Source organism: Gavia stellata, unplaced genomic scaffold (assembly GCF_030936135.1).
Source record: "Gavia stellata isolate bGavSte3 unplaced genomic scaffold, bGavSte3.hap2 HAP2_SCAFFOLD_42, whole genome shotgun sequence".
NCBI classification, from domain to species: domain Eukaryota; kingdom Metazoa; phylum Chordata; class Aves; order Gaviiformes; family Gaviidae; genus Gavia; species Gavia stellata.
In genome coordinates this window covers 1,279,896-1,420,716 of record NW_026776913.1, presented here as the reverse complement: position 1 = coordinate 1,420,716, position 140,821 = coordinate 1,279,896, and the positions used below count along the sequence as shown (strand labels likewise).

Sequence of the window (140,821 nt, the reverse complement as noted above, 5' to 3'; positions counted from 1 at the left end):
TGGAACACAATGAAGAGAAGAATGACGGCTTTATTTCTCTGCAAAGTGGCACTTACATATCACTTAACCTCCTGGTCAGAACAAAAGCATGCCTGAAATTCAGTCCAGTTGAACTGTTGAGAATGACCTCTCTTCTAATTTGGTCCACAATCTAGAACATTGGTCAGGAATGTAGGTTTGAATAACAGTGCACCTGTCTCCAGATCACTCATGTTTGGTGAAATAAATGTCCATTCCTTGACACAATGCTCCCAGAGCCAATACTTCAGCTAATCCAGCACATTCAGTGGAATTAGCTTGTTCAGACATAGACTTTTATAACTTTAATGTCTAAAAAGATGAGTTCATTCTCTGGCCTCCTTTGATAGCAGGGAAGGATCAGCACTCTAGAAGGTGATATCATCTCCTCCTACAGTGGTCTTCAGGAGAACTGTACTTAGCATAGACTTGGCAGCTTAGTTTTCCCATAGGTAATGCCAAGTGCCCTGAGCCACATACCGGGCAACGTGTGCTCATTTGCAGAAGGGAGGGACTCTTGCTCAGCGGGGCCATCCTTTGAAGACATGAGGGTTACAACTGTGCCTTAAAGTCTCTCCAAAATTAAAAGGAAACCTCTCCTCTTCTCTAATCCCTGTCACAGTGTTGCCATTTTGTGCCAGTGGCTCTTGGCACAGTGGCAGCTATGAAGGGAGACCACGTGTCTTGGTACAGTCCTGTCCTGCCTGTCTTCTCATTGCAGCTCCTCTTTCCTTAGATACCCTCTCTGTGTCCTTGACACTGCTGAACCCAGATACAGGCAGCGTGGTGGTCAGTGCAGTCAGAGCTGTGGGGCATAAGCTAATGGGCACTCACACACCTCAGTGGACAGGCAGAGGTTGGGGCAGAGTGTATGGGGCCAGGGTGCCAAGACATGTCCCTTATGTTCTCAACTCTCTTAATCTCTCGCTGTCTCTTTCTCCATCTTGCTCGTATCTTAGGGATCCATCTCAATCCCTCAGCTCTCTCACAGTTGTCTCTCAGCCATCTACATGGGATGTGATTTAGAGCGAGCAGGGAATCTGAGGCACCCTCCCCATGGAAGCACCTTCAGGAACAACGCACCCCAGTGTAGGTGGGGTGAATGACTGAGTAAAAGGGCTCCTCCATTCCAGGAGCTCTCTGGGCTGTCTAGGTGACTGCCTCGGCCATCTCCAAGTCACGATAAAGATATGAAGTTTGAGACAGGGAATCATCAGGGACTTGTGCCAAATTGGGGAGCCACCCACTGGGACACACCCATGTGTGTGGAGCCTTCCCATTTGGACTCACACTTGTATCCTACATCTGCATCAGAGCTGCAGTCCTGAGGATCCCAACCACCATGGGGAGGCAGAAGGCCTTCTCCACCCGCTCCTCTCACCTCATCGTGGTGACTGTTTTCTATGGCACCCTCGTCCTTGTCTACATGACACCAGGACAGCCTCCCTGAGGCAGCTCCATGAAGTCCTCTCCTTTTTCTACACCATCCTCACGCCCCTGGTCAATCCACTCCTCTACAGCCTGCGGAACAGGGAGGATGAGGGGGCTCTTGGAAATGCACTCAGAAAAACTGTGGCCTGCATTGAGAGCTCATACATGTTGTGATCCACCAGGAATAAACAGGTGGTGGATCTCTTTTGATCAGGTGGGGACCACTCGTAAGTGCCTCTTTTGTGTACCAGGTATATCTTTAGAAGTGCAGAATCTTGGGACTGGTTGTGGAATGAGAAGCGGGAGAAGGGAATTTGTGTCTTAAAGAAATATAGGTCTGGTCTTGAAGAGTGTAAAAAACTTGCCTGGCTTTCTTCCTTCTTTAAAGTAAAGCCAGTTGTGATCCTGCAAGTGGGAGCTGTTGAAATGCCACACCTGCCCAGGAGCGGGAGGAAACTGACTCTAAGCATGCTGTTTTCTCTTCTGTCACCCAGCCAGGCTGAGGCGTGGCATTCCTGCATGTCTGGGATTCCTCAGGGCATCTCCCTATTGGCAGGGCGAAGTGGGCAGCTGAATCAAGCCCTTCCACTGGACATGTCTAAATCCAAGCAGATGAATCCCATCCCTCTTGTTCTCTGGGCTTCCTAGCAGAGGACAACTGTGAAAGCTACTCTGATAGGGTCAGCGCCTCTGAAAAAAAAAGTAGATCCTTGCGCAGAGGAAAGATGCACAAGTTGGGTCTCAGTTTCCCCATTTTTTAACACAGAAATCATTACTTCCCCCTTCTTTCCTTCTCATATTCTGACTCCCCTCCAACAATGTAATTCCTTGGCGTCCAAACCACTACAATTCACACTGCCTCCATCTTCACTATGACACTGGGTGTTGTGTGACACAACTCTCCTGGATCTCCAGGCAGGACGGCAAAAGTCTGATAGCTGAACCACAACTTTTCCTCTTCCTGGAAATGTGAATGCCACAGGCTCGAGCCAAGAGGCCCAAGAAACAAAACTTCCCAGAGGGTCAGTTCATGAAAACGTCCCCCAGGCTGTGGGACTTGCTCTTGACTGACAGAGAATTTGAGTCTGGACAAATTTGTGAGTCTTCACCTATTTTTCCCTCTCTCTTTGCAACTTGGCTCTCAGCATTTCTGTATTGAATCTGCTTTGCCGCTTTGAACATGTGTCTTTGAGAAACTAGCTCAGGAGATTTTCATTATCTTTTTTTTAGCCCAAATGAATATGCAGCATTGAAGTGGGTTTCCATATATGGAGCAGTTTTGCACAATGTCTGCTGCAAGAGGAGAAATATCTCAGCCTGCAGTGGGTAAACAGTGAAGCTGTGGGCGGTAAATGTGCTGCTTCAGACAATATGTGGTATGCATGCAAGAGAAAATGTTGTGAAGGTGAATGGGCATGAAAGAAATGGAAAACTGCCCATCCAATGGAGCTCTGCAAGAGGAGGATGGAGCCGTACATAACATGGCATGATCCAAGTGGGATCAGCGTGGAGAGAAGACTTTTGTAGGGAATGGAGTTGCAATGGAGTACCTTGATGTCACCCAGCTGAAAAAGAGAGATTGGACAGTGTGCTGTAGTGATGGGCAGAAGTGTCCGGGGCTAAAAGACCTTTGCTAAGAGAAGGTTGGAGGGATTTGGGTTGCAGAGATTTGAGGTAGTCCTTTCAAGACCTAATCAGGCTCAGCTTTGGAGACAAGTGAAAATAAGGAAGCTCTCAAGGATGTTTTGGAATTCATTGTACTACCTTTGCTCTCCCCTATAATTTAAAGATTACAGTATTGTCCTTAAGTAATCCATGCTCCATATCTTTTTTCGCTGCTTTTTTGAGGAGGGGGAGGTGGACGAGAAGAATAGTTTCTTTTTTAATCATAGGCAGCCAACGGGCAGATCCCAGGTCAGTTAAAAGGTACAAAGGAAGGCAAAATTTTGATGTGGTGTACACTGGCACAAGAGGATTACCTGCATTTCCATTCTCTGAAGCCCTAACTGGGCGGCAGAGAGCCTGGAAGCTCAGAGTTCCCTTCATCTGCCCTGCATTTCAGCATGTAAAATTAAGCTAACCTAGTCATAAAGTTGGTTTTGATTCTCTTCACAGCCTAAAGCACAGCATGGGGCGGGAGACAGGCAGGACACCTAAAGAGGACTCACAGTCCTCTGCACAAAAGCTTAGGTGCTTGCGAGAACCTCAGGAGGCATGGCATACCGATTCCAGGGTTCAACAACCTGGTCAAATGCCTTGTCTCCTTCTCTGTAATGGTGGCATCAGTGCGTGGCATTCATGTGCAGACTCTGTACAAGGATCATAGAATCATCGATTCATAGAATGGTTTAGGTTGGAAAAGACCTTTAAGATCATCAAGTCCAACTGTAAACCTAACCCTGCTAAGTCCACCACTAAACCATGTCCCTCAGCGCCTCAACCACACTCTAAGAATCCCATGGCAGAACTTGTGGCTGTTTCCTCTTGTCCATTCCCTTGTCATTTGAGGAAAAGAGACCAGCACCCACCTCTCTACAGGGCGACAATCACTTCCCTAGTACTGCCGGCAACACTATTTCTGATACAAGCCGGGATGCTCTTGGCCATCAGAGCAATGCTGGCCAACATATGAATGTTTCCTTTCCATAGGTATTCAGAGAGAACCTTCTTGTGCTCGGGAGAGGCTGTCCTGCAAGGCCTATCACATTTCCTGAGCTCCTTCCCCCTTCAGAGCTTCTTCCCATGGCACCACCTGGATCAGTCCCCCCGTACATCAAAGTCTTCTCCTCTGGAGTCCACCAGCCTGTGCTCTGCTGCTGGCCTTCCTTTGACACCTGGGACCCCACTATTTCCTTGTTTACCAGTACCGGCTCCAGGTGAGCATCCCCCTTGTTGTCCCTACCTGGCAGCTCTGTTAGGAACTTGTCCCAGGAGCTTCCAGGCTGCCGGCATCCTGTCGCTTTGCCTGGCCAGGGAATGCCAGGGCGCTTACAGTCCCCCACAGGAACCTGCTGCTTAACCTGGAGACTTCCTCGGCTTGCTGAGAGAGGACTTTTGCTGTTTCCTCTCCCTGACAAAGTAGGCTATGAGTGCCGAGACCATGTCACCCTTACTGACTTCTCTTCTCATCCTCACTCACAGAAGCTGGCCCAACCTGTGGCCCATCTCATAGAGGAGCTCCATATATCCTAGCTCTTCCTTCACACAGGGTGCTTCCCCCCAATTCTTGTCCTCCCTGTCACCTTCTCCATCAGAGCCTGTATCCCTCCACTGCAGCACCCCAGCTCAGCAAGCTGTGCCACCACTTCTCATTTAATCCCAAACCATCACAGTAGAGTGACACGTCCTGGGGCTTCAGCTCCTCCTGCCTGTGCTCCAGCTCCTCCTGGCCATGCACCTTTGGGCTGCAGCACCTCAGCCGTGGCACCGGGGTGGAGCGCAGACTTCTCCCAGGGAAACCTGATCACTGGTCCTGACCAGAAGACCATCGTCCACCGAGCAATTAGTGCTATGCTGTGCTGCGTGTACAGCGTGGCCTCCACACCTGTACTGTGCTGCAGAGATCCCTTGGGCACAGGACAACCTCGGCAGCTCCTTGTCACAGTGCAGCCTGCGGGCAGCTCCCACTCGGTACCGGCCATCATGGCACCTGCATGGCCTTGTCTCTGTCTGACAATGCAGCAGGAAGGTCTCATGAGAACATCATTTCTGACTGACTGTGGAGAAGAGGAATAGAGTCGTTTCCACTTAAGGGAATACAGTAAGAGTTTGATTGACCAAAACAGGAGACTCTTTTCTCTGGATGGGGTCTGCATGGCGTGCTGCGCATGGCTGGGAGTCCCATCTGATGCTACACCACCTAGGCATCCCACCACCTAACTAGATAAAAGATTACCTATACTATTCTCTCTTTATAATCTTAGCCCTCACTGCATTTTAAATGATACCTCACAGAGTCTGAGTACCTTCCTTACTGGGATCATCATGGACCAGGATCTACTGGTGAAGAACTCTCCCAGCACACTTGGATGCAGCCCCTACGGTCCAATGGACTGGTAGGTGTGCGGTTTGCTCAGGTAACCCCTGGCTTCATCCCCATTCACAGCTGGTTGTTCTCCTCCAGAGCCCTGCCTCAAAGCACAAAGGCCTGGGAGACCTTGCTGGTGGAAACTGAGGCAAAGGGGACACAGAGCATCTCAGATCTGTCTACACCTACTCTTACTAAACTTAGAAGTGGTTCCACACTCTCTCAGTCTCTTCCTTAACTCTTCCTGAAACAGCAACAGCTCATCTTGGTGCCCTTGAATTCCCTGTTGAGTGTCAATTGAGTTTTGATATGGACCATTGCTGTGGTTGGAGGATGCTGTCTTTGAAGACAAGATGTGTGCAAGCACAGTGAGAAAAGGATTGTTCTGTTCCTGGACTGTATCATCAAGGGAGTCAGTACAGATCCCTGTGTGATGTGCTTTGTGTTCACGCAATGCCTGCAGCTGTTGGGCAGAGAAGGGGCAGACGTTGCCTCTCTGATAACATCTGATAACTGATGCCTCTGAGTGATGGCAACAGCAATGGCACACAGGCACTAAATCACATTCTCTGCAATGCCGCCAACTGGGGTGTCTTGTCACGCACCCACCCTGAATGGGAATTGCTTTCCTGGTGGTCCTGTGATTTTCTTGCCAGCCCTGGCATCTCATGTAGCTCTGTGTGCCTGGATTTGAACCTTACATTGAGCAGCTGCCTTGAATTCTGTACCACAATGTGGGGATGAACACGAAACAGCTGCCAATACACTCAGTGAAGGTCTAGTGAATCCAGCACCTGGAGGAGAGGAAGAAAGAGACTGAGCTCTCCCTATGGCATACGACTGCATTCCATCCTATGAATATCTCTATAGGCTGAGCTGAACATAACGAGTAGGGACAGGTTCAGTTGCCCTTAATTTGGGCAGCAGCTGTCCTTTCAGTTGGCCAAAGGAAATTCCCAAGAGCCTCCAAGAAGATGCCCCAGATGTTGGCCTGTCTCTACATCAGCCTGCACGTATCTTCAGTCTGTCTCTATTACCGGCACACATCTTTGACCACCTCTGGCACCTCAGATGTCACCAGACAACTGCATCTGAACAGCTCACTCCTGGCCTCCAGCTCCATTAATTACCATGGGAGCTGAGAGCAGGAGCTCACATGCAGGTGCCTATTGTGTGTCCACCTGAAGGGGGGCAGGAGGAATCCCACCTGCTGTGGGTCTGTGGTGTGCATGGGAGGGAGCTGAGTGCCCTTCCAGCCCCAGCACTCCAAACCCAGGATGAGATGCCTTGTCGGGCTCAGCTGCATCCCTTCCCTCAGCAGGGGTAAAGGAGATCCCTGCCTGTCCCTGTCTGGCTGTCCTGTCTAAAGATGGGCCAAGAAAAGGTGATATTTAGGCGTGACTCTGTCTCTCAGCAGGGAAATGTCAGTGCTGGGAAGAAGTGTCTCTCCCCAGCTGCGGGAGGGAACCTCAGTGATTGCTCCAGCCTGTTTCACAGCAGGTTCCCCTGGAGCCCCAGGGACCCCTGGGGGGAGCCCCGAGGGGCAGAGAAAGTGCCGCCTTGGGCTGCTCCTCTGCTGCTGAGCTGGGCCGGGCTCCTGGGATGGAGGGAGCTCATGGCAAGCGGGCAGCACTGAGGAGAGACAGCTCTGCCCAGGAGCAGCTCCTCTGCAAAGCGCAGCAGGGCTGAGGGCACTGCCTGCAGGCACCGAGGGGAGAGGAGTGAGGCAGAGAGAGGTTAAAGGCAGTCTGGGGTGGGAGGACAGAGGCGAGCTCACTGGAGGAGAAATCTTCACAGCCCTTGACACGGTAAGTCTCTGGCTAAAGAGCAATTTAGGTATAGTTCACGGACAGATCTCCTAATGATGGCACATCCCACAAACTCTGAGACCTTTTAGGAAGAACTGCCACAGGTTCTCCAGTGTAGAGGAGGAGGAGGTGCCCCAGAGCAGGGCTTCCCTGCTGCACCATCAGAGGGACAGGGCATGAGGGCTGCCTTCTGCCAGGGACGGCTGCAGGGTGTGAAGGTGGGTGTGCAGCCAGGGGTGCCCAGGGCTGTCCTTCCGAGCAGGGTCCCTGCACCCCCGGGGCTGGGTGCTGGGGCAGGGACTCTGCCGCCTGCCAGGGTCAGCACTCAGCCTGCCCGGGGAGCTCCCCACGGCGCTGTGGGGAGAAGCTGGGGGTGGAAGGAGAGACCAGTGCAATGGCAGGGTGCTTCTGCTGTTGAGAGGGTGCTGTGTGGGTCAGGGCTGCTCACAGCTCCACATCACTGCAGGATCTTCCCAGGAGACTTTTCAGGAAGCACAGCAAGGCAGGGGCTGCCTGAAAGGGAAGGATCCTGGTCTTTCACTCTTCTCCTCTGGGTTGTCTGGGTGGGCGATGCCACATAGAAATTAATCTCTCATTTCCGGAGGAGGCACTGAAATTCCAAGTCTGTTCCTCTGTTCCTGGTCACTTTTCCAGCCTCGCCAGGGTTGGTCTGATGTTCCCCTCAGAGCCTGCACACCCAGAGATGCCCCTGGGCAGTGTCCTGCTGCAGGGAGGGCTCTGCAGGGCAGAGCTGAGCAGGCAGCGGGTGGGATGGGCTCTGTGAGCACTGCCAGGGAGGAGACACAGGGGACAGAGAACCAGCTCCTGGCAGGGACAGCTGCAGGCAGCAGAGACAGGGACGGGGTTGGGAGGACACTGCAAAGGAGCACAGGGGGAGGGTGCGCTCAGGCAGCTCTCTTTCTGTGTTTCCCTGCAGATGTCTGCTGGGCACTGTCTGCGGGGCAATGAGCTGACTCTCTCTGTAGAACCTCCCATCGGAGGGACCCCCGAGTCTCTGCTTTGCCTGTCCTGCAGGGCTTGCAAGCTGCCCCCCAGAAAGGCACAGCTCTGCTGTGGGATCCTTGGGAGTGCGGAGCCTTTCCTTGGGGGTCGGCACTCTCCTCGCAGAGTCAGTTGCTTCTCTCTGGGAGGGGTCGTGTCCTGCCCTCTCCATCACACCTCCACCTCTGGGCTGGGCTGGAGAAGAGTTTTCAGAGCTGTCCTTTGAAACAGGATTCCTCTGGTCTCATCAGAGTCCAGGTTTGGGGTTTTTTTTAAAAGAGTAATTTGTGTGTGAAGGCATCTTCAAGGCAGCAAAATGAAAACACAGGGCAGATGGGAATGGGACTGATGGATACTGCAGCTCTGTGAGAAAACACAGGCAAAATTATTAAAAAGACATGCCAAGCCTCTCTGCCACAGCCCACGTTCCTCTGAGACATGAGTGCAGATATTGAATTTTTCCATGAAAGGTGGATTACATTTTACATCCCCTGTGAACATTGGAGCTGTCACAAGTCAGCTCCCATGTACCCACTGCAGCAGAGCAAAGCCGACTCCTCAGCAGCAGAAGGGCAGAGCTCCTGCTCCTCACAGCACACTCAGCCAGCACAAACGGGAGAAAGGAAATGCATTCCAACTGGGGGGGGGGGTGGTGGTGGTGGTGGTGTTTTTGTGAAAATTGGAGTGGCTTTTCTCAGAGAAATATGTCCTAATTCTTCCTGTCTTTTCCTTTTGTGCACAGAGCCCCATACTAAGAAATAGCCAATGTCCAACAGCAGCTCCATCACCCAGTTCCTCCTTCTGGCATTCGCAGACACGCGGGAGCTGCAGCTCTTGCACTTCTGCCTCTTCCTGGGCATCTACCTGGCTGCCCTCCTGGGCAATGGCCTCATCATCACCACCATAGTCTGCGACCACCACCTCCACAGCCCCATGTACTTCTTCCTCCTCAATCTCTCCCTCCTCGACCTGGGCTCCATCTCCACCACTGTCCCCAAAGCCATGGCCAATTCCCTCTGGGACACCAGGGCCATTTCCTATGCAGGATGTGCTGCTCAAGTATTTCTGTTTCTCTTTTTCACGTCAGCAGAGTTTTACCTTCTCACTTTCATGTCCTACGACCGCTACATTGCCATCTGCAAACCCCTGCACTACGGGACCCTCCTGGGCAGCAGAGCTTGTGTCCACATGGCAGCAGCTGCCTGGGGCAGTGGGTTGCTCACTTCTCTGCTGCATACGGCCAATACATTTTCACTACCACTCTGCCAAGGCAATGCTGTGGACCAGTTCTTCTGTGAAATCCCACAGATTGTAAATCTCTCCTGCTCAGATGCTTACCTCAGGGAAGTTGGGCTTCTTGTTTTTACTTTATTTTTTTCTTTTCTTTGTTTTCTTTTCATTGTGCTGTCCTACGTGGAGATCTTGAGGGCTGTGCTGAGGATCCCCTCTGAGCAGGGACCACATAAAGCCTTTTCCACGTGCCTCCCTCACCTGGCTGTGGTCTCCCTCTTAATTTGCACTGCCGTGTTTGCCTACCTGAAGCCCCCCTCCATCTCCTCCCCATCCCTGAACCTGCTGGTGTCGTTTCTGTACTCGGTGGTGCCTCCAGCAGTGAACCCCCTCATCTACAGCATGAGGAACCAGGAGCTCAAGGATGCAGTGTGGAAACTGATGACTGGATGATTTTCAAAAGCAATAAACTTATTATCATCTTCTGCAAATCACTCCTAATGTGACTCATTACAGGCCAAGCCCATCTTCTGTAGTTTTTCGTGGCTTTGGTTGTGGGTTTGGGGTTTATTTGCTTTGTCTTACTTTGCACAATGTTGTCCATAAAGAATTGTCATTATTTGTGCCATTTGTAATTATATGTCTATCCAACTTTTGTGTTACCCAGGGTCTGTGTAAATAAGGAGCCATGCTGTCTGTGTGTTTAAACAAAACTAAGAACCCCTCAGTGACTTCTTTGAGATCCTTCCTTTGAGGCATTCTCTGGAGCTACAGGGTGAGTACGGGTGTGCAGAGGCGGAGAGGAAAAGAATCCCAGCACGGCAGCACTGCCAGGGAGCACCAGTGCCTGGTGTCTCCAGACCTGCTCACTTCCCACTTCTACTCTCTTCTTCTCAGCCCTTGCATTGGTGTAAGGCCTGAGTGCTCTGGCAGCTTGGGCACAGTCCTGCCATGTGGTAGTCCTGTGAAAACAGGGAGGGACAGGGAACGGGCACTTCTGTGACAGAGCTGGCCTCCACAACAGCGTTTTCATAAAGAAAGGTGATCTTCTCAGGGCACAGCCTGAAGGCTTAGGACTTGTTCCAAGGCTGCTCTCAAGAACATGCCCAAGAAAGTGGCCCCACTGATGAAAACTCCAGTGAACAGCTCAAGTGTGTGAGTGGGCAGGGTGGGGGCACACAGCAGGGTCATCGCACAGCCGGGCTCCTGCGAGAGACATGAAGGACCAGCAGAGCAGGGTCTGGCCTGTGCCCGTGTTCACTGGACACCCCGGGCACCTGCCCCAGGGCAGTCGTCACACACCAGCCAATAACCACCACCTTTTCCAGCACTAGCCTCTCACCCCAGCTGTTTAATAACAGTTTAATAAGTGAAATGAGGCAAAATGAAATAATAATGATAATAATAATAAAAATTGTAATGAAAAGGAAAATAACAACAACAACAAACAAGAAAGGCAAGTGGTACAAATGAAAACAATTGCTCACCACCCTCTGACCAATGCCCAGCCCAAGCAGTGGTCCCCCAGCCAGCTTTTCCCCTAGTTTCTATACTGAGCATGACATCACATGGTATGGAAAATCCCTTTGGTCAGTTGGGGTCAGCTGTCCTAGATGTGTCCCCTCCCAACTTCTTGTGCATCCCCAGCCTACTCGCTGGCGGGGTGGGGTGAGAAGCAGAAAAGCCCCATACTAGCTACTATGAAGAAAATTAACTCTATCCCAGCCAAAACCAGCACATTCTTCACCCCTTATTCCATACCATTTATGTCATACTCAGGTAGCACACCATCCAATACATTCTCCTTACCTACCATCACCCTTCCCATCCTTTCCTATAGTACACAGATATCATTACCTTAGTCTATGGACCACCCCTGTGAAATGCCTGTAAAGTGCCCACAGATATCCACAAATGTCCATAAAATGTCCATTGAGTTCATTTAGTCCGTGACTTTGGGCTCCATCTGTTAATGGTGGTCACTCAGGAGAGAAGAGGTGTTGTATCGCGTGGAGTTATTGGGCACCACAGCCAGCTCAGGTCAGGTCACTGCTGCACTTGCACTGCTTCTTGTAAGGCTTGTCCTTCATTGGTTCAGGTGGTTCCTGCTATAGTAATTAATTCCTGTAACATGTAACTCAAATCATGGATCAGTTTCACCTAGAATTAAATCATCTTGAGGTACGCACTGGAGTCCACCATCCTTCTGCATTACCCACCAAGTGTACCCAGGTCCTTGAGCAAAAATAACCCGGCGAATAGGTTTACCTTTTCCTGAGGAAGGAATAACCCAGACTGCTTTTCCCAGCAAGTTCCTTGTATGTACTACGGGAATCTTATCTCCTTCCACAGTGCGCAGGGGTTTTGATTGGGCAGGGCCAGGTCGACTGGCAGAGCCTCTAGTGTTAACCAGCCAAGTGGCTTCTGCTGAATGTGTATCCCAATGCTTAAATGTCCCAGCACACATTGCTTTCAGTGTCGTTTTTAACAGTGCGTTGTATCGTTCCATTTTCCTGGAGGCTGGTGCATGGTAGGGGATGTGATACACCCAGTCAATGCCATGCTCCTTGGCCCAGGTGTTAATGAGGTTGTTTCGGAAATGAGTCCCGTTGTCTGATTCAATTCTTGCATCCCTTCCTAAATGTCCTGATGTGTCATGGGCCCATCGAGCTATAAATAGCTCACCCTTATGTTCCCAATCCAGATCCACCTGAGCCACTTCAATTCTAGCAGCTTGGTCCACCCGCTCATTGTTTCGATGTTCTTCAGTGGCACGACTCTTGGGTATGTGAGCATCTACATGACGTACTTTTACAACCAGGTTCTCTACCCGAGCAGCAATACCTTGCCATAATTCAGCAGCCCAGATGGGCTTACCTCTGCGCTGCCAGTTGCTCTGCTTCCATTGCTGTAGCCACCCCCACAGGGCATTTGCCACCATCCATGAGTCTGTATAGAGATAAAGTACTGGCCATTTCCCTCGTTCAGCAATATCTAAAGCCAGCTGAATGGCTTTCACCTCTGCAAACTGACTTGATTCACCTTGCCCTTCAGCAGTTTCTGCAACTTGTCGCGTAGGACTCCACACAGCAGCTTTCCACCTTCGATGTTTTCCCACAATACGACAGGATCCATCTGTAAACAGGGCATATTGCTTCTCAGTCTCTGATAATTCATTATACAGAGGGGCCTCTTCAGCACGAGTCACCTCCTCTGGTGACACTCCGAAGTTTCGGCCCTCTGGCCAGTCCATGATCACTTCCAGGATTCCCGGGCGGTCGGGGTTTCCCATCCGAGCTCGTTGCGTTATCAGTGCAACCCACTTACTCCATGTAGCATCAGTTGCGTGATGCGTAGAGGGGATCTTCCCTTTGAACATCCAGCCCAGCACAGGCAATCGAGGGGCCAAAAGGAGCTGTGTGCTTCAGTACCAACTACTTCCGAAGCAGCTCAAATTCCTTCATATGCTGCTAATATTTCTTTTTCAGTTGGAGTGTAACGGGCTTCAGATCCCCTATATCTCCGGCTCCAAAACCCTAGAGGTCGACCTCGAGTCTCCCCAGGTGCTTTCTGCCAGAGGCTCCAGGTGGGGCCGTTATTCCCAGCTGAGGTGTAAAGTACATTTTTCACATCTTGTCCTGTCCGGACTGGCCCAAGCTGCACGGACTATCTCCCATTTAATTTGTTCAAAGGCTTGCTGCTGTTCAGGGCCCCATTCAAAGTCATTCTTCTTCCGGGTCACTCGATAGAGAGGGCTTACGATCAGACTTTAACCTGGAATATGCATTCTCCAGAAACCCACAACACCTTAGAAAGCTTGTGTCTCCTTTTTGTTAGTTGGTGGAGACATGGCTGTTATTTTATTGATCACATCCATTGGGATATGACGACGCCCATCCTGCCATTTTATTCTTGAAAACTGAATTTCCTGTGCAGGCCCTTTGACCTTACTTTGTTTTATAGCAAAACCAGCTTTCAGGAGAATCTGGATTATTCTTCTCCCCTTCTCAAACGCTTCCTCCACTGTGTTGCCCCACACAATGATGTCATCAATATACTGCAGGTGTTCGGGAGCTTCGCCTTGTTCCAGTGCACTCTGTATCAACCCATGACAAATGGTAGGACTCTGTTTCCACCCCTGGGGCAGTCGATTCCAGGTGTACTGGATACCCCTCCATGTGAAAGCAAATTGTGGCCTGCACTCTGCTGCCAGAGGGATCGAGAAGAACGCATTGGCGATATCTATTGTTGCATACCATTTGGCAGCCTTTGACTCCAGTTCATATTGAAGCTCTAGCATGTCTGGTACGGCAGCACTCAGCGGCGGTGTGACTTCGTTCAGGCCTCGATAGTCCACTGTTAACCGCCACTCTCCGTTAGATTTTTGCACGGGCCATATGGGACTCTTAAAGGGTGAATGAGTCTTACTGATCACTCCCTGACTTTCCAGTTGACGGATCAACTTATGGATGGGAACCAGGGAGTCTCGATTGGTGTGATATTGTTGCCGGTGTACTGTCATGGTAGCAATTGGCACCTGCTGTTCTTTAACTTGCAGCAACCCCACCACAGAAGGATCCTCTGAGAGACCAGGCAAGCCAGATGGCTGTTTAATTTCCTCCGTACTCAAAGCAGCTATACCAAAAGCCCACCGGTACCCTTTTGGGTCTCTGAAGTACCCTCTCCTGAGATAGTCTATGCCAAGGATGCACGGAGCCTCTGGACCAGTCACAATAGGGTGCTTTTGCCACTCATTCCCGGTTAGGCTTACTTCAGCCTCCAACACAGACAGTTCGTGGGATCCCCCTGTCACTCCAGAAATACAGATGGATTCCGCCCCCTTGTAATCTGATGGAATTAAAGTACACTGGGCACCGGTGTCCACTAGAGCTTTATACTCCCGTGGGGCTGATGTGCCAGGCCATCGAATCCACACAGTCCAGTAAAGCCGATTGTCCCTTTCCTCCGCCTGGCCGAAAGCAGGGCCCCTCTACTCCTGGTCTGAGTCTTCATTACTTGGTTTCTGTAAGTGCATAACAGAGGTCCCTTCATCAGGATCAAAAGTACCGTCAGCCCTTCTACTCTGCCCAACAGACACTGGAGCAGTCATTTTCCTGGATGGATGCATTTTGGCTGTTGTTTTCCCTTGTAGTTCCTGCACCCGAGCTTCTAGTCTCCAGGTAGGTTGACCATCCCACTTCCTCATGTCCTCCCCCTGGTCACACAGGAAGAACCACAGGGTTGCACGTGGTGTGCGCCACCAGTACCCTTTCGCTTGAACAGGAAAAGGCTGACTCTGAATAGCTGAGGCTTTGGTTGGAGTGGATGAGGAAAACCTACCCTTCTCAGCTTGCTCGAACATGTTTTGAGTCAGTCTGTGTCTGTCCGCAGCCGAGACACAATCACACATGGAGGGAGCAAGGTTATCTTCGTATTCTCGGAGTTGCCTGGCCAGTTCATCTATAGTTGGTGCCTCAATGTCTGTCCAGTTCATTATCGCCAGGGTGTGGGTGTAAGATGTTGCTGCATTTCGTACAAACTTTTGCCACATGGACCGTTTGCATTGGATTTCATCCGGGTCTTTGCATGCCTGGTCATTATAGATCACCTCCAACACGGCTAATTCCCTCAGATACTGGATGCCCCCCTCAATGTTGGTCCATTTCCTTCGAGATTTTGCGAGTTCTTCCTTGAAGGGATACCTGTCCTTCACACTTGACAGGAGTCTCTGCCAAAGACTGAGGACTCTTGCCTTTTTTCCAATACCTTTGTCAATGGCCTTGTCCTTAGCAAGGGATCCCAGCTGCCGGGCTTCCTTACCCTCCAATTCCTGACTACTGGCCCCAATATCCCAGCATCGAAGCAACCAGATGAGAATTAGCTCACCTGGTTGACGGCTGAAATCTTTTTGCATATCTCGCAGCTCACTTAGGGATAGGGAGCGGGTGGTTTCTGTCTCATTGATTATCTCAGTCTCTTCCTCCTGTTCTTGTGGCTGCTCTGCTGCAGAACAGGCTGCCTCTTCTGATTCTTTTTCCCTCTTAGGAGAAGCTTCTTCATCCCTTACTAAACGAGCTGATTTCCGCTTCCACTGTTTCTTTTTAGTTATAGGGGCGACGAATACAGTGCCTGATCTCTTTCCCCTCTCTTCTCCCTGAGGGTGCTGCATAGTATCAAGCAGTGTTTGGTAGATGCTGGCGAGGGCCCAGCACAGCACGGTAAGTTGTGCCTCTCTGGAGTAGCTATGGCATTTTTTTTTCAAACATTCTACCACTTCATCAGGATCCTGTAGTTGTTCAGGGGTGAAAGTCCAGATCATTGGAGGTGAGAAGTTCTCTAGATACCTGCCCATATTTTCCCACATGCCGTGCCACCCATGACCATACTCTCGTGGAACCTGGGTCATATTCCTAAATTGCTTGTTGACCTTAGAGAAAACTGAAGCAATATGTCTAAGGAATATCAATAGAAGTATTTTAACTGCCCAAGGATGTTCAAGGTACTGAGAGGTCATTGTCATGAGGGAGACAACATCACAGAAGAAGGAAGCAAGGGTGCTGTTCTGTATTTCCTCCACAAAAACACTCTCAGAAGAAGGAGTATAATTATTAAGTATCTCCATGAGATGGTACCCAAAGTTCAGTAATGGCATCACCGCAGAGACCAAACACCAGATTACCCAGCTCAAGGTCAGTGTTTTAAAAACAAATCTTCCGGGCAAAATGTCACTAATTACTGCAGAGCACAGCATACTGAAAAAGTGCAGGCCAATCTTTAACAGATACAGCAAAAAGAAGATCATGGTGCAAATTAAACAGACTAATGTTGACCTATAACTTTTAACAGATAGAAGTTCTGTTGAATCTGTTATTATCTCAAACCCTTCGAGCCCCACGTTGGGCGCCAAAAAGGACTGTTGTGGTTTAAGCCCAGCTGGCAACTAAGCACCACACAGCCGCTCACTCACTCCCCCCAGGTGAGGTGGGGGAGAGAACCAGAAGAGTCAAAGTGAGAAAACTCGTGGGCTGAGATAAAGACAGTTTAATAGGTAGAGCAAAAAACACTGGGCGGAGAAGCAATGCAAAAGAAGGAATTCATTCACCACTTCCCGTCGGCAGGCATGTGTTCAGCTATCTGCAGGGAAGCAGGGCTCTATCACGCGTAGCGGTTGCTCGGGAAGACAAACGCCATTACTCCGAATGTCCCCACCTTCCTTCTTCCTCCCCCAGCTTTACATGCTGAGCATGATGTCATATGGTATGGAATATCCCTTTGGTCAGTTGGGGTCAGCTGTCCCAGCTGTGTTCCCTCCCAACTTCCCGTGCACCCCCAGCCCACTCACTGGTGGGGTGGGGTGAGGAGCAGAAAAGGCCTTGGTGCTGTGTGAGCCCTGCTCAGCAGTAACTAAACCATCCCTGCTTTATCAACACTGTTTCCAGCCCAAATCCAAAACACAGCCCCATACAATCCAAAACACAGCCCCATACTAGCTGCTATGAAGAAAGTTAACCCTATCCCAGCCAAAACCAGCACAATCCCCCAGGAGAACCAAAGCCTGTGATGGTGACATGACTCTCAGCTGTCTGTAGAAGGCCTCATCATTTTCCCCACCCTGATCAGGTTGCCTGTAATCAACACCCACAACAGCATCTCTCATGTCAGCCTGCCCCTTAATCCTTACCCACAAGCTCTCAACTCGCTCTTCATCCACCTCCAGGGAGAGCTCGATACATTCCAGTTGCTCTCTCACAATTAAGAGCAGCTCCACCACCTCCCCTTGCTGGCCTATCTTTCCTAAAAAGAACACAGCCATCCATGACAACATTCCAGTCATGTGAGCTATCCCACCATTTCTCAGTCATTGCAATGAGATCATGGCCCTGCGACCACACACAGATCTCCAATTCTTCCTGTTTATTCCCTGTGCTGCTCGTTCTGGGCATCATCTCAAAGCACATGGAGGAAAAGAAGGTTATCAGAGGTAGTCAACATGGACTCACCAAGCAAAGTCATGTCTGACCAATCTGATAGCCTTCTATGATGGCATGACTGCATGGATAGATGCGGGGAGGGCAGTGGATGTTGTCTGCCTTGGCTTCAGCAAGGCTTTCGACACCGTCTCCCACATCATCCTCAGAGGCAAGCTTAGGAAGTGTGGGTTAGATGAACGGACAGTGGGGTGGATTGGAAACTGGCTGAAAGACAGAGCTCTGAGGGTTGTGATTAGTGGCCCAGAGTCTAGTTGGAGGTCTGTAAGAAGTGGTGTTCCTCAGGGGTCAGGACTGGGTCCAGTCCTGTTCGATATATTCATCAATCACCTGGATGAAGGGATAGAGTGTGCCCTCAGCAAGTTTGCTGAAGGCACAAAACTGGGAGGAGTGGTGGATACAGCGGAAGGCTGCACTGCCATTCAGCGTGACGTGGACAGGCTGGAGAGTTGGGCAGAGAGGAACCTGATGAAATTCAGCAAAGGCAAGTGTAGGGCACTGCACCGGGGGCGGAATAACCCCCTGCATCAGCACAGGTTAGGGGCTGAGCTGCTGGAGAGCAGCTCTGTGGAAAGGGACCTGGGAGTCCTGGGGGACAACAGGATGACCACGAGCCACCAATGTGCCCTTGTAGCCAAGAAGGCCAATGGCATCCTGGGCTGCATCCAGAAGAGTGTGGCTAGCAGGGCGAGGGAGGTTATCCTCCCCCTCTACTCTGCCCTGGTGAGGCCGCATCTGGAGTGCTGTGTCCAGTTCTGGGCTCCCCGGTTCAAGAAGGACAGGGAGCTGCTGGAGAGGGTCCAGCAAAGGGCTACGAAGATGATTAGGGGAGTGGAACATCTTTCTTAGGAGGAAAGGCTGAGGGACTTGGGTCTTTCTAGTCTGGAGAAGAGAAGACTGAGGGGGGATCTTATCAATGCTTAGAAATAGTTAAGGGGTGGGTGCCAGGAGGATGGGGCCAGTCTTTTTTCAGTGGTGCCCACTGACAGGACAAGAGGTAGTGGGCACAGACATGGTCATAGGAAGTTCCGTCTACACATGAGGAGGAACTTCTTTCCTTTGAGGGTGTCAGAGCCCTGGAACAATCTGCCCAGAGAGGTTTTGGAGTCTCCTTCTCTGGAGATATTCAAAACTCGCCTGGAAGCATTCCTGTGCAACCCTCTCTAGGTGAACCTCCTTTGGTGAGGGGGTTGGACTAGACGAGTCCAGAGGTCCATTCCAACCCCTATCACACTGTGATTCTGTGATTCTCTCTGTAGCTCCTTATCCCCTTCTGCAAGAGGGTGGGGAAAACTCTAGTCAGGTTCATGTGGAAGGTGTTTCCATGTTGGAGGCAATGAATGGATTTCTTTTGTCCCTGTCAAACCAATGCAGTATTGGCTGTGAGTGAGGCTGTTGCAGTGGTCAGGAGGGTATTTTCTCCCTCACAGAGATGACAGTGCCTCCTTTCCATGCAGGACTCAACTTGCAAATCCCCAGCAGAAGGTTTCTTTAGCAGCGTTGTGCCCGCTTTCTCCAGCTCTGAGCTCCTTGGCCCCTTGGGGAGGCAGGAGGAGGTCAGGGCCTGTGGGAACCGGAGTCAGAGGCCAGTAGAGGACAGAGGCCAGCAAGAGGTCACTTCTTCCTGAGACCCCGTACGCAGCGCGGTGTTGTGTATATGTGTTCTGAGCGGTGCTGAGGAGGGGGGATAATGCCCGCTGTGCTGTGTGTGCATCTGTAATGGTGTTGGTATCTGCATGGGGGTGTGTGATGCTATGGATATCTGCAACGGGATCAGTATCTGCAATGGCTGCTCCATCTGCAGTGGGAAAGAATCTGCCAGGGCATCTGCAAAGGTATCTGCATCTGGAATGCTGGGTGTGCAACTGTCCTGTCAGCTACAGCTCTCCAATGCAGCCATCATTGTGGATGCAGATACCACTGTGGATAACATTGCCAATGCTGGTGCAGATGCCACTGGAGTTGGAAATACAGTTTCAGGTGCAATTGCTGATGGAGATGCCATTGAAGATGCTGATGCCATTGCAGTTACTACATGGCCAGAAATTAAGCGAACTTGTGCTTATGAGGCAAAGACACTTGCTAAAGTAGACACACATCTTGTTGACTCCACACAGCTAGAGAACATATCACAGTTCATGGTGTGCACGTACAGCCTACCCTCCCTGCTTCCTAGGAAAAACCCTTTGAGATCGACCCCTTGCTGAAGCCTCGACCATAGGCAGACACTCGGCTGTGCCTGGTAATCCCCTGCTGCTCCCCTGCAAGGTCCCGGGGCTTCCCCTTACTGGAGGGGTCATGAGTAGATTCAGCTACTGCAATTGAATGATCATGATTTTACTGATACTTTTTGTCTGTGTCTTCTTGAAAGTGGATCTGCAAACCCGGTTCCTATTTCACGTAATGAAGATTTCCGATGGGATTTCGAGGAAAGGACCGATGGCAGGGAAAGGCAGGACTTGAGGTTGTTTGGGGATGAAGTAGGGCTAAAAATAACCAGTCACGATGAAGGAGGTTGCTGGTAAGTACACTTGTCCTGCCATGCCCTGCAACTGATGGCCCCAGCCTGTCCTGCCTTCTTGTTAAACTCCATTTCACTACTTCCTGGGGTGAGGGGGATCTCTGCTCTTTGTGCGTGTGGAGGTGTGAGTGCCAGCCCCTGGAGGGGGGACCACAAGTCAGAGGGGCTCCACGTGCCCGGGGGGCAGCCACTGGAGAGACCCGAGTGCCTGCATATCATGTGGATGTGCGTGTCAGTGTGTGTAACTGCGAGCCAACATCAAGCTGGAGTAGCCAGTGAGTAGGATAAGGGGCCTGGGAGTCAGGTACCAGAGAGACGTTAAGTCTGGACCGCATGTCAGAGAGCGCCGGGGCTCTGGGAGTTGACTCGTGGAGGGAGCAGGTGGTCCAAAGAATCGCCTGGAGAAACTGTGGGGTCTTGGGGCTCTGGTACTGGTAAGGCCATAGGTCTGGACCAGGAGGGGAAGTGGTCCTTTACATGCCCCGGCAAGTACCTCAGATACAGCTCTCGAGGTGGCACTGGCTGCTTATGGTCAGACCCCGGAGCTCTGCCTGAAAACCTGGGAACTGCTCTCAATACTTTATAAAAAGAAAGAAAAAAACCCAGCACCTTTTTACCAGCTGCAATGTTTCAGTACTTTCAATAAAATGTCACTGTATTTTCTATCCTGCCAAAATGGGACTTTTGAGACTGTGTATTTATTGCGGGAGAAGAAATCCTGATCTTGCCCTGTGCTTGCATTGCCACTACTCTGTCTATCATGCTGCGTATTTAATCTCCCTAACCTTCCAGGTGTTTCTGCCTGTCCTGATCAAACACCCCATGTCTGAAGTCATCTCTTCAGAAAACGATCTGGACATACGCACTTTCCACTGTTCTCCAGGGTTTTCCTCCTCTTACTCTTTGATCGTTCAGATCCCTCTCACCTATCACCCATCTTTAAGCCCCAGGGAAGTAAAGCGTCATTGTCTTTCAGTACTCTCCCTCATACTTTCCATAGGCAACTCTTCAATTGGGGTGGTGAACCTCGTTGGAAGCTGCTAAAAGTAACCATACAGCTGAGAATTGTGTTTATTGTGGATTAAGTTCTCTTGTGTTTTACTTTTTCTTCTTTTTTCTTTCCCCCAATTAAAGAACCCTGTTTCCATGCAGTTCTCCACGGAGAGCAGGCAGGAATTGCTGCAAAGCAGCTGTAATATTCAGGTGCAGACTTTGGTGAAGAAGTCTGATGTAAAGAAAAGTGATGCAAGTCCCCGGTGGCCAACGAGAGCAATGGCAGGGTTGGAGAGGTGAGGAGCAAGGTTGTCCATACCATGTCTGGCCTCAAGGGACTGCTTTTCCTTCCTGTGCACACCTCTTTAGGGGACACTCTGCATCCATATCAACTGGAGAATTCTCCTATCACCTCTTCAAAGTGCTCATTGGAAACGTCCTCTTTACCTATGCTACTTCAGGGTAGGTGCCTACCTCTCTAATTGGCTATACAAATGTTGAAGACCTGAAGAAAACTATAGAAGAGGCATAGCTCGTTAGCGCTTTCTGCATTTTAATGAGCCCCATGGTGTATGTAGTGCTGAGTCCAGGAGCCTCAGGTACTGAGAAGAGACTGAACAATCCCCTCAAGGAGACAAAGGCAGAAGACAAACCTAAACTACTCTGAAGCATTACTGGGCCCCACTGAGGGCCATTACTGACAGAGCCTCCCCAGGGACCCGTTAGAGCCGATAACTGGAGGCTGTGATTGCAGGTAGGCAAAGGCACTGTGCAGGTGGCTCTGATGCTGACAAAGCCCTTGGATTGTTACATGGAGCACAAAGGCCAAGCCCTGACCCCCAGCCCATGGGAAAGGGGATCCTGTCCCTCACACGTGGGTCAGGGCCCTTCCTGGGGCAGTGGATGTGGGGTCTGCAATGCCCAGTGCAGGGCAATGGAACAACACTCCCAGCTTCCCCATGGGGTTGCAAGGAGGAAATGAGGCTCCAGTGCCATGAGGACAACATGTCTTCTCACAGCCCTTGGTGGCACAGACAACTGCCATAGCCCAGAGGACAAAGACCTGGGTTCTGTTCGTGTCTTCCAGCCTGGCCAGCGCCCTTGGCAGTTTCCATCGCAGGCTGTCCCACACCTGCCCCTGTTTTCCTGCAGGCTGTAGACATCCATCTTGCTTCTCCACTTTGCTCTCCTCTGGACATTTCTCTGCCTTCACTGACATCTCGCCACCCTCACCGGCCCTGAGTCTAATCACCAACTCTCACTGGGTGACATCTTGCACTACAGCTCTACCCTTCGAGTGACATTTCTTCTTCCTCATGTCCAGGCTCCACTTTCCAAGCTGCACTTTGTAGCACTTTTTCTCTCTCCTGCTTTTTCCCACCTCCAAGGAAAGCTCAAAATTCTCAGAAAGCACCCTTCATCAGGCGAGCTAACTCATCAGCCTTCTTGTGGCCTTTCACCTGAGCTGAGTGCGTAAACTCACCATGATCTTCTAAACCACGTGACTTTTCCTGGCCTTCTTTCAGCTTCTTGGATAGACTCAAACGAGCCCTATGCCTGCTGCTGTCCCGTCAGGTACTCAGGCAGAAGGCACATGCCAACCCATATCCATGCCCTCTTCCTGGATGGGGCTCCACCATGTGGGGGGATAATAAGGACATTCAAGAGTGTTGGCCCAAATGCTAATCACTGAGGGATTCTGGGTATGACTGCCTTCTAAAAAGACTTTGTACTGCTGATGACATTTGGGCCTCACCATCCAGCCAACTTCCCACCCACCCTACCATCCATTTCTTCAGCCTTGATAGCATCAGTCTGGCTCTAAGGAGACTCTGGGAGATGATGTCAAAGGCCTTGCAAAAGGCCAGGTACGCAACGTGCCCTCGTTTCCCCTAACCATTCTGGTTCAGCAATGCCTTTCTTGTCCTTCAAGGGCCTGGAGATGGCTGCAGGACAACTTGCCCCATCACCCTCCTAGGGTCTGAGGTAGGCAGGCCACTTGCAATTCTGTCAGTCCTCATCCTTGCTCTTCTTGAAGATGGGTTTGATGTCTCCTTTTTCCTAGAACCCCAGAACCTCTCTTAATTGCTCTAGCGCATTTGAGGTCACAATCCAGAATCACAGGCAAGGGTGACGTAGCTGTCAGGAGCACTTGCAATGAGCCTGTCCAAGGCAGCTCAGATGAATGTCACTGGGACGGTGGGGATTTGTTCCTGGACAGACACACAGAAATGTCAGAGCTCTGCCAGGTGCCCATGTCTCAGCTGGACTCGTGCACTCCTCGTACACACGAGGGTGATCAGGGACAGGAGTCCTTGCCTTGCACGAGCAGAGGCAGTGCACTGCAGCAGTCACAGTGTCTCTCTGACCTCCTGCTGCTGCTCCCAGAGGCTGGGAGGCACCTCAGCCCTGCGGTGTATCGCCCTGCTCTGCACTCGTCTGAGATGCTCCACGGCATGAGGAATGGACACGGGGACGTGGGTTAAATGAAGCACATCCCAGTGCTGCATCCAGGTGCTTTCCCAGGGGATGTTACTCTCGAAGTGAGAAGTGACCTCAACACACTGTCTGTCCCACAGGCCTTCATGGCACCCCCAGGAAGAGCTGATGGCATTTGTGCTCACTCGGGTTCATCTCCCCACACGCACACCATGTGCATGCTTACGTCTCGTCTGTACAATGCAAACCTGGACTTCTGACCTGGTCATTCGCTGTCCCTCTGTGGAGGGACAAGCAACCTCTCCGAGCTGGGCTGAGAGGCCAGTGCTGGACATGGTGGTGGTTATTGGCTGGTGTGTGACGACTGCCCTGGGGCAGCTGCCCGGGGTGTGCAGCGAACACGGGCACAGGCCAGACCCTGCTCTGCTGGTCCTCCATGTCTCTCGCAGGAGCCCGGCTGTGCGAGGACCCTGCTGTGTGCCCCCACCCTGCCCACTCACACACTTGAGCTGCTCACTGGAGTTCTCCTCTCCGGGGCACTTGCCATCCCAGCCATCCCAGCCCCTCTCTGAATCTTGCCACCTCCCTGCCCTCTCCCCAGCCAAGCCCAGCAGAGCAGCCCTGGTGGGACTGGTCCCACAGCAGGAAATGGAGGCCAGTGAGAATGTCCATCCAGCCGGCACGCTGAGGAGATCTCCGCTGCAGGCAGCTTGCAGCCCCAGGTGCCAAACTTGCTCCCCAGGACGGCATGAGAGAATTGGCCCAGGGGATGCTCAGGAAGGGCCTTTTGCCCCTGGGACAGGGAAGCCTGCCCCCAGCTGCCACCCTCAGCAAAGGGTTTCTCTTTCCATGTCTCCCCTGCATACACACAGTGCCCTGCTCTTCTCCTTGCACTGGCCAGCCACCCCTGCTCCCTCTCCACAGGCTCCCCACAGCCTCTGAGCTGGCGGCGTTGCTCTGAAGATCAAGCAGGCTGTGGAGCCCAGGGCCATGGGGTGAGTCCGCAGGGTCATGCTGGTCATGCTGGGAGGCAGACCCAGCTCCGGGTGCCTACTGCCCCCTTCACCTCAGCACACAGTCCTGCCCCATGGCTCCAGAGAAGATCTCAGAGAAAGTATCTCAGACAAACCACCCAGAGCAGGGTCCTTTATTTTGTTTAAACAAACAGCTCCCAATTTATACAAAGTCTCTGGGTGACACAGGACAGGCAGATACTGAAATAGAAATAGGATGAAGAATGACTTCCTTTTTGTGGACAGCATTAATACAACCAAGAAAAGCTAAAAACCAAAGAAACCAAACCAAACAACCTACCAAAGAGAGTCTGGGCATGTAATGAGTTATGTGACAAGTGATATGCAGAAGAAGATGGGCAGTTCATTGCTGCTTCTGAAAAGCAACCAGTCATCAGTTTCCTTAGGGCATCCTTGAGCTCCTGGTTCCTCATGCTGTAGATGAGGGGGTTCACTGCTGGAGGCACCACCGAGTACAGAACTGCCACCACCAGGTCCAGGGATGGAGAAGAGATGGAGGGGGGCTTCAGGTAGGCAAACACGGCAGTGCTGATAAAAAGGGAGACCACGGCCAGGTGAGGGAGGCACGTGGAAAAGGCTTTGTGCCGTCCCTGCTCAGAGGGGATCCTCAGCACAGCCCTCAAGATCTGCACGTAGGACAGCACAATGAAAACAAAACACCCAAAAGCAAAGCAAGCACTAACCACAATAAACCCAACCTCCCTGAGGTAGGCGTCTGAGCAGGAGAGCTTGAGGATCTGTGGGATTTCACAGAAGAACTGGTCCACAGCATTGCCTTGGCAGAATGGTAATGAAAATGTATTGGTTGTGTGCAGCACAGCATAGAAAAAAAGACTGCCCCAGGCAGCTGCTGCCATTTTCACACAAGCTATGCTGCCCAGGAGGGTCCCGTAGTGCAGGGGTTTGCAGATGGCAACGTAACGGTCGTAGGCCATGATGGTCAGAAGATAAAAATCTGCTGACATAAAAAATACAAGCAGGAATACTTGGGCAGCACATCCTGAGTAGGAGATGGCCGTGGTGTCCCAGAGGGAATTGGCCATGGCTTTGGGGACAGTGGTGGAGAGGGAGCCCAGGTCGAGGAGGGAGAGGTTGAGGAGGAAGAAGTACATGGGGGTGTGGAGGTGGTGGTCGCAGGCTATGGCGGTGATGATGAGGCCATTGCCCAGGAGGGCAGCCAGGTAGATGCCCAGGAAGAGGCAGAAGTGCAAGAGCTGCAGCTCCCGCGTGTCTGTGAAGGCCAGGAGGAGGAACTGGGTGATGGAGCTGCTGTTGGACATTGGCTGTTTCCTGGTCTTAAGTTCTGTCCAAAGAAGGAAAAGACAGGAAAAAATTTAGGACAGATTTCTCGAAGAAAATCCACTCAATTTTTCATAGAAATCCCCCCGCAGTTGGAATGCATTTCCTTTCTCTAGTTTGTGCTGGCTGAGTGTGCTGTGAGGAGCAGGAGCTCTGCCCTTCTGCTGCTGAGGAGTCAGCTTTGCTCTGCTGCAGTGGGTACATGGGAGCTGGTTTGTGACAGCTCTAATGTTCACAGGGCATGTCAGATGTAATCCACCTTTCATGGAAAAATTCAATATCTGCACTCATGACTGGGAAGGACGTGGGCTGCGGAAGAGAGTCTTAGCATGTCTTTTTAATAATTTTGTCTGTGTTTTCTCACAGAGCTGCAGTGTTTATCAGTCCTTTTCCCATCTTCCCTGTGTTTTCATTTTGCTGCCTTGAAGATGCCTTCACACACAAATTACTCTTTTAAAAAAACCCTAAACCTGGACTCTGATGAGACCAGAGGAGTCCTGTTTCAAAGGGCAGCTCTGAAAACTCTTCTCCAGCCCAGCCCAGAGGTGGAGGTGTGATGGAGAGGGCAGGACTCGACCCCTCCCAGAGAGAAGCAACTGACTCTGCGAGGAGAGTGCCGACCCCCAAGGAAAGGCTCCGCACTCCCGAGGATCCCACAGCAGAGCTGCGCCTTTCTGGGGGGCAGCTTGCAAGCCCTGCAGGACAGGCAAAGCAGAGACTCGGGGGTCCCTCCGATGGGAGGTTCTACAGAGAGAGTCAGCTCATTGCCCCGCAGACAGTGCCCAGCAGACATCTGCAGGGAAACACAGAAAGAGAGCTGCCTGAGCGCACCCTCCCCCTGTGCTTGTTTGCAGTGTCCTCCCAACCCCGTCCCTGTCTCTGCTGCCTGCAGCTGTCCCTGCCAGGAGCTGGTTCTCTGTCCCCTGTGTCTCCTCCCTGGCAGTGCTCACAGAGCCCATCCCACCCGCTGCCTGCTCAGCTCTGCCCTGCAGAGCCCTCCCTGCAGCAGGACACTGCCCAGGGGCATCTCTGGGTGTGCAGGCTCTGAGGGGAACATCAGACCAGCCCTGGCGAGGCTGGAAAAGTGACACTGATGCTGTCTGTGACCACGGCATGGTGATTTCCAATACTCCCCGCTTTATTCACCTCTAAGAGGAACAGACTTGGAATTTCAGTGCCTCCTCCTGAAATGAGAGATTAATTTCTATGTGCCATTGCCCACCCAGACAATCCAGAAGGGAAGAGTGAAAGACCAGGATCCTTTCCTTTCAGGCAGCCCCTGCCTTGCTGTGCTTCCTGAAAAGTCTCCTGGGAAGATCCTGCAGTGATGTGGAGCTGTGAGCAGCCCTGACCCACACAGCACCCTCTCAACAGCAGAAGCACCCTGCCATTGCACTGGTCTCTCCTTCCACCCCCAGCTTCTCCCCACAGCGCCGTGGGGAGCTCCCCGGGCAGGCTGAGTGCTGACCCTGGCAGGCGGCAGAGTCCCTGCCCCAGCACCCAGCCCCGGGGGTGCAGGGACCCTGCTCGGAAGGACAGCCCTGGGCACCCCTGGCTGCACACCCACCTTCACACCCTGCAGCCGTCCCTGGCAGAAGGCAGCCCTCATGCCCTGTCCCTCTGATGGTGCAACAGGGAAGCCCTGCTCTGGAGCACCTCCTCCTCCTCTACACTGGAGCACCTGTGGCAGTTCTTCCTGAAAGCTCTCAGAGTTTGTGGGATGTACCATCATTAGGAGATCTGTCCGTGAACTGTACCTAAATCGCCCCACACCCAGAGACTTACCGTGTCAAGGGCTGTGAAGATTTCTCCTCCAGTGAGCTCGCCTCTGTCCTCCCACCCCAGACTGCCTTTAACCTCTCTCTGCCTTGATCCTCTCCCCTCGGTGCCTGCAGGCAGTGCCCTCAGCCCTGCTGCGCTCTGCAGAGGAGCTGCTCCTGGGCAGAGCTGTCTCTCGGCAGTGATGCCCGCTTGCCATGAGCTCCCTCCATCCCAGGAGCCCGGCCCAGCTCAGCAGCAGAGGAGCAGCCCACGGCGGCACTTTCTCTGCCCCTCGGGGCTCCCCCCAGGGGTCCCTGGGGCTCCAGGGGAACCTGCTGTGAAACAGGCTGGAGCAATCACTGAGGTTCCCTCCCGCAGCTGGGGAGAGACACTTCTTCCCAGCACTGTCATTTCCCTGCTGAGAGACAGAGTCACGCCCAAGTATCAACTTTTCTTGGCCCATCTTTAGACAGGACAGCCAGACAGGGACAGGCAGGGATCTCCTTTACCCCTGCTGAGGGAAGGGATGCAGCTGAGCCCGACAAGGCATCTCATCCTGGGTTTGGAGTGCTGGGGCTGGAAGGGCACTCAGCTCCCTCCCATGCACACCACAGACCCACAGCAGGTGGGATTCCTCCTGCCCCCCTTCAGGTGGACACACAATAGGCACCTGCATGTGAGCTCCTGCTCTCAGCTCCCATGGTAATTAATGGAGCTGGAGGCCAGGAGTGAGCTGTTCAGATGCAGTTGTCTGGTGACACCTGAGGTGCCAGAGGTGGTCAAAGATATGTGCCGCTAATAGAGACAGATTGAAGATACGTGCAGGCTGATGTAGAGACAGGCCAACATCTGGGGCGTCTTCTTGGAGGCTCTTGGGAATTTCCTTTGGCCAACTGAAAGGACAGCTGCTGCCCAAATTAAGGGCAACTGAACCTGTCCCTACTCGTTATGTTCAGGTCAGCCTATAGAGACATTCATAGGATGGAATGGAGTCGTATGCCACAGGGAGAGCTCCATCTCTTTCTTCCTCTCCTCCAGGTGTTGGATTCACTAGACCTTCACTGACTGTATTGGCAGCTGTCTCGTGTTCATCCCCACATTGTGGTACAGAATTCAAGGCAGCTGCTCAATGTAAGGTTCAAATCCAGGCCCACAGAGCTACATGAGATGCCAGGACTGGCAAGAAAATCACAGGACCAACAGGAAAGGAATTCCCATTCAGGGTGGGTGCGTGAGAAGACAACGCAGGCGGCATTGCAGAGAATGCAATTTGGTGCCTGTGTGCCATTGCTGTTGCCATCACTCAGAGGCATCAGTTATCAGATGTTATCAGAGAGGTAAAGTCTGTCCCTTCTCTGCCCAATAGCTGCAGGCATTGCGTGAACACAAAGCACATCACACAGGGATCTTTATTCACTCCCATGATGATACAGTCCAGGAACAGAAGAATCCTTTTCTCAGTGTGCCTGCACACATCTTGTCTTCATGGACCGCATCCTCCAAGCACAGCAGTTGTCCATACCAAAACTCAATTGAAACCCAAAAAAGAATTCAAGGGCACCTAGATGAGCTGTTGCTACTTCGGGAAGAGTTAAGGAAGAGACAGAGAGACTGTGGAACAACTGCAAAGTTTAGTAAGAGTCGGTGTAGATAGATCTGAGATGCTCTGTGTCCCCTTTGCCTCAGTTTCCACCAGCAAGGTCTCCCAAACCTTTGTGCTTTGAGGCAGGGCTCTGGAGGAGAACAACCAGCTGTGAATGGGGATGAAGCCAGGGGTTACCTGAGCAAACCGCACACCTACCAGTCCATTGGACTGTAGGGGCTGCATCCAAGTGTGCTGGGAGAGTTCTTCACCAGTAGATCCTGGTCCATGATGATCCCAGTAAGGAAGGTACTCAGACTCTGTGAGGTACCATTTAAAATGCAGTTAGGTCATGGGTTATAAGGAGAGAATCGTATATCTAATCTTTGATCCAGATAGGTGGTGGGATGCCTAGGTGTTGCAGCATCGAATGGGACTCCCAGGCATGCGAAGCATGCCATGCAGACCCTGTCCAGAGAAAAAAGTCTCCCACTTTGGCCAAAAACTCTTACTGTATTCTCTTACGAGGAAACGAGACTATGCCTCTTCTCCACGTTCAGTCAGAAATGATGTTCTCATGAGACCTTCCTGCTGCATTGTCAGACAGAGACAAGGCCATGCAGGTGCCATGATGGCCGGTACCGAGTGGGAGCTGCCCGCAGGCTGCACTGTGACAAGGAGCTGCTGAGGTTGTCCTGTGCCCAAGGGATCTCTGCAGCACAGTACAGGTGTGGAGGCCACGCTGTACACGCAGCACAGCGCAGCACAGCACTAACTGTTCGAAGCACAATGGTCTTCTGGTCAGGACCAGTGATCAGGTTTCCCTGTGAGAAGTCTGCGCTCCACCCCGGTGCCACGGCTGAGGTGCTGCAGCCCAAAGGTGCATGGCCAGGAGGAGCTGGAGCACAGGCAGGAGGAGCTGAAGCCCCAGGACTTGTCACTCTACTGTGATGGTTTGGGATTAAATGAGAAGTGGTGGCACAGCTTGCTGAGCTGGGGTGCTGCAGTGGAGGGATACAGGCTCTGATGGAGAAGGTGACAGGGAGGACAAGTATTGGGGGGAAGCACGCTGTGTGAAGGAGCAGCTAGGATATATGGAGCTCCTCTATGAGATGGGCCACAGGCTGGGCCAGCTTCTCTGAGTGAGGATGAGAAGAGAAGTCAGTAAGGGTGACATGGTCTTGGCAGTCATATCCTACCTGGTCAGGGAGAGGAAACAGCAAAAGTCCTCTCTCAGCAAGCCGAGGAAGTCTCCAGGTTAAGGAGCAGGTTCCTGTGGGGGACTGTAAGTGCCCTGGCATTCCCTGGCCAGGCAAAGCGACAGGATGCCAGCAGCCTGGAGGCTCCTGGGACAAGTTCCTAACAGAGCTGCCAGGTGGGACAGTAAGGGGGATGCTCACCTGGAGCCAGTACTGGCAAACAAGGAAATAGTGGGGTGCCAGGTGTCAAAGGAAGGCCAGCAGCAGAGCACAGGCTGGTGGACTCCAGAGAAGAACACTTTGATGTATGGGGAGACTGATCCAGGTGGTGCCGTGGGAAGCAGCTCTGAAGGGGGAAGGAGCTCAGGAAATGTGATAGGCCTTGCAGGACAGCCTCTTCCGAGCACAAGAAGGATCCCTCTGAATACCTATGGAAAAGAAACTTTCATATGTTGGCCAACATTGCTATGACAGCCAACTGCATCCTGGCTTGTATCAGAAACAGTGTGGCCGGCAGGACTAGGGAAGTGATTGTCCCCCTGTAGAGAGGTGGGTGCTGGTCTCTTCTCCCAAGTGACAAGTGATAGGAGAAGAGGAAACAGCCACAAGTTGTGCCAGGGGAAGTTTGGACTGAATATTAGGAAAAATTTCTTCACTGAAAAGGTTGTCAGACAGTGGAACAGGCTGCCATGGGACGTGGTTGAGTCACGATAGCTGGAGGTTTTTAAAAGATGTGTGGATGAGGCGCTTAGGGACATGGTTTAGTGGTGGGCTTAGCAGGGTTAAGTTTATGGTTGGACTTGATGATCTTAAAGGTCTTTTCCAACCTAAACCATTCTATGAATCAATGATTCTATGATCCTTGTACAGAGTCCGCACATGAGTGCCACGAATCGATGCCACCATTACAGAGAAGGAGACAAGGCATTTGACCAGGTTGTTGAACCCTGGAATCGGTATGCCATGCCTCCTGAGGTTCCCTCAAGCACCTAAGCTTTTTTCCAGAGAAGTGTGAGTCCTCTTTAGGTGTCCTGCCTGTCTCCCGCCCCATGCTGTGCTTTAGGCTGTGAAGAGAATCAAAACCAACTTTATGACTCAGTTAGCTTCATTTTACATGCTGAAATGCAGGGCAGATGAAGGGAGCTCTGAGCTTCCAGGCTCTCTGCCGCCCAGTTAGGGCTTCAGAGAATGGAAATGCAGGTAATCCTCTTGTGCCAGTGTACACCACATCAAAATTCTGCCTTCCTTTGTACCTTTTCGCTAACCTGGGATCTGCCCTTTGGCGGCCTTTGGTTAAAAAAGAAACTATTCTTCTCTTCCACCTCCCCCTCCTCAAAAAAGCAGAGAAAAAACATATGGAGCATGGATTACTTAAGGGCAATACTGTATCTTTAAATGATAAGAGAGAGCAAAGATAGTACAACAAATGGCAAAACATCCTTGAGAGCTTCCTTATTTTTACTTGTCTCCAAAGCTCAGCCTGCTTAGATCTTGAAAGGACTACCTCAAACCTCTGCAACCTAAATCCCTCCAACCTTCTCTTAGCCAAGGTCTTTTAGCCCAGGACACTTCTGCCCATCACTTCAGCGCACTGTCCAATCTCTCTTTTTCAGCTGGGTGACGTCAAGGTACTCCATTGCAACACCTTCCCTACAAAAGTCTTCTCTCCATGCTGATCCCACTTGCATCATGCCATGTTATGTACGGCTCCATCCTCCTCTTGCAGAGCTCCATTAGATGGGCAGTTTTTCATTTCCTTCATGCCCAATCACCTTCACAACATTTTCTCTTGCATGCATACCACATATTGTCTGAAGCAGCACATTTACCCCCCACAGCTTCACTCTTTTCCCAATGCAGGCTGAGATATTTCTCCTCTTGCAGCAGACATTGTGCAAAACTGCTCCATATATGGAAACCCACTTCAATGCTGCATATTCATTTGGGCTAAAAAAAAGATAATGAAAATCTCCTGAGCTAGTTTCTCAAAGACACATTTTCAAAGCGGCAAAGCAGATTCAATACAGAAATGCTGAGAGCCAAGTTGCAAAGAGAGAGGGAAAAATAGGTGAAGACTCACAAATTTGTCCAGACTCACAAATTCTCTGTCAGTCAAGAGCAAGTCCCACAGCCTGGGGGACGTTTTCATGAACTGACCCTCTGGGAAGTTTTGTTTCTTGGGCCTCTTGGCTCGAGCCTGTGGCATTCACATTTCCAGGAAGAGGAAAAGTTGTGGTTCAGGTATCAGACTTTTGCCGTCCTGCCTGGAGATCCAGGACAGTTGTGTCACACAACACCCAGTGTCATAGTGAAGACGGAGGCAGTGTGAATTGTAGTGGTTTGGACGCCAAGGAATTACATTGTTGGAGGGGAGTCAGAATATGAGAAGGAAAGAAGGGGGAAGTAATGATTTCTGTGTTAAAAAATGGGGAAACTGAGACCCAACTTGTGCATCTTTCCTCTGCGCAAGGATCTACCTTTTTTTTTCAGAGGCGCTGACTCTATCAGAGTAGCTTTCACAGTTGTCCTCTGCTAGGAAGCCCAGAGAACAAGAGGGATGGGATTCATCTGCTTGGATTTAGACATGTCCAGTGGAAGGGCTTGATTCAGCTGCCCACTTCGCCCTGCCAATAGGGAGATGCCCTGAGGAATCCCAGACATGCAGGAATGCCACGCCTCAGCCTGGCTGGGTGACAGAAGAGAAAACAGCATGCTTAGAGTCAGTTTCCTCCCACTCCTGGGCAGGTCCGGCATTTCAACAGCTCCCACTTGCAGGATCACAACTGGCTTTACTTTAAAGAAGGAAGAAAGCCAGGCAAGTTTTTTACACTCTTCAAGACCAGACCTATATTTCTTTAAGACACAAATTCCCTTCTCCCGCTTCTCATTCCACAACCAGTCCCAAGATTCTGCACTTCTAAAGATATACCTGGTACACAAAAGAGGCACTTACGAGTGGTCCCCACTTGATCAGAAGAGATCCACCACCTGTTTATTCCTGGTGGATCACAACATGTATGATCTCTCGAGGCAGGCCACAGTTTTTCTGAGTGCATTTCCAAGAGCCCCCTCATCCTCCCTGTTCCACAGGCTGTAGAGGAGTGGATTGACCAGGGGCGTGAGGATGGTGTAGAAAAAGGAGAGGACTTTATGGAGCTGCCTCAGGGAGGCTGTCCTGGTGTCATGTAGAAAAGGACGAGGGTGCCATAGAAAACAGTCACCACGATGAGGTGAGAGGAGCGGGTGGAGAAGGCCTTCTGCCTCCCCATGGTGGTTGGGATCCTCAGGACTGCAGCTCTGATGCAGATGTAGGATACAAGTGTGAGTCCAAATGGGAAGGCTCCACACACATGGGTGTGTCCCAGTGGGTGGCTCCCCAATTTGGCACAAGTCCCTGATGATTCCCTGTCTCAAACTTCCTATCTTTACCGTGAGTTGGAGATGGCCGAGGCAGTCACCTAGACAGCCCAGAGAGCTCCTGGAATGGAGGAGCCCTTTTACTCAGTCATTCACCCCACCTACACTGGGGTGCCTTGGTCCTGAAGGTGCTTCCATGGGGAGGGTGCCTCAGATTCACTGCTCGCTGTAAATCACATCCCATGTAGATGGCTGAGAGACAACTGTGAGAGAGCTGAGGGATTGAGATGGATCCCTAAGATACGAGCAAGATGGAGAAAGAGACAGCGAGAGATTAAGAGAGTTGAGAACATAAGGGACATGTCTTGGCAGCCTGGCCCCATACACTCTGCCCCAACCTCTGCCTGTCCACTGAGGTGTGTGAGTGCCCATTAGCTTATGCCCCACAGCTCTGACTGCACTGACCACCACGCTGCCTGTATCTGGGTTCAGCAGTGTCAAGGACACAGAGAGGGTGTCTAAGGAAAGAGGAGCTGGAATGAGAAGACAGGCAGGACAGGGCTGTACCAAGACACGTGGTCTCACTTCATAGCTGCCACTGTGCAAAGAGCCACTGGCACTAAATGGCAACACTGTGACAGGGATTAGAGAAGAGGAGAGGTTTCCTTTTAATTTTGGAGAGACTTTAAGGTACAGTTGTAACCCTCATGTCTTCAAAGGATGGCCCCGCTGAGCAAGAGTCCATCTCTTCTGCAAATGACCACACGTTGCCCGGTATGTGGCTCAGGGCACTTGGCATTACCTATGGGAAAACTAAGCTGCCAAGTCGATGCTAAGTACAGTTCTCCTGAAGACCACTGTAGGAGGAGATGATATCACCCTCTAGAGTGCTGATCCTTCCCCGCTATCAAAGGAGGCCAGAGAATGAACTCATCTTTTTAGACATTAAAGTTATAAAAGTCTATGTCTGAACAAGCTAATTCCACTGAATGTGCTGGATTAGCTGAAGTATTGGCTCAGGGAGCATTGTGTCAAGGACTGGACATTTATTTCACCAAACATGAGTGATCTGGAGACAGGTGCACTGTTACTCCAAACTACATTCCTGACCAATATTCTAGATTCTGGACCAAATTAGAAGAGAGGTCATTCTCAACAGTTCAACTGGACTGAATTTCAGGCATGCTTTTGTTCTGACCAGGACGTTAACGGAGATGTATTTTCCACTTGGTGGAAAAATTAAGCTGTTATTGTTCTCTTCATTGTGTTCCACCTATGTCCTGTCATTTCCTAAAGACTAAGAGGTTCAGCAAAGATCTGCCACCAAAATAATTGGTAAACCATATTTAGAAGGAAGGCGCAGTTGCATGAGAACCGGACGAGGGCGAAGCTTGTTGAGAATTGGGTTTGCCATGGAGGGATGAAGTCCTCTGCTTGTTGCTCTCTGTCTTGGTTTGCACGCTTAGAAAATGCCACTGTGGTATTCACCAGGGTTTGTAAAGTGCTTGTAGGTCATTTGAAAGGCATTGCTATGCAGGGTCATCTTATGATGACGTGTTGCAGAAGAGAGTCTGGTGTGATATTCGATTAAGGAGATCTTACACTGCTAAGAAAGAGAGGTCTCATTTCTGCAGATGCATCATAATCATGTGTTTGCCCTCCCCACCCCTCTCCCCTTTCAAAATCCACTTACAACACCTCTCCTCAGGTGGAAAAGCAGTTTCTGAAGATTATCCCACTTCTTTTGAAACCTGCCTTGAGAGCATCTTTCATCAGCTGGTTCCTGAGGCTGAAAACAAAGGGACTCATCAAAGGAGTTGGCACTGTGTTGAGAAGGGCCACTGCCTTGTTTCAGGAAATGTGGTGACTTGAAGGCTGGACATATGTGAAGATGCAGCCCAGAAGGGAGCAGAAGTAGCACTGAGTTAAGCAGCCTGGGCAGGATATGGCTTTGCTGGCCATGCACAAGTTTCCTACGGCTTTGGGTATGATGGATATGGTGATGAAAACATCCAAACAGGAGAGGTTACGGGGGAAATAGTACGTGGGACTGTGGAGGTGTCCTTCAGCAAGAATGAGGGAATTATCGGCAGGTTTGTCCCTAAGATCACCAGGTACGAAGGCAGGAGAGCGATTGCCATGAGGGGCTCCTGATGGTGGAGGGAGGGGAAGCCCAAGAGAAGGAACTCTGTGACAGTTGTATGGTTCAACATTTCTGCATCCGAGCTGCAGTGGTGGGGGGCGTGGGGAGAATAACCCCATACATCAGGACAGGCTGGGACGTGAGCAGCTGAGGAGAAGGACCTGGGCACTACGAGGGATGCCCTACAACCAGTAGCGTATGGTCCCTATGAACAAGGGCAGCTGCACGTGGGGCTGTGTTAGGAGGAGTATGGGCCACCCAGACAACTTGAGTGATCATCCCCCTTGACTCAGCACTGGTGTGGCTCCACACACATGGGTGTGTCCCAGTGGGCGGCTCCCCAATTTGGAGAAGTCAGGAGGAACTAGAGAGTGTCGAGTGCAGGTCTGCCAAGATGGAGTACGGGACTGGGTGCACATGAGCTGTGTGGGGCGGCTGAGGGACCTGGGCAGCTTTGGCCCAGTGGCAGAGAGGCTCAGAGCAGTATAGGATTAGCCTGAGACTGCTGGAAAGGTGGTTTCAGATGATGGAGCTTTTGTTCGTAGTGGGAAATGGCATGAGAAAGAACTTATAGCACAAAGTGCAGCTGGAGAGGTCCAGACTGGACATGAGGAAAGAGAAATGTCACTCGAAGGGCAGTGCTGTGGTATAAGATGTCACCCAGAGGGAGACTGGATCAACCCAAGGCTTTGTGTTGCAAGGGACAACGAGGAAGGATGGAGAGATATCAGTAAAGGAAGATGCTCAGGTGAGAGCCAGGTGGGGTAGCAGGGTGGATGTCTGCAGCCTGCAGAGAAAGAGGTGCAGGTGTGGGAGACCGTAGGACAGCCAATGGTGGAGACGAGAGAGGGATGAAGTCGAAAAAGCCCCCAAGAGAGATCAGCTCTTTCCCTCCTCGGCTGTGACTGTTGTCTCTGCCACTGACACCCATGAGGAAGCACCTTGTCCTTACAGCATTCGGGGCTCATTCCCTCCCCTTCCCCACCTGGGAGCCTGGGAGGTATCGTACCGTAGTCCTGCCCTGGGCATTGCCCATCCCCACATCACACCGCCCCAGGAAGAGCCCTGAGCAATGTGTGAGGGACCGGATCTCCCTTCCCAGGGGCTGGGGGTCAGAGCTTGGCCCTTTGCCTTTAGGTAACACATCCAGGGTTACTCAGAATCTCTTCCTTCACATTGCCTTTGCCTACCTGTCATCACTGCCCGGAGTTTTCTGCTCTAAGCAGCCCCTGGGGAGGCTTTGTCAGCAATGTCCCTCCGTGGGACCCATTAACACTCCAAGAAACAGTGGAGATTGCATCAGACACTGACTTCTTGAGAGGTTTCTTCAACTTCCTCTCCCTGTCTGAGGTTTATGGACTCGGCACCAAACCCACCCGAGGGGTCATTAAAACACCTTGAGATGGTCCTCTGCTGCTGAGCTGTGCCGGGCTCCTGGGACAGAGGGAGCTCATGGCAAGCGGGCAGCACTGTCGAGAGACAGCTCTGCCCAGGAGCAGCTCCTCTGCAGAGCGCAGCAGGGCTGAGGGCACTGCCTGCAGGCACCGAGGGGAGAGGAGTGAGGCAGCGAAGGGTTTAAGTCAGTCAGGAGGAGGAGTATGCTGAGAGCTCAAAGTAGGAGAAATCTTCACAGCCCTTGACATGGTAAGTCTCTGGCTGCAGGGCAATGCAGCTGGAGTTTGTGGAGGGCTCTCATAAACGTGGCATAGTCCCCAGGAATCTCACTCCTGTGTAGAGGAGGTGGCAGGGCATGACGGCTGCCTTCTCCCAGGGATGAGGAGTGAGGCATTGAAGGGTTTAAAGGCAGTCTGGGGTGGGAGGACAGAGGCGAGCTCACTGGAGGAGAAATCTTCACAGCCCTTGACACGGTAAGTCTCTGGCTGCAGGGCGATTTAGGTACAGTTCATGGGCAGATGTCCTAATGCTGGCACATCCCACAAACTCTGAGAGCTTTCAGGAAGAACTGTCACAGGTTCTCCAGTGTAGAGGAGAAGGAGGTGCCCCAGAGCAGGGCTTCCCTGCTGCACCATCAGAGGGACAGGGCATGAGGGCTGCCTTCTGCCAGGGACGGCTGCAGGGTGTGAAGGTGGGTGTGCAGCCAGGGGTGCCCAGGGCTGTCCTTCCGAGCAGGGTCCCTGCACCCCCGGGGCTGGGTGCTGGGGCAGGGACTCTGCCGCCTGCCAGGGTCAGCACTCAGCCTGCCCGGGGAGCTCCCCACGGCGCTGTGGGGAGAAGCTGGGGGTGGAAGGAGAGACCAGTGCAATGGCAGGGTGCTTCTGCTGTTGAGAGGGTGCTGTGTGGGTCAGGGCTGCCCTCAGCTCCAGATCACTCTGAGGACATTTGCAGAGGGTTGTTCACCTCCTCAGCAGCTGGACCTCCAGCGTAGGACCAGTGCATGTGTCCTACAGTCGATACACAACAAATATGCTAAAAACAAGTGCCCTGCAGTGTTGCTATCTGTGAGGTGGAGAGCACGGCTGGGTAAGGGGAAGGCTTCACTTCATACCCATCAGCCTTTCTCTCCTTGCTTCAGTTTTTCAGACCACAGACATATTATGTATTTCCACACCTGCCTGTGGTGCTCTCAATCTCAGGAGTTGGTGTGGAGGGTGAAGGTCAGCTTCTGTTTTGACTTCAAGTCTGGGGACACAGCGCCAGGTGTGTCTTCATGGCAGGTAGATGCCTCAGGTTTTTTTTAAACTGTGAGGCACCATGTCGCTCAGTTGGTGGGGTTGGGGAGTGAGCTGACTCACTCATCGTTCAGCTGAGGGAGGGGGAAGTCAGAGAAGTCCTTCTCAACTTGTCACTGCCTTTTTCTCCTTGCACAGTTCCCCATGCCCGGAGGAAGAAAATGTCCAACAGCAGCTCCATCACCCAGTTCCTCCTCCTGGCATTCGCAGACACACGGGAGCTGCAGCTCTTGTACTTCTGCCTCTTCCTGGGCATCTACCTGGCTGCCCTCCTGGGCAATGGCCTCATCATCACCGCCATAGCCTGCGACCACCACCTCCACAGCCCCATGTACTTCTTCCTCCTCAACCTTTCTTTCATCGACCTGGGCTCCATCTCCACCACTCTCCCCAAAGCCATGGCCAATTCCCTCTGGGATACCAGGGCCATCTCCTACTCAGGATGTGCTGCCCAGGTCTTTCTGTTTCTCTTTTTCATTGCAGCAGAGTTTTCTCTTCTCACCATCATGGCCTATGACCGCTACACTGCCATCTGCAAACCCCTGCACTACGGGACCCTCCTGGGCAGCAGAGCTTGTGTCCACATGGCAGCAGCTGCCTGGGGCAGTGGGTTGCTCAATGCTGTGCTGCACACAGCCAATACATTTTCACTACCACTCTGCCAAGGCAATGCCTTGGACCAGTTCTTCTGTGAAATCCCACAGATCCTCAAGCTCTCCTGCTCAGACTCCTACCTCAGGGAAGTTGGGCTTATTGTGGTTACTGTTTGTTTCAGTTTTGGGTGTTTTGTTTTCATTGTGCTGTCCTATGTGCAGATCTTGAGGGCTGTGCTGAGGATCCCTTCCGAGCAGGGATGGCACAAAGCCTTTTCCACGTGCCTCCCTCACCTGGCCGTGGTCTCCCTGTTTATCAGCACTGGAGTGTTTGCCAATCTGAAGCCCCCCTCCATCTCTTCCCCATCCCTGGACCTGGTGGTGTCATTTCTGTACTCGGTGGTGCCTCCAGCAGTGAACCCCCTCATCTACAGCATGAGGAACCAGGAGCTCAAGGATGCCATGAAGAAATGGTTTTCACGGACACTTTTCAACAGCTGAGACCTGCCATCTCTCTTCACACATGATTCCCAGTGCATCCTGTAATGTGTTAGAGCTTTGTTTATTCACTCTGTTGCTGGTTTTGTTGTTGTTATTTCTCCCTATCATTTTCCTGCATGACTCTTTGGATTTGTCCCGCTACACCTGAGGCAGGAATGTGCTCTCTCTCATCTGGACACCTCAGAGAAATTTGTGTAACTCTGGCTCATATCTGACTCTCTCACACTAGCTCTGTAATAAAATGGGATCTCCCCTGCACGCTGCCTGCACGGTTGGCTCTTCTTCCAAAGCTGGTGTTAAGAAGAACAAAAGCCCAAAAGGGCTCATTGATCCACGGATTTGGGAGCAAAAACCTCCTTGTCACATCATGCCCTTTTAGAGACCAAGGGATGGATTTTGAACTGATCTCTGTGTGTGTCTAGTGACAGTGGGGATGGTGAGTGTCACTGAGGGACATACCCAGGGCAAAGCCATCAGGGTGAGCATCTCCTGCCTCGAGCAGGAGGGACGGACAAGACAATGGTCAAGTCTCTTCCAACCTGAGTTATTCTGTCATGCAGTGAGTCTTTTCCATGAAGATAGGATAGGCAGAGGAAGGAGAAAAGAGAGAGAGGCAGAAGTAGAGAGATGAAATGTGCCAATATAAAGACAGTAGTTCTTCTGAGCAATGCTTCTCCAATTGAACAAAAGGTAAGAGAATTTATTTTGCTAAGGGGCTGCATAAAACAATTAACAGAGAGCAAGGGCGTGTAATCAGCTTGCCAGTACATGCTCTTGCTGCTGTTAATAAAAAACTATGAAAAAAAATCATGAAATTTCATGAAAAGCCAGCCATGCTGGAAAGGAAGACTTTTCCAGCTATTACATTGAGGTCTTTTCTGCAGAGCTGTCAAGTTTCTCCTAAAAATCTACATGCAGGGCTGGATTCAGTTACCCACAAAGAGATGGTCGCTGCCCTTTGGAGCTGAAGCACCCACGTGGGAAATGCGTCCCACAACGTCTGGGAGCCCTTCTGGAGCCTGAGCTGGCAGGCAGGCAGAGTACCTCGGGGTGGTGGAAGGCATCACCTGCCTTCAACACTGCTGGGCAGACTGCGACGAGGCCTCTCCAGCACAGCAGCACGTTGTGTCCCCTTGGGTGCTGGCTGTGAGGTCAGGTCTGAGCAGCCAGCAGTGGGGAGACAGATACTCTGAGGTCTCAAAAGCCATTGCAATGCTGCCCCCAACAAGATGACAGATTTGGGGAGGTCAGGGGGAGCTGGGACAAGATTTGGAGGAGGGCAGAGAGGTTTGGCCAACAAAGATGAAAGGTTTTGAAGAGGAAAGATGCGTTTGGGTAATCCTGATGCCACTGTGATACTGACTGAGAAAACATTCACGTGAGGCCTTTACCCTCTTTCTAAGCAGTAACCTGAAGCCCTAACCCTACCCTGATATGGCACCCTTCACCCTGACAGGAATCCACTGCTCTAATCCCTAACCTCAAACCTTACCTCTAAACCAAAGCCCCAAACCAGAAACTCCTCCTCCTACCCTGTTACTCACTCCAATTCCCAGCCTGTATCCCTGCCATTAAATGCTAGCCTTGACCCTCACCCTCCCCACAGCCCTACACAAACCCTAATCCACAAAGCGAGCCCCTCCCCTGGCACTAACTGGACACCCTCAGCAGAACACCAAACCCTCCCCAAAGCCCAACAGAGCCAAGGTCTTTGTCCTCTGGGCTATGGCAGGTGCCTCTGCTACTGACGCCTACCAGGAGAAACCCGGAGGCTCTGGGCTTTGGTTCTTCCTCGCCCCTTCTGGGGAGGCCGGGAAGTGTTGCGCTGTTTTTCTGCACTTGGCATTGCTCATCCTCACATCCCCCTGCCCCCAGGAAGAGCCCTGAGCCACACGTGAGGGACCAGCTCTGCCTGCCCAGGGCCTGGGGCTCAGGGTTTGGCCTTTCTGCTTCATCTAACAATCCAAGGGCTTTCTCAGCATTACAGCCACCTGCACAGTGCCTTTGCCTCCCTGCAATCACAGCCTCCAGTTATCGGCTCTAACGAGTCCCTGGGGAGGCTCTGTCAGTAATGGCCCTCAGTGGGACCCATTAATGCTTCAAGGTTCTTTAGCTTTTGCTTCTGCCTTTGACTTCTTGAGAGGCTTGATCACTCTCATCATCAGAGGTTCATGGACTACAGGCCCAAATACACCGTGGGGTTCATTAAAGTACAGAAAGCCCTAACGAGCTATTTCCCTGCGTGTCACTTTCTTCAAGTCTTCAAGACTTGTGCAACTAATTGGAATCATTTCATAGTGCAGTTAAAGAGGAAGATTTCAAAGTGCCCCTAATAAAAAATACATTTTTTAAAATGTTACATTTTATTCCTTTCATTTTAAAGAAGAGGTGACAGCAGCATTCTCCAGTTGATATTGACCCAGAGTGTTGGGGAGGAAAAGCAGTCCCTTGAGGCCTGACACTGCATGGACACCCTTGCTCCTCACCTCCCCAGCCCCACCATTTCTGTCCTTGGCCACCTGGGACTTGCCTCACTTTGCCTTCCGTCAGACTTCTCGGGACTCTGGGAGCTGAATGTTACAGCGCCATTGCACCACCTCCCACCTGCTTTCCTTAGAGAACTGCCTGCACACCGGCACAGAGGGAATGTTCCTCTTTGCAAGCAAAGAGAAGGAAAGCATGGAAAAGTTTCATAAACATTAAAACGCACTCCTCAGCCACACGTAAAGTACAAGCTAGGTCTCATGAGGCTGACTTTCTACAAGGGATAATCTCATGAGAAATGCTTTAGATAGGGAGATACAAAAAAGTAAATATCAACATAATTAAAGAGTTGGCTCTTAAAGAGAGACAATTAGACTACTGAAGGACAGGCCGGCTTTTAGTCCCTGAAGCTCAAAGCAGCAGCGTAGGTGAGAGGTACCAGAACGAACAAAGAGAAAGGGAAGGAGAAAACTGGAGAATAATGGAAAGGGCCTTTGCCCAGGCAGTCTGCATCTGAAACGACGACTTTAGAAATGGTCTTTGTATCAGGGCAGGGGAAAGTCAATGAAAGATCAGAGAAATGAAATACAGCGTAGGACAGGCAGAAGAGTGGTACTGAAGTTACAGGGGAAGGTCAGCATTTCCTTGGAATATGCCTTTTGAAAGGTCATGGGATTGGTAGAGGTCTCTTGTGAGTGAGGACAAAGCAATGGTGCACCCCTCTTGGAAGGAGGCCAAAAGTGCAGCCCAGGGAACCCCAGGCTGTACAAGCTCACTTCACAGAATCACAGAATCACAGAATCACTAAGGTTGGAAAAGACCTGTAAGATCATCAAGTCCAACCATCAACCTACAAACACTACCATGCCCATTAAACCATGTCTCACAATGCCTCATCCACACGTTCCTTGAAAACCTCCAAGGATGGTGACTCCAGCACTTCCCTGGGCAGCTTATTCCATTGTCTTACCACTCTCTCAGTAAAGAAATTTTTTCTAATATGGAGTCTAAACCTCCCCTGGTGCAACTTGAGGCCATTTCCTCTTGTCCTGTCACTAGTCACTTGGGAGAAGAGGCCAACACCCACCTCTCTGAAACCCCCTTTCAGGTAATTGTAGAGAGCGATGAGGTCTCCCCTCAGCCTCCTCTTCTGCAGACTGAACAACCCCAGTTCCCTCAGCCGCTCCTCATAAGACTTGTGCTCCAGACACCTCACGAGCTTTCTCGCCCTTCTCTGGACACACTCCAGCACCTCAATGTCCTTCTTGTATTGAGGGGCCCAAAACTGAACACAGTATTCAAGGTACGGCCTCACCAGCGCCGAGTACAGGTGTACTCCTTTGGTGAGGAGTGTGCCATCAGTTAGAGGCCCCTTGGGTGACATTTCTGGGACCTTGAAAGAGAAGAATTTGTCCAAAAGCAGTCAGCATGGACTCACCAAGGGTGAATCATGCCTCACCGACTTGATTGCCTTCATGATGATGTAGCTGCATTTGTGCATGAGGGGAGAACAGTGGATGTTGTTTACCTCAGCTTAAGCAAGACTTGTGGCATAGTGTCCCTCAATATTCTTCTACCCAAGTTAGGTTCTTACAGTCTGGATGGGTTGACAAACAGATGGGTGAAACATCAGTTGGATGATCAGGCTGAGAGAGCAGTGGTGACGGGGTCATAGTCTACCTGGAGGCCACTGGGACATACTGGGGCATTGTGGGGCAGCACAGGGGACTCTGCTGAGACCTGTGCAGTTTAATACGTGTAGCTATGACTTGGAGGAGGCAACTCTCACCTTGTTTGTCGATGACCCTAAATTGGGAGGACCATTGCTGTGCCCTAGGGATGCCATAGAGGGGAAACTGGAGAGGTGGGAGGACCGTCCTGTCAGAACCTTCATGGGATAGAAGGTGGCCAAATGGCAGGTCCTGTGCCTGGGACAGACTAACGCCCTGCAGTGGTAGGGGCTGATGTCTGCCTGGCTGGGGATCAGCTCTGCGTATATGGCCCTGGTGGTGCTGGAGGACAGAAAGCAAATTAGAACATCTGTACACTACCATGTAAATTTTTGGGCCTCATGTGGGGCAGGGGAGGAGGGAGTGAGCGGCTGTGTGGCTGCTGGGCTATTGGCCAGAAATAACCCGTTACAGCAAGGAACATGTTGATAGCTGGGAGCGAGTTCAGAGGAAGACCGCCAAGATGCTCAGGGGCTTGAGGACTTACATTGGAGGAGGAACTGAGGGACAAGTCCTTGTTCAGCCTGGAGAAGGGAAGGCCTCAGGAATATCAGCCTGCCAGTCACTGAGGGGATGTTTTCAGGAAGATGGAACCAGTCTTGTCACCGTGACCTTTGGCAGGAGGATAATCAACAATAGTCAAGTGTTGAAATAAGGACTAGTCAGGCTGGAGATAAGGAAAAACATTTTCTCCATGAGGGCATCCAAGCATCAGAGCAGGTTTCCCAGAGACATTGTGCCATCTCTGTCCTTGGATGCTTTCAGCCTTCACTGGATAAAGCCTTAAGCAACATGGTCTGACTCCATAGCTGCTTCTGCCATGAGCAGGAGGTCAGAGCAGAGACCCCCTGGAGTCCCATTCAGAAGAGTGGAAAACTAAATGATGCTGCAGTTCCTTCCCCTCTGGGTCTTCCCTTGATGAGAGTAGGGAAAGTTTTCAGTTCCACATGACCACCATGGAAGTAAGTCAGATGTTAGTATGGTCAGAGCAGCTGCAGCTTGCTTGTCCGTTTCCAGGCAGTGTTGCTCAGATGCAGGGCTGCTTGACAGCTATCCCCAAACAGCCCTGATCATTCCCTTTGCTTCACCTTTCATTCCCCTTTTCACTCTTTTCCCACCTCTCAAGCCCTACTCTTCAATCATCCTTATCCCCTCCCATGTAAAATCCAACTCCTTTTCACCGTTTCCCCACTGGCCCTGCCTTGGCTTCACTTTGGACCTTCCTTTGGTGGTTCTGAGATGGTTACCACGGTACTTTCTACCTTGGTTAGCAGCTCCATTACACTAGCAGTCTTCTTGTCATCTGTAGTGTTCTGATCTCGTTGGAGGCACCACGACTCAGGATGACCATTGGCACACGTGCTTTAACAGCTGGACTGTTGGAGCTTCAGTCCAGAGAGACCTTGACACACCTGGAGATTTGGCCATGTCCTGGACCTGGCTGGGGTGGAGTTAACGTTCCCCATAGCAGCCCTCATGGTGCTCAGCTTTGTATTTGTAGCCGGAGTGCTGTTGCTACCACACCGCTGTTTTGGCTCTTGCTTAGCAGTGCTGGTACAGCATCAAGGCTACCTCTCCAACCTCCCTCCCCTGCAAAGGCCTGGGGAGGTGGGCAAGGGCTTGGGAGGGGACAGAAAGTGTTTTGGGTGCTCTTGGAATGTGTGGTTCACACAATGATGTGTTTTGCATCGGTCTAAGGCTATCCACTGTGGAAAGTGGACTTATGAGGAGGTAACATGACCTTAATATACAGGTGAGGAATGTCTTCTATGTTGTATTGAACTATGTCTACCTTTGGTTTTGTTTGTTGGCAAGTAAGAAACTTCCTTCTGTGCCTGTGTGCAGCTCGTTCTCCAGGTGAAACAGTGGGAATTGGTGCCAAGGGGCTGAAACACGCAGCTGCAGACTTTAGTTGAGAAGACTCTGTTTGTACAGCACTGCTGTAAGGCGCACGTGCTTGAAGATAGAAATGGTGGCGTTGGTGGCAGGTACCAAGACTGCACATATAGTTTCTGCCATAAAGGCTCTTGACTTCCATATCTGTTCCTCCTCAGTTAGGATATGCTCTCTTTCAGTATCAGTTGTAGATTGCTGCTATCACTTGAGGTTTATGCAGAAAAATAAAGGGAAGTGGGAAAAGAATAAATTCTTTCTTCCTGTTGGTGAATGATGAACTCTTTTCACCTTGAATACACTCCTGAAAGCTCTCAAATGAACCACATAAAACCAGAAAATCAGGAAAATTGGCTTGTTAGGGCTTTTTTTAATGTTCGAGTGCTGTCTGGAGCCAAGTTCCTGAACTGCAGATCCTGAAAGATTGATCAGGCCTCTAGAGAAGGAAAAGGAGAAGCAAACCTCCATGTTTCTGAAGGTATTAGTGAGCCCAACCGAGAGCCATCACTGGAGACCACGGAGGGAACGCTGGACAAGGTGACCATCCCTGGGGGCTGGTGAAAGAGGAAGTCAGAGGTGATGGATAAGAGGTGGCAAATGAAATGTGGGGGTGGCTCTGATGCCAAGCAGGCCCTTGATGTCTTTCTCTAAGGAGGATGACCTAGTCCTGACCCCCATCAACTTGCAAAAGGCATCCTGTCCCTCACTGGATGCTCAGGGCTCTTCCTATGAGCAGTGGGATGTGGGGTGCGCAATGACAAGTGCAGGACAGCGGTCGCACAGCTCCCAGCCTCTATGAAGGATGAGGAGGAAAGAAAGCACTGGGGCTGTAAGGAAATGGTGACATTCTTGGAAGAGGCGAAGTGACAGGGAAGAGGACAAGGACCCCACTTGTGTTGTTGAGAGGTCCCAGACCCACCAAGACTCTCAGCTGTCCCCACCGCAGGCTTTCCTACACTGTCCTATGCCTGTGCCTGTTTCCCAGCAGATTTAACCACCTACCATGACTTCCTGAATACAGTAATACAATAAATTCAGTAAGTTTGCAGATGATGGTGAAATAGGAGGAGGTCTGGATTTGATTGAGGGTGGAGAGGCCTTATAGAGAGAACTGGATAGACTGGAGAGCTGGGCAATCGCCAACCACATCAAATTTAACAGGAGCAAGAGCTGGATTCTCCACCTGGGATGCAGTAATCCGAGTTATACATACAAACTGGGGGAGGAGAGGCTGAAGAGCAGCCCTGCAGAAAGAGATCTGGGGTTTTTGGGTTCAGGGCAAATTGAATAGGAGTCAATAGTGTGCCATGGCAGCCAAAAGGGCCACCCGTGTCCTGGGGTGCATCAAGCACAGCAACGCTAGCTGGTGGAGGGAGGTGATTGTCCCACTCCGCACTGCACTGGTACGGCCCCACCTCAAGTGCTGTGTGCCGTTTGGGGCACCTCAGTAGAAGAAGGACACCAAAGTATTAAAGTGTGTCCAGGGAAGGGCAACCAAGGTGGTGAAAGGTCTCGAGGGCAAGACTTGGGAGCAGTGGCTGAGGTCACTTGATTTGTTCAGCTTGGAGAAGAGAAGGCTGAGGGGTGAGCTCATCGCAGTCTACAACTTCCTCAAGGAGGGCAGCGGAGAAGGAGATGCTGATCTCCCCTCTCTGGTGACCAGCGATAGGACCCGAGGAAATGGAATGGAGCTGCGTCAGGGGACGTTCAGATTGGACATGAGTAAAAGGTTCTTCACTGAGAGGGCTGTTAGTCATGGGAACAGGCTCCCGAGGGAAGTGCTCACGGTACCAAGCCTGTCAGAGTTCAAGGAGCGTCTTGAAAACATATGTCATGTGCTTTAGTTTTAAGTAGTCCTGGTGAGGATTAGGGAGTTGGACTCAATGATCCTTATGGGTCCCTTCCAACATTAGATATTGGATGATTCCTTGACTTCATCAGGTCAATTCTGTCTTTTACATGCAGTTGTTGATCTTCAGAATGAGACTCATTCTATAGAAACGCTGTTGCTGGTACCAGTTGCAAAACCAATTGTCTGACTGCAGGATCTGCCCAATTCTTTTCAAACCTTTTCCCCTCAATAGCAGGATGGAGAAGAATACCATCTGCACCCTCCTGCCCTTGACCATCACACCCAGAGCAGCGTAGTCATGCTTGCTACTTTCCAGGTCTCCTAGGACAACATCAGTGGTTCTCGTGTGGAAGAGCAGAAGGGGTTAACATTCCAAGATCAGGACAAGCTTCCGCAGCCTCCCAGCAATGCACCCCTTGATCAAGGACAGCTGACAGAGCTCCTTAGAAGCTGCTAGAGCTTGCCAGCAGCTTGTCAGAAGTCTACGTCTCCTCTGACTCTTCTTACTTGGCAGCCAAAGGCCCCTTGAATGTCCTCAGAGGGCTCCATGGATCTTCAAGATGCAGGTTCACTAAGGCTCTCAAAAAAGTCCCCAGGAGACATTGTCAGGACTCCATTCGGCCAAGAGCTGAGGAACTCGGGGTGATTCCAGTATTGATCCTGAAGTGAGCCCGAGGTTGGTCTAGAGGCATCCGAAGGTGCTTTCCAGCATGAATGGGTTTGTGATTCTGTCATCTCTCATAATAGCTACTGCAATTCTTGCAGTCATCAATTCCTCCTCTGCATCTGGATTAGCACCAAGCATGGTAACCCTAGAGCCACACCCTCTCAATGGTGTCAGGATGCCACTAAGGACTGAAACATTTTATGTTCAAAGTTTCATTGTGGATGACTCTTTGTTTTCAGACAGAACAGGCCCTTCTCACAGCCTGAAATACCTGTGCATTGCAACATGATGCCAAATGAGAGGGATGCAATCAGAAATTCATGACTCCAGGGTGGTGATGTTATAACATCTGAGGGGTCCTTGGGAAAGCCAGTAAAAACTCAAAATGCCCTAAAAATCTCAGACATGACTTTGTAAGGTTGGCTTTGCCACTATGGCAGTCTGAGGGAGCTGGGTTTGTTCAGTGGAGAGAAGAGAAGCCTTTGGGGACACCTGGGGACAGCCTTTCCACACCTACCAGGAGATCACCAGGAAGAGGCAGCCAGGCTCTCCTTCCCTGTTGTGAATGATGGGAGGGTGAGGGCCAATGGACTTCACTTGAAACATGGGAGGAAAAGCTCTTTACCCATGAAGAGGGTCAAGCCCTGAGGCAGGTTGCCCAGAGAGGTTGTGCTCTGTCAGTCCTTGCAAGTTTTCGAGCCTCACACAAATAAAACTCTGAGCCACCTGGTGTGACTTGATAGCTGACCTTGCTGGGAGCAGCAGGTTGGCTCTCGTGCAGCATGAGGGACTGCACATTTCCTTCCACCACAGGGCTTCCCTGAACCATGCTAGGGAAAGCACTCAGCTTCACCTTGGAGGTGAGCAAACCTAAGTTTGGTCAGATTATCTTTTTTGTCTTGCGCATGTCACCACTGCTTACCTGGAGAGCTGCTTGGCAGGTACCTCCAAACAGCCTCGATCATGTCCTTTGCTTCATCTTCTCTTTTCTTTTCCCCTCTTTTCCCCCATCAGAGCTCTGCCCTTTGGTCATCCTTATCTCCTCGCATACAAACAGCCCACCTGTGTTTGCTCTTCCCACACTGGTCTTGCCTTTGCTTGCTCTGTAGCTCTTTCTGAGATGGGCAGCATGGAAAATTCTACATTGGAAAGTGACTCCATTAAACTAATACCTCATTTTACCATTTGTAGTGCTCTGCAACTCATGCTGTTACCTTGTGAGAGACACCACAATCAGGGTGAGCCATTTGCACAAACAGCTGACAAAACAGTGACTCAGTCCATGAGGACCTTGAGGATCTCTGGGATTCAGCCAACAGAAACCTCCTGAATTTACAAGGAGAAGCCACCAGTCCTGTACCGGGGGGAGAAGAATAACCCTGTACCTCAGGGCAGGCTGGTACCCGACTGGATGAGCAGGGACCCAAAGCAGAAGGGCCTGGGCCCAACGAGGGATGCCATATGACCCAGTAGCACGTGCTCACCAGAAGAAAGATCAGCTGCATTAGGAATGATGTGTTCACCCAGACAGTGGGAGTTATCGTCCTCATCGAGTGAGCACCGTTGTGGCCACATTTGGAGTAGTGTGTCCCTCTGTGGGGTTTCCTGCTCTAGGCAATTCGGGAGGAACTGGAGAGTGCCCAGAAGAGCTCTGCAGAGATGGGGGTCAGGGTCTAGTGCCCTCCTTGGGGGTGCTGAGGCAGCTGGGTGTTCGCCTGGTGGGTTTAGACTGGACATGAGAGAAAGAAATGCCACTCCAAGGGCAGTGCTGTGATACAAGAGGGAGCCTGGGCCAGCCCAAGGCTTTGTGCTTCAAGGAACAGCCAGGGATGGCGGAGAGGAATCAGTAAAGGCAGTGAGATACTCAGGTGAGAACAAGAGGATGGAGTGTCCACAGCCTTCAAGGAAACAGGGCCAGGCGTACACACCATAGGACAGCCTTGGGTGGAGATGGTCTAGGGAGCTGGCAATGCCGAAAGCCCCCAACAGAGCTGACGTCCTCCTCCCCTTGGCTGTGGCTGTTGCCTGTGCCAGCCAGGGCCTTCCAGTAGGAACTTCATCGTTACAGCAGGAGGGCCTCATGGACTCCTCTTCCCTACCCAGGAGCCTGGCAGGTTTCAAACCGTGTTTTTGCACTTGCTCAGGGATCTTCCTGGGGCAGTGTGATGGAGGGATGTCCCTCGACCACACTGCCCCAGGAAGAGCCCCGAGCAACGTGTGAGGGAAAAGGATCTCCCTTCCCAGGGGCTGGGCGCCAGGCCTGGGCCCTTTGGCTGAATGTAATACATGAAGGTTTACTCCAAAGCAGAGCCGCCTTTACATGGCCTTTGCTGACCTGTCATCACTGCCTTGTTTTCTGCTCTAACCAGCCCCTGGGGAGGCTTTGTCAGCAATGTCTCTCAACGGGACCCCTTATGACTCCAAGAAACTGTGGAGCTTGCATCTGACTGACTTCTTGAGAGCGTTCTTCAACTCCCTCTCAGTGCCTGAGGTACATGGACTCAGCACCAAATGCACCATGGCGCTTCTTAAAACAAAAGAAGCCATGTCTCTTCCCATTATTTTCTACAAGTGTTCAAGACGTGGGCAGCTAATTGGAGAGGTTTCAGGAGGGCAGTTAACAGACATAATCGTATGAACAGCTAGTCAAACAAGAATTTCTCCTATTAAGGCTTTCTTTTTTTATTTTTTTCTGGACACAGGAAAACTGTTAACAACATCTTGCAATTGATATTGATGCACAGGGTTTTTAAATGAAGTCGGAAAAGTGGGCTCCCTGAGGTCAGGCATTGCACGGACAACATTCCTCCTCACCTCCCCAGCCCCAGCCTTCCTCTCCTGGGCCACCTGGGGCTTGCATCAGAGCTCCTTACATCAGACTTCTCCACCCAAGTCTGCAGCTGGAGGTTACAGCCTCTCTTGCACCAACTCCCACCTGCTTTCCTTAGAGATCTGGCTGCACACAGGCACAGCTGCCTATCTCTTCATTGCCAGCAAACAGAAGGAAAGCATGGTAAAGTTTAATAAACTTTATCCTTCTCCTCAACTGTATGCTCCATTCAAGCTGCCTCCAATGGGGTTCACCATCCACAAGGGATAACCTTACTAGAAATGTCGTAGACAGAGCGATAGGAAAGGATAGAGATAAACACAATGAAGGAGTTGGCTGAAGAGATAATTAGACTGCGGAAAGACAAGGGCAGGCTTCTAACTCCCTGAAGCTCAAAGCAGCACCTGGGTGGTTGAGAGGGGTCTGACTGAGCAAGGAGTAAGGGGAGGGTGGAACAGGAGAGCAATGGAAAGGGCATCTGTCCAGATAGCCTGCTCAGAAGATGCCTTTAGACCTGGTCATTTTATCAGGATAAATGGAAAGATTTGGGAGATTAAATACGCAGTATAATGGCCAGAGTCCCGGCAAGGCAAGTGCAGGGGAAGATCAATATTTCTTCTCCTGCAATTAATATGCTTCCTGGACATTCCCATTTTGGCACGGTGGGAAAACATAGTCATTTTAGTAAAAGTATTCAATTCTCTCAGCTGGTGAAAAGGTGCTCGTGTGTTTTTGACAAGTTGCAAGCAGTTCTTCCTTTTTCCAGGCAGAGCTCAGCTGCCTGACCATGGACATAAGTGCCACTTGCAGAGGCCCAGTGCAGCTGAGGTGTTTGCCTGGGACTGGCCACTGCCAGTCAGGACAGGAGGTCTCCTGCAGAAGACCAGAGCTCCTCAGGAGTTACTTTGTTCAGAGAAACTACTATTTCTCTATTGACATATTTCATATTTCTTCTTCTGCCTCTCAGCCCTTCCTTCCTTCCTTCCTTTCAGTCTCATTGACTTTCTGAGGAACTTAGAGTGTACAAGACCTCTGGACATGACCTAGGTCAGATAGATCTACGTGAGGTTTCTCAGGGGTTCCCTCCCCATCTGGCATCATCCACAAACAAGCCGAGTGTGTGCTCTGTCCCCTTGTTCAGGACATGGATAAAGATAGCAAACTCTATTGCCTAAGTGTTGGTCACTGATGGAGGCCACGAGTGACTGGCTGCGCTGTGGCTGCATGGTTCAATCTAGTTTCCACCTACCTATGATCCATTTACCCACTCCAGGTCTCAGGGGTTTGGCTATATGGAGACTAGGGGGACTGTGCTAAATGCATGGATTTACTCCATCACCTTCCCAGGGAATGAGGTGAGGCTGACTGGGCTGTAGTTCTCCAAATCCTCCTTCTGGCCCTCTTGAAGATGGGTACGATATCTGCCTTTCCACAGCCATCAACAACCTTCCCAGATGGCCCTGAAATTTCAAGGACAGACAAGCACAATCTTGCAAGGACACTGGCCAGCTTCCCCAGCACCCTTGGGTGTATCCCATCTTTTTCCATGGACTTGTGTGTGTCTCAGCCAGCTTAAGCGATCCATTTGGGGATGAGGGAGACCTGGGGTGAGATTTTACTGGAAGAAGGCAAGGTAAAGGAAGCTTGAACTCCACAGCCATTTCCATGTCTTTGTCACTACGTGTCCTGCTCCACGGAGCCCTGAGCCCACATTTTCCTCAGCTGACTCCTTGTGCTGCCAGTGAACTTACAACAGCCCTTGGCGTTGCCCTCCTTATCCCTCACTAGTTCCAGCCCCCGCTGAGGCTGGCTTTTCTGGCTCCACCTTTGCCCACACAGGTCATGTCTCCATCTGCCTCATTGCCAGTCTGTTTCCCCTTCCACCCTCTGTGCACTGCCTCCTGGTCTTTGAACTCTTCAGCCAGACGGTTCCTGTTCATCTTCAGGGAGGGCTCCATGGATCTTGGCTCTCCAGGAGCCTGACAAGCACATCTTGAACAGGCTGAAGTCCGCTCTCCTTCAGTGCAAGGCTGTCGTTCTGCTGTTTGTCTGTCTTCTCTTGCTTGATCGTTGCAGCCATGGCTGCCCTCAGCATTGACATTTTCATCCAGTTCTGCCTTGTTTGTGAGTAACAGAGCCCAGCCCTCATCAGTCATCAGCTGTTTGTGCCCAAAGAAAGGGAGGGGTGAGGCAGGTGAATGGGACATGTCTGGGTGCTGACTGTGAGGGCTCCTCTCCTACAGCCACTTGACGGGCTGTGGCAGGCCGGAGAGCAGGCCGGGCTCACGGACACCTTGATCCGCACTAGCCCCTCCGAGCAGACCTGACACCCAGCAGCACGTGGCTCCTTGCCTAGGCCTCCTTTGAGTCCCATGTGCTGCCCTTGTGGCCTGGACTCAAAGGGGATCATCCGCAGGCTTGCTTTGGCAGCTCAACCTTCCCAAAAGTGGCGTGTGATGTATTCTAACCAGCCAGAAGGTTTTTCATAGCGTGCTGCAGAAGAGTTCATAGTGTGTGCACTAAGGTACAGCCTTAGTGGGTGGGGTGTGTACAACGGTGCAGAGCCTTCTGGGACAGCGCTGGAGTACTGCAGAGATAATTGAACCTTGCTTGCCATGGCTCACGGCTGCCTCCTGTCCAGCTCCCTGCCCACCAAGACCTTTCCCACAGAGCTGCTCCCAGCCAGGCAGCCCCCAGCCTGTGCCATTGCCAGGGTTAGTCCCCTGCAGGGACAGAAACTGGCACTTGTCCTCGTGGGATTTCATGAGGTTCCTGTCAATACATGCTCTCCTCCTCCTTGAGCCCCTTCACTGAGCAGAGCCCTGGGAGACATTTTTAGCACAGACTAAAGCACAGACTGAGTGCCTCAGCCTCATCTCTGCTGTTATGAACCCATCCACCCCCCCACCATTCAGCAGCATGTTCCTTGTTCAGCCTTTTACTGCAAACACAGTGACGGAAGCTCTTCATTTTGCTCTTGACATTGCCTGCAGCCCCCTTCAGCTCCAGGGGAGCTTGGGCTTTCCTAAACACATGCCTGCACGCTCAGGCCATATTTCTAAATTCCTCCTTCATCGCCTGTCCTTGTTTCCACTTCCTGATCGTTGCGTTGTGGCTCCCATCTGTCACCCATCCCTGCACCAGCACAGCCTCACTGCCCAACACGTGCCGCCACAGCCCCCCTCATCAGACACTGCACAGAACAGGATATGTGTGGGGTGGGGAAACATAGCCCACCAGATTCCTCATGCCAGATCGCAGTGTCCATTCCCACCAGCTGTCCTGCTTTGGCAGCCCCCAAGAGCCCAGCCCCAGCCATGTCCCACACAATGGTTTGCAGACAGCCCTGCTCTGGGCTCTGCCAAGGTCTGGGTAAGAAGAGAGGCTGGGGCAGAGCTGGCTCTTCCCCCGACACAGGCACCAAGACCAGCAGGAGAAAGAAAATGGCGAGAGAGCAAACCTCCCCCACAAACTGGAGTAGGTGGCCAGTGCTGAAAATGGCTGATGGGAAAGGCTGCGGGGGGGTGATGAAAGTCCTGGGGCACCTTCTTGCTCTGTCCAGGCCACCAAGGGCACAGACCGGCCTTCTGCCTCCTGCTCCTGCATGTCTTGGCTCCCTCCCATGAGCTCTGGCTCTGCACCACACACTCATTGGAGCATGTCCTCACCCTGCATGGTCACACAGCTCATCTAACATTGGTGGTGTCCTCTCACGGGCACTTTCCAGCCCAGCCCAGCTCCTCCCCAGCTATTCCCATCTCCCCAGCCCAGCAGAGCAGCCCAGTCTGGGCTGGCCCCACGCCAGTGCCCATTGCAGGCTGCTGCAGAGCTCTGGGAGCTCTCCCCACTGCCCCAGCAGCTCTGACGGGCACAGCAGCTCCTGGGGGGCAGAGAGGGGTCTCAGCCTCCCCGTTAGCCCCAGGGCTGGAGGCTCACCATGGAAGGAGGAAATGGAGGTCAGTGGAACTACAGGAGCCCTGGTCTCAGCTCCAGGAGGTGTCCCCCACAGACTGGCTGTACCCCCTCAGTTCCAGCCCTTCTTCCCAGGCCAGAAGAAGAGTCCTGGCCCAGCAACTGAGCAGCTGCCCTGACCTGGTACCCACAGAATGAGGTTTCTCTTTCTCAGTGGTTCCTCCCTGCAGGCACAGAAGTGCTCCCTTGCTCAATAGCCAAGGACAGGGCGGGCAGGACCATGGGGTGTCTCCAATGGCACAAAAGGCAAGGGAGGGCTGCACTAGATCCAGACCGTGGGTTTACCAAGAGGGTGTCCTGAACCACTCCCCAGTCTTATGTCCCTTTGCCTTCTGGCTCCTCTAAGCCTCTCCTGGCATTGCATGGTCCTCGGTAGCCCTTGGGCTCCTCGGGTTCACCTTTTCCTCTTGGAGATTCCACCTTAGATTGTCACTCATTTTATGAGATGCCACTCACTGCCAAGTCAGACTCACACACTGTCCCTGGAGATCCCCTGACTTCTCCTGGCAGCTCCCCATTCCTCTCCAGGATGGCATCTGCCACCAGCCCCACTGCAGGTGGGACAGCAACAGGCAGATAAGTCAAAGACCAGTTGCTGTCTGAGTGGACACATGCAACCAGGAAGGGAACTCTTCTTACAGCCCTTGGTCCCTAACACATCACCCTGGGACTCTGAGCTTGTCCCCCTGAATCCACCAAGAACCCCAGGAGAGGAAAAGTCCTTCTGAGGGAGCAGCTCCTGCAGTGTATTCCAGCTTTGGAAGAGGCATCCAGCCTTCTGGCCCTGCCCTGAAGAGCCCCTTTGTCATGGGGGTACTTGCATGGAGGCCAGCTCTGATACAGTGGTTCACTTGCCTGCTCCTGCCTGCAGACACAGGAATGCCACTGTAGAGACAACAGGACTGTCACAAGTTACCCGAGACCTTAAGGGTAACACAAATGCAAGGGCACAGCAAGACAGTGAGGAGAGACCAGCACGGAAAAGGCCATGTCCTGCTGCTGTCCTTGGTCATGGCTCCAGGGAAGCAACAGCCCCGACTTGCAGGCAGCAGAGGGATTGCCCACCGAGGCAGCGAGGGGCAGCCCCAAGGGCAACCGGGGATGCTCCTCCATGGGACAGCTGGGCATTTGCCTCCTGAACCCCTCCAGCATGCTGGGGCTGCTCCCCAGCTCCAGAGGAGATGTGAAGAGATGGCAGCTGAGACAGTTTTTGCTGGTTTCTTTATTGAGTTTATCTAAAGAGAGAGCCTGGATCCATATCTACATGAGGTCTTTGGGTCAAGAAAAAAACAGGTAGGAGGCCAAGAATAATATTATCACATGAATAAAGCAAAACCAGAAATAATAAAAAAAGAAAAAAACCACAACAGAAAAATAAAGACACATATGAGGAAAAGTTAGTCCTGGTTTTCCCTGAGGTACAGTGGGAGCTCAAGTGGGAATATGGGCACCTTATTAATCTGAAGTAGATCATATTCAAATACTTTCCACAGGGCCTCCTTGATTTCCTTGTTCCTCATGCTATAGATAAGGGGGTTGACTACTGGAGGCACGACCGAGTAGAGCACTGCCACCACCAGATCTAGGAATGGGGAGGAGATGGAGAGTGGCTTCAGGTAAGCAAATATGCCAGTGCTGATATACAGGGAGACCACAGCCAGGTGAGGGATGCACGTGGAAAAGGCTTTGTGTGGTCCCTGCTCAGAGGGAATCCGCGGCACAGCCCTCAAGATCTGCACATAGGACAGCACAATGAAAACAAAGCAGCCAAAAGCAAAAATGACACTAACCATGAGAAGCCCGAGTTCCCTGAGGTAGGAATGTGAGCAGGAGCACTTGAGGATCTGGGGAACTTCACAGAAGAACTGGTCAAAGACATTGCCTTTGCAGAGTGGTAGTGAAAATGTATTGGCTGTGTGCAGCACAGCATTGAGCAACCCACTGCCCCAGGCAGCTGCTGCCATGTGGACACAAGCTCTGCTGCCCAGGAGGGACCCGTAGTGCAGGGGTTTGCAGATGGCAATGTAGCGGTCATAGGCCATGACAGTGAGAATGGCACATTCTGTTCCAAGCAAGAAGGTAAACAGAAAGACCTGGGCAGCACATCCTGAGTAGGAGATGGCCCTGGTGTCCCAGAGGGAATTGGCCATGGCTTTGGGAACAGTGGTGGAGATGGAGCCCAGGTCGATGAAAGAAAGGTTGAGGAGGAAGAAGTACATGGGGCTGTGGAGGTGGTGGTCGCAGGCTATGGCAGTGATGATGAGGCCATTTCCCAGGAGGGCAGCCAGGTAGATGCCCAGGAAGAGGCAGAAGTGCAAGAGCTGCAGCTGACGCGTGTCTGCAAATGCCAGGAGGAGGAACTGGGTGATGGAGCTGCTGTTGGACATTTGCTGTTTCTTGGTCTGGGGTTCTGTCCAAAGAAGGAAAAGACAGGAAAAAATTAGGACAGAAAAGCCACTCAAATCTTCATAGCAATCCCCCCCAGTTGGAATGCATTTCCCTTCTCTAGTTTGTGCTGGCTGAGTGTGCTGTGAGGACCAGGACCTCTGCCCGGGTGCTGCTGAGGAGACAGCTTTGCTCTGCTGCAGGGGGTACATGGGAGCTGGATGGGACAGCTCCGATGTTCACAGATTTCAGATGTCAGATATAATGTACCTGTCATTGAAAAGTTCAATATCTGCACTCATGACTCGGAAGAACATGGACTGCGGAAGAGAGGCTCAGCATCTCTTTTTAATAATTTTGTCTGTGTTTTTTCTTTTCCACAATCACATCTGGTGGGTGTTATTTTTAGGGGTAGAAATCCTCATTTTTATGACTGAAAATGTGAAGTGTCTTGAGATGGGACAGGCAAAATGGCTCAGCTCTTTGTAATTTAATGCAGAGTCAGGAGAGCTGCAGTGTCCATCAGTACTTTTCCCATCTGCCCTGTGCTTTCACTTGTGCTGCCTTGAAGAGGACTTCACACACAAATTACTCTTTTAAAAAAAAATGCTAAACATGGACTCTGATGAGACCAGAGGAGTCCTGTTTCAAAGGACAGCTCTGAAAACTCTTCTCTAGCCCAGCCCAGAGGTGGAGGTGTGATGGAGAGGGCAGGACACGACCCCTCCCAGAGAGAAGCAACTGACTCTGCGAGGAGAGTGCCGACCCCCAAGGAAAGGCTCCGCACTCCCGAGGATCCCACAGCAGAGCTGCGCCTTTCTGGGGGGCAGCTTGCAAGCCCTGCAGGACAGGCAAAGCAGAGACTCGGGGGTCCCTCCGATGGGAGGTTCTACAGAGAGAGTCAGCTCATTGCCCCGCAGACAGTGCCCAGCAGACATCTGCAGGGAAACACAGAAAGAGAGCTGCCTGAGCGCACCCTCCCCCTGTGCTTGTTTGCAGTGTCCTCCCAACCCCGTCCCTGTCTCTGCTGCCTGCAGCTGTCCCTGCCAGGAGCTGGTTCTCTGTCCCCTGTGTCTCCTCCCTGGCAGTGCTCACAGAGCCCATCCCACCCGCTGCCTGCTCAGCTCTGCCCTGCAGAGCCCTCCCTGCAGCAGGACACTGCCCAGGGGCATCTCTGGGTGTGCAGGCTCTGAGGGGAACATCAGACCAGCCCTGGCGAGGCTGGAAAAGTGACACTGATGCTGTCTGTGACCACGGCATGGTGATTTCCAATACTCCCCGCTTTATTCACCTCTAAGAGGAACAGACTTGGAATTTCAGTGCCTCCTCCGGAAATGAGAGATTAATTTCTATTTGCCATTGCCCACCCAGACAATCCAGAAGGGAAGAGTGAAAGACCAGGATCCTTCCCTTTCAGGCAGCCCCTGACTTGCTGTGCTTCCTGAAAAGTCTCCTGGGAAGATCCTGCAGTGATGTGGAGCTGTGAGCAGCCCTGACCCACACAGCACCCTCTCAACAGCAGAAGCACCCTGCCATTGCACTGGTCTCTCCTTCCACCCCCAGCTTCTCCCCACAGCGCCGTGGGGAGCTCCCCGGGCAGGCTGAGTGCTGACCCTGGCAGGCGGCAGAGTCCCTGCCCCAGCACCCAGCCCCGGGGGTGCAGGGACCCTGCTCGGAAGGACAGCCCTGGGCACCCCTGGCTGCACACCCACCTTCACACCCTGCAGCCGTCCCTGGCAGAAGGCAGCCCTCATGCCCTGTCCCTCTCATGGTGCAGCAGGGAAGCCCTGCTCTGGGGCACCTCCTCCTCCTCTACACTGGAGAACCTGTGGCACTTCTTCCTGAAAGCTCTCAGAGTTTGTGGGATGTGCCATCATTAGGAGATCTGCCCGTGAACTGTACCTAAATTGCCCCACACCCAGAGACTTACCGTGTCAAGGGCTGTGAAGATTTCTCCTCCAGAGAGCTCGCCTCTGTCCTCCCACCCCAGACTGCCTTTAACCTCTCTCTGCCTTGATCCTCTCCCCTCGGTGCCTGCAGGCAGTGCCCTCAGCCCTGCTGCGCTCTGCAGAGGAGCTGCTCCTGGGCAGAGCTGTCTCTCGGCAGTGCTGCCCGCTTGCCATGAGCTCCCTCCATCCCAGGAGCCCGGCACAGCTCAGCAGCAGAGGAGCAGCCCAAGGCGGCACTTTCTCTGCCCCTCGGGGCTCCCCCCAGGGGTCCCTGGGGCTCCAGGGGAACCTGCTGTGAAACAGGCTGGAGCAATCACTGAGGTTCCCTCCCGCAGCTGGGGAGAGACACTTCTTCCCAGCACTGACATTTCTCCTATCAGGAAAAGAGTCAGGCATGAGAATCACGTTTTGTTTGTTTCATCATTAGACAGGATACCAGGAAGGTGACAGGCAGGGATCTAATTTCTGCAAGCTGGGGACACGTCTTCAGTTGACTGAATTCAGACATTTCATTCTGGGTTTGTAGTCCTAGGGATAAAAAGACATCCAGAATTCTTTTGTCCAAGCCATGTCTCTCCTCTGAAGTAAAGCCTTTGCACACCCAGGCTCTTGGACACTTGATAACAGGTTCCCCTATGGCAAGTATGACCCTGCCTGATGCCACAGCTGTGGTGCTTCAGCCCAGATGTGCAGCAATGACCTCAGCCAGGGCCACGGACAGGACAAACTGGAGCCGTTACTGTGGGAGACAGAGCTGTGACCTGATGGCAGAGCTCAGTCCAGCTGGTCTTCAAGGACAGCATCCTCCAAGCTCTGCAATAACCCAGACTGCAACTCAAAGGAAACTAGAAAGGGCACCATAATGAGTGTTTACTACTTCAGGAACAGTTGAAGAAGAAAACCAAGGTACTCTGTGGTCACTGCTGAGTTTCATAAGAGCAGGTGTAGACAGAGCTGAGATTCTCTCTTATCCTCTTTGCCTCAGTGTTCCCCAGCAAGGTCTCGCAGGACTCTGTGACTCAGGGCAGGACCCTGAAGGAGATCAGCCAGTGGTGGATGGGGATCAAGTCAGGGGTCACCTGAGCAAACGCAACCCTTACCAGTCTATGGGACAAGTGGGGCGGCATCCCAGGGAGCTGAGAGGGCAAGCCAATCTCACAGGGATGACACTCTCCATCATCTTTAGAGGGTGATGGAGGCTGGGGGGACTCCCTGATGACTGGCAGCACCCAAACATGGCACGCACCTTTCAAAAATGCACAACAGATGAGCAGTGAAACTCAAGGCTGTGCTCCAGAGTGTGTCCATTCACTCAGATCCCATTTCTGGGTGGCTGAAAAAGGTGGTGTCTGGTTTTACTCAGGGTAGTGTGTGTCTCGCCATCCTCTTTGCTTTCTGTGATGAAAGGACAGGATTGCTGGGCGTGGGGAGAGCAGTGGTTGTCTTTTAACCTGGAAGTCAGTGAAGTTTTCAGCATCATCTCCCACATTATTCTTGTGCCCAAGTTAGGATATGATGGCCTGCGTGGGTGAGTCAGTAGATGGCTAAAACAACAGTCGGATGGTGGAGCTCAGAGGGATGAGGTCAATGTGTGGTACTCTGCCTGGAGGCATCTAGCTAAAAGGGTCCTGCAAGAGTCTGTCGTGCTACCTGCTCTGTTTCATGTGTTTTTAATGACCTGCAGGAGATGAGAGAGTTCATTTTCATAGCATTTGTAGATGCAACTATATTGAGGAGAGCAGAAACTATACTGCAGTCCACAGCTGCCATCCCAAAGGACATAGACAGGCCAGAGGGATGGGCAAAAAGTAGAAACATAAAATCATAGAATCATTTAGGTTGGAAAAGACCTTTAAGACCACCGAGTCCCACCGTTAACCTGACACTACCATGTCCACCACTAAACCAAGTCCCTAAGCGCCACATCTACGCATCTTTGAAATACCCCAGGGACGGTGACTTAACCACTTCCCTGCACAGCCTGCTCCTACGCTTGATAACCCTTTTGGTGAAGAAATTTTTCCTAATATCCAATCTAAAGCTCCCCTGGCACAACTTGAGGCTGTTTCCTCTTGTCCTATCACTTGTTACCTGGGAAAAGAAACCAACACCCACCTTGCTACAACCTCCTTTCAGGTAGTTGTAGAGAGCGATAAGGTCTCCCTGAGCCTCCTGTTCTCCAGTTCCCTTAGCCATTCCTCATAACACTTGTTCTCTGGACCCTTCATCAGCTTCATTGGTCTTTGTTGGACACGCTTCAGCACCTCAATGTCCTTCTTGTAGTGACGGGCCCAAAACTGAACACAGCAGTTGAGGTGCAGGCTCACCAGCACCGAGTACAGGGGGACAATCACCTCCTTACTCCTGCTGGCCACACTATTTCTGATACAGGCCAGGATGCCGTTGGCCTTCTTGGCCACCTGGGCACACTGCTGGCTCATCTTCAGCCAGCTGTCGATCAACACCCCCAGGTCCTTTTCTGCGGGTCATCTTTCCAGGCACTCGTCCCCAAGCCTGTAGTGTTGCATGGCGTTGTTGTGACCCAAGTGCAGGACCTGGCACTTGGCCTTGTTGAACCACATAGAGTTGGCCTTGGCCCATCAATCCAGCCTGTCCAGATCCCTCTGCAGAGCCTTCCGACCCTCAAGCAGATCAACACTCCCACACAACTTGGTGTCATCTGCAAACTTGCTGAGGGAGCACTCGATCCCCTCATCCAGATCGTCCATAAATATATTAAACAAGACCAACACCAAACCTGAGCCCTGGGGGACACCACTTGTGACCGGCTGCCAACTGGACTGAACTCCTGTCGTGGTTTAAGCCCAGCCGGACTAATCACCACACAGCCGCTCACTCACTCCCCCCAGGTGGGGTGGGGGAGAGAACCAGAAGAGTAAAAGTGAGAAAACTCGTGGGCTGAGATAAAAACAGTTTAATAGGTAGAGCAAAAGAACACTGTGCGGAGAAGCAAAGCGAAAGAAGGAATTAATTCACCACTTCCCGTCGGCAGGCATGTGTTCAGCTATCTGCAGGGAAGCAGGGCTCTATCACGCGTAGCGGTTGCTCGGGAAGACAAACGCCATTACTCCGAATGTCCCCACCTTCCTTCTTCCTCCCCCAGCTTGACATACTGAGCATGATGTCATATGGTATGGAATATCCCTTTGGTCAGTTGGGGTCAGCTGTCCCGGCTGTGTTCCCTCCCAACTTCCCGTGCACCCCCAGCACACTCACTGGTGGGGTGGGGTGAGGAGCAGAAAAGGCCTTGGTGCTGTGTGAGCCCTGCTCAGCAGTAACTAAACCATCCCTGCTTTATCAACATTGTTTCCAGCCCAAATCCAAAACACAGCCCCATACAATCCAAAACACAGCCCCATACTAGCTGCTATGAAGAAAGTTAACCCCATCCCAGCCAAAACCAGCACATTCTCCACCCCTTATTCCATACCATTTACATCATGCTCAGGTCTCACACCATCCAAAACGTTCTCATTCCCTATCATCGCCCTTCCCATCCTTTGATATAGTACACAGATATCCTTCCCTTAGTCTATGGACCACCCCTGTAAAATATTTCTAAAATGTCCATAAATGTCCATTGAGTTCATGTAGTCCATAACTTTGGGCTCCATCTGTTATGGTGGTCACTCAGGAGAGAAGAGGTGTTGTATTGCATGGAGTTATTGGGTACCACAGCCAGCTCAGGTCGGGTCACTGCTGCACTTGCACTGCTTCTTGTAAGGCTTGTCCTTCATTGGTTCAGGTGGTTCCTGCTATAGTAATTTCTGTAATATATAACTCAAATTATGGATTAGTTTCACCCAGAATTAAATCACCTTGAGGTACACACTGGACTTCCCCATTCTTCTGCATTACCCACCAAGTGCACCCAGGTCCTTGAGCAAAAATAACCCGGCGAATAGGTTTACCTTTTCCTGAGGAAGGAATAACCCAGACTGTTTTTCCCAGCAAGTTCCTTGTATGTACTACGGGAATCTTATCTCCTTCCACAGTGCGCAGGGGTTTTGATTGGGCAGGGCCAGGTCGACTGGCAGAGCCTCTAGTGTTAACTAGCCAAGTGGCTTCTGCTGAATGTGTATCCCAATGCTTAAATGTCCCAGCACCCATTGCTTTCAGTGTCGTTTTTAACAGTGCGTTGTATCGTTCCATTTTCCCGGAGGCTGGTGCATGGTAGGGGATGTGATACATGCAGTCAATGCCATGCTCCTTGGCCCAGGTGTTAATGAGGTTGTTTCGGAAATGAGTCCCATTGTCGGATTCAATTCTTTTAGGGGTGACGTGTCGCCATAAAACTTGCTTTTCAAGGCCCAAGATGTTCCGGGCAGTGGCATGGGTCACAGGGTATGTTTCCATCCATCCGGTAGTTGCTTCCACCATTGTAAGCACATGCTGCTTCCCGTGGCGGGTTCGTGGTAGTGTGATATAATCAACCTGCCAGGCTTCCCCGTATTGATATTTCAGCCATCGCCCTATACCAAAAAGGCTTTAGCTGCTTAGTGTGTTTGATTATGGCACATGTTTCACATTCATGGATAACCTGTGCAATGGCATCAATGGTCAAGTCCACCCCTCGACCACGAGCCCATTTGTATGTTGCATCCCTTCCTAAATGTCCTGATGTGTCATGGGCCCATCGAGCTACAAATAGCTCACCCTTATGTTCCCAATCCAGATCCACCTGAGCCACTTCAATTCTAGCAGCTTGGTCCACCCGCTCATTGTTTCAATGTTCTTCAGTGGCACGACTCTTGGGTATGTGAGCATCTACATGACGTACTTTTACAACCAGGTTCTCTATCCGAGCAGCAATATCTTGCCATAATTCAGCAGCCCAGATGGGCTTACCTCTGCGCTGCCAGTTGCTCTGCTTCCATTGCTGTAGCCACCCCCACAGGGCATTTGCCACCATCCATGAGTCCGTATAGAGATAAAGTACTGGCCATTTCCCTCGTTCAGCAATATCTAAAGCCAGCTGAATGGCTTTCACCTCTGCAAACTGACTCGATTCACCTTGTCCTTCAGCAGTTTCTGCAACTTGTCGCGTAGGACTCCACACAGCAGCTTTCCACCTTCGATGTTTTCCCACAATACGACAGGATCCATCTGTAAACAGGGCATATTGCTTCTCAGTCTCTGATAATTCATTATACAGAGGGGCCTCTTCAGCACGAGTCACCTCCTCTGGTGACACTCCGAAGTTTTGGCCCTCTGGCCAGTCCATGATCACTTCCAGGATTCCCGGGCGGTCGGGGTTTCCCATCCGAGCTCGTTGCGTTATCAGTGCGACCCACTTACTCCATGTAGCATCAGTTGCGTGATGCGTAGAGGGGATCTTCCCTTTGAACATCAGCCCAGCACAGGCAATCGAGGGGCCAAAAGGAGCTGTGCTTCAGTACCAACTACTTCCGAAGCAGCTCAAATTCCTTCATATGCTGCTAATATTTCTTTTTCAGTTGGAGTGTAACGGGCTTCAGATCCCCTATATCCCCGGCTCCAAAACCCTAGAGGTCGACCTCGAGTCTCCCCAGGTGCTTTCTGCCAGAGGCTCCAGGTGGGGCCGTTATCCCCGGCTGAGGTGTAAAGTACATTTTTCACATCTTGCCCTGTCCGGACTGGCCCAAGCGCTACTGCACGAACTATCTCCCATTTAATTTGTTCAAAGGCTTGCTGCTGTTCAGGGCCCCATTCAAAGTCGTTCTTCTTCCGCGTCACTCGATAGAGAGGGCTCACGATCAGACTATAACTTGGAATATGCATTCTCCAGAAACCCACAACACCTAAGAAAGCTTGTGTTTCCTTTTTGTTAGTTGGTGGAGACATGGCTGTTATTTTATTGATCACATCCATTGGGATATGGCGACGCCCATCCTGCCATTTTATTCCTAAAAACTGAATTTCCTGTGCAGGCCCTTTGACCTTACTTTGTTTTATAGCAAAACCAGCTTTCAGGAGAATCTGGATTATTCTTCTCCCCTTCTCAAACGCTTCCTCCACTGTGTTGCCCCACACAATGATGTCATCAATATACTGCAGGTGTTCGGGAGCTTTGCCTTGTTCCAGTGCAGTCTGTATCAACCCATGACAAATGGTAGGACTATGTTTCCACCCCTGGGGCAGTCGATTCCAGGTGTACTGGATACCCCTCCATGTGAAAGCAAACTGTGGCCTGCACTCTGCTGCCAGAGGGATCGAGAAGAACGCATTGGCGATATCTATTGTTGCATACCATTTGGCAGCCTTTGACTCCAGTTCATATTGAAGTTCTAGCATGTCTGGTACGGCAGCACTCAGCGGCGGTGTGACTTCATTCAGGCCTCGATAGTCCACTGTTAACCACCACTCTCCGTTAGATTTTTGCACAGGCCATATGGGACTATTAAAGGGTGAATGAGTCTTACTGATCACTCCTTGACTTTCCAGTTGACGGATCAAGTTGTGGATGGGAACCAGGGAGTCTCGATTGGTGTGATATTGTTGCCGGTGTACTGTCATGGTAGCAATTGGCACCTGCTGTTCTTTAACTTGCAGCAACCCCACCACAGAAGGATCCTCTGAGAGACCAGGCAAGCTAGACAGCTGTTTAATTTCCTCCGTACTCAAAGCAGCTATACCAAAAGCCCACCGGTACCCTTTTGGGTCTCTGAAGTACCATCTCCTGAGATAGTCTATGACAAGGATGCACGGAGCCTCTGGACCAGTCACAATAGGGTGCTTTTGCCACTCATTCCCAGTTAGGCTTACTTCAGCCTCCAACACAGACAGTTCGTGGGATCCCCCTGTCACTCCAGAAATACAGATGGATTCCGCCCCCTTGTAATCTGATGGAATTAAAGTACACTGGGCACCGGTGTCCACTAGAGCTTTACACTCCCGTGGGGCTGATGTGCCAGGCCATCGAATCCACACAGTCCAGTAAAGCCGATTGTCCCTTTCCTCCGCCTGGCCGAAAGCAGGGCCCCTCTACTCCTGGTCTGAGTCTTCATTACTTGGTTTCTGTAAGTGCATAACAGAGGTCCCTTCATCAGGATCAAAAGTACCGTCAGCCCTTCTACTCTGCCCAACAGACACTGGAGCAGTCATTTTCCTGGATGGATGCATTTTGGCTGTTGTTTTCCCTTGTAGTTCCTGCACCCGAGCTTCTAGTCTCCAGGTGGGTTGACCATCCCACTTCCTCATGTCCTCCCCCTGGTCACGCAGGAAGAACCACAGGGTTGCACGTGGTGTGCGCCACCGGTACCCTTTCGCTTGAACAGGAAAAGGCTGACTCTGAATAGCTGAGGCTTTGGTTGGAGTGGATGAGGAAAACCTACCCTTCTCAGCTTGCTCAAACATGTTTTGAGTCAGTCTGTGTCTGTCCGCAGCCGAGACACAATCACACATGGAGGGAGCAAGGTTATCTTCGTATTCTCGGAGTTGCCTGGCCAGTTCATCTATAGTTGGTGCCTCAATGTCTGTCCAGTTCATTATCGCCAGGGTGTGGGTGTAAGATGTTGCTGCATTTCGTACAAACTTTTGCCACATGGACCGTTTGCATTGGATTTCATCCGGGTCTTTGCATGCCTGGTCATTATAGATCACCTCCAACACGGCTAATTCCCTCAGATACTGGATGCCCCCCTCAATGTTGGTCCATTTCCTTCGAGATTTTGCGAGTTCTTCCTTGAAGGGATACCTGTCCTTCACACTTGACAGGAGTCTCTGCCAAAGACTGAGGACTCTTGCCTTTTTTCCAATACCTTTGTCAATGGCCTTGTCCTTAGCAAGGGATCCCAGCTGCCGGGCTTCCTTACCCTCCAATTCCTGACTACTGGCCCCAATATCCCAGCATCGAAGCAACCAGCTGAGAATTAGCTCACCTGGTTGACGGCTAAAATCTTTTTGCATATCTCGCAGCTCACTTAGGGATAGGGAGCGGGTGGTTTCCGTTTCATTGATTATCTCAGCCTCTTCCTCCTGTTCCTGTGGCTGCTCTGCTGCAGAAGAGGCTGCCTCTTCTGATTCTTTTTCCCTCTTAGGAGAAGCTTCTTCATCCCTTACTAAACGAGCTGATTTCCGCTTCCACTGTTTCTTTTTAGTTATAGGGGCGACGAATACAGTGCCTGATCTCTTTCCCCTCTCTTCTCCCTGAGGGTGCTGCATAGTATCAAGCAGTGTTTGGTAGATGCTGGCGAGGGCCCAGCACAGCACGGTAAGTTGTGCCTCTCTGGAGTAGCCATGGCATTTTTTTTTCAAACATTCTACCACTTCATCAGGATCCTGTAGTTGTTCAGGGGTGAAAGTCCAGATCATTGGAGGTGAGAAGTTCTCTAGATACCTGCCCATATTTTCCCACATGCCGTGCCACCCATGACCATACTCTCGTGGAACCTGGGTCATATTCCTAAATTGCTTGTTGACCTTAGAGAAAACTGAAGCAATATGTCTAAGGAATATCAATAGAAGTATTTTAACTGCCCAAGGATGTTCAAGGTACTGAGAGGTCATTGTCATGAGGGAGACAACATCACAGAAGAAGGAAGCAAGGGTGCTGTTCTGTATTTCCTCCACAAAAAAACTCTCAGAAGGAGTATAATTGTGAAGTATCTCCATGAGATGGTACCCAAAATACAGTAATGGCCTCAGCCCAGAGACCAAACACCAGATTACCCAGCTCAAGGTCAACATTTTAAAAACAAATCTTCCAGGCAAAATGTCACTAATTACTGCAGAGCACAGCATACTGAAAAAGCACAGGCCAATCTTTAACAGATACAGCAAAAAGAAGATCATGGTGCAAATTAAACAGACTAATGTTGACCTATAACTTTTAAAGGATAGAAGTTCTGTTGAATCTGTTATTATCTCAAACCCTTCGAGCCCCACGTTGGGCGCCAAAAAGGACTTTCGTGGTTTAAGCCCAGCTGGCAACTAAGCACCACACAGCCGCTCACTCACTCCCCCCAGGTGGGGTGGGGGAGAGAACCAGAAGAGTAAAAGTGAGAAAACTCGTGGGCTGAGATAAAAACAGTTTAATAGGTAGAGCAAAAGAACACTGTGCGGAGAAGCAAAGCGAAAGAAGGAATTAATTCACCACTTCCCGTCGGCAGGCATGTGTTCAGCTATCTGCAGGGAAGCAGGGCTCTATCACGCGTAGCGGTTGCTCGGGAAGACAAACGCCATTACTCCGAATGTCCCCACCTTTCTTCTTCCTCCCCCGGCTTTATATACTGAGCATGATGTCATATGGTATGGAATATCCCTTTGGTCAGTTGGGGTCAGCTGTCCCGGCTGTGTTCCCTCCCAACTTCCCGTGCACCCCCAGCCCACTCACTGGTGGGGTGGGGTGAGGAGCAGAAAAGGCCTTGGCTCTGTGTGAGCCCTGTTCAGCAGTAACTAAACCATCCCTGCTTTATCAACACTGTTTCCAGCCCAAATCCAAAACACAGCCCCATACTAGCTGCTATGAAGAAAGTTAACCCCATCCCAGCCAAAATCAGCACAAGGAGGAACTCCACTGGTGATGTCCGCTTGTCCCATTCCTCTTTCTCCATGAAGTGCTGTAGGACCTTCTTTTCCCCACCTGGCAGGAAGGGAACCTGAGGAAGGGCATGCGCTTCTGTGTTTGTTGTACAAAGGAATCGTGAAGGAGTCACTGCCAGAGACAACATGGCGGTTTTCCCTCCTCTGACTGAATTCACACTTGGCTTAGGGGCTCCATTCCTCGTGAAAGGGCAGGAAGAGGTTCTTTGAGAGGGCCAAACTGCTCTTCTTGGAAGAACCTCCTCTCATGAGAGAGATGAGTTGCCGCACTGAGGTGCCTATTTCTGTGGAATGAGAGAGAATGTCCATTTGCTCACATTAGATTATGACACATGAAGTTATTCCCCATACTACCTGGCATAGACGTTAGCCAAGTTCTGCTTTCAAGCAACAGGAAGAGGGGCCCGACAGAAAAGCTCCATCATGCAAAAAAGCCTTTAGGGCAACACATCGTGCCATAGACTGATCTTCACCCTGAGGAAGAATGGACACTACACAGGATTAGTGGTCTCAACTCCCTGAAACATTTGCTTTCTGATGAGACAATTCTGTCCCGGGACAGTCCATCTCTTTCCACTGACCGAGAGTGGCCAGGAGTTACTAGCTTGCTAGTCGAAGGCAGTGCCAAGGGTCTGTTAGACAGGAGACTTAGAAGCAGATGTGAACTAGGGAGGGAAGGGCGGGGAAAACTGAATTCCAGCGAAAAGGCACCTGAGCTGTCTAAGCCAAATGAGGAAAAGTGATGTTGCCTGAGGAGGAGGGGAAAGGAACAAGGGTGATGATCATTTGCTGAACGTCTTTTCCTCCTCATCTTCTCTTTCTGAATGCATTTGGGCTGCCTCCCTGCAGCGACACAGCACCTGGACCTCAGTATTCCCATCTGAGTTCTCAGGAATCCCTGTTCAGCATGGAAATGGTGACGGGGGGTGTCCCGCGGATGAGTGGGGGCTGAGGCCGTGCAGGATCATGATCAAGCACAGGTTTCCAGGAAAATCCTGGTACCTGTTGGATTGCCTGCCCAGGGAATGTCTGTGGCTGAAAGAGAGAGCACTTTGCCCACGCCTCCTCTTTGGGCTTTCATAACGCTTGGGTCAGAAAAAACACTGTCCCTGATGATTCCCTGTCTCAAACTTCATATCTTTACAGCAAGTTAGAGATGGCCGAGGCAGTCACCTAGACAGCCCAGAGAGCTCCTGGAATGGAGGAGCCCTTTTACTCAGTCATTCACCCCACCTACACTGGGGTGCCTTGGTCCTGAAGGTGCTTCCATGGGGAGGGTGCTTCAGATTCACTGCTCGCTCTAAATCACATCCCATGTAGATGGCTGAGAGACAACTGTGAGAGAGCTGAGGGATTGAGATGGATCCCTAAGATACGAGCAAGATGGAGAAAGAGACAGCGAGAGATTAAGAGAGTTGAGAACATAAGGGACATGTCTTGGCACCCTGGCCCCATACACTCTGCCCCAACCTCTGCCTGTCCACTGAGGTGTGTGAGTGCCCATTAGCTTATGCCCCACAGCTCTGACTGCACTGACCACCACGCTGCCTGTATCTGGGTTCAGCAGTGTCAAGCACACAGAGAGGGTATCTAAAGAAAGAGGAGCTGGAATGAGAAGACAGGCAGGACAGGACTGTACCAAGACACGTGGTCTCCCTTCATAGCTGCCACTGTGCAAAGAGCCACTGGCACTAAATGGCAACACTGTGACAGGGATTAGAGAAGAGGAGAGGTTTCCTTTTAATTTTGGAGAGACTTTAAGGTACAATTGTAACCCTCATGTCTTCAAAGGATGGCCCCGCTGAGCAAGAGTCCCTCCCTTCTGCAAATGAGCACACGTTGCCCAGTATGTGGCTCAGGGCACTTGGCATTCCCTATGGGAAAACTAAGCTGCCAAGTCGATGCTAAGTACAGTTCTCCTGAAGACCACTGTAGGAGGAGATGATATCACCCTCTAGAGTGCTGATCCTTCCCCGCTATCAAAGGAGGCCAGAGAATGAACTCATCTTTTTAGACATTAAAGTTATAAAAGTCTATGTCTGAACAAGCTAATTCCACTGAATGTGCTGGATTAGCTGAAGTATTGGCTCAGGGAGCATTGTGTCAAGGAATGGACATTTGTTTCACCAAACATGAGTGATCTGGAGACAGGTGCACTCTTACTCCCAACTACATTCCTGACCAATGTTCTAGATTCTGGACCAAATTAGAAGAGAGGTCATTCTCAACAGTTCAACTGGACTGAATTTCAGGCATGTTTTTGTTCTGACCAGGAGGTTAACAGAGATGTAAGTGCCACTTGGTCCAGAAAGCAAGCTGTTATTGTTCTCTTCATTGTGTTCCACCTATTTTCTGTCATTTCCTAAAGACTAAGAGGTTCAGCAAAGATCTGCCACCAAAATAATCGGGAAAACACATTTAGGAGCAAGGCGAAGTTGCATGAGAACTGGAGGAGGGTGAAGCTTGTTGAGAATTGGGTGTGCCATGGAGGGATGAAGTCCTCTGCTTGTTGCTTTCTGTCTTGGTTTGCACGCTTAGAAAATGCCACTGTGGTATTCACCAGGGTTTGTGAAGTGCTTGTAGGTCATTTGAAAGGCATTGCTATGGCGGATCGTCTTATGATGACGTGTTGCAGAAGAGAGTCTGGTGTGATATTCGATTAAGGAGTCCTTACACTGCTAAGAAAGAGAGGTCTCATTTCTGCAGATGCATCATAACCATGTGTTTGCCCTCCCCACCCCTCTCCCCTTTCAAAATCCACTTACAACACCTCTCCTCAGGTGGAAAAGCAGTTTCTGAAGGTTATCCCACTTCTCTTGAAACCTGCCTTGAGAGCATCTTTCATCAGCTGGTTCCTGAGGCTGAAAATAAAGGGACTCATCAAAGGAGTTGGCACTGTGTTGAGAAGGACCACTGCCTTGTTTCAGGAAATGAGGTGACTTGAAGGCTGGACATACATGAAGATGCAGCCCAGAAGGGAGTAGAAGTAGCACTGAGTTAAGCAGCCTGGGCAGGATATGGCTTTGCTGGCCATGCACAAGTTTCCTACGTCTTTGGGTATGATGGATATGGTGATGAAAACCTCCAAACAGGAGAGGTTACAGAGGGAAAAGTACGTGGGACTGTGGAGGTCTCCTTCAGCAAGAATGAGGGAATGATCGGCAGGTTTGTCCCTAAGATCACCAGGTACGAAGCCAGGAGAGCGATTGCCATGAGGGACTCCTGATGGTGGAGGGAGGGGAAGCCCAAGAGAAGGAACTCTGTGACAGTCGTATGGTTCAACATTTCTGCATCCGAGCTGCAGTGGTGGGGGGCGTGGGGAGAATAACCCCATACATCAGGACAGGCTGGGACGTGAGCAGCTGAGGAGAAGGGCCTGGGCACTACGAGGGATGCCCTACAACCAGTAGCGTATGGTCTCTATGAACAAGGGCAGCTGCACGTGGGGCTGTGTTAGGAGGAGTGTGGGCCACCCAGACAACTTGAGTGATCATTCCCCTTGACTCAGCACTGGTGTGGCTCCACACACATGGGTGTGTCCCAGAGGGTGGCTCCCCAGTTTGGAGAAGTCAGGAGGAACTAGAGAGTGTCGAGTGCAGGTCTGCCAAGATGGGATTCGGGACCGGGTGCATATGATCTGTGTGGGGCGGCTGAGGGACCTGGGCAGCATTGACCCTGTGGCAGAGAGGCTCAGGGCAGCATAGGAGTAGCCTTTGACTGCTGGAAAGGTGGTTTCAGAGATGACGAATCTTTTCTTCGTAGTGGGAAACGGCATGAGAAAGAACTTATAGCAGAAAGTGCAGCTGGAGAGCTCCAGACTGGACACGAGGAAAGAGAAATGTCACTCGAAGGGCAGTGCTGTGGTGTAAGAAGTCACCCAGAGGGAAACTGGATCAACCCAAGGCTTTGTGCCTTGGAGCGGGGTGGGGAAATGTTCTTTAATATTTCTGTTAGATCTTCTCACTATCCAAATCTCTTTTAATTGACAATAAATTAAATTTCTCTTCCCCAAGTCAGCTCTTCTTTGCCGGTGACAGGAATTAGTAAGCGATGTCCCTGTCTTCACTTTGACCCATGAGCTAGTCCATCTTATTTTCTCCCTTGGCCCTGTTGAGTAGGGGGAGTGACTGAGCAGCTGGGTTGGTGTCTGGCTGCTGGTCAAAGTCAACCCACCACAGGACCACATCAGGACTGCTGTGTCTAGTATGGGGCTCCCCAGCACAAGAAGGACCCTGGCAGGCTGGAGCGAGTCCTGCAGAGGCCAGAAGGATGGTTGGGGCCTGGAGCACGTGATGGACAAGGAGAAGCTGAGAGCTGGGTTTTTGAGAAATCCCTCAGAGCCAAACACTGGAGCAAGGACTCAGGCCAGTTGGTGGGTGATCAGTCGATGGAGATTTTCAGTATTTGTCGGGACAAGGCCATGAGCACCTGATGTAGCTGGAGCTGCCTGAGAACGGGCTGGGCTGAGAGTCCAGGCTCTGGAACCCAACCTTACCATGAGCTTAACACCAAAAACACTGAGAACAAAAGGAGAACAGAAACTTTAAAAGAGCAACTCTATGGATATTTTCTTGGGAGCAACTCTGTAGGAAGAAACCAGCCTTCAGGCACTGCACCTGGGAGATCCCCTTTTATTGAAAAGCTGCCATTGGACAGGCCACAGCTGACACAGTGTTGTGCAAGGGTGACCCATGACACCACCAAGACTCAACAGAAGGAGTATAAACCGAGAAAATTTTTCATGAGTAGAATTATCACAAGAGGAAAATGCCGACTTGTGGCCTAAGAGAATCTCTGGGAAATGTGGAGAGGAGGGGAGGCAGGTTATTTTCTGTAAAACAGCATCCATGGGGTCAGGTTCCAAAAGGCATCCTTGAGCTCCTGGTTCCTCATGCTGTAGATGAGGGGGTTCACTGCTGGAGGCACCACCGAGTACAGAACTGCCACCACCAGGTCCAGGGATGGGGAGGAGATAGAGGGGGGCTTCAGGTGGGCAAACACTCCAGTGCTGAGAAACAGGGAGACCACGGCCAGGTGAGGGAGGCACGTGGAAAAGGCTTTGTGCCGTCCCTGCTCAGAGGGGATCCTCAGCACGGCCCTCAAGATCTGCACATAGGACAGCACAATGAAAACAAAACAGCCAAAGACTAAACAGAAACTAACCACAAGAAGTCCAACTTCCCTGAGGTAGGTGTCTGAGCAGGAGAGCTTGAGGATCTGTGGAATTTCACAGAAGAACTGGTCCAAGGTATTGCCTTTGCAGAGTGGTAGTGAAAATGTATTGGCTGTGTGCAGCACAGCGTAAAGCAACCCACTGCCCCAGGCAGCTGCTGCCATTTTCACACAAGCTCTGCTGCCCAGGAGGGTCCCATAGTGCAGGGGTTTGCAGATGGCAATGTAGCGGTCATAGGACATGACAGTGAGAAGATACAATTCTGCTGACATGAAAAAGACAAGCAGGAATACTTGGGCAGCACATCCCGAGTAGGAGATGGCCCTGGTGTCCCAGAGGGAATTGGCCATGGCTTTGGGGAGAGTGGTGGAGATGGAGCCCAGGTCGAGGAGGGAGAGGTTGAGGAGGAAGAAGTACATGGGGCTGTGGAGGTGGTGGTCGCAGGCTATGGCGGTGATGATGAGGCCATTGCCCAGGAGGGCAGCCAGGTAGATGCCCAGGAAGAGGCAGAAGTGCAAGAGCTGCAGCTGACGCATGTCTGTGAATGCCAGGAGGAGGAACTGGGTGATGGAGCTGCCGTTGGACATTTTCTTCCTCGGGACCTGGGGACCTGTTCAAAAAGGTCACGACTGTGACAAGTTAGGGCAGACTTCTCTGAGTATAATCTATTCAGTCTTTTCAGGAAGACCTTTTGTGAGCTCTCTTTGGTGCTGGCTGAGGGTGCCCCAGAGAGCAGGAGGTTCTGCTGTGGGCTCTGTAGGTGTCAGCCCTGGCCTACAGCAATAGCTCAGTAGGAACACAGGGTGATCTCAGATTAAATCCACTTTCAATATCAAAGACCTTTTCAGCATTGTTGCTTCCAAATCACTTGACGGCAGAGCAGAGCTGTGGGGATTTTGTTTCGTTTATTCTGTTTTAATTGCCCCACCACAGCTGAAGAGTGGTTTTGAGGCAGAAATCCTTGGCATTTCTGCTGCACCCCGTGTGACACCTGGTGGGTCCTGAGAGGCAAAGGGACTGTCATTGCAGGGGGTTGCACTAGATGGCCTTTAAAGGCCCCTTCCAACCCAAACCATTCTGTAAGTCTATGATTCTATGACACCAGTGAGAGCAGAGGAACCCACTCTCCAAGTGCAGCTCTCCAAAGCCCTCACCCCATCTAACCATTCCCGAGGAAGACCTCCGCTCTGCCCTCCCAACCAGGGACACAGAGGGCTCATTACAGCTGCCCACATTCAGCTGCCCAGCAGCATCTCCATGGCCTTAGCACTGAGACATCTTCTCCATGGGACTGCTAGATAACACAGAGATGTCATGGGAGAACTATGTGCTTCTGGACGGCAGCTTGCAACCCAGCAGGACCTCTCAAGGAAAAAGTCACATATCTTAAATTCGTTACATTCTGAATGGAGGGTCACATCATTTCCAGCCGCACACACTGCAGTTCCCAGAGGCCCAAAGATTGACAGGATGCAAGCTGGCTGCTTTTCCTCCATGGACGTACGTGCATGACAGTACATGCAGCATTGGTGTCTCAGCTGTACTTCAATCCTCAGCCCCCCACACCAGTGAGCGTAACAGTATGAACAAGGGCGGCAGGGAGAAGAGGGGATGGCAAAGTGCCCCTGCCAGGGGAGGCAGAAGAGGGAGACACAGTCGGGCACTCGAGCATCTCTCCTCTGTGGTGGCCGGGTTGCTGGGAAGGCAACTGATGACCAAATCCCATGACGTTAAGGGCAGAGGCTCTGCTGTGTGAGTGAGGAGACCGGGGGGTTGTTCCAGGGAAGGCATCTGCACTGCAGGGGATGGCAGAGAGATGCCTGAATCCCCCCTCCAACGGCATTTCTGGAAGCAGTTCTCTCTTCCTCCCTGCCCATGGCTCTGCTGCCTGGAGCTTGTCTTGGCCAGGACCTCTTTCTCTGTCCCCACATCTCCTCCCTCTTCATGCTCACAGACCCCATCCCACCTGCAGCACGCTCAGCTCTGCATGCAGACCCCTCTTGGCAGCAGGGCACTACCCAGGGGCATCTCTGGGTGAGCAGGACTTAAAAAGCAGCTCAGACAGCTCCTAACAACAAATGGAGTCTCAATGCCTTGTGCAAAATGGAGAAAAAAATTCCCACCTCCCCCTGCCCACCCAGCAAACGACGAGGAGAAATCTCAAAGCACAAACTTCTTCCCTTTCAGGTGACTGCTGCTTTGATGCCCTTCTCTACAAGGACCCTCTGCAACTGTCCTGGGGGTGATCTGGAGCTGCGAGCAGCCCTGACCCAGGCAGCACCCTCTCAAAAACAGAAGGACACTTCCCTGCCTTGGGTCGACACTCTCACCCCCAGCTTCTCCCCACAGCGCCGTGGGGAGCTCCCCGGGCAGGCTGAGTGCTGACCCTGGCAGGCGGCAGAGTCCCTGCCCCAGCACCCAGCCCCGGGGGTGCAGGGACCCTGCTCGGAAGGACAGCCCTGGGCACCCCTGGCTGCACACCCACCTTCACACCCTGCAGCCGTCCCTGGCAGAAGGCAGCCCTCATGCCCTGTCCCTCTCATGGTGCAGCAGGGAAGCCCTGCTCTGGGGCACCTCCTCTATAGAGGAGTGAGATTCGTGGGGGCTATGCCAGCTTTACGAGAGCCCTCCACGAACTGTAGCTGCATTGCCCTGCACCCAGAGACTTACCGTGGCAAGGTCTGTGAACATTTCTCCTACTTTGCGCTCTCAGCGTGCTCCCACTCCTGACTGCCTTAAAGCCTTCGCTGCCTCACTCCTCTCCCCTCGGTGCCTGCAGGCAGTGCCCTCAGCCCTGCTGCGCTTTGCAGAGGAGCTGCTCCTGGGCAGAGCTGTCTCTCGGCAGTGATGCCCGCTTGCCGTGAGCTCCCTCCGTCCCAGGAGTCCGGCACAGCCTCGCAGCAGAGGACAGCTCAAGGTGTTTTAATGACCCCTCAGGTGGGTTTGGTGCCCAGTCCATGAACCTCAGACAGTGAGAGGGAGTTGAAGAAACCTCTCAAGAAGTCAGTGTCTGATGCAATCTCCACTGTTTCTTGCAGTCTTAATGGGTCCCACGGAGGGACATTGCTGACAAAGCCTCCCCAGGGGCTGCTTAGAGCAGAAAACTCCAGGCAGTGATGACAGGTAGGCAAAGGCAATGTGAAGGAAGAGATTCTGAGTAACCCTGGATGTGTTACCTACAGGCAAAGGGCCAAGCTCTGACCCCCAGCCCCTGGGAAGTGAGATCCGGTCCCTCACACATTGCTCAGGGCTCTTCCTGGGGCGGTGTGATGTGGGGATGGGCAATGCCCAGGGCAGGACTACGGTAGGATACCTCCCAGGCTCCCAGGTGGGGAAGGGGAGGCAATGAGCCCTGAGTGCTGTAAGAACAAGGTGCTTCCTCATAGGTGTCAGTGGCAGAGACAACAGCCACAGCCAAGGAGGGAAAGAGCTGATCTCTGTTGGGGGCTTTTCCGACTTTCTCCATCCCTCTCTCATCTCCACCATTGGCTGTCCTACGGTCTCCCACACCTGCACCTCTTTCTCTGCAGGCTGTAGACATCCACCCTGCTACCCCACCTGGCTCTCACCTGAGCATCTTCCTTTACTGATATCTCTCCATCCTTCCTCATTGTCCCTTGCAACACAAAGCCTTGGGTTGATCCAGTCTCCTTCTGGGTGACTTCTTATACCACAGCACTGCCCTTCGAGTGACATTTCTCTTTCCTTGTGTCCAGTCTGGACCTCTCCAGCTGCACTTTGTGCTATAAGTTCTCCCTCATGCCGCTTCCCCCTATGAAAAAAAGATTCCATCATCCCTGAAACCACCTTTCCAGCAGTCTCAGGCTAATCCTATACTGCTCTGAGCCTCTCTGTCACTGGGTCAATGCTGCCCAGGTCCCTCAGCCGCCCCACACAGGTCATATTCACCCGGTCCCGTACCCCATCTTGGCAGACCTGCACTCGACACTCTCTAGTTCCTCCTGACTTCTCCAAACTGGGGAGCCGCCCACTGGGACACACCCATGTGTGTGGAGCCACACCAGTGCTGAGTCAAGGGGGATGATCACTCAAGTTGTCTGGGTGGCCCACACTCCTCCTAACACAGCCCCACGTGCAGCTGCCCTTGTTCATAGGGACCGTACGCTACTGGTTGTAGGGCATCCCTCGTAGTCCCCAGGCCCTTCTCCTCAGCTGCTCACGTCCCAGCCTGTCCTGATGTATGGGGTTATTCTCCCCCCGCCCCCCACCACTGCAGCTCGGATGCAGAAATGTTGAACCATACAACTGTCACAGAGTTCCTTCTCTTGGGCTTCCCCTCCCTCCACCATCAGGAGTCCCTCATGGCAATCGCTCTCCTGGCTTCACACCTGGTGATCTTAGGGACAAACCTGCTGATCATTCCCTCATTCTTGCTGAAGGAGACCTCCACAGTCCCACAGACTTTTCCCTCTGTAACCTCTCCTGTTTGGAGGTTTTCATCACCATATCCATCATACCCAAAGCCATAGGAAACTTGCTGATGGGCAGTAAAACCATTTCCTGCCCAGGCTGCTTAACTCAGTGCTACTTCTGCTCCCTTCTGGGCTGCATCTTCATGTATGTCCAGCCTTCAAGTCACCTCATTTCCTGAAACAAGGCAGTGGCCCTTCTCAACACAGTGCCAACTCCTTTGATGAGTCCCTTTGTTTTCAGCCTCAGGAACCAGCTGATGAAAGATGCTCTCAAGGCAGGTTTCAAAAGAAGTGGGATAATCTTCAGAAACTGCTTTTCCACCTGAGGAGAGGTGTTGTAAGTGGATTTTGAAAGGGGAGAGGGGTGGGGAGGGCAAACACATGGTTATGATGCATCTGCAGAAATGAGACCTCTCTTTCTTAGCAGTGTAAGATCTCCTTAATCGAATATCACACCAGACTCTCTTCTGCAACACGTCATCATAAGATGACCCTGCATAGCAATGCCTTTCAAATGACCTACAAGCACTTTACAAACCCTGGTGAATACCACAGTGGCATTTTCTAAGCGTGCAAACCAAGACAGAGAGCAACAAGCAGAGGACTTCATCCCTCCATGGCACACCCAATTCTCAACAAGCTTCGCCCTCGTCCGGTTCTCATGCAACTGCGCCTTCCTTCCAAATCTGGTTTCCTGATTATTTTGGTGACAGATCTTTGCTGAACCTCTTAGTCTTTAGGAAATGACAGGACATAGGTGGAACACAATGAAGAGAACAATAACAGCTTAATTTTTCGACCAAGTGGAAAATACATCTCCGTTAACGTCCTGGTCAGAACAAAAACATGCCTGAAATTCAGTCCAGTTGAACTGTTGAGAATGACCTCTCTTCTAATTTGGTCCAGAATCTAGAATATTGGTCAGGAATGTAGTTTGGAGTAACAGTGCACCTGTCTCCAGATCACTCATGTTTGGTGAAATAAATGTCCAGTCCTTGACACAATGCTCCCAGAGCCAATACTTCAGCTAATCCAGCACATTCAGTGGAATTAGCTTGTTCAGACATAGACTTTTATAACTTTAATGTCTAAAAAGATGAGTTCATTCTCTGGCCTCCTTTGATAGCGGGGAAGGATCAGCACTCTAGAAGGTGATATCATCTCCTCCTACAGTGGTCTTCAGGAGAACTGTACTTAGCATCGACTTGGCAGCTTAGTTTTCCCATAGGGAATGCCAAGTGCCCTGAGCCACATACCGGGCAACGTGTGGTCATTTGCAGAAGAGATGGACTCTTGCTCAGCGGGGCCATCCTTTGAAGACATGAGGGTTACAACTGTACCTTAAAGTCTCTCCAAAATTAAAAGGAAACCTCTCCTCTTCTCTAATCCCTGTCACAGTGTTGACATTTAGTGCCAGTGGCTCTTGGCACAGTGGCAGCTATGAAGTGAGACCATGTGTCTTGGTACAGTCCTGTCCTGCCTGTCTTCTCATTCCAGCTCCTCTTTCCTTAGATACCCTCTGTGTATCCTTGACACTGCTGAACCCAGATACAGGCAGCGTGGTGGTCAGTGCAGTCAGAGCTGTGGGGCATAAGCTAATGGGCATTCACACACCTCAGTGGACAGGCAGAGGTTGGGGCAGAGTGTATGGGGCCAGGGTGCCAAGACATGTCCCTTATGTTCTCAACTCTCTTAATCTCTCGCTGTCTCTTTCTCCATCTTGCTCGTATCTTAGGGATCCATCTCAATCCCTCAGCTCTCTCACAGTTGTCTCTCAGCCATCTACATGGGATGTGATTTAGAGCGAGCAGTGAATCTGAGGCACCCTCCCCATGGAAGCACCTTCAGGACCAAGGCACCCCAGTGTAGGTGGGGTGAATGACTGAGTAAAAGGGCTCCTCCATTCCAGGAGCTCTCTGGGCTGTCTAGGTGACTGCCTCGGCCATCTCCAACTCGCTGTAAAGGTATAAAGTTTGAGAAAATTCTTCCTCAGAGTGAAGAAAAAGTCTATGGCATGATGCATTGCCCTAAAGGCTTTTTTTGCATGATGGAGCTTTTCTGTCGGGCCCCTCTTTCTGTTGCTTGAAAGCAGGACTTGGCTAACGCCTGTGCTGGGTGCTATGGGGAATAACTTAATGCGTCATAATGTAATGTGAGCAAATGAACATTCTCTTTCATTCCACAGAAATAGGCACCTCAGTGCGGCAACTCATCTCTCTCATGAGAGGAGGTTCTTTCAAGAAGAGCAGTTTGGCCCTCTCAAAGAACCTCTTCCTGCCCTTTCACGAGGAATGGAGCCCCTAAGCCAAGTGTGAATTCAGTCAGAGGAGGGAAAACCTCCATGTTGTCTCTGGCAGTGACTCCTTCCCGATTCCTTTGTACAACAAACACAGAAGCGCATGCCCTTCCTCAGGTTCCCGTCCTGCCAAGTGGGGAAAAGAAGGTCCTACAGCACTTCATGGAGAAAGAGGAATGGGACAAGCAGACATGACCAGTGGAGTTCCTCCTCCTGCTGGGACTGAGTAATGTCCCCAAGCTTCAGGCGCCTCTCTTTCTCCTCTCCCTTGAGATCTACATGGTGAAGGTGTTTGTTAACATCCTCATTGTTGTGCTGGTGCTGGCAGATGGGCATCTTCACACTCCCATGTCCGTCTTCCTGGGGAATTTCTCCAATGTGGAAATCTGCTACACCTTCACTATCCTGCCCAGGCTGCTGGCCAGCTTCCTAGCCAGGGACAGAACCATTTCTACTCAAGGGTGCATGGCACAGCTCTTTTTCTTTGGCTGTTTTGCAGGTACCGAGTGCTATCTGCTGGCCACCATGTCCTAGGATCGCTACTTGGCCATCTGTCAAGCCCTGCTCTAGGCAAGCCTCATGAACTGGAAGCTCTGTCTCCAGCTGGCGGCTGGGTCTTGGCTAGCAGCATTGCTCATGTCTACCATAGTCACCGGGCTCTTTTCCAGGTTACAGTTCTGTGCTCCCAACGCCATTGATCACTTCTTCTGTGGTTTTGCCCCATTGCTAGAGCTTGCCTGCAGTGACACCACGGTGCTTAGGCTGGTTACTTTCAGAGTCTGCTTTCTGGGTGTAGTCTTCCCATTTGGACTCACACTGGTATCCTACATCTGCACCAGAGCTGCAGTCCTGAGGATCCCAACCACCATGGGGAGGCAGAAGGCCTTCTCCACCTGCTCCTCTCACCTCATCGTGGTGACTGTTTTCTATGGCACCCTCGTCCTTGTCTATATGACACCAGGACAGCCTCCCTGAGGCAGCTCCATAAAGTCCTCTCCTTTTTCTACACCATCCTCACGCCCCTGGTCAATCCACTCCTCTGCAGCCTGCGGAACAGGGAGGTCAAGGGGGCTCTTGGAAATGCACTCAGAAAAACTGTGGCCTGCCTCGAGAGCTCATACATGTTGTGATCCACCAGGAATAAACAGGTGGTGTATCTCTTTTGATCAAGTGGGGACCACTCCTATGTGCCTCTTTTGTGTACCAGGTGTATCTTTAGAAGTGCAGAATCTTGGGACTGGTTGTGGAATAAACAGGTGGTGGATCTCTTTTGATCAGGTGGGGACCACTCGTAAGTGCCTCTTTTGTGTACCAGGTATATCTTTAGAAGTGCAGAATCTTGGGACTGGTTGTGGAATGAGAAGCGGGAGAAGGGAATTTGTGTCTTAAAGAAATATAGGTCTGGTCTTGAAGAGTGTAAAAAACTTGCCTGGCTTTCTTCCTTCTTTAAAGTAAAGCCAGTTGTGATCCTGCAAGTGGGAGATGTTGAAATGCCGGACCTGCCCAGGAGTGGGAGGAAACTGACTCTAAGCATGCTGTTTTCTCTTCTGTCACCCAGCCAGGCTGAGGCGTGGCATTCCTGCATGTCTGGGATTCCTCAGGGCATCTCCCTATTGGCAGGGAGAAGTGGGCAGCTGGATCAAGCCCTTCCACTGGACATGTCTAAATCCAACTCGGTGAATCCAGTCCCTCTTGTTCTCTGGGCTTCCTAGCAGAGGACAACTGTGAAAGCTACTCTGATAGGGTCAGCGCCTCTGAAAAAAAAAAAAAAGTAGATCCTTGCGCAGAGGAAAGATGCACAAGTTGGGTCTCAGTTTCCCCATTTTTTAACACAGAAATCATTACTTCCTCCTTCTTTCCTTCTCATATTCTGACTCCCCTCCAACAATGTAATTACTTATTTGTTTCCCACTGTCTGACTTAGATACTGCAAACCGAGTCCTCCTGTTTTCTTCTTTCTTGCAAAAGAGAGCAAGGTCAGCTCATGGGGCATGACTGAGCACAGACACCCCCAGCAGCAGGCTCTCCCCATTTCCTAGGCTGAGGCAAGCGCACAAGGTGGGAATGTCTCCATCATCTCTGATTTGCGCAAGGGCCTTCAGCCCTGACATATTCCCACAACACACTTGTTCCTCCTCCACCCACAGACAGAAATTCCTTCCCACTTCCAGGCTCAGGTCTTGGTTGCAAGAATTTGCTGCACTTCAGAAGAGGCCTTGAGCTTCTTGGCTCTTCTTGGTGCTTAAGGCAATCTTCCGGGCTCCCTCCAGATTTCATGGGGGGACTTCTTGTGTCTAACAAGGACTTTATGACAAGTTTTTATGAAATGTTTGTTTTTCTGTCATTCCTGTGTGTGGGGAGATTAGACACAGAGAAGGAGGATATACACCAAAAGGGATGCGAGTGAAGTGCCAGTAAGAACCAGGGGAGCTCCCCCCATGCCTGTGGCTTCCTGGCAAGGAGTCTGTCCTGAGAAGGGGATCCAGCCTCTACCCCACTCTGGAGTGGGGAATCAGCAGCACTCGTGCCTCCTGGGGGACACAAAAGATGACTTTTCAAGGGCACCTTTCCTCTGAACTGCTTTAGATTTGTCCTTGAGGATGAGGTATAGTGGCTGACACTGCAAATACTGATTTAACTGGCATTGCCCAGAGTGGTCATCAGAGATGCAAACTGCTGTGCTGCAGATAATTATATTTAGGCAGATTAATGTTGGGGGTTTGGTTTGGTGTGGTTTCTACTTTTTTTTAGCTACTGATACTCTTAGGGAAATCACACAAGCACCTGAAGGACTATTGAAGATTTACTGAGAGAAGCCCCAGCAGATTAGCATCTCAAGCAATGGGATGCCAGGGGACAAGGGAAGGATGGTTTGGGCACTGCCCTGGTATTTGGGAAACGGAAATGAGTTCTCCTCTCCTTGACACCCTGCCCTTCGCAGTGAGGGCTGTGAAAAACTCTGCCAACTAGGTCGGAACTCACAGCTGTGTCAGGGAACTTCTGTCGAACTGCAGGAATGTGGTCCTGACAGCTCAGGCGTTGAGTTTCCATTGGAGTCCAAACTACTACAATTCACACTGCCTCCATCTTCACTATGACACTGGGTGTTGTGTGACACAACTGTCCCTGATCTCCAGGCAGGATGGGCAAAAGTTTGATAGCTGAACCAGAACTTTTCCTCTTCCTGGAAATGTCAATGCCACAGGCTCGAGCCAAGAGGCCCAAGAAACAAAACTTCCCAGAGGGTCAGCTCATGAAAATGTCCCCCAGGCTGTGGGACTTGCTCTTGACTGACAGAGAATTTGTGAGTCTGGACAAATTTGTGAGTCTTCACCTATTTTTCCCTCTCTCTTTGTAACTTGGCTCTCAGCATTTCTGTATTGAATCTGCTTTGCCGCTTTGAAAATGTGTCTTTGAGAAACTAGCTCAGGATATTTTTATTATCTTTTTTTTAGCCCAAATGAATATGCAGCATTGAAGTGGGTTTCCATATATGGAGCAGTTTTGCACAATGTCTGCTGCAAGAGGAGAAATATCTCAGCCTGCATTGGGAAAAGAGTGAAGCTGTGGGGGGTAAATGTGCTGCTTCAGACAATATGTGGTATGCATGCAAGAGAAAATGTTGTGAAGGTGATTGGGCATGAAGGAAATGAAAAACTGCCCATCTAATGGAGCTCTGCAAGAGGAGGATGGAGCCGTACATAACATGGCATGATGCAAGTGGGATCAGCATGGAGAGAAGACTTTTGTAGGGAAGGTGTTGCAATGGAGTACCTTGACGTCACCCAGCTGAAAAAGAGAGATTGGACAGTGCGCTGAAGTGATGGGCAGAAGTGTCCTGGGCTAAAAGACCTTGGCTAAGAGAAGGTTGGAGGGATTTAGGTTGCAGAGGTTTGAGGTAGTCCTTTCAAGATCTAAGCAGGCTGAGCTTTGGAGACAAGTAAAAATAAGGAAGCTCTCAAGGATGTTTTGCCATTTGTTGTACTATCTTTGCTCTCTCTTATCATTTAAAGATACAGTATTGCCCTTAAGTAATCCATGCTCCATATGTTTTTTCTCTGCTTTTTTGAGGAGGGGGAGGTGGAAGAGAAGAATAGTTTCTTTTTTAACCAAAGGCCGCCAAAGGGCAGATCCCAGGTTAGCGAAAAGGTACAAAGGAAGGCAGAATTTTGATGTGGTGTACACTGGCACAAGAGGATTACCTGCATTTCCATTCTCTGAAGCCCTAACTGGGCGACTGAGACCGTGGAAGCTCACAGCTCCCTTCATCTGCCCTGCATTTCAGCATGTAAAATGAAGCTCACCGAGTCATAAAGTTGGTTTTGATTCTCTTCACAGCCTAAAGCACAGCATGGGGCAGGAGACAGGCAGGACACCTAAAGAGGACTCACACTTCTCTGGAAAAAAGCTTAGGTGCTTGAGGGAACCTCAGGAGGCATGGCATACTGATTCCAGGGTTCAACAACCTGGTCAAATGCCTTGTCTCCTTCTCTGTAATGGTGGCATCGATGAGTGGCACTCATGTGCGGACTCTGTACAAGGATCATAGAATCATTGATTCATAGAATGTTTTAGGTTGGAAACGACCTTTAAGATCATCAAGTCCAACTGTAAACCTAACCCTGTTAAGTCCACCACTAAGCGCCTCATCCACACGTCTTTTAAAAAGCTCCAGTGATGGTGACTCCACTACATCCTTGGGCAGCCTGTTCCACTGTCTGAGAGCCCTTTTGGTGAAGAAACTATTCCTAATATCCAGTCTAACCTTCCCCTGGCACAACTTGTGGCTGTTTCCTCTCGTCCTATCACTTGTCACTTGGGAGAAGAGACCAGCACCCACCTCTCTACAGGGGGACAATCACTTCCCTAGTCCTGCCGGCCACACTGTTTCTGATATAAGCCAGGATGCAGTTGGCTGTCATAGCAATGCTGGCCAACAGATGAATGTTTCTTTTCCATAGGTATTCAGAGAGATCCTTCTTGTGCTCGGAAGAGGCTGTCCTGCAAGGCCTATCACATTTCCTGAGCTCCTTCCCCCTTCAGAGCTGCTTCCCACGGCACCACCTGGATCAGTCCCCCCGTACATCAAAGTCTTTGTCTCTGGAGTCCACCAGCCTGTGCTCTGCTGCTGGCCTTCCTTTGACACCTGGGACCCCAATATTTCCTTGTTTGCCAGTACCGCCTCCAGGTGAGCATCCCCCTTGTTGTCCCTACCTGGCAGCTCTGTTCGGAACTTGTCCCAGGAGCCTCCAGGCTGCCGGCATCCTGTCGATTTGCCTCACCAGGGAATGCCAGGGCACTTACAGTCCCCCACAGGAACCTGCTCCTTAACCTGGACACTTCCTCGGCTTGCTGAGAGAGGACTATTGCTGTTTCCTCTCCCTGACCAAGTAGGCTATGAGTGCCAAGACCATGTCACCCTTACTGACTTCTCTTCTCATCCTCACTCACAGAAGCTGGCCCAACCTGTTGCCCATCTCATAGAGGAGCTCCATATATCCTAGTTGCTCCTTCACACAGCGTGCTTCCCCCCAATACTTGTCCTCCCTGTCACCTTCTCCATCAGAGCCTGTATCCCTGCACTGCAGCACCCCAGCTCAGCAAGCTGTGCCACCACTTCTCATTTAATCCCAAACCATCACAGTAGAGTGACACGTCCTGGGGCTTCAGCTCCTCCTGCCTGTGCTCCAGCTCCTCCTGGCCATGCACATTTGGGCTGCAGCACCTCAGCCGTGGCACCGGGGTGGAGCGCAGACTTCTCACAGGGAAACCTGATCACTGATCCTCACCAGAAGACCATTGTGCATCGAACAGTTAGTGCTGTGCTGCACTGTGCTGCGTGTACAGCGTGGCCTCCGCACCTGTACTGTGCTGCAGAGATCCCTTGGGCACAGGACAACCTCAGCAGCTCCTTGTCACAGTGCAGCCTGCGGGCTGCTCCCACTCGCTACCGGCCATCATGGCACCTGCATGGCCTTGTCTCTGTCTGACAATGCAGCAGGAAGGTCTCATGAGAACATCATTTCTGACTGACTGTGGAGAAGAGAAATAGAGTCGTTTCCTCCTAAGGGAATACAGTATGAGTTTGAATGACCAAAATGGGAGACTGTCTTCTCTGGGCGGGCTCTGCATGGCATGCTTCGCATGGCTGGGAGTCCCATTCGATGCTACAACACCTAGGCATCCCACCACCTAACTAGATAAAAGATTACCTATACTATTCTCTCCTTATAATCTTAGCCCTCACAGCATTTTAAATGATACTTCACAGAGTCTGAGTACCTTCCTTACTGGGATCATCATAGACCAGGATCTACTGGTGAAGAACTCTCCCAGCACACTTGGATGCAGCCCCTACGGTCCAATGGACTGGTAGGTGTGCAGTTTGCTCAGGTAACCCCTGGCTTCATCCCCATTCACAGCTGGTTGTTCTCCTCCAGAGCCCTGCCTCAAAGCACAAAGGCCTGGGAGACCTTGCTGGTGGAAACTGAGGCAAAGGGGACACAGAGCATCTCAGATCTATCTACACCTACTCTTACTAAACTTAGCAGTGGTTCCACAGTCTCTCTGTCTCTTCCTTAACTCTTCCTGAAGCAGCAACAGGTCATCTTAGTGCCCTTGAATTCCCTTTTGAGTGTCAATTGAGTTTTGATATGGACCATTGCTGTTCTTGGAGGATGCGGCCCATGAAGACAAGATGTGTGCAGGCACAGTGAGAAAAGGATTGTTCTGTTCCTGGTCTGTATCATCAAGGGAGTGAATAAAGATCCCTGTGTGATGTGCTTTGTGTTCACGCAATACCTGCAGCTATTGGGCAGAGAAGGGACAGACTTTGCCTCTCTGATGATATCTGATGACTGATGCCTCTGAGTGATGGCAACAGTAAATGGCACACAGGCACCAAATCGCATTCTCTGCGATGCCACCTGAGGTGTCTGTCACACACCCACCCTGAATGGGAATTGCTTTCCTGTTGGTCCTGTGATTTTCTTGCTAGCCCTAGCATCTCATGTAGCTCTGTGGGCCTGGATTTGAACATTACATTGAGCAGCTGCCTTGAATTCTGTACCACAATGTGGGGATGAACACGAGACAGCTGCCAATACACTCAGTGAAGGTCTAGTGAATCCAACACCTGGAGGAGAGGAAGAAAGAGATGGAGCTCTCCCTATGGCATACGACTCCATTCCATCCTATGAATATCGCTATAGGCTGAGCTGAACATAACGAGTAGGGACAGGTTCAGTTGCCCTTAATTTGGCAGAAGCTGTCCTTTCAGTTGGCCAAAGGAAATTCCCAAGAGCCTCCAAGAAGATGCCCCAGATGTTGGCCTGTCTCTACATCAGCCTGCACGTATCTTCAATCTGTCTCTATTACCGGCACACATCTTTGACCACCTCTGGCACCTCAGATGTCACCAGACAACTGCATCTGAACAGCTCACTCCTGGCCTCCAGCTCCATTAATTACCATGGGAGCTGAGAGCAGGAGCTCACATGCAGGTGCCTATTGTGTGTCCACCTGAAGGGGGGCAGGAGGAATCCCACCTGCTGTGGGTCTGTGGTGTGCATGGGAGGGAGCTGAGTGCCCTTCCAGCCCCAGCACTCCAAACCCAGGATGAGATGCCTTGTCGGGCTCAGCTGCATCCCTTCCCTCAGCAGGGGTAAAGGAGATCCCTGCCTGTCCCTGTCTGGCTGTCCTGTCTAAAGATGGGCCAAGAAAAGTTGATATTTAGGCGTGACTCTGTCTCTCAGCAGGGAAATGATGTGCTGGGAAGAAGTGTCTCTCCCCAGCTGCGGGAGGGAACCTCAGTGATTGCTCCAGCCTGTTTCACAGCAGGTTCCCTGGAGCCCCAGGGACCCCTGGGGGGAGCCCCGAGGGGCAGAGAAAGTGCCGCCTTGGGCTGCTCCTCTGCTGCTGAGCTGGGCCGGGCTCCTGGGATGGAGGGAGCTCATGGCAAGCGGGCAGCGCTGCCGAGAGACAGCTCTGCCCAGGAGCAGCTCCTCTGCAGAGCGCAGCAGGGCTGAGGGCACTGCCTGCAGGCACCGAGGGGAGAGGATCAAGGCAGAGAGAGGTTAAAGGCAGTCTGGGGTGGGAGGACAGAGGCGAGCTCACTGGAGGAGAAATCTTCACAGCCCTTGACATGGTAAGTCTCTGGCTGCAGGGCAATTTAGGTACAGTTCACGGGCAGATCTCCTAATGATGGCACATCCCACAAACTGTGAGACCTTTTAGGAAGAACTGCCACAGGTTCTCCAGTGTAGAGGAGGAGGAGGTGCCCCAGAGCAGGGCTTCCCTGCTGCACCATGAGAGGGACAGGGCATGAGGGCTGCCTTCTGCCAGGGACGGCTGCAGGGTGTGAAGGTGGGTGTGCAGCCAGGGGTGCCCAGGGCTGTCCTTCCGAGCAGGGTCCCTGCACCCCCGGGGCTGGGTGCTGGGGCAGGGACTCTGCCGCCTGCCAGGGTCAGCACTCAGCCTGCCCGGGGAGCTCCCCACGGCGCTGTGGGGAGAAGCTGGGGGTGGAAGGAGAGACCAGTGCAATGGCAGGGTGCTTCTGCTGTTGAGAGGGTGCTGTGTGGGTCAGGGCTGCCCTCAGCTCCACACCACTGCAGGATCTTCCCAGGAGACTTTTCAGGAAGCACAGCAAGGCAGGGGCTGCCTGAAAGGGAAGGATCCTGGTCTTTCACTCTTCTCCTCTGGGTTGTCTGGGTGGGCAATGGCACATAGAAATTAATCTCTCATTTCTGGAGGAGGCACTGAAATTCCAAGTCTGTTCCTCTTAGAGGTGAATAAAGCGGGGAGTATTGGAAATCACCATGCCGTGGTTACAGACAGCATCAGTGTCACTTTTCCAGCCTCGCCAGGGCTGGTCTGATGTTCCCCTCAGAGCCTGCGCACCCAGAGATGCCCCTGGGCAGTGTCCTGCTGCAGGGAGGGCTCTGCAGGGCAGAGCTGAGCAGGCAGCGGGTGGGATGGGCTCTGTGAGCACTGCCAGGGAGGAGACACAGGGGACAGAGAACCAGCTCCTGGCAGGGACAGCTGCAGGCAGCAGAGACAGGGACGGGGTTGGGAGGACACTGCAAACAAGCACAGGGGGAGGGTGCGCTCAGGCAGCTCTCTTTCTGTGTTTCCCTGCAGATGTCTGCTGGGCACTGTCTGCGGGGCAATGAGCTGACTCTCTCTGTAGAACCTCCCATCGGAGGGACCCCCGAGTCTCTGCTTTGCCTGTCCTGCAGGGCTTGCAAGCTGCCCCCCAGAAAGGCGCAGCTCTGCTGTGGGATCCTCGGGAGTGCGGAGCCTTTCCTTGGGGGTCGGCACTCTCCTCGCAGAGTCAGTTGCTTCTCTCTGGGAGGGGTCGTGTCCTGCCCTCTCCATCACACCTCCACCTCTGGGCTGGGCTGGAGAAGAGTTTTCAGAGCTGTTCTTTGAAACAGGACTCCTCTGGTCTCATCAGAGTCCAGGTTTAGGGTTTTTTTAAAAGATTAATTTGTGTGTGAAGTCGTCTTCAAGGTGGCAAAATGAAAACACAGGGCAGATAGGAAAAGGACTGATGGACACTGCAGCCCTGTGAAAAAACACAGACAAAGTTATAAGAAAGTCATGCTGAGCCTCTCTTTCACAGCCCACGTCCTTCCCAGCCATGAGTGCAGATATTGAAATTTTCTATGAAAGATGGATTACATCTGACATCCCCTGTGATCATCGGAGCTGTCCCATCCAGCTCCCATGTACCCACTGCAGCAGAGCAAAGCTGACTCCTCAGCAGCAGAAGGGCAGAGCTCCTGGTCCTCACAGCACACTCAGCCAGCACAGACTAGAGAAAGGAAATGCATTCCAACTGGGGGGAGTTGCTATGAAAAATGGAGTGGGTTTTCTCAGAGAAATCTGTCCTAATTTTCTCCTGTCTTTTCCTTGTTTGGACAGAGCCCCAGACCAAGAAACAGCAAATGTCCAACAGCAGCTCCATCACCCAGTTCCTCCTCCTGGCCTTCACAGACACGCGGGAGCTGCAGGTCTTGCACTTCTGCCTCTTCCTGGGCATCTACCTGGCTGCACTCCTGGGCAATGGCCTCATCATCACCGCCATAGTCTGCGACCACCACCTCCACAGCCCCATGTACTTCTTCCTCCTCAACCTCTCCCTCCTTGACCTGGGCTCCATCTCCACCACTGTTCCCAAAGCCATGGCCAATTCCCTGAGGGACACCAGGGCCATTTCCTACTTGGGATGTGCTGCCCAAGTCTTTTTCTTTCTGTTCTTGATCGTAGGGGAGTATTGTCTTCTGACCATCATGGCCTATGACCGCTACATTGCCATCTGCAAACCCCTGCACTATGGGACCCTCCTGGGCAGCAGAGCTTGTGTCCACATGGCAGCAGCTGCCTGGGGCAGTGGGTTGCTCAATGCTGTGCTGCACACGGCCAATACATTTTCACTACCACCTTGTGAAGGCAATGCCTTGGACCAGTTCTTCTGTGAAATCCCACAGATCCTCAAGCTCTCCTGCTCAGACGCCTACCTCAGGGAAGTTGGGCTTCTTGTGGTTAGTGTTTCTTTTGCTTTTGGGTGCTTTATTTTCATTGTTCTGTCCTATGTGCAGATCTTGAGGGCCGTGCTGAGGATCCCCTCTGAGCAGGGACGGCACAAAGCCTTTTCCACGTGCCTCCCTCACCTGGCTGTGGTCTCCCTGTTCCTCAGCACTGGCATGTTTGCCTACCTGAAGCCCCCCTCCATCTCCTCCCCATCCCTGGACCTGGTGGTAGCAGTTCTGTACTCGGTGGTGCCTCCAGCAGTGAACCCCCTCATCTACAGCATGAGGAACGTGGAGTTGAAGGAGGCCCTAAGGAAACTGATGCAATGGACATTTCTCCATCAACAATAACCTGCCTCCCCTTCTCTGCGGAGTGCCCAGGGATTCTCTTAGCCCAGGATTGTGCTTTTTTCCCCTATGATAATCCTACCTGGCAGTAATTGCTGGGGTTCATACCACTGCTCTTGAGGCTTGGTCCTGTTGGGTCTGACCCTTTCACAAATGTGTTGAACACTGTGTCACGTCTGGCCTCTCTAATAGCATCTCTGAAATAAAAGACAATCTCCTGAGTGCAGTGCCTGACGGCTGAGCTTTCCTTGTAAAGCTCAAGCCAACAACAGTCCAAAGGAATTGGACCTTTGGAAGTTTTCTCCTTCTGTTCTCACTGTGTTTGCGACCATTTGTTCGAATCACACCTGGGACACTAAGAACTTGTCTGAAAACCACCTTCCTGGTGTCCAGAGGCAGTGGAGATGGTGCGTGAGCTCCCAGTCCCCTTTCTCAGGCTGCCAGAGGTATTACAGGGCTGATAGCAGCTGTCAGTGCCTCTGGAAAGGAATGTGGAGGGCTCAGGAGAGGACAGGCACTCTCCATGTGCCCTGGGGTGGGCTGTGAATGGAGACTCAGAAGGTGAAACCCCCTCAGAGGTGAAGTCCCCCAGTGTAAAGCGCTAAACCCAGGTACCCACAAACCAAGACTCTGCAGTCCCATGGGAGCCAGTGAGGACGCAGCAGGCACAGGGAAGGGGGAGTGGAGAAATGCGGGAGCTGCCTGAGGAGCCCCAGGGCCTGGGCTCTCATGCTGTCCTGGGGAGCAGGGCTGGCAGGGAGCAGAGCGGGGCACTTTTCCATGTCTGCCCACACACCCCAGCCCTGGGGAGGGGCCTTTCTTGCGTGGCCAGCTCCGTCCTCCTGCTGGGCTCAGGGTACTGGGGCATGGCCAGCTCTGCCCAGCCTCTCACCTGGGCCAGACCCCCGGATCCCACAGCAGGGCTGTCTGCTGGTGGTCCCATGGGACACGACGGAGGTTGTGCAGGGGAGGCAGTGGTGGGGGGCTGCACATAGGGGGCTGCTGGGGGAGCAGGCACAGAGGACTGCTGTGTGGACTGTGTCGGGGGAGTGTTTCCCTGTCCTTTGATGCTCTCTGGTCCATGCAGCGCCTGCACTGTGGGGCTCTGGGACCATGTGGGGACCACTCAGCTGCAAAGGTCTCATCTTCTTGTCCCACAGTCCCCAGCTCGGTGTCAGCCAACGGGCACTGCCACGGGGCCTCTGTGCTGGGTGTAGGGTGTCTCCTCGTGCCCTGCTCTGAGCCCATGCAGGCACCTGCAGTGCATGTCTTTGCTTGTAGCTGACCACCATGGCCCGCCTGCATGCTCCCAGGACATCCTGACCAGGCTGTCCTTGGAGATGGGTTGTGATGGTGGCTGAGGTGAGCAGCTCTGGTGCAGGCATGATCTGCAGTGCAGCACTCTAGCACTGTACAGGGTATAGAGTGTACAGGGGCTTTCCTGAACCAGGGACACCTCAGGGGAGTGGAGAGACCCATCAGAAGCCAGCAGCTAACGTGACAGCGGCCAACGAGACCTGGGTAGGGCCAGGAGCGGTGGTGGCCAAGCCCCCACATGTATAAAATAAAACCCTAGGGAGTACCACGAGCAGGGCAGACAAATGCGGTGTGGTGCATCAGAAAGGGCGTGGCACGGCAGTTTGCGGGGCAGTTCACGTGGAAGGGCGTGCAGGAAGGGCGCTGTAACTCCACTGGCTTGACCAGGGAGATATGGTATCTACCCAGCAGAACGCCATGGCCTCTCTAAACTCTGCATCCACTGTGACTGTCGAGTCTTTGCAGACAGAGGTCCATTGGGAACATGCTGGAAACACACCCTACCTTTCCTGGAACAAGCCTGTCAGGCAGACCAGACACATCATATGGAGGATTCCCTATCCTCTCTCCACCTGGCTGAACGCGGTCACTCAAGGGATAGGGGGAAACGGCGACAGGTTCCTGCCTGGCACAACAGACGCATCTCCTCCATCACTACCCCACCTTCCCAGGTGTCCTTGCACAACAGGTACGAGAATCTGCAAGTGGAACCCAATAATGACGAGGACGAAGTTTCATCTAGGTTGAAGGTGTCCCCAAGGTTAAGTCAGACTACTCCCTGTGTCAAAACCACTTCCATAAAGAGAAAAAGATGGGCCACTGTCATAGGAGACTCTCTCCTGAGGGGAACAGAAGGCCCAACAGGCAGACTGGACCCACTTCTTTGGGAAGTCTGCTGCCTCCCTAGGGTCTGCGTTAAAGATGTGATGGGAAAAATTCCTACCCTGGTACAGCCCTCGCATTATCATCCATTCTTGCTTTTTCATGTCAGCAGCAATGAATCACAGAATCACAGAATCATTAAGGTTGGAAAAGACCTGTAAGATCACCAGGTCCAACCATCACCACAACACCACCATGCCCACTAAACATGTCCCGCAGTGCCACGTCCACAGGTTCCTGGAACCCCTCCAGTGCTGGTGACTCCATCACCTCCCTGGGCAGCCTGTTCCAATAAGTTGCAATAAGAAGTCCAAGGGCAATCAAGAGAGAATTCAGGGCCTTGGGATGACTGGTTAAGGGATCAGAGGCACAAGTAGTGCTCTCCTCTGTCCTTCCAGTTGCAGGAAATGATGAAGAAAGAAACAGGACGAGCCAGCAGATCAATACCTGGCTCTGAGCCTGGTGTCACCAGCAGGATTTGGGGATTTTTGATCATGAGTCGATCTACACAACACCAGGCCTGCTGTCAACAGATGGGGTACACCTGTCCCAGAAGAGGAAAAGAATCTTTGCCGAGGAGCTAGCAGGGCTCCTTGAAAGAGCTTTAAATTGGATTTGAAGGGGGAAAGGGATAAAACCAGGCTCACCAGAGATAAACCTGGGGGGGGCACACCAATGTTGGAGGGATGCTGTGCTAGCGAGGTCCTTCAGTCTGCTCCACGATGTGCTGAGTACAATGGAGCACATTTGAAGTGTGTTTATACTAATGCGTGCAGCATGCAGAATAAACAAGAGGAACTAGAAGCTTTGGCCCAGTACAGCCGAGGGTGCCCCCAACCTTCATGTCCCTCACCAGTCACTCTTTGTTTGTCAGTACTAGGTCCAGTAGAACACCTCTCCTTGTTGGCTCCTCCACCACCTGAGTCAAAAAGTTATCATCAATACACTGGGGGAACCTCCCGGACTGTAAATGCCTGGCTGTGAAGACTTCCCAGCAGGTATCAGGGTGAGTGAAATCTCGCAGGAGAACTGAGACCTGTGATGGTGAGATGACTCTCAGCTCTCTGTAGAAGGCCTCATCATTTTCCCCACCCTGATCAGGTGGCCTGTAATCAACACCCACAACAGCATCTCTCATGTCAGCCTGCCCCTTAATCCTTACCCACAAGCTCTCAACTCGCTCCTCATCTGCCCCCAGGGAGAGCTCGATACATTCCAGTTGCACTCTCCACATAAAGAGCAACTCCACCACCTCCCCTTGCTGGCCTATCTTTCCTAAAAAGAACACAGCCATCCATGACAACATTCCAGTCATGTGAGCTACCCCACCATGTCTCAGTCATTGCAATGAGATCATGGCCCTGCGACCGCACACAGATCTCCAATTCTTCGTGTTTATTCCCTGTGCTGCTCGTTCTGGGCGTCACCTCAAAGCACCAGGAGGAAAAGAAGGTTATCAGAAGTAGTCAACATGGATTCACCAAGAAAAGTAATGTCTGACCAATCTGATAGCCTCCTACGATGACATGTCTGGATGGATAGATGCGGGGAGGGCAGTGGATGTGGTCTGCCTTGGCTTCAGCAAGGCTTTCGACACCGTCTCCCACATCATCCTCAGAGGCAAGCTTAGGAAGTGTGATGGAATGGACAGTGGGGTGGATTTGGAACTGGCTGATAGACAGAGCTCCGAGGGCTGTGATTAGTGGCCCAGAGTCTAGTTGGAGGTCTGTCACAAGTGGTGTTCCCCAGGGGTCAGTACTGGGTCCAGTCCTGTTCAATATATTCAGCAATGACCTGGATGAAGGGATAGAGTGTGCCCTCAGCAAGTTTGCTGAAGGCACAAAACTGGGAGGAGTGGTGGATACGGCGGAAGGCTGCGCTGCCATTCAGCGTGACCTGGACAGGCTGGAGAGTTGGGCAGAGAGGAACCTGATGAAATTCAGCAAAGGCAAGTGTAGGGCACTGCACCGGGGGTAGAATAACCCCCTGCATCAGCACAGGTTAGGGGCTGAGCTGCTGGAGAGCAGCTCTGTGGAAAGGGACCTGGGAGTCCTGGGGGACAACAGGATGACCACGAGCCACCAATGTGCCCTTGTAGCCAAGAAGGCCAATGGCATTCTGGGCTGCATCCGGAAGACTGTGGCTAGCAGGACGAGGGAGGTTATCCTCCCCCTCTACTCTGCCCTGGTGAGGCCGCATCTGGAGAACTGTGTCCTGTTCTGGGCTCCCCAGTTCAAGGACAGGGAGCTGCTGGAGAGGGTCCAGCAAAGGGCTACGAAGATGATTAGGGGAGTGGAACATCTTTCTTAGGAGGAAAGACTGAGGGTCTTGGGTCTTTCTAGTCTGGAGAAGAGAAGACTGAGGGGGATCTTATCAATGCTTAGAAATAGTTAAGGGGTGGGTGCCAGGAGGATGGGGCCAGTCTTTTTTCAGTGGTGCCCAGTGACAGGTCAAGAGGTAGTGGGCACAAACATGGTCATAGGAAGTTCCATCTTAACATGAGGAGGAACTTCTTTCCTTTGAGGGTGTCAGAGCCCTGGAACAATCTGCCCAGAGAGGTTTTGGAGTCTTCTTCTCTGGAGATATTCAAAACTCACGTGGAAGCATTCCTGTGCAATCTGCTGTAGGTGAACCTCCTCTGGTGGGGGGGTTGGACTAGATGATCTCCAGAGGTCCCTTGCAACCCCTCTCATTCTGTGATTCTGTGATTTTCTTGGTGGCTCCTTATCCCCTTCTGCAAGAGGGTGGGGAAAACTCTAGTCAGGTCCATGTTGAAGCTGTTTCCGTGTTGGAGGCAGTGAATGGATTTCTTTTGTCCCTGTCCACCAAATGCAGTATTGGCTGTGAGTGAGGCTGTTGCAGTGGTCAGGAGGGTATTTTTGCCCTCACAGAGATGACCGTGCCTCCTTTCCATGCAGGACTCAACTTGCTTATCCCCAGCAGAAGGTTTCTTTAGCAGCGTTGTGCCCGCTTTCTCCCAGTTCTGAGCTCCTTGGCCCCTTGGGGAGGCAGGAGGAGGGCAGGGCCTGTGGGAACCGGAGTCAGAGGCCAGTAGAGGACAGAGGCCAGCAAGAGGTCACTTCTTCCTGAGACCCCGTACGCAGCGCGGTGTTGTGTATATGTGTTCTGAGCGGTGCTGAGGAGGGGGGATAATGCCCGCTGTGCTGTGTGTGCATCTGTAATGGTGTTGGTATCTGCATGGGGGTGTGTGATGCTATGGATAGCTGCAACGGGATCAGTATCTGCAATGGCCTCTGCATCTGCAGTGGGAAAGAATCTGCCACGGCATCTGCAAAGGTATCTGCATCTGGAATGCTGGGTGTGCAACTGTCCTGTCAGCTACAGCTCTCCAATGCAGCCATCACTGCGGATGGAGATACCATTGTGGATAACATTGCCAATGCTGGTGCAGATGCCACTGCAGATGGAAATACACTTTCAGATGCAATTGCTGATGGAGATGCTATTGAGGATGCAGGTGCCATTGCAGATACCATGGCAGATGCAGACACCATTGGAGATGCAGGTGCCTTTGAAGATTCCTTTGAAGGTACCGGCATCGATGCCACTGGAGATGCCATGGCAGATGCAGATACCATTACAGACACCACCGGAGATGCAGGTGCTGTGTCAGACACCATTGCAGCTGCAGATACCACAGCAGATGGCATTGAAGATGCAAGTCCAGTTTCCGATGCAACTACCGATGGAGACGCCCTTGAAGATGTTGATGCCATTGCAGATACTACATGGCCAGAAATTTAGCGAGCTTCCGCTTATGAGGCAAAGACACTTGCTAAAGTGGACACACATCTTGTTGACTCCACACAGCTATAGAAGATATCACAGTTCAGGGTGTGCACGTACAGCCTACCCTCCCTGCTTCCTAGGAAAAAACCCTTTGAGATCGACCCCTTGCTGAAGCCTTGACCATGGGCAGACACTCGGCTGTGCCTGGTAATCCCCTGCTGCTCCCCTGCCAGGTCCCGGGGCTTCCCCTTACTGCAGGGGTCATGAGTAGATTCAGCTACTGCAATTGAATGATCATGCTTTTACTCATGCTTTTTGTCTTTGTCTTCTTGAAAGTGGATCTGCAAACCCGGTTCCAATGTCACATAATGAAGACTTCCGATGGGATTTCGAGGAAAGGACCGATGGCAGGGAAGGAAAGGAATCGAGGTTGTTTGGGGATGAAGTAGGGCTAAAAATAACCAGTCACGATGAAGGAGGTTGCTGATAAGTACACTTGTCCGGCCGTGACCTGCAACTGATGGCCCCAGCCTGTCCTGCCTACTTGTTAAACTCCATTTCACTACTTGCTGGGGTGAGGGGGATCTGTGCTCTTTGTGCGTGTGGAGGTGTGAGTGCCAGCCCCTGGAGGGGGGACCACAAGTCAGAGGGGCTCACGTGCCCAAGGGGCAGCCACTGGAGAGACCCAACTGCATGCATATCATGTGGATGTGCGTGTCAGTGTGTGTAACTGCTAGCCAACATCAAGCTGGATTAGCCAGCGAGAAGGATAAGGGGCCTGGGAAGGAGGTACCAGAGAGACCTTAAGTCTGGTCCACATGCCAGAGAGCGCCGGGGCTCTGGGAGTTGACTCCTGGAGGGAACGGGTGGTCCAAAGCATCGCCTGGAGAAACTGTGGGGTCTCGGGGCTCTGGTACTGGTAAGGCCATAGGTCTGGACCAGGAGGGGAAGTGGTCCTTTACATGCCCCGGCAAGTACCTCAGATACAGCTCTCGAGGTGGCACTGGCTGCTTATGGTCAGACCCCGGAGCTCTGCCTGAAAACCTGGGAACTGCTCTCAATACTTTATAAAAAGAAAGAAAAAAAACCCAGCACCTTTTTACCAGCTGCAATGTTTCAGTACTTTCAATAAAATGTCACTGTATTTTCTATCCTGCCAAAATGGGACTTTTGAGACTGTGTATTTATTGCAGGAGAAGAAATCCTGATCTTGCCCTGTGCTTGCATTGCCAGTACTCTGTCTGTCATGCTGCGTATTTAATCTCCCTAACCTTCCAGGTGTTTCTGCCTGTCCTGATCAAACTCCCCACGTCGGAAGTCATCTCTTCAGAAAACGATCTGGACATACGCACTTTCCACTGTTCTCCAGGGTTTTCCGCCTCTTACTCTTTGATCATTCAGATCCCTCTCACCTATGACCCTGCTTTGAGCTCCAGGGAGGTAAAGCATCATTGTCTTTCAGTACTCTCCCTCATAGTCCCTATAGGCAACTCTTCAACTGGGGTGGTGAACCTCGTTGGAAGCTGCTAAAAATAACCATACAGCTGAGAAGTGTGTTTATTGTGGATTAAGTTCTCTTGTGTTTTACTTTTTCTTCTTTTTTCTTTCCCCCAATTAAAAAACCCTGTTTCCATGGCAGTTCTCCACGGAGAGCAGGTAGGAATTGCTGCAAAGCAGCTGTAATATTCAGCTGCAGACTTTGGTGGAGAAGTCTGATGTAAAGAAAAGTGAAGCAAGTCCCCGGTGGCCAACGAGAGCAATGGCAGGGTTGGAGAGGTGAGGAGCAAGGTTGTCCATACCGTGTCTGGCCTCAAGGGACTGCTTTTCCTACCTGTGCACACCTCTTTAGGAGACATTCTGCATCCATATCAACTGGAGAATTCTCCGATCACATCTTCAGATTGCTCATTGAAAAGGATGAGCTAGCTATGCTACTTCAGGGTAGGTACCTACCTCTCTAATTGGCTATACAAATGTTGAAGACCTGAAGAAAACTATAGAAGAGGCATAGCTCGTTAGCGCTTTCTGCATTTTAATGAGCCCCATGGTGTATGTAGTGCTGAGTCCAGGAGCCTCAGGTACTGAGAAGAGACTGAACAATCCCCTCAAGGAGACAAAGGCAGAAGACAAACCTAAACTACTCTGAAGCATTACTGGGCCCCACTGAGGGCCATTACTGACAGAGCCTCCCCAGGGACTCGTTAGAGCCGATAATTGGAGGCTGTGATTGCAGGTAGGCAAAGGCACTGTGCAGGTGGCTCTGACGCTGACAAAGCCCTTGGATTGTTACATGGAGCACAAAGGCCAAGCCCTGACCCCCGGCCCATGGAAGGGGGATCCTGTCCCTCACATGTGGGTCAGGGCCATTCCTGGGGCAGTGGATGTGGGGTCTGCAATGCCCAGTGCAGGACAATGCAACAACACTCCCAGCTTCCCCATGGGGTTGCAAGGAGGAAATGAGGCTCCAGTGCCATGAGGACAACATGTCTTCTCACAGCCCTTGGTGGCACAGACAACTGCCATAGCCCAGAGGACAAAGACCTGGGTTCTGTTCGTGTCTTCCAGCCTGGCCAGCGCCCTTGGCAGTTTCCATCGCAGGCTGTCCCACACCTGCCCCTGTTTTCCTGCAGGCTGTAGACGTCCATCTTGCTTCTCCACTTTGCTCTCCTCTGGACATTTCTCTGCCTTCACTGACGTCTCCCCACCCTCACCGGCCCTGAGTCTAATCACCAACTCTCACTGGGTGACATCTTGCACTACAGCTCTACCCTTCGAGTGACATTTCTTCTTCCTCATGTCCAGGCTCCACTTTCCAAGCTGCACTTTGTAGCACTTTTTCTCTCTCCTGCTTTTTCCCACCTCCAAGGAGAGCTCAAAATTCTCAGAAAGCACCCTTCATCAGGCGAGCTAACTCATCAGCCTTCTTGTGGCCTTTCACCTGAGCTGAGTGTGTAAACTCACCGTGATCTTCTAAACCATGTGACTTTTCCTGGCCTTCTTTCAGCTTCTTGGATAGACTCAAACGAGCCCTATGCCTGCTGCTGTCCCATCAGGTACTCAGGCAGAAGGCACATGCCAACCCATATCCATGCCCTCTTCCTGGATGGGGCTCCACCATGTGGGGGGATAATAAGGACATTCAAGAGTGTTGGCCCAAATGCTAATCACTGAGGGATTCTGGGTATGACTGGCTTCTAAAAAGACTTTGTACTGCTGATGACATTTGGGCCTCACCACCCAGCCAACTTCCCACCCACCCTACCATCCACTTCTTCAGCCTCGACAGCATCAGTCCGGCTCTAAGGAGACTCTGGGAGATGATGTCAAAGGCCTTGCAAAAGGCCAAGTACACAACGTGCCCTCGTTTCCCCTAACCATTCTGGTTCAGCAATGCCTTTCTTGTCCTTCAAGGGCCTGGAGATGGCTGCAGGACAACTTGCCCCATGTCCTCCTAGAGTCTGAGGCAGGCAGGCCACTTGCAATTCTGTCAATCCTCATCCCTGCCCTTCTTGAAGAGGGGTTTGATGTCTGCTTTTTCCAAGGACCACAGAACCTCCATGATTGCTCCGGCACTTTTGAGGTCACAATCCAGAATCACAGGCAAGGGTGACGTAGCAGTCAGGAGCACTTGCAATGAGCCTGTCCAAGGCAGCTGAGATGAATGTAGCTGTGAAAATGGAAATTTGTTCTTGGAGTCACACACAGAAATGTCGGAGCTCTGCCAGGTGCCCATGTCTCAGCTGGGCTCGTGCACTCCTCGTACACACATGGGTGATCAGAGAGTGGAGTCCTTGCCTTGCACGTGCAGAGGCAGTGCACTGCAGCAGTCACAGTGTCTCTCTGACCTCCTGCTGCTGCTCCCAGAGGCTGGGAGGCACCTCAGACCTGTGGTGTATCGCCCTGCTCTGCACTCGTCTGAGATGCTCCACGGCATGAGGAATGGACACGGGGACGTCCGTTCAATGAAGCACATCCCAGTGCTGCATCCAGGTGCTTTCCCAGGGGATGTTACTCTCGAAGTGAGAAGTGACCTCGAGACACTGTCTGTCCCACAGGCCTTCATGGCACCCCCAGGAAGAGCTGATGGCATTTGTGCTCACTCGGGTTCATCTCCCCACATGCACACCATGTGCATGCTTACGTCTCGTCTGTACAATGCAAACCTGGACTTCTGACCTGGTCATTCGGTGTCCCTCTGTGGAGGGACAAGCAACCTCTCCGAGCTGGGCTGAGAGGCCAGTGCTGGACATGGTGGTGGTTATTGGCTGGTGTGTGACGACTGCCCTGGGGCAGCTGCCCGGGGTGTCCAGCGAACACGGGCACAGGCCAGACCCTGCTCTGCTGGTCCTCCATGTCTCTCGCAGGAGCCCGGCTGCGCGAGGACCCTGCTGTGTGCCCCCACCCTGCCCACTCACACACTTGAGCTGTTCACTGGAGTTCTCCTCTCCGGGGCACTTGCCATCCCAGCCATCCCAGCCCCTCTCTGAATCTTGCCACCTCCCTGCCCTCTCCCCAGCCAAGCCCAGCAGAGCAGCCCTGGTGGGACTGGTCCCACAGCAGGAAATGGAGGCCAGTGAGAATGTCCATCCAGCCGGCACGCTGAGGAGATCTCCGCTGCAGGCAGCTTGCAGCCCCAGGTGCCAAACTTGCTCCCCAGGACGGCATGAGAGAATTGGCCCAGGGGATGCTCAGGAAGGTCCTTTTGCCCCATGGACAGGGCAGCCTGCCCCCAGCTGCCACCCTCAGCAAAGGGTTTCTCTTTCCATGTCTCCCCTGCACACACACAGTGCCCTGCTCTTCTCCTCGCACTGACCAGCCACCCCTGCTCCCTCTCCACAGGCTCCCCACAGCCTCTGAGCTGGCGGTGTTGCTCTGAAGATCAAGCAGGCTGTGGAGCCCAGGGCCATGGGGTGACTCCACAGGGTCATGCTGGTCATGCTGGGAGGCAGACCCAGCTCCGGGTGCCTACTGCCCCCTTCACCTCAGCACACAGTCCTGCCCCATGGCTCCAGAGAAGATCTCAGACAAACCACCCAGAGCAGGGTCCTTTATTTTGTTTAAACAAACAGCTCCCCATTTATACAAAGTCTCTGGGTCACACAGGACAGGCAGATACTGAAATAGAAATAGGATGAAGAATGACTTCCTTTTTGTGGACAGCATTAATACAACCAAGAAAAGCTAAAAACCAACGAAACCAAACTAAACAACCTCCCAAAGAGAGTCTGGGCATGTAACGAGTTACGTGACAAGAGACATGAGGAAAACGATGGGCAGTTCATTGCCGCTTGGGAAAAGCAACCAGTCATCAGTTTTCTTAGGGCATCCTTGAGCTCCTGGTTCCTCATGCTGTAGATGAGGGGGTTCACTGCTGGAGGAACCACCGAGTACAGAAATGACACCACCAGGTCCAGGGATGGGGAGGAGATGGAGGGGGGCTTTAGGTGGGCAAACATGATAGTGCTGAGGAACAGGGAGACCACAGCCAGGTGAGGGAGGCACGTGGAAAAGGCTTTGTGCCGTCCCTGCTCAGAGGGGATCCTCAGCACAGCCCTCAAGATCTGCACATAGGACAGCACAATGAAAACAAAACACCCAAAACCAAAAGAAACACTAACCACAATAAACCCAACCTCCCTGAGGTACAAGTCTGAGCAGGAGAGCTTGAGGATCTGTGGGATTTCACAGAAGAACTGGTCCAAGGCATTGCCTTGGCAGAGTGGTAGTGAAAATGTATTGACTGTGTGCAGCACAGCATTGAGCAACCCACTGCCCCAGGCAGCTGCTGCCATGTGGACACAAGCTCTGCTGCCCAGGAGGGACCCGTAGTGCAGGGGTTTGCAGATGGCAATGTAGCGGTCATAGGACATGACGGTGAGAAGATAAAACTCTGCTGAAATGAAAAAGACAAAAAGAAAGAGCTGAGCAGCACATCCTGCAAAGGAGATGGCCCTGGTGTCCCAGAGGGAATTGGCCATGGCTTTGGGGACAGTGGTGGAGATGGAGCCCAGGTCAAGCAGTGAGAGGTTGAGGAGGAAGAAGTACATGGGGCTGTGGAGGTGGTGGTCACAGGCTATGGCGGTGATGATGAGGCCATTGCCCAGGAGGGCAGCCAGGTAGATGCCCAGGAAGAGGCAGAAGTTGAAGAGCTGCAGCTGACGCGTGTCTGCAAATGCCAGGAGGAGGAACTGGGTGATGGAGCTGCTGTTGGACATTTGCTGTTTCTTGGTCTGGGGCTCTGTCCAAAGAAGGAAAAGACAGGAAAAAATTAGGACAGATTTTTCTGAGAAAAGCCACTCCATTTTTCACAGAAATTCCCCCTCCATTGGAATGCATTTCCCACCTCCCGTTTGTGCTGGCTGAGTGTGCTGAGAGGAGCAGGAGCTCTGCCCTTCTGCTGCTGAGGAGTCAGCTTTGCTCTGCTGCAGTGGGTACATGGGAGCTGGTTTGTGACAACTCTGATGTTCACAGGGGATGTCAGATGTAATCCATCTTTCATGGAAAAGTTCAATATCTGCACTCATGACTCATGGGAGAACGTGGGCTGTGGCAGAGAGGCTTAACATGACTTTCTTACAATTTTGTCTATGTTTTTTCACAGAGCTGCAGTGTCCATCAGCCCTTTTCCCATCTGCCCTGTGTTTTCATTTTGCCACCTTGAAGATGCCTTCACACACAAATTAATCTTTTAAAAAACCCCTAAACCTGGACTCTGATGAGACCAGAGGAGTCCTGTTTCAAAGAACAGCTCTGCAAACTCTTCTCCAGCCCAGCCCAGAGGTGGAGCTGTGATGGAGAGGGCAGGACACGACCCCTCCCAGAGAGAAGCAACTGACTCTGCGAGGAGAGTGCCGACCCCCAAGGAAAGGCTCCGCACTCCCGAGGATCCCACAGCAGAGCTGCGCCTTTCTGGGGGGCAGCTTGCAAGCCCTGCAGGACAGGCAAAGCAGAGACTCGGGGGTCCCTCCGATGGGAGGTTCTACAGAGAGAGTCAGCTCATTGCCCCGCAGACAGTGCCCAGCAGACATCTGCAGGGAAACACAGAAAGAGAGCTGCCTGAGCGCACCCTCCCCCTGTGCTTGTTTGCAGTGTCCTCCCACTCTCCGTCCCTGTCTCTGCTGCCTGCAGCTGTCCCTGCCAGGAGCTGGTTCTCTGTCCCCTGTGTCTCCTCCCTGGCAGTGCTCACAGAGCCCATCCCACCCGCTGCCTGCTCAGCTCTGCCCTGCAGAGCCCTCCCTGCAGCAGGACACTGCCCAGGGGCATCTCTGGGTGCGCAGGCTCTGAGGGGAACATCAGACCAGCCCTGGCGAGGCTGGAAAAGTGACACTGATGCTGTCTGTGACCACGGCATGGTGATTTCCAATACTCCCCGCTTTATTCACCTCTAAGAGGAACAGACTTGGAATTTCAGTGCCTCCTCCAGAAATGAGAGATTAATTTCTATGTGCCATCGCCCACCCAGACAACCCAGAGGAGAAGAGTGAAAGACCAGGATCCTTCCCTTTCAGGCAGCCCCTGCCTTGCTGTGCTTCCTGAAAAGTCTCCTGGGAAGATCCTGCAGTGATGTGGAGCTGAGGGCAAACCTGACCCACACAGCACCCTCTCAACAGCAGAAGCACCCTGCCATTGCACTGGTCTCTCCTTCCACCCCCAGCTTCTCCCCACAGCGCCGTGGGGAGCTCCCCGGGCAGGCTGAGTGCTGACCCTGGCAGGCGGCAGAGTCCCTGCCCCAGCACCCAGCCCCGGGGGTGCAGGGACCCTGCTCGGAAGGACAGCCCTGGGCACCCCTGGCTGCACACCCACCTTCACACCCTGCAGCCGTCCCTGGCAGAAGGCAGCCCTCATGCCCTGTCCCTCTGATGGTGCAGCAGGGAAGCCCTGCTCTGGGGCACCTCCTCCCTCTCTACACTGGAGCACCTGTGGCAGTTCTTCCTGAAAGGTCTCAGAGTTTGTTTGATGTGCCAGCATTAGGAGATCTTCTTGTGAACTATACCTAAATTTCCCCACGCCCAGAGACTTACCGTGTCAAGGGCTGTGAAGATTTCTCCTCCAGTGAGCTCGCCTCTGTCCTCCCACCCCAGACTGCCTTTAACCTCTCTCTGCCTTGATCCTCTCCCCTCGGTGCCTGCAGGCAGTGCCCTCAGCCCTGCTGCGCTCTGCAGAGGAGCTGCTCCTGGGCAGAGCTGTCTCTCCTCAGCGCTGCCCGCTTGCCATGAGCTCCCTCCATCCCAGGAGCCCGGCCCAGCTCAGCAGCAGAGGAGCAGCCCAAGGCGGCACTTTCTCTGCCCCTCGGGGCTCCCCCCAGGGGTCCCTGGGGCTCCAGGGGAACCTGCTGTGAAACAGGCTGGAGCAATCACTGAGGTTCCCTCCCGCAGCTGGGGAGAGACACTTCTTCCCAGCACATCATTTCCCTGCTGAGAGACAGAGTCACGCCTAAATATCAACTTTTCTTGGCCCATCTTTAGACAGGACAGCCAGACAGGGACAGGCAGGGATCTCCTTTACCCCTGCTGAGGGAAGGGATGCAGCTGAGCCCGACAAGGCATCTCATCCTGGGTTTGGAGTGCTGGGGCTGGAAGGGCACTCAGCTCCCTCCCATGCACACCACAGACCCACAGCAGGTGGGATTCCTCCTGCCCCCCTTCAGGTGGACACACAATAGGCACCTGCATGTGAGCTCCTGCTCTCAGCTCCCATGGTAATTAATGGAGCTGGAGGCCAGGAGTGAGCTGTTCAGATGCAGTTGTCTGGTGACATCTGAGGTGCCAGAGGTGGTCAAAGATATGTGCCGGTAATAGAGACAGATTGAAGATACGTGCAGGCTGATGTAGAGACAGGCCAACATCTGGGGCATCTTCTTGGAGGCTCTTGGGAATTTCCTTTGGCCAACTGAAAGGACAGCTGCTGCCCAAATTAAGGGCAACTGAACCTGTCCCTACTCGTTATGTTCAGCTCAGCCTATAGAGATATTCATAGGATGGAATGGAGTCGTATGCCATAGGGAGAGCTCAGTCTCTTTCTTCCTCTCCTCCAGGTGTTGGATTCACTAGACCTTCACTGACTGTATTGGCAGCTGTCTCGTGTTCATCCCCACATTGTGGTACAGAATTCAAGGCAGCTGCTCAATGTAATGTTGAAATCCAGGCCCACAGAGCTACATGAGATGCCAGGGCTGGCAAGAAAAACACAGGACCACCAGGAAAGCAATTCCCATTCAGGGTGGGTGCGTGACAGACACCCCAGTCGGCATCGCAGAGAATGTGATTTGGTGCCTCACATGTTGCTTGGGGCAACGTGTCACATACACAATGCATTCCCAGAGAATGCGATTTTTCGCTCACAGGTTGGTCAGGGCTCTTCCTGGGGCAGTGTTGTGGAGGGACATCCCTCCATCACACTGCCCCAGGAAGAGCCCTGAGCAAGTGCAAAAACACGCTGTGAAACCTGCCAGGCTCCTGGGTAGGGAAGAGGAGTCCATGAGGCCCTCGTGCTGTAACGATGAAGTTCCTACTGGAAGGCCCTGGCTGGCACAGGCAACAGCCACAGCCAAGGGGAGGAGGATGTCAGCTCTGTTGGGGGCTTTCGGCATTGCCAGCTCCCTCGACCGTCTCCACCCAAGGCTGTCCTATGGTGTGTACGCCTGGCCCTGTTTCCTTGAAGGCTGTGGACACTCCATCCTCTTGTTCTCACCTGAGTATCTCACTGCCTTTACTGATTCCTCTCCGCCATCCCTGGCTGTTCCTTGAAACACAAAGCCTTGGGCTGGCCCAGGCTCCCTCTGGGTGGCCTCTTGTATCACAGCACTGCCCTTGGAGTGGCATTTCTTTCTCTCATGTCCAGTCTAAACCCACCAGGCGAACACCCAGCTGCCTCAGCACCCCCAAGGAGGGCACTAGACCCCGACCCCCATCTCTGCAGAGCTCTTCTGGGCACTCTCCAGTTCCTCCCAAATTGCCTAGAGCAGGAAACCCCACAGAGGGACACACTACTCCAAATGTGGCCACAACGGTGCTCACTCGATGAGGATGATAACTCCCACTGTCTGGGTGGCCACATCGTTCCTAACGCAGCTGATCTTTCTTCTGGTGAGCACGTGCTACTGGGTCATATGGCATCCCTCGTTGGGCCCAGGCCCTTCTGCTTTGTGTCCCTGCTCATCCAGTCGGGTACCAGCCTGCCCTGAGGTACAGGGTTATTCTTCTCCCCCCGGTACAGGACTGGTGGCTTCTCCTTGTAAATTCAGGAGGTTTCTGTTGGCTGAATCCCAGAGATCCTCCAGGTCCTCATGGACTGAGTCACTGTTTTGTCAGCTGTTTGTGCAATTGAATTAGTCTGATTGTGGTGTCTCTCACAAGGTAACAGCATGAGTTGCAGAGCACTACAAATGGTAAAATGAGGTATTAGTTTAATGGAGTCACTTTCCAATATAGAATTCTCCATGCTGCCCATCTCAGAAAGAGCTACAGAGCAAGCAAAGGCAAGACCAGTGTGGGAAGAGCAAACACAGGTGGGCTGTTTGTATGCGAGGAGATAAGGATGACCAAAGGGCAGAGCTCTGATGGGGGAAAAGAGGGGAAAAGAAAAGAGAAGATGAAGCAAAGGACATGATCGAGGCTGTTTGGAGGTACCTGCCAAGCAGCTCTGCAGGTAAGCAGTGGTGACATGCGCAAGTCAAAAAAGATAATCTGACCAAACTTAGGTTTGCTCACCTCCATGGTCATGGGGAAGCTGAGTGCTTTCCCTAGCATGGTTCAGGGAAGCCCTGTGGTGGAAGGAAATGGGCAGTCCCTCATGCTGCACGAGAGCCAACCAGCTGCTCCCAGCAAGGTCAGCTATCAAGTCACACCAGGTGGCTCAGAGTTTTATTTGTGTGAGGCTTGAAATCTTCCAAGGCCTGACAGAGCACAACCTCTCTGGGCAACCTGCCTCAGGGCTTGACCCTCTTCATGGGTAAAGAGCTTTTCCTCAGGTGTTTCAAGTAAGTCCATTGGCCCTCACCCTCCCATCATTCACAACAGGGAAGGAGAGCCTGGCTGCCTCTTCCTGGTGATCTCCTGGTAGGTGTGGAAAGGCTGTCCCCAGGTGTCCCCAAAGCCTCCTCTTCTCCCCACTGAACAAACCCAGCTCCCTCAGACTGCCATAGTGGCAAAGCCAACCTTACAATGTCACGTCTGAGATATTTAGGGCTCTTCAAATTTTTACCGGCTTTGCCAAGGACCCCTCGGATGTTATAATATCATCACCCTGGAGTCATGACTTTCTGATTGCATCCCTCTCATTTGGCATCATGTTGCAATGCACAGGTGTTGCAGGCTATAGGAAGGGCCTGTTCTGTGTGAAACAAATGTCATCCACAATGAAAATTTGAACATAAAATGTTTCAGTCCTAAGTGGCATCCTGACACCAATGAGAGGGTCTGGCTTTAGGGTTATCATGCTTGGTGCTAATCCAGATGTAGAGGAGGAATTGGTGACTGCAAGAATTGCAGTAGCTATTATGAGAGATGACAGAATCACAAAACCATTCACGTTGGAAAGCATCTTGGGAGGCCTCTAGACCAACCTCCTGCTCACTTCAGGATCAATATGGGAATCACCCCGAGTTCCTCAGGACTTTGCCCAACAGAGTCTTCTGGGGACTTTTTTGAGAACCTTAGTGAACTTGGATCTTGAAGATCCATGGAGCCCTCTGAGGACGTTCAGAGTGCCTCTTGCTGCCAAGTGAGGATAGTCAGAGGAGACCCAGACTTCTGACAAGCTGCTGGCAAGCTCTAGCAGCTTCTAAGGAGCTCTGTCAGCTGTCCTTGATCAAGTGGTGCATTGGTGGGAGGCTTGTCCGGCACCGGGAATGTTAACTGCTGCTGCTCTTCCACACGAGCACCACTAATATTGTCCCAGGAGACCTGGAAAGTGATAAGCATGACTACGGTGCTGTGGGTGCGATGGTCAAGGGCAGGAGGGTGCAGGTGGTATTCATCTCCATCCTGCTAAGAGGGGAAAAGGTTTGAAGAGTCTGGGCAGATTCCACAGTCAGACAATTGGTTGTTAAACTGGTATCAGCACCAGGATTTCTATAGCAATAAGTCTCATTCTGAATATCAACCACTGCACACATGAACAAAACTGCACACAGTACCTGAGGTGGGGCCGCACCAGTGCAGCGCAGACTGGGACAATCACCTCCCTCGACCAGCTAGTCATTCTATGCTTGATGCACCCCAGGACACGGGTAGCCCTTTTGGCTGCCAGGGCACGGCCATATTCAACGTGCCCTGAACCCACACCCCCAGATCTCTTTCCGTGAGGCTGCTCCACAGACTTTCCTCCCACAGTTTGCAGCTAAAACCAGGGCTGGCAATTGCCCAGCTCTCTACTCTATCCAGTTCTCTCTGTAAAGCTTCTCTACCCTTGATGGAGTACAGACCTCATCCTCTTTCGGTATCATCGGCAAACTTACTTAATGTGTTATATTACTGTATTCAGGACATGTGGATGGATGGATGGATAAAGAGATGGAAAGGAACTGGGATTGATGGTCAGGCTTAAAGGGTCGAAACAAAATGTTTGCCCTCTGCCTGCAGGTCTGTACCAATTGGGTACTGCAGGCATTTCCATCTTGTGTCCATGCCTCAGCCGGGCAGATGGGGAACGCCCGCTGCTGGGGGTGGCTGTGCTCAGTCCTGCCCCATGAGCTGACCTTGCTCTCCTCCCCTCCTTCGCTCCCCACACTTGGATGCACCTCAGGAAATATGGATGAGCCTCCTGGGATGAGGTCCCATTATCGCAGGGAAAGAGGGAAGGGCTTGTACCTAGGAGTGCAGAGGGAGAGTGGGGTGTGCGTAGCAGTGAGTGTGTTAAAGGAAGAAAGAGAACCTGAAGTAGTGGGTGAGGGGATTGGCGAGGAGGCATGCTGAAGTTGTTGTGAGAGAGCATAAGAAGGAGGATGCGCAGCTGAGTGCTGGGATATGGAGTGAGGCTGTAAGCGAGTTTGGGGCCGGAACATCTTTGATGGTAGTGAGACATTAGCAGGGCTTTCAAAGGAGCTGAATGGTTTGTGACGGACTCACAGGCATTGGCAAATCCTCAGAAAACTGAAGCATTGTGTTTGAAGCAACAGCCAGGGTGGACAGAGAGACGCTGGTAAAGCTTAGGCCATCCCTGGTCAAAGTGAAGTAGGGAAGGAGGCAGGTGGTTAAATCTGCTGGGAAACAGGCACAGGCATAGGACAGTGTAGGAAAGCCTGTGGTGGGGACAGCTGAGAGTCTTGGTGGGTCTGGGACCTCTCAACAACACAAGTCGGGTCCTTGTCCTCTTCGCTGTCACTTCTGCCTCTTCCAAGGAGGTCACCATTTCCTTACAGCCCCAGTGCTTTCTTGCCTCCTCATCCTTCATAGAGGCTGGGAGCTGTGCGACCGCTGTCCTGCACTTGCCATTGCACACCCCACATCCCACTGCTCATAGGAAGAGCCCTGAGCATCCTGTGAGGGACAGGATGCCTCTTGCAAGGTGGTGGGGGTCAGGACTAGGTCATCCTCCCTAGAGAAAGACATCAAGGGCCTGCTTGGCATCAGAGCCACCCCCACATTTCATTTGCCACCTCTTATCTGCCACCTTTGACTTCCTCTTTCACCAGCCCCTAGCGATGGTCACCTTGTCCAGCATTCCCTCCATGGTCTCTGCAGTGATGGCGCTTGGTGGGGCTCACTAACCCCCTCAGAAACGTGGAGGTTTGCTTCTGCTTTTCCTTCTCTAGAGGCCTGTTCAATCTTTCAGGATCTGCAGTTCAGGAAGTTGGCTCCAGAGGGCACTCGAACATTAAAAAAAGCCCTAACAAGCCAATTTTCCTAATATTCTCAGCTTTTATGTGGTTCACTTGAGCAGTTTCAGGAATGTATTCAAAGTGAAAAGAGTTCAACATTCAACAGGAAGAAAGAATTTAGTCTTTTCCCATTTCCCTTTATTTTTCTGCATACACAGCAAGTGTTAACAGCAATCTGCAATTTATATTGAAAGAGAGCATATCCTAACTGAGCAGGAACATATATGGAAGTCATGACCCTTTATGGCAGAAACTATATGGGCAGTCTTGGTAGCTTCCACCAACCCCACCATTTCTATCTTCAACCACCTGGACCTTACAGCAGTTCTGTAAAAACAGAATCTTTTCACCTAAAGTCTGCAGCTGCATGTTTCAGCCCCTTGGCACCAATTCCCACTGTTTCACCTGGAGAACGAGCTGCACACAGGCACAGAAGGAAGTTTCTTACTTGCCAACAAAGAAAACCAAAGGTAGACATATTTCACTACAACATAGAAGACATTCCTCACCTTTATTTTAACTCCAATGGTGAGGGGTCTGGAGCACAAGTCTTATGAGGAGCGGCTGAGGGAACTGGGGTTGTTCAGTCTGGAGAAGAGGAGGCTGAGGGGAGACCTTATCACTCTCTACAATTACCTGAAAGGGGGTTGTGGAGAGGTGGGTGTTGGTCTCTTCCCCCAAGTGACTAGTGACAGGACAAGAGGAAATGGCCTCAAGTTGCGCCAGGGGAAATTCAGGCTGGATATTAGAAAAGTTTCTTCTCTGAGAGAGTGGTGAAGCACTGGAACAGGCTGCCCAGGGAGGTGGTGGAGTCACCATCACTGGAGGTGTTCAAGGAACGAGTGGACGAGGCATTATGGGACATGCTTTATTGGGCATGGTGGGGTTGCTTTGATGTTTGGACTTGATGATCTTACAGGTCTTTTCCAACCTTAGTGATTCCGTATTTCTGTGATTCCATCTTACCTCCTCATAAGTCCAGTTTGCATAGTGGATAGCCTTAGATATGCAAAAAACATCATTATGTGAAGGACACATCCCAAGAGCACCCGAAACACTTTCTGTCCCCTCCCAAGCCCTTGCCCACCTCCCCAGGCCTTTGCAGGGGAGGGAGGTTGGAGAGGTAGCCTTGATGCTGCACCGGCACTGCTAAGCAAGAGCCAAAACAGCGGTGTGGTAGCAACAGCACTCCGGCTACAAATATAAAGCTGAGCACCATGAGGGCTGCTATGGGGAACGTTAACTCCACCCCAGCCAGGGCCAGGACATGGCCAAATCTCCAGGTGTGTCAAGGTCTCTCTGGACTGAAGCTCCAACAGTCCAGCTGTTAAAGTATGTGTGCCAATGGTCATCCTGAGTCGTGGTGCCTCCAACAAGATCAGAAGTTATACCTACAGGACACTACAGATGACAAGAAGACTACTAGTGTAATGGAGCTGCTAACCAAGGTAGAAAGTACCGTGGTAACCATCTCAGAACCACCAAAGGAGGGTCCAAAGTGAGCCAAGGCAGGGCCAGTGGGGAAACGGTGAAAAGGAGTTGGCTTTTTACATGGGAGGGGATAAGGATGATTGAAGAGTAGGGCTTGAGAGGTGGGAAAAGAGTGAAAGGGGAATGAAGGGTGAAGCAAAGGGAATGATCAGGGCTGTTTGGGGATACCTGTCAAGCAGCCCTGCATCTGAGCAACACTGCCTGGAAACAAGCAAGCTCCAGCTGCTCTGGCCATACAAATACCTGACTTACTTCCATGGTGGTCATGGGGAACCTGAAAACTTTCCTGACTCTCATCCAGGAAAGACCCAGAGGGGAACGAACTGCAGCATCATTTAGTTTTCCACTCTTCTGAATGAGACTCCAAGGGGGCCTCCAGTCTAAACTCCTCCTCACAGCAGAAGCAGCTATGGAGTCAGACCACGTTGCTTAAGGCTTTATCCAGCGAAGGCTGAAAGCATCCAAGGACAGAGATGGCACAATGTCTCAGAAACCTGCTCTGATGCTTGGAATTCCCTCATGGAGAAAAAGATTGTCCTTATCTCCAGCCTGACTAGTCCTTATTTCAACACCTCGCTATTGTTGATTATCCTCCTGCCAAAATCACGGTGACCAGACTGGTTCCATCTCCCTGAAAACATCCCCACAGTGACTGGCAGGCTGATATTCCTGAGGCCTTCCCTTCTCCAGGCTGAACAAGGACTTGTCCCTCAGTTCCTCCTCCAATGTGCGTCGTCAAGCCCCTGAGCATCTTGTCAGCCCTCCTCTGAACTCGCTTCCAGTTACCAACATGTTCCTTGCTGTGGTGGGTTATCTCTGGCCAATAGCCCAGCAGCCACACAGCCGCTCACTCCCTCCTCCCCTGCCCCACATGAGGCCCAAAAATTGACCCAGTAGTGTACAGATGTTCTAATTTGCTTTCTGTCCCCCAGCACCACCAGGGCCTTTTACGCAGAGCTGATCCTCAGCCAGGCAGTCCTCAGCCCCTACCACTGCAGGGCGTTAGTCTGTCCCAGGCGCAGGACCTGCCATTTGGCCGCCTTCTGTCCCATGAAGGTTCTGACAGGACGGTCCTCCCACCTCTCCAGTTTCCCCTCTATGGCATCCCTAGGGCACAGCAATGGTCCTCCCAATTTAGGGTCATCGACAAACAAGGTGAGATTTGCCTCCTCCAAGTCATAGCTACATGTATTAAACTGCCCAGGTCTCAGCAGAGTCCCCTGTGCTGCCCCACAATGCCCCAGTATGTCCCAGTGGCCTCCAGGTAGGGTATGACCCCGTCACCACTGCTCTCTCAGCCTGATCATCCAACTGATGTTTCACCTATCTGTCTGTCAACCCATCCAGACTGTAAGAACCTAACTTGGGTAGAAGAGTATTGAGGGTCACCATGCCACAAGTCTTGCTTAAGCTGAGGTAAACAACATCCACTGTTCTCCCCTCATGCACAAATGCAGCTACTTCATCATGAAGGCAATCAAGTCGGTGAGGCATGATTCACCCTTGGTGAGTCCATGCTGACTGCTTTTGGACAAATTCTTCTCTTTCAAGGTCCCAGAAATGTCACCCAAGGGGCCTCTAACTGATGGCACACTCCTCACCAAATGAGTACACCTGTACTCGGCGCTGGTGAGGCCGTACCTTGAATACTGTGTTCAGTTTTGGGCCCCTCAATACAAGAGGGACATTGAGGTGCTGGAGTGTGTCCAGAGAAGGGCGAGAAAGCTCGTGAGGTGTCTGGAGCACAAGTCTTATGAGGAGCGGCTGAGGGAACTGGGGTTGTTCAGTCTGCAGAAGAGGAGGCTGAGAGGAGACCTCATCGCTCTCTACAATGACCTGAAAGGGGGTTTCAGAGAGGTGGGTGTTGGCCTCTTCTCCCAAGTGACTAGTGACAGGACAAGAGGAAATGGCCTCAAGTTGCACCAGGGGAGGTTTAGACTCGATATTAGAAAAAATTTCTTTACTGAGAGAGTGGTAAGGCAATGGAATAAGCTGCCCAAGGAAGTGCTGGAGTCACCATCCTTGGAGGTTTTCAAGGAACGTGTGGATGAGGCATTGTGAGACATGGTTTAATGGGCATGGTGGGGTTTGTAGGTTGATGGTTGGACTTGATGATCTTACAGGTCTTTTCCAACCTTAGTGATTCTGTGATTCTGTGATTCTGTGAAGTGAGCTTGTACAGCCTGGGGTTCCCTGGGCTGCACTTTTGGCGTTCTTTCCAAGAGGGGTGCACCATTGCTTTGTCCTCACTCACAAGAGACCTCTACCAATCCCATGACCTTTCAAAAGACATATTCCAAGGAAATGCTGACCTTCCCCTGTAACAACAGTACCACTCTTCTGCCTGTCCTACGCTGTATTTCATTTCTCTGATCTTTCATTGACTTTCCCCTGCCCTGATACAAAGACCATTTCTAAAATCGTCGTTTCAGATGCAGACTGCCTGGGCAAAGGCCCTTTCCGTTATTCTCCAGTTTTCTCCTTCCCTTTCTCTTTGTTCGTTCTGGTACCTCTCACCTACGCTGCTGCTTTGAGCTTCAGGGACTAAAAGCCGGCCTGTCCTTCAGTAGTCTAATTGTCTCTCTTTAAGAGCCAACTCTTTAATTACGTTGATATTTACTTTTTTGTATCTCCCTATCTAAAGCATTTCTCATGAGATTATCCCTTGTAGAAAGTCAGCCTCATGAGACCTAGCTTGTACTTTACGTGTGGCTGAGGAGTGCGTTTTAATGTTTATGAAACTTTTCCTTGCTTTCCTTCTCTTTGCTTGCAAAGAGGAACATTCCCTCTGTGCCGGTGTGCAGGCAGTTCTCTAAGGAAAGCAGGTGGGAGGTGGTGCAATGGCGCTGTAACATTCAGCTCCCAGAGTCCCGAGAAGTCTGACGGAAGGCAAAGTGAGGCAAGTCCCAGGTGGCCAAGGACAGAAATGGTGGGGCTGGGGAGGTGAGGAGCAAGGGTGTCCGTGCAGTGTCAGGCCTCAAGGGACTGCTTTTCCTCCCCGACACTCTGGGTCAATATCAACTGGAGAATGCTGCTGTCACCTCTTCTTTAAACTGAAAGGAATAAAATGTAACATTTAAAAATATATATTTTTTATTAGGGTCACCTTGAAATCTTCCTCTTTAACTAGACAATGAAATGATTCCAATTAGCTGCACAAGTCTTGAAGACTTGAAGAAAGTGACACGCAGGGAAATAGCTCGTTAGGGCTTTCTGTACTTTAATGAGCCCCACGGTGTATTTGGGCCTGTAGTCCATGAATCTCTGATGATGAGAGTGATCAAGCCTCTCAAGAAGTCAAAGGCAGAAGCAAAAGCTAAAGAACCTTGAAGCATTACTGGGTCCCACTGAGGGCCATTACTGACAGAGCCTCCCCAGGGACTCGTTAGAGCCGATAACTGGAGGCTGTGATTGCAGGGAGGCAAAGGCACTGTGCAGGTGGCTGTAATGCTGAGAAAGCCCTTGGATTGTTAGATGAAGCAGAAAGGCCAAACCCTGAGCCCCAGGCCCTGGGCAGGCAGAGCTGGTCCCTCACGTGTGGCTCAGGGCTCTTCCTGGGGGCAGGGGGATGTGAGGATGAGCAAAGCCAAGTGCGGAAAAACAGTGCAACACTTCCCGGCCTCCCCAGAAGGGGCGAGGAAGAACCAAAGTCCTTTTGGGCTCTTGTTCTTCTTGACACCAGGTTTGGAAGAAGAGCCAACCGTGCAGGCAGAGTGCAGGGGAGATCCCATTTTATTACAGAGACAGTGTGAAAGAGTCAGATATGAGCCAGCATTACACAAAGTTTTCTAAGGTGTCCAGGTGAGAGAGAGCACGTTCCTGCCTCAAGCGTAAGGGACAAATCCAAACAGTCATGTAGGAAAATGATAGGGAGAAATAACAACAACAAAACTAGTAACAGAGTGAATAAACAAACCTCTAATACACTACGGGATGCACTGGGAATCATGTGTGAAGAGAGAGGGCAGGTCTCAGCTGTTGAAAAATGTCCGTGAAAACCATTTCTTGATGGCATCCTTGAGCTCCTGGTTCCTCATGCTGTAGATGAGGGGGTTCACTGCTGGAGGCACCACCGAGTACAGAAATGACACCACCAGGTCCAGGGATGGGGAGGAGATGGAGGGGGGCTTCAGGTAGGCAAACACAGCAGTAGTGATAAACAGGGAGACCACGGCCATATGAGGGAGGCACGTGGAAAAGGCTTTGTGCTGTCCCTGCTCAGAGGGCATCCTCAGCACAGCCCTCAAGATCGGCACATAGGACAGCACAATGAAAACAAAACAGCCAACACTGAAACAAGCAGTAACCACAATAAGCCCAACTTCCCTGAGGTACGAGTCTGAGCAGGAGAGCTTGGTGATCTGTGGAATTTCACAGAAGAACTGGTCCACAGCATTGCCTTGGCAGAGTGGTAGTGAAAATGTATTGGCTGTGTGCAGCACAGCGTAGAGCAACCCACTGCCCCAGGCAGCTGCTGCCATGTGGACACAAGCTCTGCTGCCCAGGAGGGTCCCGTAGTGCAGGGGTTTGCAGATGGCAATGTAGCGGTCATAGGACATGACAGTGAGAAGATGCAGTTCTGCTGACATGAAAAAGATGAACAGAAAGACTTGGGCAGCACATCCTGCAAAGGAGATGGCCCTGGTGTGCCAGAGGGAATTGGCCGTGGCTTTGGGGAGAGTGGTGGAGATGGAGCCCAGGTCGAGGAGGGAGAGGTTGAGGAGGAAGAAGTACATGGGGCTGTGGAGGTGGTGGTCGCAGGCTATGGCGGTGATGATGAGGCCATTGCCCAGGAGGGCAGCCAGGTAGATGCCCAGGAAGAGGCAGAAGTGCAAGAGCTGCAGTTCCCGCGTGTCTGCGAATGCCAGGAGGAGGAACTGGGTGATGGAGCTGCTGTTGGACATTTGCTGCCTCTGGGCATGGGGACCTGTGCAAGGAGGAACAGTGAGTTTTGAAAAACCCGTGCCATTTCCCATAGAAATCCCCCTCCCTCAGCTGAATGAGGAGGGAGTCAGCTCGTTCCCCAACACCGCCAACTGAACGACATGGTGCCTCACCGTTCAAAACACAGCTGAGGCACCTAGCTGCCATGAAGACACATATGGGGCAGTGTCCCCCAAGATGGAGTCAGAAGAGAAGCTGACCCACATCCCTCACACCAAATCCGGAGAGCGAGAGCACCACAGGCAGGTGGAGAAATACAGAATATGTCCATAGTTTCAGAAAATAAAGCAAGGAGAGAAAGGCAGATGGGCATGCAGTGAAGCCTTCCCCTTTCCCAGCCGTTCCTCTGCACCTCACAGACAGCGACACTGCAGGCACTCCTTTTTAGCCTGTTTGTTGTGTGTCAATTGTAGGACACATGCACTGATCCTACACTGGAGGTCCAGCTGCCGAGGAGGTGATTCATGCCCTGGACCCTGTGGCCCTGGGGATGAGGCTGTGCTGGGTGGCAGAGGAGACCAGGGACTTGCTCTGGGGAAGTTCTCTGAACTGCAGGGGATGGCAGGGAGGTGCTCAAATTCTTCGTCATATGGCACTTTGTGTAGCAGCTCCCTGTCTCTTAATGACCATGTCTCTGGTGCCAGGAGCTCTCCCTGCCTGGAGCTCTCCCTTCTGGGAGCTGAGTCTCTCTCCCCTTTTCTCCGCCCTGGCAGTGCTCACAGAGCCCATCCCACCCACTGTGTGCCCAGCTCTGCCCTGCAGACACCTCCTGCATCAAAGCACTGCCCAGGGGCATCTCTGTGTGTGCAGTGAGCAAAAGAGCTGCTCAGAGAAGCGCTTAGAAGAACTGGGCTGTTTGTGCCTTCTCCAGAAGAGAGAAATAAATTGCCATCACCCACTGCCCACCCAAGAACCAATCGGAGAAATGTCAAAGCACAGACTCCTGCCCCTGCACGAAAATGCTGCCTTTACCTCCCTCTTCAGAACAACCCTCTGCACATATCCTCAGAGTGATGTGGAGGTGTGAGCAGCCGTGACCCACACAGCACCCTCACAACAGCAGAAGCACCCTGCCATTGCACTGGTCTCTCCTTCCACCCCCAGCTTCTCCCCACAGCGCCGTGGGGAGCTCCCCGGGCAGGCTGAGTGCTGACCCTGGCAGGCGGCAGAGTCCCTGCCCCAGCACCCAGCCCCGGGGGTGCAGGGACCCTGCTCGGAAGGACAGCCCTGGGCACCCCTGGCTGCACACCCACCTTCACACCCTGCAGCCGTCCCTGGCAGAAGGCAGCCCTCATGCCCTGTCCCTCTGATGGTGCAGCAGGGAAGCCCTGCTCTGGAGCACCTCCTGCTCCTCTATCCAGGAGTGACATTCCTGGGTACCATGCCAGCTTTACGAGAGCCCTCCATGAACTGCAGCTGCATTGCCCTGCACCCAGAGACTTACCGTGTCAAGAGCCCTGAAGATTACTCCTACTATGCGCTCTCAGCATCCTCCCCCTCCAGACTGCCTTTAAACCCTTCGCTGCTTCACTCCTCTCCCCTCGGTGCCTGCAGGCAGTGCCCTCAGCCCTGCTGCGCTCTGCAGAGGAGCTGCTCCTGGGCAGAGCTGTCTCTCGACAGTGATGCCCGCTTGCCGTGAGCTCCCTCTGTCCCAGGAGCCCGGCACAGCTCAGCAGCAGAGGACCATCTCAAGGTGTTTTAATGACCCCTCAGGTGGGTTTGGTGCCCAGTCCATGAACCTCAGACAGTGAGAGGGAGTTGAAGAAACCTCTCAAGAAGTCAGTGTCTGATGCAATCTCCACTGTTTCTTGGAGTGTTAATGGGTCCCACGGAGGGACATTGCTGACAAAGCCTCCCCAGGGGCTGCTTAGAGCAGAAAACTCCAGGCAGTGATGACAGGTAGGCAAAGGCAATGTGAAGGAAGAGATTCTGAGTAACCCTGGATGTGTTACCTAAAGGCAAAGGGCCAAGCTCTGACCCCCAGCCCCTGGGAAGGGAGATCCGGTCCCTCACACATTGCTCAGGGCTCTTCCTGGGGCGGTGTGATGTGGGGATGGGCAATGCCCAGGGCAGGACTACAGTACGATACCTCCCAGGCTCCCAGGTGGGGAAGGGGAGGCAATGAGCCCCGAGTGCTGTAAGGACAAGGTGCTTCCTCATAGGTGTCAGTGGCAGAGACAACAGCCACAGCCGAGGAGGGAAAGAGCTGATCTCTGTTGGGGGCTTTTCTGACTTTCTCCATCCCTCTCTCATCTCCACCATTGGCTGTCCTACGGTCTCCCACACCTGCACCTCTTTCTCTGCAGGCTGTAGACATCTACCCTGCTACCCCACCTGGCTCTCACCTGAGCATCTTCCTTTACTGATATCTCTCCATCCTTCCTTGTTGTCCCTTGCAACACAAAGCCTTGGGTTGATCCAGTCTCCCTCTGGGTGACTTCTTACACCACAGCACTGCCCTTTGAGTGACATTTCTCTTTCCTCGTGTCCAGTCTGGACCTCTCCAGCTGCACTTTGTGCTATAAGTTCTTCCTCATGCCTCTTCCCCCTACGAACAAAAGATTCCATCATCTCTGAAACCACCTTTCCAGCAGTCTCAGGCTACTCCTATACTGCTCTGAGCCTCTCTGCCACTGGGTCAATGCTGCCCAGGTCCCTCAGCCGCCCCACACAGGTCATGTGCACCCGGTCCCGTACCCCATCTTGGCAGACCTGAACTTGGCACTCTCTAGTTCCTCCTGACTTCTCCAAATTGGGGAGCCACCCTCTGGGACACACCCATGTGTGTGGAGCCACACCAGTGCTGAGTCAAGGGGGATGATCACTCAAGTTGTCTGGGTGGCCCACACTCCTCCTAACACAGCCCCACGTGCAGCTGCCCTTGTTCATAGGGACCATACGCTACTGGTTGTAGGGCATCCCTCGTAGTGCCCAGGCCCTGCTCCTCAGCTGCTCACGTCCCAGCCTGTCCTGATGTATGGGGTTATTCTCCCCACGCCCCCCACCACTGCAGCTCGGATGCAGAAATGTTGAACCATACGACTGTCACAGAGTTCCTTCTCTTGGGCTTCCCCTCCCTCCACCATCAGGAGCCCCTCATGGCAATCGCTCTGCTGGCTTCGTACCTGGTGATCTTAGGGACAAACCTGCTGATCATTCCCTCGTTCTTGCTGAAAGAGACCTCTACAAACCCACATACTTTTTCCGCTGTAACCTCTCCTGTTTGGAGCTTTTCATCACCATATCCATCATAACCAAAGCCGTAGGAAACTTGCTGATGGGCAGTAGAACCATGTCCTGCCCAGGCTGCTTAACTCAGTGCTACTTCTGCTCCCTTCTGGGCTGCATCTTCATGTATGTCCAGCCTTCAAGTCACCACATTTCCTGAAACAAGGCAGTGGCCCTTCTCAACACAGTGCCAACTCCTTTGATGAGTCCCTTTGTTTTCAGCCTCAGGAACCAGCTGATGAAAGATGCTCTCAAGGCAGGTTTCAAGAGAAGTGGGATAATCTTCAGAAACCACTTTTCCACCTCAGAAGAGTCGATTTCGAAAGGGGAGAGGGGTGGGGAGGGCAAACACATGGTTATGATGCATCTGCAGAAATGAGACCTCTCTTTCTTAGCAGTGTAAGATCTCCTTAATCGAATATCACACCAGACTCTCTTCTGCAACACATCATCATAAGACAAACCTACATAGCAATGCCTTTCAAATGACCTACAAGCACTTTACAAACCCTGGTGAATACCACAGTGGCATTTTCTAAGCATGCAAACCAAGACAGCAAGCAACAAGCAGAGGACTTCATCCCTCCATGGCACACCCAATTCTCAACAAGCTTCACCCTCCTTCAGTTCTCATGCAACTGTGCCTTGCTCCTAAATCTGGTTTCCCGATTATTTTGGTGGCAGATCTTTGCTGAACCTCTTAGTCTTTAGGAAATGACAGAAAATAGGTGGAACACAATGGAGTGAACAATAACAGCTTGCTTTCTGGACGAAGTGGCACTTACATCTCTGTTAACCTCCTGGTCAGAACAAAAACATGCCTGAAATTCAGTCCATTTGAACTGTTGAGAATGACCTCTCTTCTAATTTGGTCCAGAATCTAGAATATTGGTCAGGAATGTAGTTTGGAGTAACAGTCCACCTGTCTCCAGATCACTTATGTTTGGTGAAATAAATGTCCATTCCTTGACACAATGCTCCCAGAGCCAATACTTCAGCTAATCCAGCACATTCAGTGGAATTAGCTTGTTCAGACATAGACTTTTATAACTTTAATGTCTAAAAAGATGAGTTCATTCTCTGGCCTCCTTTGATAGCAGGGAAGGATCAGCACTCTAGAGGGTGATATCATCTCCTCCTACAGTGGTCTTCAGGAGAACTGTACTAAGCATCGACTTGGCAGCTTAGTTTTCCCATAGGTAATGCCAAGTGCCCTGAGCCACATACCGGGCATCGTGTGGTCATTTGCAGAAGGGATGGACTCTTGCTCAGCAGAGCCATCCTTTGAAGACATGAGGGTTACAATTGTACCTTAAAGTCTCTCCAAAATTAAAAGGAAACCTCTCCTCTTCTCTAATCCCTGTCACAGTGTTGCCATTTAGTGCCAGTGGCTCTTTGCACAGTGGCAGCTATGAAGTGAGACCACGTGTCTTGGTACAGCCCTGTCCTGCCTGTCTTCTCATTCCAGCTCCTCTTTCCTTAGATACCCTCTCTGTGTCCTTGACACTGCTGAACCCAGATACAGGCAGCGTGGTGGTCAGTGCAGTCAGAGCTGTGGGGCATAAGCTAATGGGCACTCACACACCTCAGTGGACAGGCAGAGGTTGGGGCAGAGTGTATGGGGCCAGGGTGCCAAGACATGTCCCTTATGTTCTCAACTCTCTTAATCTCTCGCTGTCTCTTTCTCCATCTTGCTCGTATCTTAGGGATCCATCTCAATCCCTCAGCTCTCTCACAGTTGTCTCTCAGTCATCTACATGGGATGTGATTTACAGCGAGCAGTGAATCTGAGGCACCCTCCCCATGGAAGCACCTTCAGGACCAAGGCACCCCAGTGTAGGTGGGGTGAATGACTGAGTAAAAGGGCTCCTCCATTCCAGGAGCTCTCTGGGCTGTCTAGGTGACTTCCTCGGACACCTCCAACTCGCTGTAAAGGTATGAAGTTTGAGAAAATTCTTCCTCAGGGTGAAGTAAAAGTCTATGGCATGATGCATTGCCCTAAAGGCTTTTTTGCATGATGGAGCTTTTCTGTCGGGCCCCTCTTTCTGTTGCTTGAAAGCAGGACTTGGCTAACGCCTGTGCTGGGTGCTATGGGGAATAACTTAATGCGTCATAATGTAATGTGAGCAAATGAACATTCTCTCTCATTCCACAGAAATAGGCACCTCAGTGCAGCAACCCATCTCTCTCATGAGAGGAGGTTCTTCCAGGAACAGCAGTTTGGCCCTCTCAAAGAACTTCTTCCTGCCCTTTCACGAGGAATGGAGCCTCTAAGCCAAGTGTGAATTCAGTCAGAGGAGGGAAAACCTCCATGTTGTCTCTGGCAGTGACTACTTCCCGTTTCCTTTGTACAACAAACACAGAAGCGCATGCCCTTCCTCAGGTTCCCTTCCTGCCAAGCGGGGAAAAGAAGGTCCTGCAGCACTGCATGGAGAAAGAGGAATGGGACAAGCGGACATGACCAGTGGAGTTCCTCCTCCTGCTGGGACTGAGTAATGTCCCGAAGCTTCAGGTGCCTCTCTTTCTCCTCTCCCTTGAGATCTACATGGTGACGGTGTTTGTTAACATCCTCATTGTTGTGCTGGTGCTGGCAGATGGGCATCTTCACACTCCCATGTCCGTCTTCCTGGGGAATTTCTCCAGTGTGGAAATCTGCTACACCTCCACTATCCTGCCCAGGCTGCTGGCCAGCTTCCTAGCCAGGGACAGAACCATTCTGCTCAAGGCTGCATGGCACAGTTCTTTTTCTTTGGCTGTTTTGCAGGTACCGAGTGCTATCTGCTGGCCACCATGTCCTAGGATCGCTGCTTGGCCATCTGTCAAGCCCTGCTCTAGGCAAGCCTCATGAACTGGAAGCTCTGTCTCCAGCTGGCGGCTGGGTCTTGGCTAGCAGCATTGCTCATGTCTACCACAGTCACCGGCCTTTTTTACAGGTTACAGTTCTGTGCTCCCAATGCCACTGATCACTTCTTCTGTGGTTTTGCCCCATTGCTAGAGCTTGCCTGCAGTGACACCACGGTGCTTAGGCTGGTTACTTTCAGAATCTGCTTTCTGGGTGTAGTCTTCCCATTTGGACTCACAGTGGTATACTACATCTGCACCAGAGCTGCAGTCCTGAGGATCCCAACCACCATGGGGAGGCAGAAGGCCTTCTCCACCTGCTCCTCTCACCTCATCGTGGTGACTGTTTTCTATGGCACCCTCGTCCTTGTCTACATGACACCAGGACAGCCTCCCTGAGGCAGCTCCATAAAGTCCTCTCCTTTTTCTACACCATCCTCACGCCCCTGGTCAATCCACTCCTCTACAGCCTGCGGAACAGGGAGGTCAAGGGGGCTCTTGGGAATGCACTCAGAAAAACTGTGGCCTGCCTCGAGAGCTCATACATGTTGTGATCCACCAGGAATAAACAGGTGGTGGATCTCTTCTGATCAAGTGGGGACCACTCCTATGTGCCTCTTTTGTGTACCAGGTGTATCTTTAGAAGTGCAGAATCTTGGGACTGGTTGTGGAATAAACAGGTGGTGGATCTCTTTTGATCAGGTGGGGACCACTCGTAAGTGCCTCTTTTGTGTACCAGGTATATCTTTAGAAGTGCAGAATCTTGGGACTGGTTGTGGAATGAGAAGCGGGAGAAGGGAATTTGTGTCTTAAAGAAATATAGGTCTGGTCTTGAAGAGTGTAAAAAACTTGCCTGGCTTTCTTCCTTCTTTAAAGTAAAGCCAGTTGTGATCCTGCAAGTGGGAGCTGTTGAAATGCCACACCTGCCCAGGAGTGGGAGGAAACTGACTCTAAGCATGCTGTTTTCTCTTCTGTCACCCAGCCAGGCTGAGGCGTGGCATTCCTGCATGTCTGGGATTCCTCAGGGCATCTCCCTATTGGCAGGGAGAAGTGGGCAGCTGGATCAAGCCCTTCCACTGGACATGTCTAAATCCAACTCGGTGAATCCAGTCCCTCTTGTTCTCTGGGCTTCCTAGCAGAGGACAACTGTGAAAGCTACTCTGATAGGGTCAGCGCCTCTGAAAAAAAAAAAAAAGTAGATCCTTGCGCAGAGGAAAGATGCACAAGTTGGGTCTCAGTTTCCCCATTTTTTAACACAGAAATCATTACTTCCTCCTTCTTTCCTTCTCATATTCTGACTCCCCTCCAACAATGTAATTACTTATTTGTTTCCCACTGTCTGACTTAGATACTGCAAACCGAGTCCTCCTGTTTTCTTCTTTCTTGCAAAAGAGAGCAAGGTCAGCTCATGGGGCATGACTGAGCACAGACACCCCCAGCAGCAGGCTCTCCCCATTTCCTAGGCTGAGGCAAGCGCACAAGGTGGGAATGTCTCCATCATCTCTGATTTGCGCAAGGGCCTTCAGCCCTGACATATTCCCACAACACACTTGTTCCTCCTCCACCCACAGACAGAAATTCCTTCCCACTTCCAGGCTCAGGTCTTGGTTGCAAGAATTTGCTGCACTTCAGAAGAGGCCTTGAGCTTCTTGGCTCTTCTTGGTGCTTAAGGCAATCTTCCGGGCTCCCTCCAGATTTCATGGGGGGACTTCTTGTGTCTAACAAGGACTTTATGACAAGTTTTTATGAAATGTTTGTTTTTCTGTCATTCCTGTGTGTGGGGAGATTAGACACAGAGAAGGAGGATATACACCAAAAGGGATGCGAGTGAAGTGCCAGTAAGAACCAGGGGAGCTCCCCCCATGCCTGTGGCTTCCTGGCAAGGAGTCTGTCCTGAGAAGGGGATCCAGCCTCTACCCCACTCTGGAGTGGGGAATCAGCAGCACTCGTGCCTCCTGGGGGACACAAAAGATGACTTTTCAAGGGCACCTTTCCTCTGAACTGCTTTAGATTTGTCCTTGAGGATGAGGTATAGTGGCTGACACTGCAAATACTGATTTAACTGGCATTGCCCAGAGTGGTCATCAGAGATGCAAACTGCTGTGCTGCAGATAATTATATTTAGGCAGATTAATGTTGGGGGTTTGGTTTGGTGTGGTTTCTACTTTTTTTTAGCTACTGATACTCTTAGGGAAATCACACAAGCACCTGAAGGACTATTGAAGATTTACTGAGAGAAGCCCCAGCAGATTAGCATCTCAAGCAATGGGATGCCAGGGGACAAGGGAAGGATGGTTTGGGCACTGCCCTGGTATTTGGGAAACGGAAATGAGTTCTCCTCTCCTTGACACCCTGCCCTTCGCAGTGAGGGCTGTGAAAAACTCTGCCAACTAGGTCGGAACTCACAGCTGTGTCAGGGAACTTCTGTCGAACTGCAGGAATGTGGTCCTGACAGCTCAGGCGTTGAGTTTCCATTGGAGTCCAAACTACTACAATTCACACTGCCTCCATCTTCACTATGACACTGGGTGTTGTGTGACACAACTGTCCCTGATCTCCAGGCAGGATGGGCAAAAGTTTGATAGCTGAACCAGAACTTTTCCTCTTCCTGGAAATGTCAATGCCACAGGCTCGAGCCAAGAGGCCCAAGAAACAAAACTTCCCAGAGGGTCAGCTCATGAAAATGTCCCCCAGGCTGTGGGACTTGCTCTTGACTGACAGAGAATTTGTGAGTCTGGACAAATTTGTGAGTCTTCACCTATTTTTCCCTCTCTCTTTGTAACTTGGCTCTCAGCATTTCTGTATTGAATCTGCTTTGCCGCTTTGAAAATGTGTCTTTGAGAAACTAGCTCAGGATATTTTTATTATCTTTTTTTTAGCCCAAATGAATATGCAGCATTGAAGTGGGTTTCCATATATGGAGCAGTTTTGCACAATGTCTGCTGCAAGAGGAGAAATATCTCAGCCTGCATTGGGAAAAGAGTGAAGCTGTGGGGGGTAAATGTGCTGCTTCAGACAATATGTGGTATGCATGCAAGAGAAAATGTTGTGAAGGTGATTGGGCATGAAGGAAATGAAAAACTGCCCATCTAATGGAGCTCTGCAAGAGGAGGATGGAGCCGTACATAACATGGCATGATGCAAGTGGGATCAGCATGGAGAGAAGACTTTTGTAGGGAAGGTGTTGCAATGGAGTACCTTGACGTCACCCAGCTGAAAAAGAGAGATTGGACAGTGCGCTGAAGTGATGGGCAGAAGTGTCCTGGGCTAAAAGACCTTGGCTAAGAGAAGGTTGGAGGGATTTAGGTTGCAGAGGTTTGAGGTAGTCCTTTCAAGATCTAAGCAGGCTGAGCTTTGGAGACAAGTAAAAATAAGGAAGCTCTCAAGGATGTTTTGCCATTTGTTGTACTATCTTTGCTCTCTCTTATCATTTAAAGATACAGTATTGCCCTTAAGTAATCCATGCTCCATATGTTTTTTCTCTGCTTTTTTGAGGAGGGGGAGGTGGAAGAGAAGAATAGTTTCTTTTTTAACCAAAGGCCGCCAAAGGGCAGATCCCAGGTTAGCGAAAAGGTACAAAGGAAGGCAGAATTTTGATGTGGTGTACACTGGCACAAGAGGATTACCTGCATTTCCATTCTCTGAAGCCCTAACTGGGCGACTGAGACCGTGGAAGCTCACAGCTCCCTTCATCTGCCCTGCATTTCAGCATGTAAAATGAAGCTCACCGAGTCATAAAGTTGGTTTTGATTCTCTTCACAGCCTAAAGCACAGCATGGGGCAGGAGACAGGCAGGACACCTAAAGAGGACTCACACTTCTCTGGAAAAAAGCTTAGGTGCTTGAGGGAACCTCAGGAGGCATGGCATACTGATTCCAGGGTTCAACAACCTGGTCAAATGCCTTGTCTCCTTCTCTGTAATGGTGGCATCGATGAGTGGCACTCATGTGCGGACTCTGTACAAGGATCATAGAATCATTGATTCATAGAATGTTTTAGGTTGGAAACGACCTTTAAGATCATCAAGTCCAACTGTAAACCTAACCCTGTTAAGTCCACCACTAAGCGCCTCATCCACACGTCTTTTAAAAAGCTCCAGTGATGGTGACTCCACTACATCCTTGGGCAGCCTGTTCCACTGTCTGAGAGCCCTTTTGGTGAAGAAACTATTCCTAATATCCAGTCTAACCTTCCCCTGGCACAACTTGTGGCTGTTTCCTCTCGTCCTATCACTTGTCACTTGGGAGAAGAGACCAGCACCCACCTCTCTACAGGGGGACAATCACTTCCCTAGTCCTGCCGGCCACACTGTTTCTGATATAAGCCAGGATGCAGTTGGCTGTCATAGCAATGCTGGCCAACAGATGAATGTTTCTTTTCCATAGGTATTCAGAGAGATCCTTCTTGTGCTCGGAAGAGGCTGTCCTGCAAGGCCTATCACATTTCCTGAGCTCCTTCCCCCTTCAGAGCTGCTTCCCACGGCACCACCTGGATCAGTCCCCCCGTACATCAAAGTCTTTGTCTCTGGAGTCCACCAGCCTGTGCTCTGCTGCTGGCCTTCCTTTGACACCTGGGACCCCAATATTTCCTTGTTTGCCAGTACCGCCTCCAGGTGAGCATCCCCCTTGTTGTCCCTACCTGGCAGCTCTGTTCGGAACTTGTCCCAGGAGCCTCCAGGCTGCCGGCATCCTGTCGATTTGCCTCACCAGGGAATGCCAGGGCACTTACAGTCCCCCACAGGAACCTGCTCCTTAACCTGGACACTTCCTCGGCTTGCTGAGAGAGGACTGTTGCTGTTTCCTCTCCCTGACCAAGTAGGTTATGAGTGCCAAGACCATGTCACCCTTACTGACTTCTCTTCTCATCCTCACTCACAGAAGCTGGCCCAACCTGTTGCCCATCTCATAGAGGAGCTCCATATATCCTAGTTGCTCCTTCACACAGCGTGCTTCCCCCCAATACTTGTCCTCCCTGTCACCTTCTCCATCAGAGCCTGTATCCCTGCACTGCAGCACCCCAGCTCAGCAAGCTGTGCCACCACTTCTCATTTAATCCCAAACCATCACAGTAGAGTGACACGTCCTGGGGCTTCAGCTCCTCCTGCCTGTGCTCCAGCTCCTCCTGGCCATGCACATTTGGGCTGCAGCACCTCAGCCGTGGCACCGGGGTGGAGCGCAGACTTCTCACAGGGAAACCTGATCACTGATCCTCACCAGAAGACCATTGTGCATCGAACAGTTAGTGCTGTGCTGCACTGTGCTGCGTGTACAGCGTGGCCTCCGCACCTGTACTGTGCTGCAGAGATCCCTTGGGCACAGGACAACCTCAGCAGCTCCTTGTCACAGTGCAGCCTGCGGGCTGCTCCCACTCGCTACCGGCCATCATGGCACCTGCATGGCCTTGTCTCTGTCTGACAATGCAGCAGGAAGGTCTCATGAGAACATCATTTCTGACTGACTGTGGAGAAGAGAAATAGAGTCGTTTCCTCCTAAGGGAATACAGTATGAGTTTGAATGACCAAAATGGGAGACTGTCTTCTCTGGGCGGGCTCTGCATGGCATGCTTCGCATGGCTGGGAGTCCCATTCGATGCTACAACACCTAGGCATCCCACCACCTAACTAGATAAAAGATTACCTATACTATTCTCTCCTTATAATCTTAGCCCTCACAGCATTTTAAATGATACTTCACAGAGTCTGAGTACCTTCCTTACTGGGATCATCATAGACCAGGATCTACTGGTGAAGAACTCTCCCAGCACACTTGGATGCAGCCCCTACGGTCCAATGGACTGGTAGGTGTGCAGTTTGCTCAGGTAACCCCTGGCTTCATCCCCATTCACAGCTGGTTGTTCTCCTCCAGAGCCCTGCCTCAAAGCACAAAGGCCTGGGAGACCTTGCTGGTGGAAACTGAGGCAAAGGGGACACAGAGCATCTCAGATCTATCTACACCTACTCTTACTAAACTTAGCAGTGGTTCCACAGTCTCTCTGTCTCTTCCTTAACTCTTCCTGAAGCAGCAACAGGTCATCTTAGTGCCCTTGAATTCCCTTTTGAGTGTCAATTGAGTTTTGATATGGACCATTGCTGTTCTTGGAGGATGCGGCCCATGAAGACAAGATGTGTGCAGGCACAGTGAGAAAAGGATTGTTCTGTTCCTGGTCTGTATCATCAAGGGAGTGAATAAAGATCCCTGTGTGATGTGCTTTGTGTTCACGCAATACCTGCAGCTATTGGGCAGAGAAGGGACAGACTTTGCCTCTCTGATGATATCTGATGACTGATGCCTCTGAGTGATGGCAACAGTAAATGGCACACAGGCACCAAATCGCATTCTCTGCGATGCCACCTGAGGTGTCTGTCACACACCCACCCTGAATGGGAATTGCTTTCCTGTTGGTCCTGTGATTTTCTTGCTAGCCCTAGCATCTCATGTAGCTCTGTGGGCCTGGATTTGAACATTACATTGAGCAGCTGCCTTGAATTCTGTACCACAATGTGGGGATGAACACGAGACAGCTGCCAATACACTCAGTGAAGGTCTAGTGAATCCAACACCTGGAGGAGAGGAAGAAAGAGATGGAGCTCTCCCTATGGCATACGACTCCATTCCATCCTATGAATATCGCTATAGGCTGAGCTGAACATAACGAGTAGGGACAGGTTCAGTTGCCCTTAATTTGGCAGAAGCTGTCCTTTCAGTTGGCCAAAGGAAATTCCCAAGAGCCTCCAAGAAGATGCCCCAGATGTTGGCCTGTCTCTACATCAGCCTGCACGTATCTTCAATCTGTCTCTATTACCGGCACACATCTTTGACCACCTCTGGCACCTCAGATGTCACCAGACAACTGCATCTGAACAGCTCACTCCTGGCCTCCAGCTCCATTAATTACCATGGGAGCTGAGAGCAGGAGCTCACATGCAGGTGCCTATTGTGTGTCCACCTGAAGGGGGGCAGGAGGAATCCCACCTGCTGTGGGTCTGTGGTGTGCATGGGAGGGAGCTGAGTGCCCTTCCAGCCCCAGCACTCCAAACCCAGGATGAGATGCCTTGTCGGGCTCAGCTGCATCCCTTCCCTCAGCAGGGGTAAAGGAGATCCCTGCCTGTCCCTGTCTGGCTGTCCTGTCTAAAGATGGGCCAAGAAAAGTTGATATTTAGGCGTGACTCTGTCTCTCAGCAGGGAAATGATGTGCTGGGAAGAAGTGTCTCTCCCCAGCTGCGGGAGGGAACCTCAGTGATTGCTCCAGCCTGTTTCACAGCAGGTTCCCTGGAGCCCCAGGGACCCCTGGGGGGAGCCCCGAGGGGCAGAGAAAGTGCCGCCTTGGGCTGCTCCTCTGCTGCTGAGCTGGGCCGGGCTCCTGGGATGGAGGGAGCTCATGGCAAGCGGGCAGCGCTGCCGAGAGACAGCTCTGCCCAGGAGCAGCTCCTCTGCAGAGCGCAGCAGGGCTGAGGGCACTGCCTGCAGGCACCGAGGGGAGAGGATCAAGGCAGAGAGAGGTTAAAGGCAGTCTGGGGTGGGAGGACAGAGGCGAGCTCACTGGAGGAGAAATCTTCACAGCCCTTGACATGGTAAGTCTCTGGCTGCAGGGCAATTTAGGTACAGTTCACGGGCAGATCTCCTAATGATGGCACATCCCACAAACTGTGAGACCTTTTAGGAAGAACTGCCACAGGTTCTCCAGTGTAGAGGAGGAGGAGGTGCCCCAGAGCAGGGCTTCCCTGCTGCACCATGAGAGGGACAGGGCATGAGGGCTGCCTTCTGCCAGGGACGGCTGCAGGGTGTGAAGGTGGGTGTGCAGCCAGGGGTGCCCAGGGCTGTCCTTCCGAGCAGGGTCCCTGCACCCCCGGGGCTGGGTGCTGGGGCAGGGACTCTGCCGCCTGCCAGGGTCAGCACTCAGCCTGCCCGGGGAGCTCCCCACGGCGCTGTGGGGAGAAGCTGGGGGTGGAAGGAGAGACCAGTGCAATGGCAGGGTGCTTCTGCTGTTGAGAGGGTGCTGTGTGGGTCAGGGCTGCCCTCAGCTCCACACCACTGCAGGATCTTCCCAGGAGACTTTTCAGGAAGCACAGCAAGGCAGGGGCTGCCTGAAAGGGAAGGATCCTGGTCTTTCACTCTTCTCCTCTGGGTTGTCTGGGTGGGCAATGGCACATAGAAATTAATCTCTCATTTCTGGAGGAGGCACTGAAATTCCAAGTCTGTTCCTCTTAGAGGTGAATAAAGCGGGGAGTATTGGAAATCACCATGCCGTGGTTACAGACAGCATCAGTGTCACTTTTCCAGCCTCGCCAGGGCTGGTCTGATGTTCCCCTCAGAGCCTGCACACCCAGAGATGCCCCTGGGCAGTGTCCTGCTGCAGGGAGGGCTCTGCAGGGCAGAGCTGAGCAGGCAGCGGGTGGGATGGGCTCTGTGAGCACTGCCAGGGAGGAGACACAGGGGACAGAGAACCAGCTCCTGGCAGGGACAGCTGCAGGCAGCAGAGACAGGGACGGGGTTGGGAGGACACTGCAAACAAGCACAGGGGGAGGGTGCGCTCAGGCAGCTCTCTTTCTGTGTTTCCCTGCAGATGTCTGCTGGGCACTGTCTGCGGGGCAATGAGCTGACTCTCTCTGTAGAACCTCCCATCGGAGGGACCCCCGAGTCTCTGCTTTGCCTGTCCTGCAGGGCTTGCAAGCTGCCCCCCAGAAAGGCGCAGCTCTGCTGTGGGATCCTCGGGAGTGCGGAGCCTTTCCTTGGGGGTCGGCACTCTCCTCGCAGAGTCAGTTGCTTCTCTCTGGGAGGGGTCGTGTCCTGCCCTCTCCATCACACCTCCACCTCTGGGCTGGGCTGGAGAAGAGTTTTCAGAGCTGTTCTTTGAAACAGGACTCCTCTGGTCTCATCAGAGTCCAGGTTTAGGGTTTTTTTAAAAGATTAATTTGTGTGTGAAGTCGTCTTCAAGGTGGCAAAATGAAAACACAGGGCAGATAGGAAAAGGACTGATGGACACTGCAGCCCTGTGAAAAAACACAGACAAAGTTATAAGAAAGTCATGCTGAGCCTCTCTTTCACAGCCCACGTCCTTCCCAGCCATGAGTGCAGATATTGAAATTTTCTATGAAAGATGGATTACATCTGACATCCCCTGTGATCATCGGAGCTGTCCCATCCAGCTCCCATGTACCCACTGCAGCAGAGCAAAGCTGACTCCTCAGCAGCAGAAGGGCAGAGCTCCTGGTCCTCACAGCACACTCAGCCAGCACAGACTAGAGAAAGGAAATGCATTCCAACTGGGGGGAGTTGCTATGAAAAATGGAGTGGGTTTTCTCAGAGAAATCTGTCCTAATTTTCTCCTGTCTTTTCCTTGTTTGGACAGAGCCCCAGACCAAGAAACAGCAAATGTCCAACAGCAGCTCCATCACCCAGTTCCTCCTCCTGGCCTTCACAGACACGCGGGAGCTGCAGGTCTTGCACTTCTGCCTCTTCCTGGGCATCTACCTGGCTGCACTCCTGGGCAATGGCCTCATCATCACCGCCATAGTCTGCGACCACCACCTCCACAGCCCCATGTACTTCTTCCTCCTCAACCTCTCCCTCCTTGACCTGGGCTCCATCTCCACCACTGTTCCCAAAGCCATGGCCAATTCCCTGAGGGACACCAGGGCCATTTCCTACTTGGGATGTGCTGCCCAAGTCTTTTTCTTTCTGTTCTTGATCGTAGGGGAGTATTGTCTTCTGACCATCATGGCCTATGACCGCTACATTGCCATCTGCAAACCCCTGCACTATGGGACCCTCCTGGGCAGCAGAGCTTGTGTCCACATGGCAGCAGCTGCCTGGGGCAGTGGGTTGCTCAATGCTGTGCTGCACACGGCCAATACATTTTCACTACCACCTTGTGAAGGCAATGCCTTGGACCAGTTCTTCTGTGAAATCCCACAGATCCTCAAGCTCTCCTGCTCAGACGCCTACCTCAGGGAAGTTGGGCTTCTTGTGGTTAGTGTTTCTTTTGCTTTTGGGTGCTTTATTTTCATTGTTCTGTCCTATGTGCAGATCTTGAGGGCCGTGCTGAGGATCCCCTCTGAGCAGGGACGGCACAAAGCCTTTTCCACGTGCCTCCCTCACCTGGCTGTGGTCTCCCTGTTCCTCAGCACTGGCATGTTTGCCTACCTGAAGCCCCCCTCCATCTCCTCCCCATCCCTGGACCTGGTGGTAGCAGTTCTGTACTCGGTGGTGCCTCCAGCAGTGAACCCCCTCATCTACAGCATGAGGAACGTGGAGTTGAAGGAGGCCCTAAGGAAACTGATGCAATGGACATTTCTCCATCAACAATAACCTGCCTCCCCTTCTCTGCGGAGTGCCCAGGGATTCTCTTAGCCCAGGATTGTGCTTTTTTCCCCTATGATAATCCTACCTGGCAGTAATTGCTGGGGTTCATACCACTGCTCTTGAGGCTTGGTCCTGTTGGGTCTGACCCTTTCACAAATGTGTTGAACACTGTGTCACGTCTGGCCTCTCTAATAGCATCTCTGAAATAAAAGACAATCTCCTGAGTGCAGTGCCTGACGGCTGAGCTTTCCTTGTAAAGCTCAAGCCAACAACAGTCCAAAGGAATTGGACCTTTGGAAGTTTTCTCCTTCTGTTCTCACTGTGTTTGCGACCATTTGTTCGAATCACACCTGGGACACTAAGAACTTGTCTGAAAACCACCTTCCTGGTGTCCAGAGGCAGTGGAGATGGTGCGTGAGCTCCCAGTCCCCTTTCTCAGGCTGCCAGAGGTATTACAGGGCTGATAGCAGCTGTCAGTGCCTCTGGAAAGGAATGTGGAGGGCTCAGGAGAGGACAGGCACTCTCCATGTGCCCTGGGGTGGGCTGTGAATGGAGACTCAGAAGGTGAAACCCCCTCAGAGGTGAAGTCCCCCAGTGTAAAGCGCTAAACCCAGGTACCCACAAACCAAGACTCTGCAGTCCCATGGGAGCCAGTGAGGACGCAGCAGGCACAGGGAAGGGGGAGTGGAGAAATGCGGGAGCTGCCTGAGGAGCCCCAGGGCCTGGGCTCTCATGCTGTCCTGGGGAGCAGGGCTGGCAGGGAGCAGAGCGGGGCACTTTTCCATGTCTGCCCACACACCCCAGCCCTGGGGAGGGGCCTTTCTTGCGTGGCCAGCTCCGTCCTCCTGCTGGGCTCAGGGTACTGGGGCATGGCCAGCTCTGCCCAGCCTCTCACCTGGGCCAGACCCCCGGATCCCACAGCAGGGCTGTCTGCTGGTGGTCCCATGGGACACGACGGAGGTTGTGCAGGGGAGGCAGTGGTGGGGGGCTGCACATAGGGGGCTGCTGGGGGAGCAGGCACAGAGGACTGCTGTGTGGACTGTGTCGGGGGAGTGTTTCCCTGTCCTTTGATGCTCTCTGGTCCATGCAGCGCCTGCACTGTGGGGCTCTGGGACCATGTGGGGACCACTCAGCTGCAAAGGTCTCATCTTCTTGTCCCACAGTCCCCAGCTCGGTGTCAGCCAACGGGCACTGCCACGGGGCCTCTGTGCTGGGTGTAGGGTGTCTCCTCGTGCCCTGCTCTGAGCCCATGCAGGCACCTGCAGTGCATGTCTTTGCTTGTAGCTGACCACCATGGCCCGCCTGCATGCTCCCAGGACATCCTGACCAGGCTGTCCTTGGAGATGGGTTGTGATGGTGGCTGAGGTGAGCAGCTCTGGTGCAGGCATGATCTGCAGTGCAGCACTCTAGCACTGTACAGGGTATAGAGTGTACAGGGGCTTTCCTGAACCAGGGACACCTCAGGGGAGTGGAGAGACCCATCAGAAGCCAGCAGCTAACGTGACAGCGGCCAACGAGACCTGGGTAGGGCCAGGAGCGGTGGTGGCCAAGCCCCCACATGTATAAAATAAAACCCTAGGGAGTACCACGAGCAGGGCAGACAAATGCGGTGTGGTGCATCAGAAAGGGCGTGGCACGGCAGTTTGCGGGGCAGTTCACGTGGAAGGGCGTGCAGGAAGGGCGCTGTAACTCCACTGGCTTGACCAGGGAGATATGGTATCTACCCAGCAGAACGCCATGGCCTCTCTAAACTCTGCATCCACTGTGACTGTCGAGTCTTTGCAGACAGAGGTCCATTGGGAACATGCTGGAAACACACCCTACCTTTCCTGGAACAAGCCTGTCAGGCAGACCAGACACATCATATGGAGGATTCCCTATCCTCTCTCCACCTGGCTGAACGCGGTCACTCAAGGGATAGGGGGAAACGGCGACAGGTTCCTGCCTGGCACAACAGACGCATCTCCTCCATCACTACCCCACCTTCCCAGGTGTCCTTGCACAACAGGTACGAGAATCTGCAAGTGGAACCCAATAATGACGAGGACGAAGTTTCATCTAGGTTGAAGGTGTCCCCAAGGTTAAGTCAGACTACTCCCTGTGTCAAAACCACTTCCATAAAGAGAAAAAGATGGGCCACTGTCATAGGAGACTCTCTCCTGAGGGGAACAGAAGGCCCAACAGGCAGACTGGACCCACTTCTTTGGGAAGTCTGCTGCCTCCCTAGGGTCTGCGTTAAAGATGTGATGGGAAAAATTCCTACCCTGGTACAGCCCTCGCATTATCATCCATTCTTGCTTTTTCATGTCAGCAGCAATGAATCACAGAATCACAGAATCATTAAGGTTGGAAAAGACCTGTAAGATCACCAGGTCCAACCATCACCACAACACCACCATGCCCACTAAACATGTCCCGCAGTGCCACGTCCACAGGTTCCTGGAACCCCTCCAGTGCTGGTGACTCCATCACCTCCCTGGGCAGCCTGTTCCAATAAGTTGCAATAAGAAGTCCAAGGGCAATCAAGAGAGAATTCAGGGCCTTGGGATGACTGGTTAAGGGATCAGAGGCACAAGTAGTGCTCTCCTCTGTCCTTCCAGTTGCAGGAAATGATGAAGAAAGAAACAGGACGAGCCAGCAGATCAATACCTGGCTCTGAGCCTGGTGTCACCAGCAGGATTTGGGGATTTTTGATCATGAGTCGATCTACACAACACCAGGCCTGCTGTCAACAGATGGGGTACACCTGTCCCAGAAGAGGAAAAGAATCTTTGCCGAGGAGCTAGCAGGGCTCCTTGAAAGAGCTTTAAATTGGATTTGAAGGGGGAAAGGGATAAAACCAGGCTCACCAGAGATAAACCTGGGGGGGGCACACCAATGTTGGAGGGATGCTGTGCTAGCGAGGTCCTTCAGTCTGCTCCACGATGTGCTGAGTACAATGGAGCACATTTGAAGTGTGTTTATACTAATGCGTGCAGCATGCAGAATAAACAAGAGGAACTAGAAGCTTTGGCCCAGTACAGCCGAGGGTGCCCCCAACCTTCATGTCCCTCACCAGTCACTCTTTGTTTGTCAGTACTAGGTCCAGTAGAACACCTCTCCTTGTTGGCTCCTCCACCACCTGAGTCAAAAAGTTATCATCAATACACTGGGGGAACCTCCCGGACTGTAAATGCCTGGCTGTGAAGACTTCCCAGCAGGTATCAGGGTGAGTGAAATCTCGCAGGAGAACTGAGACCTGTGATGGTGAGATGACTCTCAGCTCTCTGTAGAAGGCCTCATCATTTTCCCCACCCTGATCAGGTGGCCTGTAATCAACACCCACAACAGCATCTCTCATGTCAGCCTGCCCCTTAATCCTTACCCACAAGCTCTCAACTCGCTCCTCATCTGCCCCCAGGGAGAGCTCGATACATTCCAGTTGCACTCTCCACATAAAGAGCAACTCCACCACCTCCCCTTGCTGGCCTATCTTTCCTAAAAAGAACACAGCCATCCATGACAACATTCCAGTCATGTGAGCTACCCCACCATGTCTCAGTCATTGCAATGAGATCATGGCCCTGCGACCGCACACAGATCTCCAATTCTTCGTGTTTATTCCCTGTGCTGCTCGTTCTGGGCGTCACCTCAAAGCACCAGGAGGAAAAGAAGGTTATCAGAAGTAGTCAACATGGATTCACCAAGAAAAGTAATGTCTGACCAATCTGATAGCCTCCTACGATGACATGTCTGGATGGATAGATGCGGGGAGGGCAGTGGATGTGGTCTGCCTTGGCTTCAGCAAGGCTTTCGACACCGTCTCCCACATCATCCTCAGAGGCAAGCTTAGGAAGTGTGATGGAATGGACAGTGGGGTGGATTTGGAACTGGCTGATAGACAGAGCTCCGAGGGCTGTGATTAGTGGCCCAGAGTCTAGTTGGAGGTCTGTCACAAGTGGTGTTCCCCAGGGGTCAGTACTGGGTCCAGTCCTGTTCAATATATTCAGCAATGACCTGGATGAAGGGATAGAGTGTGCCCTCAGCAAGTTTGCTGAAGGCACAAAACTGGGAGGAGTGGTGGATACGGCGGAAGGCTGCGCTGCCATTCAGCGTGACCTGGACAGGCTGGAGAGTTGGGCAGAGAGGAACCTGATGAAATTCAGCAAAGGCAAGTGTAGGGCACTGCACCGGGGGTAGAATAACCCCCTGCATCAGCACAGGTTAGGGGCTGAGCTGCTGGAGAGCAGCTCTGTGGAAAGGGACCTGGGAGTCCTGGGGGACAACAGGATGACCACGAGCCACCAATGTGCCCTTGTAGCCAAGAAGGCCAATGGCATTCTGGGCTGCATCCGGAAGACTGTGGCTAGCAGGACGAGGGAGGTTATCCTCCCCCTCTACTCTGCCCTGGTGAGGCCGCATCTGGAGAACTGTGTCCTGTTCTGGGCTCCCCAGTTCAAGGACAGGGAGCTGCTGGAGAGGGTCCAGCAAAGGGCTACGAAGATGATTAGGGGAGTGGAACATCTTTCTTAGGAGGAAAGACTGAGGGTCTTGGGTCTTTCTAGTCTGGAGAAGAGAAGACTGAGGGGGATCTTATCAATGCTTAGAAATAGTTAAGGGGTGGGTGCCAGGAGGATGGGGCCAGTCTTTTTTCAGTGGTGCCCAGTGACAGGTCAAGAGGTAGTGGGCACAAACATGGTCATAGGAAGTTCCATCTTAACATGAGGAGGAACTTCTTTCCTTTGAGGGTGTCAGAGCCCTGGAACAATCTGCCCAGAGAGGTTTTGGAGTCTTCTTCTCTGGAGATATTCAAAACTCACGTGGAAGCATTCCTGTGCAATCTGCTGTAGGTGAACCTCCTCTGGTGGGGGGGTTGGACTAGATGATCTCCAGAGGTCCCTTGCAACCCCTCTCATTCTGTGATTCTGTGATTTTCTTGGTGGCTCCTTATCCCCTTCTGCAAGAGGGTGGGGAAAACTCTAGTCAGGTCCATGTTGAAGCTGTTTCCGTGTTGGAGGCAGTGAATGGATTTCTTTTGTCCCTGTCCACCAAATGCAGTATTGGCTGTGAGTGAGGCTGTTGCAGTGGTCAGGAGGGTATTTTTGCCCTCACAGAGATGACCGTGCCTCCTTTCCATGCAGGACTCAACTTGCTTATCCCCAGCAGAAGGTTTCTTTAGCAGCGTTGTGCCCGCTTTCTCCCAGTTCTGAGCTCCTTGGCCCCTTGGGGAGGCAGGAGGAGGGCAGGGCCTGTGGGAACCGGAGTCAGAGGCCAGTAGAGGACAGAGGCCAGCAAGAGGTCACTTCTTCCTGAGACCCCGTACGCAGCGCGGTGTTGTGTATATGTGTTCTGAGCGGTGCTGAGGAGGGGGGATAATGCCCGCTGTGCTGTGTGTGCATCTGTAATGGTGTTGGTATCTGCATGGGGGTGTGTGATGCTATGGATAGCTGCAACGGGATCAGTATCTGCAATGGCCTCTGCATCTGCAGTGGGAAAGAATCTGCCACGGCATCTGCAAAGGTATCTGCATCTGGAATGCTGGGTGTGCAACTGTCCTGTCAGCTACAGCTCTCCAATGCAGCCATCACTGCGGATGGAGATACCATTGTGGATAACATTGCCAATGCTGGTGCAGATGCCACTGCAGATGGAAATACACTTTCAGATGCAATTGCTGATGGAGATGCTATTGAGGATGCAGGTGCCATTGCAGATACCATGGCAGATGCAGACACCATTGGAGATGCAGGTGCCTTTGAAGATTCCTTTGAAGGTACCGGCATCGATGCCACTGGAGATGCCATGGCAGATGCAGATACCATTACAGACACCACCGGAGATGCAGGTGCTGTGTCAGACACCATTGCAGCTGCAGATACCACAGCAGATGGCATTGAAGATGCAAGTCCAGTTTCCAATGCAACTACCGATGGAGACGCCCTTGAAGATGTTGATGCCATTGCAGATACTACATGGCCAGAAATTTAGCGAGCTTCCGCTTATGAGGCAAAGACACTTGCTAAAGTGGACACACATCTTGTTGACTCCACACAGCTATAGAAGATATCACAGTTCAGGGTGTGCACGTACAGCCTACCCTCCCTGCTTCCTAGGAAAAAACCCTTTGAGATCGACCCCTTGCTGAAGCCTTGACCATGGGCAGACACTCGGCTGTGCCTGGTAATCCCCTGCTGCTCCCCTGCCAGGTCCCGGGGCTTCCCCTTACTGCAGGGGTCATGAGTAGATTCAGCTACTGCAATTGAATGATCATGCTTTTACTCATACTTTTTGTCTTTGTCTTCTTGAAAGTGGATCTGCAAACCCGGTTCCAATGTCACATAATGAAGACTTCCGATGGGATTTCGAGGAAAGGACCGATGGCAGGGAAGGAAAGGAATCGAGGTTGTTTGGGGATGAAGTAGGGCTAAAAATAACCAGTCACGATGAAGGAGGTTGCTGATAAGTACACTTGTCCGGCCGTGACCTGCAACTGATGGCCCCAGCCTGTCCTGCCTACTTGTTAAACTCCATTTCACTACTTGCTGGGGTGAGGGGGATCTGTGCTC

The 140,821-nt window shown here is 51.8% G+C and overlaps 10 protein-coding genes and 1 pseudogene across 10 annotated transcripts; 5 read left to right on the top strand and 6 right to left on the bottom strand.

Annotated features, from left to right (window-relative positions):
* The first annotated feature begins 9,051 nt into the window (after window positions 1-9,051).
* LOC132321503 (olfactory receptor 14J1-like) lies at window positions 9,052-9,969 on the top strand. The gene has a single exon (XM_059834997.1). The coding sequence runs from the start codon at window positions 9,052-9,054 to the stop codon at window positions 9,967-9,969; it is 918 nt and encodes a 305-aa protein (XP_059690980.1).
* Window positions 9,970-24,907: 14,938 nt separating this feature from the next.
* LOC132321456 (olfactory receptor 14C36-like) lies at window positions 24,908-25,771 on the bottom strand (the record flags this gene model as incomplete). The annotated part of the gene is made up of 1 exon (XM_059834951.1): window positions 24,908-25,771. A coding segment is annotated over exon 1 (864 nt), but the record flags the coding sequence as incomplete, so codon positions are not given.
* Window positions 25,772-39,064: 13,293 nt separating this feature from the next.
* LOC132321455 (olfactory receptor 14J1-like) lies at window positions 39,065-53,399 on the top strand (the record flags this gene model as incomplete). Its single annotated transcript, XM_059834950.1, has 2 exons — window positions 39,065-39,526; window positions 53,316-53,399. Coding segments are annotated over 2 exons (546 nt in total), but the record flags the coding sequence as incomplete, so codon positions are not given.
* Window positions 53,400-57,035: 3,636 nt separating this feature from the next.
* Window positions 57,036-57,407, bottom strand: LOC132321524 (olfactory receptor 14I1-like; the record flags this gene model as incomplete). The annotated part of the gene is made up of 1 exon (XM_059835021.1): window positions 57,036-57,407. A coding segment is annotated over one exon (372 nt), but the record flags the coding sequence as incomplete, so codon positions are not given.
* A 16,410-nt stretch (window positions 57,408-73,817) lies between these two features.
* On the bottom strand, window positions 73,818-74,681 carry LOC132316714 (olfactory receptor 14C36-like; the record flags this gene model as incomplete). The annotated part of the gene is made up of 1 exon (XM_009821642.2): window positions 73,818-74,681. A coding segment is annotated over exon 1 (864 nt), but the record flags the coding sequence as incomplete, so codon positions are not given.
* Window positions 74,682-81,102: 6,421 nt separating this feature from the next.
* Window positions 81,103-81,953, top strand: LOC132321454 (olfactory receptor 5G29-like; annotated as a pseudogene).
* An 8,817-nt stretch (window positions 81,954-90,770) lies between these two features.
* LOC132321453 (olfactory receptor 14J1-like) lies at window positions 90,771-91,706 on the top strand. Its single transcript, XM_059834949.1, has one exon. The coding sequence runs from the start codon at window positions 90,771-90,773 to the stop codon at window positions 91,704-91,706; it is 936 nt and encodes a 311-aa protein (XP_059690932.1).
* A 9,433-nt stretch (window positions 91,707-101,139) lies between these two features.
* LOC132321452 (olfactory receptor 14C36-like) lies at window positions 101,140-103,843 on the bottom strand (the record flags this gene model as incomplete). The annotated part of the gene is made up of 2 exons (XM_059834948.1): window positions 101,140-101,319; window positions 103,025-103,843. Coding segments are annotated over 2 exons (999 nt in total), but the record flags the coding sequence as incomplete, so codon positions are not given.
* Window positions 103,844-109,423: 5,580 nt separating this feature from the next.
* On the bottom strand, window positions 109,424-117,485 carry LOC132321451 (olfactory receptor 14C36-like; the record flags this gene model as incomplete). Its single annotated transcript, XM_059834947.1, has 2 exons — window positions 109,424-109,636; window positions 117,024-117,485. Coding segments are annotated over 2 exons (675 nt in total), but the record flags the coding sequence as incomplete, so codon positions are not given.
* A 3-nt stretch (window positions 117,486-117,488) lies between these two features.
* Window positions 117,489-117,866, bottom strand: LOC132321511 (olfactory receptor 14I1-like; the record flags this gene model as incomplete). The annotated part of the gene is made up of 1 exon (XM_059835006.1): window positions 117,489-117,866. A coding segment is annotated over exon 1 (378 nt), but the record flags the coding sequence as incomplete, so codon positions are not given.
* A 15,480-nt stretch (window positions 117,867-133,346) lies between these two features.
* LOC132321450 (olfactory receptor 14J1-like) lies at window positions 133,347-134,282 on the top strand. The gene has a single exon (XM_059834945.1). The coding sequence runs from the start codon at window positions 133,347-133,349 to the stop codon at window positions 134,280-134,282; it is 936 nt and encodes a 311-aa protein (XP_059690928.1).
* Window positions 134,283-140,821: the final 6,539 nt, after the last annotated feature.

Coding starts and splice junctions, on each gene's coding strand:
- LOC132321503 (XM_059834997.1), top strand. CDS start 9,052: ATGTCCAACAGCAGCTCCATCACCCAGTTCCTCCTTCTGGCATTCGCA.
- LOC132321453 (XM_059834949.1), top strand. CDS start 90,771: ATGTCCAACAGCAGCTCCATCACCCAGTTCCTCCTCCTGGCCTTCACA.
- LOC132321450 (XM_059834945.1), top strand. CDS start 133,347: ATGTCCAACAGCAGCTCCATCACCCAGTTCCTCCTCCTGGCCTTCACA.